General features: G+C 41.3%; 1 protein-coding gene and 1 pseudogene across 6 annotated transcripts; both read right to left on the bottom strand.

Annotated features, from left to right (window-relative positions):
• Window positions 1–37,252: 37,252 nt before the first annotated feature.
• Window positions 37,253–142,507, bottom strand: PCGF5 (polycomb group ring finger 5). Of its 5 annotated transcripts, none has more exons than XM_081104315.1 (10): window positions 142,409–142,461; window positions 92,758–93,054; window positions 68,558–68,654; window positions 64,885–64,940; window positions 64,711–64,770; window positions 62,101–62,249; window positions 54,986–55,084; window positions 51,794–51,883; window positions 45,536–45,595; window positions 37,253–39,005 (listed from the first exon to the last, which is right to left on the bottom strand). In XM_081104315.1, exons 2-10 carry the CDS (start codon window positions 92,867–92,869, stop codon window positions 38,958–38,960), a joined length of 771 nt encoding a protein of 256 aa, XP_080960441.1. In that variant the 5' UTR covers window positions 92,870–93,054; window positions 142,409–142,461; the 3' UTR covers window positions 37,253–38,957. The 5 variants fall into 5 exon arrangements, with proteins under 5 accessions (XP_080960441.1, XP_080960442.1, XP_080960444.1 ...); XM_081104316.1 differs by lacking the exon at window positions 142,409–142,461 and adding an exon at window positions 95,679–95,803; XM_081104318.1 differs by lacking the exon at window positions 37,253–39,005 and adding an exon at window positions 41,754–42,262 and having other exon boundaries at window positions 142,409–142,436.
• On the bottom strand, window positions 77,776–79,000 carry LOC308529143 (asparagine synthetase [glutamine-hydrolyzing]-like; annotated as a pseudogene). The gene has a single exon. The product of its transcript is annotated as an asparagine synthetase [glutamine-hydrolyzing]-like (transcript).
• Window positions 142,508–144,179: the final 1,672 nt, after the last annotated feature.

Genomic DNA, 144,179 nt, shown 5'->3' with positions numbered 1-144,179 from the left:
TGATTAGAATAAACAAAAAGTAAAACCAAACAAAAAATTATAGGATAATTAAGGAAATGTGGATACTAATTGGATATTGAATGATATTAAGAAATCACTGCCCAGGAAGTCACGGTTTGATTCCCTGTCAAGGCACATGCTTGGGTTGCGGGCTCAATCCCCAGTAGGGGGCATGCAGAAGGCAGCCGTGATCAGTGATTCTCTCATATTTGATGTTTCTATCTCTCTCTCCCTCTCCCATCTCTCTGAAATAAAAATATATTTTTATTAAAAAATCATTATTAAAACATTTTAAGTGTGATAAAATTTGGGTTTTGTCTTTAAAATAGCTTTTTTATACATAATGGCATATTTATGGATGAAATGATGAAATGCCTGGCTTTGCCACTGTGTGTGATATGGTGATGACAGATAATCTTGGACTTCACTTAATTTAGATTCTTAAAGGGAAATTTAAGAAAGGAGCTCCTAAAGAATCTGTCTGAGGGTGTAGAAAGAGTTTGTTATAATGACACAGTTTTCATAGCCAATCATCAGAACTGGAAGAGAAAAGTGTGAAATTATGGGTACATTATGGTTCCACTAAAGAGCTGGATGAGCAATAGTACTGTCCCTACAGAAAAAAATCCTGGAAAATACTAATTAATTCACTTTGAATTTCATCAGAATGCTATAAATTGTTATTCTTTAAACCACAGTATAGGTAATGTGATATTTTCACACTGTGGGTATATTCCTTTAATGAGTTGTGAAATTAATGGGCAACAAGAGGCATTTTAATAGACTAGACTAGATGAGAATGGAATGGAATTGACATATTAAAGTGAATCACACATAGTAAGAGGAAATATAGTTTCTGTTGGACTTTCAGTTTTGGGAGTGCTTGTGTGTGTGTGTGTGTGCGTGCGCGTGCACATGTGCACACACGCTATGCCACAATGTAAAACTAGTATCTTATTGTGGTCATTGCCAAAAACAGTTTGAAAACCCCTAGGTAATGAATTTCTATATACAATAATCAAATAACAAAAAGATTCAAGAGGGGAAAAAACAAGATAATGTTGAATGAAAATTTCTTTCTAATCAAATTCCCAATAACTGGTCACTTGAATAGAGAACTAAAGCTAAACTATGCCAACCAGTGAGAAATCAGAAATAACTGGGCAGAAGAAACAGGTTACTAGGGGTCACCTGACTTGTCGGTGTGTGTGTGTGTGTGGCTCTGCTTCCTGTTTTCCTGTTAATTTTAAAAGGCCTTATGCATGTTTGTAACTGCCATTTCCAGACTGGGATTTGTCTGTCTCTAGATGCAGCTGCTGCAATATCAGCTGACAGAAGGAGGATTTATAAGCCTGGGCAGTTTTGCTATTGGTCCACCAAGAGCCCAAATGAAGAATTCTATCGCTCTCCCCACCTACCCCCCAGTTTAGGTTATGGTAAAAACAAAGATGACATGAGTCACTCAACCACAGACGGAAGCTGCAAGAAGGATGCTCCTACAAGGTTGGCTATATGCCAAGGCCATATTTGTCTAAAGAATGTGTGCCCTTTGAAATCCCAGCAGGCACATACCTACAAATTCTCAGCTGATGAAAGGTTCATCTCTTCTAACAGCCCTAGGGTGGAGAAAAAAATTTCCCTCTTGCCAAATTTTTTTAATATAAAATTTTATGTAAGAACTGAGTTTCCATAATGCTCACACAGCTGGAAATTCTTTATACAAATCCTCTACAACTCCTGGCACTACCAGCCTCTCACTGTTGTTTGAGAGTCACTGCAGACAGGTTTGCAGGTTTCCACCCCAGAAGGGGTAAGTCCTGCTCAAATACAGAGCACAACTAACACGGGCTGACCCCCAAGGGAAGGGCACAGCGAGAGGGCATAACTTATCTCAGGATGGTCTGATCATTCGGAAAATGAAAATGTTCAAATCCTGACTGACTGACAGGGTCGGGTCAGGAGGAAGCAAGTCCTAAAGTCTAAAAGGGGCGCGGGAGTGGCGCGGGAGTGGGGCACACAGGTGGATAGAAAAGGATGGAAACGTGTTTATTGGGTGGTTTCCCAATGCGATCTGGTTGACGGTCTGTCTCTGGGCACAAAGGAAGCCCGGCCTACAGCATGGAAAGCAGAATGGCTGGGGGTGGCACCCCCAGCCATCAGTGACTCATCTGGAGGCACAGCTGGGCCCCAGCGGCAGGGAGAGAGTGCAGTCAGAGCGAGCACTGTGGTTCTGGGACCACAGGGACCCACAGCGCCAGCTCAACTCTGAGGCAGACCTGGGCATGGCCAGCCCACCCCTTCCCAGGGAACAGTCTGCTCAGGTTCATGTTCTTGCCTAATTGCAAATTTCAAATGAGTGACGGCAGTGACTTCTGTCCCATTTCCTGGCAGAGAGGGCATTTATCCCCTCCTTCTCCCAGACTTTGTTCTCTTTTCACTTGTTTCACCAAGGAGCCTGGCAATAGAGTGAGACCAACCTGGTTCAAGTCCAGCCTCCCCACATGCCTGTTAGGTGGCAAGCCATTGGCCTTCTCTAAGCCCCAGTTTCCTCAACAGTGAAAGGGAGGTATAATAATAATGTTTACCTCATTGGATTGTGTGAGGACTGAAATAATGTTCATGAAATGGTTTCCAACTATTCAATACTTAAGGTCAGGGGTTCGCAACCTTAGTAACTTTTGACATTTGGGGCAGTAATTCTTTGCTGTGGGGGCTGTATGGTGCATTTTGGGATGTTTAGCAGCATCCCTGGTCTCCACAAACTAGATGCCAGTAGTACCCACCTCCCACTCCCCGCCACCCTAAGCTGTGACTTTCATCTTGCTTTTCTCTCTCTCTCTCTCTCTCCCTCCCTCCCTCCCTCCCTCTCTCCCTCTTTCTCTCTCTCTTTCTCTCTCCCTCTCTGTCCCTCCCCCACCCCCTTTCCCTCTCTCCTTCAGTTTTGGGAAAGCAAACTGCCTTCTTAGAAATAACCCAAGTGGCAAGGAGCTAATGTTTCCAGCAAACAGCCAGAAAGAACCCGACACCAGCCTGCAGCCAAGGGAGTGAACTTGAAACAGGATCATCCCCCAGTTGGTCCTTGAGATGACTGCAGCCCCAGGCAATCCCTTGATTGCAGCCTAGTGAGTCACCCTGAGTGAAAGGCGCCCAGCTAAGCCATGTCCAGATTCCTGCCCCATAGAAACTCTGAGATACTAAATGGTGTTCTCTTAAGAGTCTGCATTTTGTGATGCAATAGATAACGAAAGCTAGGACCAACAATGCATCAAGTAACATGTGGGTGCTGCTTCAGGGAGCAGGTGGGTGAGTTGGGGTCTTTGCTCCTAAAGGTGTAACCCAGATGCAGCCCCACAGAGCAGATTCTGAGGGTTTTTTTGTTTTGTTTGTTAATCCTCACCTAAGGATATTTTTTTCTATTGATTTTAGAGAGTAGAAAGGAAGGGGAGAGACACAGAGAGAAACATCGATGTGAGAGAGACACTTTGATTGGTTGCTTCCCTATGCGCCCTGACCAGGGCAGGGGATCGAGCCTGCAACCAAAGTATGTGTTCTTGATTGGAATCAAACCCAGGACCCTTCTGTCCTTGGGCTGATGCTCTATCCACTGAGCCAAACAGGCTAGTAGGGCCTAAGGTTTTATTGGTTTTCTCCTTTCTCCCTTCCTTCCTTCCTTCCTTCCTTCCTTCCTTCCTTCCTTCCTTCCTTCCTCTCTTTTTTCTTTCTTTCTTTCTTTCTTTCTTTCTTTCTTTCTTTCTTTCTTTCTTTCTTTCTTTCTCTCTCTCTCTCTCTCCCTCCCTCCCTCCCTCCCTCCCTCCCTCCTTTCTTTCTTTCTTTCTTTCTTTCTTTCTTTCTTTCTTTCTTTCTTTCTCTCTTTCTCTCTTTCTCTCTTTCTCTCTTTCTCTCTTTCCTCTCTCACCCCCAATGCCCCCCCCCCCCATCTCTCTTCATATCCATTTAGTTTGGTCCATCCCACAGGTATTGCTTGACTGTCCTGTCCACATTTAGTGCTCTCTCTATACATGACTTATTCAAATATCTTAGAATTAATTATTTCTTTAGCTCTTTGTAGTGTTGGGGTTTGCCTCTTTAAAATGGTATTAAGAATTTAAGCAACTTTACATGGAAAGGGAGCATAGAGAATATTAAGCTAAATGTCCATTATTTTAAATTCATTTCCCAATCTTATTTAATGTATAGTCATACTTTTTTTTTTGGCTATTATCAGTGCTATATTATTTTATGTTCTCCTTTTCCTAAATGTGTTTTATTGACAAGATAATAAATGGTATAAAGATATTAAAATACTAGAGGCCTGGTGCACGAAATGCGTGCATTGGGGTGGCAGGGGGTGATCCCCCTCAGCCCGGTCTGCATCCTCTTGCAGTCTGGGATCCCCAAGGGGGATGTCCGCCTGATGGCTTAGGCCCTAGGGGGACCAGGCCTAAGCCATCAGGCAGACATCCCTCTAGCAATCCAGGATCCCTCGCTCCTTACTGGTAGGTTCCTTACTGCTTTACTCACTGCTCCTTAGTGCTGCCATGGAGATGGGAGAGGCTCCCACCACTGCCACTGCGCTCACCAGCCATGAACCCAACTTCTGGATGAGTGGCACTCCCCCTGTGGGAGCGCACTGACCACCAGAGGGTAGCTCCTGCGTTGAGCGTCTGCCCCCTGGTGGTCAATGTGCATCATATTGACCAGTTGTTCTGCCATAACAGTCGCTTAGGCTTTAAGAAAAAGTATGTCATTTACCAGAATTAACCACCATTAACAATTTTGTGTGTAGCTTTCCAGATATTTTGGTGAGATACAGTTGTACCACGTAAATACATATATTTTTTAGATTCTTTGTTTCAAGGGATAGAAATAAAAGCAAACTGGCTTAAACAAAAAGAAAGGCTTCATTGGCTCATATATCCCAAATTTGGGGAGGATAAGGGTAGAATTGACCATGGAGATGATTGAAACTGGGACTAGAGCATCATTGGGAGTCGATTTTAAAAAAATATATATTTTTATTGATTTCAGAGAGGAAGGGAGAGGGAGAGAGATAGAAACATCTATGATGAGAGAGAATCGTTGATTGACTGCCTTCTGCACACCCCACACTGGGGATGGAGCCCACAACCTGGGCATGTGCCCTGACCAGGAATCAAACTGTGACCTCCTGGTTCAGAGGTCGATGCTCAACCACTGAACCACACTGGCCCAGTAGGAATTATCTTTTTATCTCTCATCTCAGTGTCTTTCTACATGTTGGCTTCATTTTTCCACACTGGATGCTCAGGAGATGTGACCACCAGCAGCTCCTAGCTCTAGCCTTGCAACTTTGTGACCAGAGAGGAAAAGAGGCATTGTTCTTCTGGCGTAAAAGAATCCCAGGGAATGTTTCTCATTGGTTCAATCTGTTGATTAATCACTCTCGCCAGGGGCATGAGATATCATGAGAAGCTCAACTGGAGTCACATAGTCAACCGATTGCTGGGAAAAGTGTTTGTAGAAAAGGTAGAGGCAGCCAAGAATAATACGCTACTATCACCTTTTTAAAAAAAATCCAAGTAGGATCATAATATGCATAGTGTTCTCTAATTTGTTTTAATCACTAAATTATACAGGGTGGGGCAAAAGTATGTTTACAGTTGTTTGTATGGAAAATAATATAATAATCTATAATAATAACAGGGCAATATGCTAATTAGACTGGACGTCCTTCCAGACGTCATTCCGGATGTCCTTCCGGATGAAGCTGGAGCCAGAGTGAAGCCCAGGTCCCAGGTGCCTGCCAGCGGCTGGAGGAGGTGTTAGAAATAAAGTGAGTGCCTAAATTCAGGGGTCCTGGTAGAACACAAAACATACTCGGGAGCCAGGTAACAAGGCAAATATCTTTACTTCTACGTAGAAGGGTGCGCACACATGGCCTGGAAGTGCACGCACACTGAGCAGGCAATCTGCTCAGCTTTATAATCTCTGACACTCGTGACCTGTCCCTTGCTCTTGATTGGAGCTCAGACGCACAGTCTTTCGCGATTGGCTAATTCAAAGGGAGGGGTTGGCCTTTGCCATTTCAAGATGGCGGCCCCCAGGTGAGCTGCAAGCCATGTGGTCAATATGGCAGCTGCCAAGTTACACAGTCCAAAATGGCGGCTGTCTAAACTTCTTTGACAGAAAAGATGACTTGTTTCTTCTCACAGAGGGAAGCCCGGGTCCCGGGTCCCAGGTCCCGGGTGCCAGAGGGAAGCCAGTGCCGGCACCTGGGGAAAGGAAGGCCCACTCTTGCACGAATTTTGTGCATCAGGCCTCTAGTTAATAAATAATACAAGAATAAACTGTGTTTCACATACAACTGTAAACCTACTTTTGCCCCACCCTGTATATCGTGGACTTCTTTCCATAACAGTACATATTGCAATTGGTTAATTAAACAGCCTGCACTCAATAGAACAAAGATAGGAAACTGTTTTCGTTTTCTCTCCAATCACTTCTTCCAGCCATATTCCACAGAATCTCCCTTTCTGACGCTTAATGATAGCTTGGGCATATCTCATAGCTTTCTGATCACTTTTTACTATTAAAATGTTCTGTCCTTTCTAGAGTAGTTTAAAACGAAATCTCACATCTAAGTTCATGTTCATTCTCTTCCTTAAACCTGCCAGTGCAGGGCAGACTTCAGTCAGGGGCTTCGGAGGGGAGGAAGTCTGGGTTACCTTTTCCCTTTTCCTGCTCTCCCTCTTCTGTGGTTGGGGTGAGAGAAGGGAGAAGAGGAGAGACAGCAGGTCTTATTTATGTGGTTGTCAGCAACTGAATTATGGTCCCTAAAATTCCTGTGTTGAAGCCCTAACTCCCACCTCCTCAAGGACTTGATCAAGGACAGGCGGGTCAGGAAAGAGAGTGGTCCTGATGAAATCAGACCAATGGGGAGTCTCAGCCCTGAGAGTTGTTAGGATTAGAGCATCCTGTGGAGGACAGGGAAGCCAAGGTGCAGGATCAATGCACTGTGAACCCAAGGGACGTCAGAAGAAGCTCATGAAGGTACCTGACATGTTTTCCCAGGGAAGAACAGCGTGGTATGCACGTGGACTTGGCACCAGACAGACTGATCTGAGTCCTGGGTGACTTTCAATAATTTATTTATTGAATCACTCTGGTTTAAGTTACTTAATCTTTTTAAGGTGTAGGTTCATTGTTTATACAACATGGATAATAAAGGTGCACAACTACATAGTTGTGAGGATTCTCTAATATGAGTGCCAAGCTCAGTAAATGTCAGCTGGCTATAAGTTTACAGAGTCCACACAATAAATAATTTAATGTGTCAGTTCTTTAGTTTTGTGAGTATCAAGGGAAAGGCTCAAAAGTGATTGCTTTTGAATTGGCAAGCTAGTCTTTAAAACAAGTCATGTCTTGCAGCCACGTGGGTGGGAGGATGTATAAACTCCCTAGTGGTCATGACAGCGTAGCTGAACATTTGTCACCTCAGCTCGTACAGTGTACTTACTGAGATGGCACATATTGTGAGGACATATTGCAGACCACAGAGAGCAACACTCACTGTGCGTAATTGTGTGCAGATAAATCACAGGTCTTTCTTTTTTTTTTGCAGTAGATGGTAGGACTACCATATCTCCAATATGTAATGACTCAAGGAATATGTTTAGGAAATACTGGTAAAAGAAAAGGTAGGATTCTATTGGCTGACTCCCTTTATCACTGCCAGTAATTAGGAGGCACATGAATTCAGGTGCCAGCCCTTGCCTCCCTCCCAACATACTGCAGCCCACGGGCACTAGGCCTTTAGACCTCCTGACTGTCCAGTACTCTAGGTCTGGCCACGGTTCTTGCATTTGGCTGTGGTGGTCAGGTTTGCTCCCAGCTCAGTCTCTGAGGTTGGTCTCTGCCACATGTTCTCAACTTGGACATCTGTAGTGTCTACACCTGGCATCCACCACTGGGCCCTGAAGCCTCACGCTCCATGCTCCAGGTCTGGGATATCAGACATGTTCAGAGGACACCTGGGATGTTCAGAGGACATCTGGGACATGCACCTGCTCCAGGAGCCATCCAGGGAGGTGAGGCTTGGTGGGAGGAAACTTCTGAGTCAACAGATCTGAAGTTTCTTGTCCTGAATGGGTCCAGACCACCAACAGTGTGAATGGCCACACTCCAGGACTCGACTAGAATCTGGGACCCGGGAACCTAACCCAGCATGCCCCCCTTGGCCACCTGCTACCTGGATTTTAACTTCCCAGCCAAGCCAGTCAGTCCTACAAAGCAGATTCAGCTCTAGCCCACTTCTGAGTAACAGACATCATCACCTACTCTTGGCAGAAACAGAAGCGTGAAGTGTGAGTCAGCTGTTTTATTCCACTTCCTAGTGGAGAGAGACAGTTTCTCATCTCGTGTGAATCATGTCATCCCGGAAGAAGCTCCATCCCAGAGAATTATTCAGACAGCGATCTGGCTGCTCCTAATGAGACGCAGGCAGGCTCAGGAGGCCGGCCCGATGGGCGGCCGAGCCCAGCTGTTCTTGGCCACCACACCAGGCTGGCCTCTTCCTCAGTCTTCTGGCACCTGTGTTTCTCCCGTCAGCAAATTATCACAATTATAATCACTACCGATTTAAATGTAGCACAACCAATATTAGCTGTTATGCCGCCCCCACCCCAAACACACAAGCTATATTCCGAGGAGGTGGAGAGGAGGTGGGTTCAGCCCTTGGAGGCATTTCTCTGCTGAGCCCAGAGATGCTGCCAGCGAGCAGGCTGGAGGCAGAGTTGGAGGCAGAGCCAAGCTGCTCACCATGATGAGGTGGAGGTGGGGGACAGAACGAAAGTTCCAGGGGACAACACTGGAAGAGGAAGACACAGACAGTGAGCTCCAGAGCTGCTTCAGCAAAGGGCAGATGGCATCCCAGGTTAGAGACCAGACTTTTCCCAAGAGAATTTGGAAATTTCACAGCGTGTGTAACAACGGGAACCGAACCCCTTCCTCCAGCTCTGGGGCAGCACCTGTGCTGCTCACGAGTGCTTTTGGTTCAGAACAGATTGTCTGTTTACTCATTGGAAGAAGAGAGGTACTATATCCTACCTCCAGGTTTCGTCTTTTTATCAAGAGAGGCAGCTTGCAGGGACAGTGACATCTGAGTGACTTGTGTAATTAGCATCCGTTTAATGTCTGTTTCTCCCTGCCTCACCTATGAGATGCATGGGGATAGGAACTGTGCCTCTTGTTAGCATACCCCTCCCCCCACCCTCCAGTGCCAAGCACAATGTTGGCACATAGTAGGTGTTCAAATATTTGCTGGATGAATACACAAATGACTCCACTCACCGGCCCCATGCAACTTCTGCTCCCCGCTGAACCGAAGTCTAAAAAGCAATATTTCTTTGCCCCCTCGCCCAAGGTCCGCAGGGCACATGGGAAGGCTGCAGCAGCAGCTTCCAGGCAGTGCTGCCAGAAAGACACTTCCCCCCGTAGCGGGTGCTGTTCCAGGCAGCTGGGACACCACCGGCAGGAAAAGAACAGGCCGCCAAGGTACCCACTTTATCTGCAGTGGAGGAGGCCAATCTAATTTCCCTGAGTATTATTGTCACAGCTTACGATAGGACTTCACATGCTGTTTTATAAGGAAAAAAGAAAGCTTTGCTAGAAGAATCGCCTGTGTTCTTTCCCTGTTTACCCTCTGGGAACTTCCATTGTAAAGAGGAATTGAACTCCCAGTTGAACTCATTGTGACATGGAAGAAGAAAATTAAAGTATATGTAGTTACCATAGCCTTCAGTTTTTTTTTCTGTAGGCTAAAATGAAATGTATTAAATTGAGAAGGAGACTCCATGGGCTGCCATGTGTCACTAAAGGGGAATGGTGTTTTGATTCAGAAGATGTGGGTTGAAAGCCCAGCTCAACCACTCCCCAGCTTTGGGGAGCTGTAAACTGGATGAAGGCTTGGAGCTTCAGTTTACCCATCTGGAAGACAGGAATATTAGTGCGATGTGTGTACCTAGCATTTTGATGAAATAGTTTTAAAAATATATGTTTTCTTGGATTACAGAGGGAGGGAGATGGAGAGATAGAAGCATAAGTGATAAGAGAGAATCATTGATTGGCTGCCTCCTGCACACCCCACACTGGGGATCAAGCCCAAAACCTAGGCATATGCCCTGACCAGGAATCAAACCATGACCTCTCAACCCTCAACCACTGAGCCACACCAGCTGGGCGGAAATAGTTTTGATGTAGCTGCTTTGGCTTATTGAATTTCATGCGGCCTGAAGATATAGTAAGACCTTTACACTTTTGAGGGTTTTTTAAAGCCATGTGTGTATGAGAATCCCTATCTCATTCATGTGTTCCACTCCACACCTGGCCCAGCATGGAAAATTAGGAGTCAAAGATGAATTAAAAGCCATGGTAACTACTACAAGTAGAACTTGATAATTAAGGGAGGAAAAATAATTGTTTCTGGCCCAGCTAGTATGGCTCAGTGGTTGAGCGTTGACCTGTGAAACAGGAGATCCCAGTTCAAACCCAGTTGGGGCACATGCTCAGATTGTGAGCTCAATCCCCAGTGTAGGAGCCAGCTGATCAATGATTCTCTCTCATCATTGATGTTTCTATCTCTCTCTCCTTCTCCCTTCCTCTCTGAAATCAATAAAAATATTTTTTTTTTTTTAAAGAGAAAATCATTTCTGGAAAAAATTGCTATTTATTACAAAATACCAATAGGACCAAGTTTCATATACCTAAGTAGTGACATAATTTGTATCAGGGGAAATGTTTTCTTTAGGGAAATGATCTGAAGGCTTCTTTGGGCTTGTTCTGAAAGGAGGTAGAAAAAGAGAGATAAAAGTGGAGGGAAGGAGGGAGGGAGGGAGGGAGGGAGGGAGGGAGGGAAAGAGGGGAGAGAAAAGGAAGACTGAATTTTTCTTCAAAATAAATTAAGGAAATTGTGGGGTTTCTCAGGGGCATCTTAGAAGGGGGAAAACAACTGTCTTAGATTGGTGAAAAAAGAGAAATGTAAGGACGGAAGGGGAGAGACCCAAGATGGTGGCAAGTCCTACGAAGAAATTCCCTGCGACAGAGAAGGGCAGTCCAGGCTAGGGGCGTTCCAGGTCTTCTCATCTAATAACTGATTTTGATTTTACTTAAATTCTCAGTTTCAGGAAGCAATCAATAAAAAGCATAATTTTAATTGTATAATAATAGTAATACTAGAAATGTGGAAGATGAAAAAAAAGTGCAAGAAAAACATTCCTAACGCAATCATTGTTTTTTAATATATTTTATTGATTTTTTACAGAGAGGAAGGGAGAGAGATCGAGAGTTAGAAACATCGATCAGCTGCCTCCTGCACATCTCCCACTGGGGATGTGCCCGCAACCCAGGTACATGCCCTTGACCAGAATCGAACCTGGGACCTTTCAGTCCACAGGCCGACGCTCTATCCACTGAGCCAAACCGGTTTCGGCAACAATAATTCTTCATAGTTGCAGGTTTGCTCCCTTGAGCACAGGTTTGGCTTTTGTTTTGTTTATCCTTATGTGGGACCCAATCTGCTTCATAATTCTGAGGACTTAGGTCTTTTTTTAATTCTGAAAATTCTCAGACTTTATCTTTTTTATATATTTTTATTTATTTCAGAGAGGAAAGGAGAGGGAGAAGTAGAGAGTAACATCAATGATGAGAGAAAATTATTGATCGGCTGCCTTCTGCACACCCCCTACTGGGGATCAAGACCGTAACCCATGCATGTGCTCTTGACTAGAATTGAACCCAGGGTCCTTTAGTCCGCAGGATGATGCTCTATTCACTGAGCCAACTCAGCTAGGGCAGACTTTATCTTTTTCAAATTCCCTCTATTGTCTCCATTTCATCTTGGTCCTTCTGGAGCTCCTGTTGGCAATATTGAACTTTAGCTGAGATCTTTGTTTCCAGAAAGTGGGATAGTTAAAAACACCTCCTTCCCTGACAATTCTTCTGTGTTCTGGAAACAACTAACCTCAAAGGACCACCCTGCCCGGTATCCTCAGTTAGGAGACCTGTCCTCCTTCCTCATGACTTCCATGGGACTCCAGGACTACCTGCCTCTGTGAAACCCCAGGTGCTCGGCCTTTTCATGGCACCTTCCCCATCAGCGAAGATCCATCCATTTTAATAGCTTGTTGAAAGTCATCTCCTTAACATAGAAACTTTGTGTTTTCTATGTTAAATACGTATAGGATTCACCTGCCCATTCCAGTCTCCATATTTCTACTTCTGTTTCATAACTTTCACCTCTTTATCTCTCTGGGCTGCACTGTGAGTAATTTGTTCAAATCTCTCCTCCAGTTCACTAATTCTCTATTCAGTCTCATCTGATATTTCAACAGCTTTTCATTTCTAAAAGTTCAATTTGTTCTCTCCCTCTCTGCCTATTAATTTTTGCATCCTATTGTGTCCTTTCATTGTCATGTCTTTAATTATTTTAAGCATATGTCTATTTTTGTCTCAGAGATGGCTCTGCTTACTCCAGACCATGGAAATGCTGCTTCTCCTGTTTGTTGCACCTGCCGTTTCTCCCTTGTGGTCGGTTGTTTCCTCTATAGTTTGTGATGTGCTTATTGTGAAGTTATATTAGTGTGTGTGTGTGTGTGTGTGTGTGTGTGTGTGTTTGTGTAGGTGGTGAATCCTGCAATTCCTGAATTGCAGAAGTATCCCTACAGAATTATTTTGAGTTTGCCTTTGTTTTAGTCCTAGTAGCTTTACAAATCCTAGACCAATTTTAATGTTAATCACTTTGGTTTCCTGAAATACAAGGGTAGTGTAAATTTGGGCCTTATAGCCTTATGTGGTATGGGCTTTCATTTCTTGTGACTTACGTCAATTTTTTTCCACCCAGGGCCCTACTTACTTCAAGATCTATTGGCACTTTCCCAGCTGTGGGTGTTGTGTTTTAGCCATATTTCATGGGTGAGACAGCTTTTCAAAATTCTCAGGGTTTCTTTCCCTTTTTTTTTTTTTTTTTTTGTCAGAGGCATGGTTCCAGTTCCCCCTTCATGTGAGCTTCCTACACACACACAGGCTTTTGAAATTATCTCTCAATATAAACAAACAAACCAACCTCCACTACTATGAGGTTTGACTTGCCAGTAGTCTTCCACGGATCTCTACAATTCCCACACCGATCCTGCTATCACAATGCGGGGATTATGTCATGCAGGTAGACCTAGGTTTCCAGCCTTGATGTCCATGTAAAGCTCCCTCTATGAACTGTTTGGGAGATGCTGACCAGTGGTAGTCAGCAATGACAAGAGCAGTCAAACTCGAATTTGCCAATGTTCAGCAGGGCAGGAAAAACCCTCTGTATGGGGAGGGAATCTGGAACCTTCCAATTCCCCTGCCCTGTGGTAGTTTTCGTTGCCACCACCAGGCTGACTTAAGGGGTGGCTGCTACTATCGATAGGTCTCTGTAGATGCACACCCTTCATTTAAAACAGGGAAGAAGAAAAAAGTCAGGAACATCAAATGGGTCTAGGAATGAGTTATTACAAGAATGCATACTAAGAGGTCCTTACACACTTGCTGGGGGGAAGGGAACTAAGTTTGTCGCTAAGATTTCCAAAAGCCTATTCAAAGAGGAAAACATAATTGGTTATCCATTTCACAGTTACTAAGCAATAATAACAAATAACGTTGCTCAACAGAAGCTTGGGGTTGCCAATAAATAAGGAGAGTTCATGCGAGGGGCAAGTTGAAAAAATATTTTGATATGGGGAGTGTTTTCTCAACCCATTGAGGATTTGCTTCCTGGCAATTATTGTCAGTTTGACTCAAATAATCTCATAAAAAAATCTTTTTTTATATATGTATCTAGTCAGCTTGAGCTGCTATAATAAAATTCAAGATGGAGTGGCCTTAATAAAGGACATTTATTTCTCCCAGCTCTAGAGGCTGGAAAGTCCAAGACCAAGGTGCCAACAGACCAGTTCTGGTGAGGGCTTTCTTCCTGGCCCGCACACGCAGCCTCCGCCCTAGACCTCCCCGTGGTGGAGGGAGGTCCCTGGTGTCTCGTCCTGTTCCTATAAGGTGAGTAATCCCATTCTGAGAGCCTCACCTGCTAGACCTTGTCTAAACCTAATTATCTCCCATCACATTGGGGGGTTAGGGCTTCAATGTGTGAATTTATTGGGAGACACAAGCATTCAGTCCATAGCAATATGCTACTTTGAGGGGGGAGTATGAGACCCCAAATTTTATTCTGGAGGAAGAATAAATACAGACCAATCCGCCTTTCATGAAGGGTGGGTCTTCACAGGTGTTTTGTTGAGTGGAGTTTGTAGGTTTGGGGTCAGAGCTGAGGAGAGGTTAAAAGCTACCCCAGTGGTCTTTCCCTGCTTTTCTCCTTATGTCCCCCAGCCTTCCCTCTCGATGAAGAAGAGTTTAAAATGGCCCCAAGTTGTTGCAGCCTGAGAGCCTACACACTTCCATCCAGGCCTGTTCTGACAGCAAATTTAACCTGGCACAGCCCTCCCTGTGTCCCCAGCGCATCTGTGTATTATGTCCACATTTGCTTTTCTCTTCTAGTTTTTATTGCCCTCTGATCTCTATTTCTGGGCCGCTCAACCTTTTCAGGTTCATATTATTGCTTGCTGTCACCCAGCACATGAGGCTGACTAAGCAACACCTCTTCTCACGTGTAGGACAGCTCCACCAGTGCCCCATCAGTCAACGGGCATGCCTGCCACCGGCTGGGTGGTGCTTACAGGAGTTCTAGCCCAAGGCAGACTTTCTCTAGTCATAGTTTGGAAACTCTGGTGGGTTTTTTTCTGGGGTTTTGTTTGTTTTTGGTTAGAAGCCCTTCATGAGAGCCCTCTCTTAATTGATTTTCATTCAGGATGGTGTGAAGAACTCTGAGACTTGGGAACCATGAAATTTGGGATATAAGGAACTATGTTACATTGAGTAATAAATTTATTTTTGTTCTCCAGTTTTCATTTTCATATCTAAAAAAATATGTTCAAAATACCACAGTAGATTTAAATTTTCTGAAATGCTGTTTTCCAAAGGAGCTTTAAAAAGCAATGTCATAGATAAAAAGAGAGTTGCTATATCCAAGTGGAGGTTGTGGTGTGGTGATGGGGGGTGCTGTCCCCTTCCCTTCACTCCCCGTGGAAACCCCAGAGCGTCCCTACAGAACTGCTCCCACATTAAAGAACAGGGTTGGGAAGACCACCTGTCTAGATCAGAGATCAGCAAACTTTTTTCTGTAAAGGGCTATCTAATACATTTTTGGCTATGGGTACCTATCATCTTTGTTGCTATTACTCAACTCTGCCATTATAGCATTAAAACCACCGTAGACAATACTTAAACAGATAGCTGTGACTAGATTTGGCTCACAGGTCATAGTTTGCCAACCTCTGGTTGACAAAATCTCTAGATGATTTTTGAGGTTGTTACGAGCATACATATACTCATCAGAGCACTCAACTCCAATACACACATTTTGTTTATCAAAGGAGGAAGCAACATGCACACACTAGGCGATTCTCAGAGCTCTGGGTAGGTCTCTCCCATTTTACTGTGTCCCTGATGAGGCTGCCCGGTTCATGACCCTGGGTACTGTCTTCAGTAGCGTTTCTTCCTGACGCTTCCAGTAGAGGGCAAAAGCAGACTTTTCTTTTAGAAAATTCTGGCTCATCTGGATTTGGGGCTATACTATTGGGAAATGTAGGCACTTGGAAAGGACAGAAATGGCATATAAGATATAATTAGTAAACAATAACATTAAAACACTTACTATAACAGTTTTCCATGTGTTCGAGAAACCAGAGCAACTATTGAGCATAAGTAGGGAAATGGAAGACATAAAAGGTATCCAAATCCAAAGTGCAGAATGAGAATGTTGTCTGAGGTGAAACATGAACCGGGTGGTGATGATGGCAGATTGGACATAGGTTAGTGGATGGGAGACGTAGCAATAGAAATACCCGAAAGGAAACACAGAGAGAGGGACTGATAAACATCATGATAAAAATGAGCAGGAGAATGAACAATGGGACAAAGTCAAGCAGCCAAATGTTTGTGTCATTGCAGTCCCTGAAGGAGGGAAGGCAGAAAAAATATTTGAAGAAATTAATGCCTGAAAAATTTCCAAATTTAATGAAACAATAAACCTGTAGGTACAAGCTCAGCAAATCCAAGTACAATAAATATGAAGAAAATTACCCCGAAGGCACATTAGAATCAAATTGCTTAAAACTAGTAATAAAGAAAAAAAATGTTAAAAGCAGTCAGGTGGGAAAAAAAAGACACATTACATACCAAGAAACAAGGATAAGAATGGGAAAAAAAGAATGAAAATAGATTTCTTGTTAGAGAAAGCACAATAAAACAATAGATTATTAATATTTTAAATCTTTAAGAAATAATTTGTTTAAAGCAAAAATATAACAACATATTGTGGGGTATATATAATACGTACAAGTAAACTGTAGGACAACAATAGCACAAAGTCTGGGAGGGGAGAACGTATAATGTAAAATTCTTAGACTATATATCACTTGAATATAGACTTAAGATAAATATGTATACTATAAACCCTAAAGAAACCAATAAAAACGCAACAAGAAGTTATACCTAGCAATTAAAGAAAGGATTTCTTGTTCTTTTTTTTTTTTTTTAATCCTCACTCCAGGATATTTTTCCATTTATTTTTAGAGAGAGTGGAAGAGAGGGAAAGACAGAGAGAAACATCGATGTGAGAGAAACACATCCATTGGTTGCCTCCTGCACACACCTGACCAGGGCCCGGGCTAGGGAGAAGCCTGCAGCCGAGGTACATGCCCTTGACTGGAATCAAACCCAGACCCTTTAGTCCATAGGCCGACACTCTATCCAAACCAGCTAGAGCATAAATAAATTCTTGAGTTTATGTTAATTAAAACTATATTAATTTTTAAACCAGATTCAAGATGGAGATCTGGACTTTGAAAGCTGCCCGCCCCCCCCCCCCCCACACACACACACCTTTCTGGGATCTTTACCTCCTCTTACAGACCTTGCCTCCCCAGCCCCCAGGGTTTTGCTTGTCTAAAGGACTAAAGTATTTTTTCTGGGCCATTATGCATCAGCTGTCTCAAATGCTGGTTAGATTCGTGATCTATCTTGATATGGAAACACCCTGTCTCCTCAATTTTACTGTGAGCTCCTTGTTATAGGAACCAAGTGTGTCTCTCCATCTTACACCCCAACTCTTCAGCATTGTGCTCAATAGTTCAGTGAGTTTTGAATGAAAATGGTGATGACTGGCACTGATGGATAATATATAGAGTTAGCTCCTGAGGTTGCTCTTTGATTGTCCAGACTTGATTTTAGTTGAATCAGAGAGAATTCTTTCTGAGTTCCTTTTAGCTCTAGGATTGCTTTCTATTCTAATGGGGCATAAGGCAGAGTCACAGGTTTCGGGGTGACCATAAGATACTTCCTACATTGTTTCCAATGCCAATCTCCCATCTTCCCCAACCTCATGTTTCTGATGAAGTAATAGGCAATTTCCAAACACTGAAGCTTATTTACAATCTTTTGTATCCAGAGAACTAAAAGCTGCCGACCACTTCACCCTTGTATAGAGGATGGTTTCAAATCTTGTTTGATTAATAAAAACGTATTGTTGCCTTTAAAACGTAGCCAGTAAATCAATCAAATGAAATTTAAAATGATTCAGCTTTCTCACCACAGCATCCCATTTCTTTTGGGAGATCAACAGCCCTAAGAAACATGCATTAAGAAATTTTCATCCTGAACTTTTCAAAACGATTCTTTAGTTTTGTTTTATTTTCATACAAATTTACCCAAGTTTTGGGTAAAAAACATTCACTTACTCGTTTACTCTAAGATCCCTCATTGATATTGGTATGAAGACCACTGGGACTTGAGTTATCTCCAGGCCCCTCAGGTATTTTGCATCTTTAAATGAGATTGGGGTTTACCCCAGTCCTGACAGGATAAAATACCTTCCCAGTTTAGAACTGGGGAAGAAGCTTAAGGATGGGCCTTTGTCAGCACAGCAGTGCAGAGGCTATTTTGCTGTTGTTCAGAATTCATTATATGCCCCCTAAGTAGGAACAATATTTTTTAACTGAGCTCCTTGTTGGACCTACCTTCCTAATCAGGGTTATTCCATAAACCGAGAAGCCTTTGCCTCTAGAAATAAGGAAGATAATTTTCCATAGAATTCTGTTGGTTAAACCCCTCAAATCTAGTTGAATCCAGAATGACTTTCCTATTTAAAAAATCAATACAAGTTATATTTGTTTGATTCTTTTAAAGAGCAACAATACATTCTACATACTCTTAGAGGATCAGTTGCCTGGATCTAAGTACATCTCTGGAATTTACCAGCTCTATGTCCTTGTGGTGAGTTACTTAATCTTCTGTTTCCTTCTCTATAAGGTGGGGATTATAATAGAACTGAGTTCACTTTACAGGGGTGTGGTGAGGATGAAAAGAAGTACAGGCCCAGCCAGTGTGGCTCAGTGGTTGAGCATCAACCTGTGGACCAGGAGATCACTGTTTGATTCCTGGTCAGGGCACATCCCAGTTGTGGTCTCGATCCCCAGTGTGGGGCATGCAGGAGTCAGCCAATCAATGATTCTCTCTCATCAATGATGTTTCTATTTCTCTCTCTCTCTCCCTTCCTCTCGGAAATCAATGAAAAAAATATATTTTAAAAAATACGGAAAATAAAGCACTTAGCATACTGCATGGCACACAACTCAGTAAAAGCTCAACAAATGGTAGTGACTGTTTTCACTCCATATGGCTTCTTGTTCAAATCCATGGAGTTTTTGGAGATAAAAAAATTCTGAGAAATTCTGTAGTTATAGAGAACCATCACCAAATCTTTTAAGCTTCTGCCCTTAGAAATACTGTGTTTCTGTTAAGGCCTTACTGTCTACCATACAGTTGGAGTTGCTCCTTCTCTCTTGTATCCCACAGACAAGACCCTTGTCCATTTCTCGAAACCAAATATGGCAAAACCCCATCAGCAGAAAGCTAGGAATAGGAGGTACAAGGGAAAGAGACCAAAATAAACTAACTCATCTTTGTTTCTTTTCCAAGTATTTCTGGCAACTCAAGACTAGTGTTAATATTAGTTAAATTAAGTGTATTTAGAGAGATCAGGGGACATACTTATCTTCACACTGTGTTAAGCTTTGCATCTCAGTAGGGTATATGCTCATTGAACACTGTGACATCAGGGTGAGCTGTTGGTACCCTTCCAGGATTAGCCTTCATGTTAAAAGAGGCTGAGGACTTGTTGTAAAAGCCTTTTTTATCTGCATAGATTCCAGGCAAGAAACACCCTGGGAGGGTGAATAGAAATACTCTGATGACTCAGAGGGCAGAGAGCAAGTTTTTGTATGACTACAGAAGTAAAATGTACCAACTAAAAAGCACCCCTGGAAAATTATTCCAAAGACTACCCTGACAACAGATGAGTGACAAGGCTTATGTCACATGGCCCAGCAGGTGTGTGAAGTCTGTCACGTCCAAAGACAAGCATCCCAGATGAAGAAACCAGTGGTGACCTGCAGCTCTTATATGTTACTAGTTCTCTCCAAGCAGCATTATTCTTTTTGACTAGAATGGGATTTATCCACCCTTCATTTTTCAAAAACATCATCAGCATCAGCATCATCGTCATCATCAACAACAACAACACATACACACACACACACACACACACACACACACACAGCTTGTCAAGTGATGGCTATGATTAAATCTGGTGAATTTTCTCTTTGGATACTTTTCCAGTGGATACTTTGCTCTTCAATTTCTATCTTAAAAATGTTGAGAAATCAATGGTATTGTTGACTGTGACCTATGGAAACTACTAGATTTATTGTTAGGGCAAATGAAAGTAATAATAAAATAAAAAGATAATAAATGGTATAATTCGCAGTTGTGCAGTGAACAACATGTGCAACTATACATTTCAGTCCTGGGTGACCTGTCTGTTAGTGAATTTGAGAGACCTGAGTATCTGTAACACAGCCTTTTCCTCCTACTTATTTATTTGGGACCAGCTTTTCTGCAGAGAGATTCTCTATGTTATAAATTATGCAAGGGAGCTGTCTTTCCCCTCGAGGGATTTCCAGTTCTACCTGGGAGTGAGTGGTTAAGTTTAATTCTGGGACAAAGCATTGGAAAGCCTATTGTTGCCACCGAGCTAAACCTCATTCTCCAAAAAGCTTGCTCCTTTGGGCCTTTATCCATCTGATTCTTGTCTTTTCCTCAATTGGTCCTGAACTTCGAGAAAAAGAAAGTAATATTTACTGACCCTTAAAGCCCCAACCTTCATCATTAATTGAGCAACTACTATGTGCCAGATTCTCTGAACACATCATCTCATTCGATCCTCCCTATGCCTGTGAGTTCAGCATCATTATTCCCATTTTACAGAAGAATTGAGATTAGAGACATTCAGTGAGGGCCCGTAAGGTGTAGAGCTGGGATTTAAGCTTATAGTCTTCTGATTCCAGAGCCCTGCAGTGGTTTTTAAATAATTTTTAGGGGCAGCATGTTTTGTTTTTAAAAATGAAATATTTCAAGCCAAATATGTGAAACAAAAAAAGATGAGCTACTCTGCTTGTCATGTGGGTGGGAGGCTCAGAGCTCCACTCACCTCATCCTCCCGTCTTCCATTCTCTGTGGTGACCCCTGGGTATGTCCAGTGTGGCTTTTCAGAGCACAGCTTGCAAGCAGCCGCCTCTCTGGATAGCTAAGGGATCTTTGCAAGGAGGTTGCTCAAGTCGGGGGCTGCCAAGAAGTAGGTCACAGTCCTCAGTGACCCGTCCTGGGGCCAGCTACAGGGAGCTGCTTGCTGAGCAGGAGGCATTGCCAGAACCAAACCCCCATTTCATGTGCTCTTGGCCTGGGGCACCTCTGGCCTGCCAGGCTGCGGGCACAGGTGAGTGAGGACAGCTCAGCGTCTTTTAACTGCCCCTCCGGCCAGCTGGGCCAGTTGTTCCCAAATGTGGGGAGTGCCGAAGGGCTGGACAGAAAAGGGCCGGCGGGGAAGGGCACAGCCTCAGGAAGCCTCCTCCTCAGCTGCACGTGGATGGGGTATGTTTCTGATGGGAAGAGGAACAAAGCGAGAAAGCACACGTGGTCACGTGTGATTCTTTCCTTTTGTGCTGGTGAAAGGTTTAATTTGCGAAGCCTGCAAACCTTCCTGACTGTGCCATATGGAAAGGTTTCCTACTGTTGCCTTGGCTGGAGAGAATATTTGTTACATTTGCACTAATTGTCAGAGATTGGTCACGGGGATGTTTTAGGGGACGGAAGTCAGCATCGCTGCCCTACGTGGGGGCAGAGCTGGTTCAGTCACAAGATGTTTCTATGAATGTTCCCCCTTCATTTCCTTTCAGAGGAGAGTAATTTCGGAGCTTTTCTAGTAACCAAGTCTTTGTTCAGTAACTAAGAAACATCACTTTGTTTAAGCCTCTAATAATTATTCTTGTGACTCTCATCTTACACAGGTTTTGCATTGCTTGTCTCAATTAAGCAGAGACTGCTTCTATTCCAGAATTCCTCTGTGATTTTACTTTACATTTGGACGGATCCCACGTGCCCAAGCTCTGGAAGCTGTTTTTATCTAGGGACAGAGACATTCACTGATAATGGGTGTGCATCTGTGTCCCTGTGTATGCTTGCCTTGAATACGACACATGCTACACTGCCCCCTTCAGGAATATGGGAGAAACACTCAAGGATTTTTTTTTAATGGTAGCAATAGCCAGAGGTGATTGTGTAACAAGTTGCCCCTGCATTGAGTGGTTTAAAGCCATCATTTAATTTTGCTTATGACTTTGGGAGTCAGATTTGAGAGCAGTTCCGCAGCTCTCACCGAGCTCTCTCTAGCTGTTGCTGGCAGATACTGGCTGGGGCTGCAGTCATCCGAAGGCTCAACCGAGCTGGGTATCCAAGTGGCTCATACACATGGCCAGCAGTTGACACTGGCTGTTGATTGGGAACTTCGTTGGGGCTGACCAGAGGCCTACATGTGGTCGTGTGGGACCAATCACTGCAGCAGCATCAGGGCCGGACCTCACAGCCACCTGGCTCAGAACCAGGTATTTGGGGGGGGGGGAGGGGGGGAGGGGCGGGGGTTGAGGGAGGAAGAACAATTTAGAAAGAGATTCATTCTGGAAATTTTAACTTTCTGCTTTCTGCCTAGAGCTCTACCTGGAAGAGAGTAGATGTTGATAGACACTATTTAACGAGAAAAGCAAGACTCAAAATCTAATGAAATGCTAAACAATTTCAAATATGCAGTCTGGTTTCTCCATGTCTGGCTCTGCTCCTCACTGTTAGTAAACAGTAAACAACTCAGTGTGACCAGGGAACTGTTCAAAGCAAGTGCTGTTCGAGCCACTGAGTGGGCATGACTGTTTTCATGTGTTCGTCTATGCACATGAGCACCTACCATGTGCCAGGAATGCTAACCATAAGGGATGGCCTCGTGGACACGATATGCCATTATCAACCTTGGTTTTGGAACATAGTTCTGTTTTGGTCAAATGTGCTGAACTTGTGTACAGAGAGCTGGTTAACATCCAACCCCACACCAAATAGGAGCAGTCACGTTTGGAAGGATATTTGACTTGGCTTAAATAACATCTAAAGTTGCAAACCCTTGCATGGCGAGAATTACACCACCAGAACCATGTGGTGAGTCCCAGGATGCTGGTGTTAGTGCTGGGACCACCAAGACCTCCCAGCCCCACGGGGTTCAGTGTGAATTCCCTGCTTGTGCAGCATGTTGCACAGTTAGAATGCTGACTTTGAGTAAGAGCACAAAGTTAGAAGGCGCAGAGGTACACTGGCATGAACCCTCCTCCTGGAGGAAAATCAGCTGCCCGTTAGTGGAATCCTGATGAGGGCAGGCATCCTACCTTTAAATTAAGTTAAGAGGGACCATCCATGATGGACAGAACTTCATGTCATGATTTCTGAAAGTAAAAATCTCAGTGAACAAAGAAATTCTTTTTTGTTTGTTAATCCTCACTCAAGGATATTTTTCCCATTGAATTTTAGAGAGAGTGGAGGGGGAGAGAGAGAACAATATTGATGTGAGAGAGACACATCGATTGGTTGCCTCCCACTCGTGCCTCAACCCAGGGGCTGGGGATCGAGCCTGTAACAAAGGTACGTGCCCTTGACCAGGAATAGAACCTGAGACCATTTGGTCCTCAGGCCGATGCCCTAACTACTGAGCAACAGGCCAGGGCAATGAAGAAATTCTTAATGTTATACTCCCCTTTGTTCTTCTGATTAAACTATGACATCCTCCTTTTATAGGAAGGGTATATCTTAATCTATTTTCAGATACATATTTTACATTGTTTGCTGTGACTCACCTTGTTTTCAAAATGTATATTGAAATCCCTTTTCAAACTCATGTTTACTTGTGAATAAAAGTGCTTCCCTTTGCTGTAGATTCTGAAACAATTTCTGGAAAGGGGGAGCAGGCAGGGGAAACTGATGTATATATATAGTAAAACCGGTGTTTCAAGAACTGAGGTGTGCTCGTTCCTGGCTTCTACTCACGGTCACCTCCTTCATTTCTTCCTTTGTGCAGCTCTTATGCATTTTATAACAGCAAGAGCCATGTTTCGGAATTTCTGAGTCTGGGGCGTCTGGCAAGTTGTCACCTGATGGACCTCAGCTTCCTAATCATATCCCTGCAGAGACTGTGCGGTTGGAGATAAGGGTAGGAAAGTTGAGGATATTGGCATATGCTGGTTGGTTGGTGCAACTTTCCAGAGAGAGAGTCTAAGAAACAAGTTTAGATGAAAGTGGCCTGAATGCAGAAATGGAAGAAAACAAGGGTTTTGCAATATGGACTCTTTCTACCTATAATCTGCAATCTAAACTGATTTAAAGTTTCATAATTTGGAGATTTTCAAGGTTAGAAATGCCACATTTGTACAAAATTGATGCAAACCACAACAGGTAGAAAAGAAAGATATTTAGCAAGAGGTGAGACTGATAGGATGGGGATAAAAGCAAATCTGGCTCTCCACTTATATCCCCTTAATATCTCTTGTCAAGCATTCTTCACGAGCAAGGGGCACAGTCTGCCTTAGACACCTGCGAGGGCTGGGATCCAGGTGCCCCCCCTCCACCCCCCACCCCCCACCCCCCACCCCCCATCTCAAGGTGGAGGCCATTAAACTTTGGCCTTGAGGGTGGGCAGAGCATAGAGAAGAACGGTGAGGAGATAGGAATTGTGGGACTCTCAGACCTCATTCAGACAAGATTGTTGGCCATTATGGGTCCCTGGAGTCAACCAGAGTAAATTCCTGTGGATCAATTAGTTTGCTTGCTTGGTAAAAAATTAGAAGAATGGTGCTGTCTTCCAGAAGTCATGATACAATTTCACTTAAGGGTTATTTATCGTAAAGCTGTTATTTATTATTTATCGGTAGAATGCAGTTTGCTGAAATAAACAATGAGGTCTGATTAGGTTTGGGAAGGGTCATTTTGGAGGAGAGCTTCTTTCAGAAGCTCCGTTCTAAAGAGGCATGGGGCAGGTCATTTGTTGTTTTTCCTCCTTCACGAGAAGGAAGCAGCCTGTGCCCACACTTGAGCTGAGCAGTGTAATTTCTCAATAAAACTTCCAGTGTCATCAAAGCGATTTCTCTCTGCTGAAAAGTTCCAGGCAGTTTGTTGAGGTAGGTCTTTCACCATCACGAGCCATGCATCCCCAAGAGAACGAAAGGCTGGGACCATTCACGCCTGAAGGTGGTTCAGAGGCCATCCAATTTGTACCTGTAGGAAGTGGGCTGCTGAATCCAGAAATCATGATACAATTAGCTCTCCTGCTAGGTCCCCAGGACTGGCTGCCAGCCTACTGTCCATAAGCAAAGATAAGATTTAAAAGACAAAGCTGGGGATATGACTCAGCAACAAGAAGGCTCCACAGCAGCCGTGGGCAAACTATGGCCCGAGGGCCGGGTCCGGCCCATTTGAAATGAATAAAACTATTGAAAAAAAAGACCATACCCTTTTATGTAATGATGTTTACTTTGAATTTATATTAGTTCACACAAACACTCCATCCATGCTTTTGTTCCGGCCCTCCGGTCCAGTTTAAGAACCCATTGTGGCCCTGAGTCAAAAAGTTTGCCCACCCCTGGTCTACAGCCACAGGCACCGACGTGGATGCGTCTCACAAATGAGAAAGAAGCCAGACACAAGACAGAACATGCTGTCAATTTCTTAAGCACAGAAACAGGCAGCACTGATCTCCGTGTCAGAGACAGGAGAGTGGCTACCCTGTGGGCATTTACTGCCGGCAGGGGAGCGTAAGGAGCCTTCTGGGTTACTGGGAATGCTCTGATTAAATATATACATGCATTTATTGACTTTTACAGACAGAGGAAGGGAGAAGGAGAGAGAGAGAGAAACATCCATGACAGAGAAACATCGATCAGCTGCCTCCTGTATGCCCCCACTGGGGATTGAGCCTGCAACTCAGGCATGTGCCCTGATCTGGAATTGAACTGGCAACCTCTTGGTTCATAGGTTGACACCCAACCACTGAGCAACACCGGCTGGGCTTATTCTTGATCTGGGTGTTGGTGACACAGGTATGTATTTTATGAAAAGTTATGATTGCTCAGTGCTTTGTGTGTGTGTATGTGTGTGTGTGTGGTTTTTTTGGTATGTTACAATTCAATAAAGTTTGCTTAAACATTACATAACTGACCCTAAAATTCATGTTTAAGAAAGACACGAGGCAGCAAAAATGAGAATTTAGAACCGTTGCTTGTTTTCTCTTTTGTTTTCATTCTAATCGCCCTAAAGCTGTTCCAACACCTGCGTTGGTCAGGGCTGTGGTTACGAGAGACAGACCAGAATTCCAATGAGCTCCGTCTCAAAGAGGAATTGGTTGAGTCACAAAGTCCAAGGAAATGTTGAAACACCGAGCCTGGGAAAGAGCATGGATGCAGACGCATCCAGGGATAACTAAAGCCAGGCTCCCCAAGAGCAGGGAGGGCCTCTCCCTGGTCTCCGCTGCTCTGCGTGGCGTCAGCCGCCTTCTCTGTCCTCACAGACCGCATCCCTCCACGTGGCTGGAGACGCCCACCCAGCTGTGCTGGTACCTTCCAGCTTCAGTCACCAGAGGGAGACTGTCAGTGTCAAATCCCAAAATCCCTAACAGAGAAGCCAGTGGTCCACCTTGGGTTGGGTGTCAACTCTGGGACAAATGAACTGTGGTCAGGCCAATGGGTCATGTGAAAAATTATACATGTGTCCCATTAGCCTACTGTTTCCAAAATAAAACCCAGGCCGTTCAAACTGTTGTTCCAGGATCAGCTGTAGCTCAGCTCTCCAGGTGAATGCAATACACGTTCAGAGGTCATAACCCCGCATTACATCCACCCAGGCAAATGCAAAAATTAAGGGGCAGAGGTAAGGGCTGGAAGAGAGCCTCATCCTGATGGAGTCCGACCTGAAATTCCCATGGCAGTCCATCGTGAGCAGCACTGACTGCCAAGTAGCCAAGAAGCCCATGTGTGTAGGGGAGGCGCTCAGGTGAGGAAGCAGGGAATTGCTCACTTGGGCTCAGGCTGGGCAGGTGCGCGGGGAGGAGCCTTCAGCATAATTGGGAGGCGTCTGGGCTGTTGGCAGTTACCACCCAAGGGCAGTGAGGATGGAGGTCTGGCTGGGCCCAGCGCTCACTCTGGACTCTGCCAGGGCAGGGGCGGCTCGGGCCCAGGGACCCGAAGATTGGCCTAAAGCCCCATGAAACTCCTGCCTGCTCCGGCGCCGACGGGAAACGGCAATTTCGTTGCTTGGTAAGTGTTTTACTTTTATTTATTTTTCTGTTGTTTCCAAATGTACTTATTTGATGAACGTTTATCTCTGGTTGATGAATAATAGCCCACGTTTATGAGCACTTACATTTGTTGAAGTATTTTTTGTGTGTTATTTGACGAAGCCTCTAAAAGCCAGTGAGTGAGGTACTGTCAGTATTGCAGCTTTCCAGGAAGTGGAGCTCAAGGTGGGAAGTAACAGGCCCAAGGTCAAGTATTCAGCAAGTAGCAAAGCCAAGATTCAGGTGCAGGTACTGGCTATGGGGCCTTCACTACACCGACAGTGTTCACAGCGGTGGGGCCTGGGGGCCGTGTGGCCTTAGACACCCTTCCGAAGGGTTCTACAGATAAAACTCTCGTCACCAGACTAAGATGTGGTTACACCTCACTCTCATTCTCACACGGCAGTCTTCTGAGACTCTGATGGGTGATGAGATCATTGCTTTGTATGTGTACCTGGGTATTCTCGTGTTTTCAGATGTTCTCAGTGTTAACTTGTAATGATAAATATTGAAAGATAATAACCCATGTAAACAAAAGGTCCTTGTTCTCCATGCTTTTAAGGGCGGTGATGGGGTTCTGAGAGCAAAACGTTTTGAGAACTGGTACTGCCTCTAAGGCAGTGGTTCTCAACCTTCCTAATGCCTCGACCCTTTAATACAGTTCCTCATGTTGTGGTGACCCCCAATTTCATTGTTACAAATTGAACATAATTAAAGCCTAGTGATTAATCACAAAACAGTATGTAATTATATATGTGTTTTCTGATGGTCTTAGGCGACCCCTGTGAAAGGGTTGTTCGACCCCCCAAAGGGGTCGCAACCCACAGGTTGAGAACCGCTGCTCTAAGGTGACGGACATCACCCTGATGAGGTGCTGACTCGGGAGGGGTTGGGTGCCATCTAGCCCAGCTCCGTCGTTTTACAGATTAGGAAACTGAGGTTCAGATTTCACAAGGTTTACAAAGAGTTCACAAAAGGACAACACCAGAGTTAGCACTGGGCTACTTCCATACTTTCGAATTCTGTGAATTGATCATCTGAGGCATATTAAAAAAAACTTGAGTTTATTCGAATAAAAATAGGCTTAAATAGGGCAGCATTACATCTAGCAAGTCGAAGGGAACTCCAAGGAGCTGTACAAAATGAATGACTTCTATAGGCAGAAGGAGCAGAAACAAGCAAGTTATATTGGGCGAAAAGCCAGTTGGTTATCACTTTCCTTCCAGGGATGGCCCGGGTCTGTCAGACAGGTGGCCTACCCCGTGCTGACAGGTGATTCCTGACTGGCGGGGGTAGATTCCATTTCTGGGCGGGCTGAAGCTGTATCTGAGCTGCCTCGGTTTGGCGAAATGAGACATAGCCGGCGCAACTCCATTTGGGGCCAGCTGTGTGTCTTTAACAATTCCCACTGATTGGTTTGAGAGGAGGAGACTAGGTTGGTCCTTTCTCACAGGTGTTCCTAGGTCATCAGAGGATGCTGGCGCCTCCTCTGCATCCCGTAGCACGTTCTGATGTAGAAAAAAGGCTGACCCCCTAGTGCGGGGGTCCTCAAACTTTTTAAACAGGGGGCCAGTTCACTGTCCCTCAGACCGTTGGAGGGCCGGACTATAGTTTAAAAAAAAACTATGAACAAATTCCTATGCACACGGCACATATCTTATTTTGAAGTAAAAAAACAAAACGGGAGCAAATACAATATTTGTATTTGCATGTGGCCCGCGGGCCGTAGTTTGAGGACCCCTGAGCTAGTGGTTTGGGAGTCTGGCCTGAATGTTCACTGTGCTCATACAAATCTCTCCTTTTCAGTAACAGTTCCTTTCTCAGAACATTTCAAATGGAATAAACACACATCAGTCAGTGTGGAGCAGCAATCAGCAATCAGCTCCCTATTCATGTGAGTGGTGAGCCAGAGGCCCCGGGCCTCGCTATTACGTGCTGTTAACAGCCTTTCAAAGTTCTTTCTCCCGGGATGCTGTTTCTCCTTCCTTCCAAAGTGAGAGAGGCCAGCAAAGTTAAAAGCAGGCATGAAAGAGCCTCGGCCATAGGATGCTGGCCAAGGTGCTTATCCAGCCAGAGTTAATGAGAAGGAAATTCAGGCCCTCCTCTGACTGTGAACACCTCATTCTTGCTCACCCTCCCCTGCATCTTCGCAGTCTTCACCCTCAAGGTCCACCTGCTGCCTCCTCACTTGCCCTAAAAGGTAACAGAACTATTGCAGGCTGATGGCGCCCCCTGGAGGCCGGCATGGGGAACTGTGTGCTGTCTTGACAACCGCTTCGGCCTTCCTCCAACATTCCAGGGTCTGTTCTCTGCCTTGTTCCTCTCTCTCTCTCTCCTCTCTCTCTCTCTCCTCTCCTCTTCTCTCTCTCTCTCTCTCTCTCTCTCTCTCTCTCTCTCTCTCTCTCTCTCTCATTCCGTGTATAAATGAGATGGTAGTTGTTTTTCTCTGTCCGACTTAATTCACTTATCATAATGCTCTCAAGGTCCATCATGTTGTCATGAATTAGCCAGGTTTCCTTTTTATGGTTGACTAATATTCCAGTGTGCGTGTGTAACATTTTCTTTATTTGGTCATCCATTGATGGACACTTAGATTCTTCCATGTATTGGCTATTGTAAGTAATGTTGCAATAAACATGGGGGTGCATATTTTTTGAGTTAGTGTTTTCATTTTCTTTGAATAATTACCCAGAAGTGTAATTGCTAGATCCTATTGTAATTCTATCTTTGATTTTTTGAGGATCCTCCATATTTTTTTTCATGGTAGCTACATAAATTTACACTACCCCAAATAGTGCACAAGGGTGCCCTTTGCTCATATCCTTGCCAACACTTATTTCTGATCCTTTTGATAATAGCCATCCAATAGGTGTGAGGTAATATTGCCTTCTGGTTTTGATTTGCAGTTCCCTGATGATTGATACTGAACACTTTTTAATATACCTATTGGCCATCTGTATGTCTTATTTAGAAAACGTTTATTCAAAGTCTCTGCCTATTTTAAAAATGGATTGTTTTTCCATTGAGTTGTAGTTGTTTTTTTGGATATTAACACCTTATCAGACATGCGATTTATGAGTATTTTCTCCCATTCAGTAGATTGACTTTTTATTTTGTTGGTTTCCTTTGCTGTGCAGAAACTTTTAAATTTGATGTAGTTCCACTTGTTTGTTTTTGCTTTAGTTGCCTTTGTTATTGGTTTCAAATCCAAAAAAATTATCACTAAGACTGATGTCAATTAGCTTACTGCTTTTGTTTTCTCCTAGGAGTTTAATGCTTTCAGGTCTTATATTCAAGTCTTTAATCCATTTTGAGTTAATTTTTGTGCATGGTGTCAGATAGTGGTTTGGTATCATTCTGTTGCATGTGGCTGTCCAGTTTTCTCAAAACCATTTATTGAAGACTTCCTTCCCCATTGTATATTCTCGGCTTATAATTGTATATTCTTAAATATACAGTCCCTATTATATATTCATTGGATATTCTTTATAATCGATTGACCCTATATTCATGGGTTTATTTCTGGGCTCTCTATTCTGATCCATTGATCTATGTGTCCTTTTAAAATATCAAAACCATACTGTTTTGATTACTATTGCTTTGTAATAGTGTTTGAAATTAGGAAGAGTGATGCCTAATTTGTTTTTTTCCTTACGATTGCTTTGTCTATTTGCAATCTTTTTTCATTCTATACAAATTTTAGAATCGTTTGTAAAAAAAAAAAAATGCAATTGGAATTGTAAAAGGGGTTGTATTGAATCTGTAGATTGCTTTGGGTTAATGACTACCTTTTACTGAGCACTTTCACATACTCCTCAGGACACTGTCTCTTTATTATACTCAAATGATAAGAAAACCGAGTCTTAGGTTAATAACTTGCCCAAAGCAAATGAGAGAAACATTTGCACCCAGGTCTTTCTAATCACAAAGTCTGTGCTCTTACCCATGCATATTTGTCTTGCATATAAGCTTTTACCTTATCAAAACAACACATTGCTTGACATTTTATAAGCATCTCTCTCCACTCCCATCCCAATTTTTCCATAGTCTAATTTATCCACCTCCAGTTTCTTCCCCGTGGCTTAAATTTTGTTCTCTGGTAAAGTGCGAATGTCCCCTATAAATTTCCCAGTTTGCCAGGAGAGCTCAGACTTAAGCTGCAGTCATACCTGGAGCTGATTCTTACGGGGGAACCAATGGAGAGAAGACAGGAGTGCTGGCTGGCCCTGACGGGGCAGGGATATGACTTCCTGAGAAAGCCCCAAGGTGCCTTATGGGGCCATGTTAGCCACAGCAGTTAGAGAAAACTATAGATTTTATCCTTTCTGAATTCACTTTTTTATCCCTTGGTGTTTGTTAGTATTTTCTGATTCTTGACATAAATCCAAACATGACAGAACAGAATGGACCTGAAAGTTTCTCCTGTACATCTCCAGCCCTCCTCCTAGAGCCTTGTCATTTTATCTTTCCTTTTCTGAGAAGGGCTCTTCATTTAATTTGTCACAAATAACTTTTACTGCTGTTGAATTTGCCTGGTAGGGCTTAGCAGTTGAGTCTGTGGAATGTGTGGGGCTCTCCTGTTCAGAATGATTGCCAGGAAGATCCTTTTGCATGCAGGACCCACAAGAGTGCTGGGTGTATGGCAGGTGCACAACTGTTGCTTACTAAAAGCCGTGGTAGTTAAAGACATAGGCTCTGGAATGACAGACCTGGGTTCAAATCCCAGCTCTGATAGTCACTAGCTCTGTGACTTTAGAAAATTACTTAACCTCTCTGAGCCAGTTTCCTCATCTGCAAAATGAGGACCATAATGAAACCTCATACAGTTTCTGAGGATTGACTGAGATAATACATGTAAGGGACTTAGCACAGTGCCTGACAAAATAAACCCAAGAATTATAGCAGAAGTTTCCTCTGCTCTTGTATTTTCATTGGCCTTTTCTTTTTTTTTTTTTTTTTGTTGGATTCTAGTTTTTCCAGGAAGCACTTGGAATTCCAGATTGGCAGTCTATTTGTCCTCAATTTGTGGGTGAGGGAGGAGCTTAAATGTAAAATAACCTGACAGCTTCCTGCTTTAGACACTTTTCTGTTCTCCCACATAGCCTGTATGTATGTAGCTCTCATTGCTCTGAGCATACAGCATTGTCATTTACTTGTCCATGTGTCTGTCAACTTTGCTGGGCAATGAAATCCTTGAAGGACTTTGTATCAGCACAATATCTAGCACATAGTAGGGGCTTTAACAAAAAGAGGTTTATCAAAGGCGCACAGGAGTGGTAGTGCATGACTAATGAAGCATGAGCACAGAGCCACCATACAGACACACCTCTAACGTTGCAGGGCTTAAAGCAAGAATACAAATGGAGGCCACATGGCACGTTCCTGAGTACGTTAGAATATGCAGTCACACGGCCATCCTCTGTTCCCATCTGGGGGCTTGCAACCTAGCCCCAGAGGATGGGACTTTCCCTGGACAGCCTGCTGCCTGTGAGCTGGAGTCGTTTCATGGACCTGGTGGGGGGCGAGGGGCGGGCAGCAGAAGCCTGGCCTTTCGCACAGGTGCCCAGGTTACCTGGACCCTCTGGAACCTGCCTGAACCCGGCATGAAGACTGACTTGCCAAGATCCCCAGGGAGCCAGGATCTCCCCAAACTCTCCCACTTGAACAGAGGTGAGCGAGAGGTGCAGCTGTCTGTGTGCCGGACATTCGCTTGGGTGACCTGGGTCTGTGACTTTAGCCAAGGAGCAGGCCCTTCTGTCATCTCCCAGGCCAGAGACCAGGAATTCCCCCGCCATTATAGGGCATATTCCTTTCTCCTAATTCGTTTATTTAATTGGCTTAAAAGACTAAAGGAGAAGAAGAATGTGTCATGGAGTGAGCTCTGGCCAATGCCATGTTATGAAAGTGACGTCACATTTTTGAGCCCTTCACAGGCACCCCCCTCCCTGTTCTTCCCCGTTCACAATAGCCTTGAAGAGGGTAAAGCTCAGACACGGAGAGGCAAGTCTTGCTGAGAGGATGCACATCTCCACCTCGCTGTATGCCTGGGGGTCCAGCCACCTCATGGCATCACTAACAGAAGACAAAGCTCCAGGCACCAAAGTAACGAGGGGCAGGGCTGTGAACCCCGCAGCCCTCCTGGGTGGAAGGCCCTCCTGGAGCCCACGCGGGATTCCCAAGGCCAGTGTGCAGGAGGCGTTGTCACCTAACTGGCGGCGGAGAGCAGCCTTCTGGGGCCTTTCTATGATACCAGTTACATCCCAGAGGTTACTTAGATTTGATTACCTAACCAAGGAAGAAGCTGTACATGTGTGCACACTCCAAGTATTACTTGAGGGGCAGTCTGCCATCTTAAACAGCTCAAACTCTAGAATATGTTTATGATCTCAAATACTCAACAAATTTCAACAAAATTTGCTATAGTCGTACCTGATACTTTTAAATGGAGATTTTAATCTACAACTACTATTAAGGATGACAGACAACAAGTTATGCAATCAAAATTTTAATAACAAAGATACTATTTTTAACATGGTCAAGTATACTTGGCTAAGTCCAGATTTTAAAAAACAGAAGTATCTAGCCCAACAGTACGACCATACAGCTTTGTACAGAACATTCCATAGATCAACAGAAAATACATTTGAGCACAAAAATAAAAAATATTTAAAGAGAATCTCTAAGCAGCATTTTATTTCTGCAAAACAGACATATATCTTGTACTGATTAAATATCTACAAGTGCGTTTCCTTTACAAAAATACATATATTCTTAATAGACTAAGTCATTAACAATGACCTGGTAATCTTTCACTTCAATTTGAATGATTCATAAGCTAAATCTTACAACCACAAAAAGGTTTTTTATTTGTATTAAGATGTTACCACTTTTGACAAAAAAAAAGCTTAAAATATTTTATATTTCAAAGGAAAATCAGCAACACAACTGTACACTGTACTCTACGATGGTTTTGTTTAACGTGAGGGCTACTCTACAACACTGGTGCTCGCTGGTGCTGCCCGACGCGAGGGCGCAGCAGGACCCGGGCTCCCTCACGGGCGCGTGTCGTGGACCACAGCTTCATAAGGACACTTAGGCCCCCACCCCATTCTAAGGAACACAGCAAAAGAAAACTGACCCCAGACAATAGAGGCTGATCGCATTACTTTTTCAATGTGCCGAACCCCCGCTCCAGTGGACTGCCGTGCGTCTGTGGATAAATAATCTGTTTACTAACTCTACTGTTGCCCAGGAACATTTAATCTTCATTTGTACTAGATTAGTTTCTTATTCCACGAAGCTCTGGAAGAAAACTAGACCCAGCATTTAACAGACATCAGTTGCACTTGATTCTAGGTTTAAAGGTAAAGAACATTAAAAAGCATTGCTGAACAATGTCTCAGTGCTGGCTCCTAGGAAAGGGGCATAAGAGGTACACAGACACATTTTAATGAGCATTTAAAATTAAATTATTTTTAAGTTTAATTTCGTAACTTTCTGAAAAGGAAGTGCTCAAGCATTTTAAGTGTTTGAAAGCAAAGTAAAAGACTAAGAAGTAAACACACTATATGTGACTACATTACACTGGGAAGAGAATCACTTTTAAATTATTGGGAAAATGCCATTGTTGTAGGAAAAAAATGGTGAAAACCTTGTAATGCATATTTAAGTACATTTTAACGAACTTTCAGTCTCATGTTTTTCAATCAAAACACGGCTGAACTAGGTCTATCAAGTCAATCCAGCATTGGTTGGCTATTTTGTGTTTTCCAAGGGTTTCAGAGTCTCTAGTATATTTAATATTTTTCAACCTGTCATATGCCAGATCTGGCAGACATGCTATGTTCCTTACTGTGTGTGTGTGTGTGTCATTTATAATACCGTTTCACGTTTTTTTTGGTTCTAATCCAGGTATTTAAAGTTATGGCAAACACATTCATTTTTGCAATTCTCCTACAACCAACATCTTGAGTATCAAGCTTAGCCTGTGGGAAATTCCTTATGATAAACCACAGTATGTAACAAAGGCTTATGTACAGCCTATCATAGAGACTTCAGGATGCGAGCTTTACCTTTGAGGCGGCCCACGGCCTGAGCTCCCAAGGAAAATGGTGTAAGAAGAGTGCTTAATTTGATGTATGTATGATCTAGATCTGAGACCCATTTTGCTAATTTGGCTGTGTGGCTGAATTCTAATAACAATAGAGCAATCACTGAGAAACAGGACAGGGAGGTGAAATAGGCCTTTATGAAAATTTTGCTTTTGAATATGGAAAAAGCATTTAGGTATGTGAGTCCAATAGAAAGTACTATTTTCTATACAAGTAAGCATGTCAACACTTTACCCAAGTCAGTCTTTAATGAAATTTATCATATTACTAAGAACTCAGGAACCAAATAAATGTAATTTTTTTGTCTCTGTTTCCTCCATGGAAGAAAAAGCTTCTCAAATTAGAAGTTAAAAATCTCCATTTCAATTTTCCTTTCAAAGTATGTCTTTCTCCCACTTTTCATCCAGAGGAAGGCTATTCGTTGTGTTTATCTCTTTCTCACCTTTGAGGATTTCCTACGACCTGTCAAATGGTCCCGGAAAAACAAGCATATTTGAAAGAAAGTGTGCGCTGCTAATTATCAGGAAAAAAACCTGCATTTGATTAATCTCACCATGAAATTTCAATTTAAAGTCTTTCTTTGGTGATATTTTAGCAATTACTCAATGTTATTGCCTCATAAAATTAAATTGCAATCTAAAAATTTCCAAACTCCAAACTGTTACAACTGTCTCTCCCACATGGTGTTCATTAGCAGTAAAATGTCTTTGGTGATAGGTATTTTCTTATGAAAATCTTTTAAAAAGTGATCACTCTAACTTACTATTTAGATATGAAATAATAAGAGACAAATACAGATAACTCAAACTGTATGCAGTAAATCTAAAACGCACGGTAGCAATGAGGCACTTTCTCTTAAATATTTCAGTAAAGCTAAACAATTCATAGTATTATATAACATACCTTTTTTCCTCTTAAAGAATCATTTAAATTTAGATTACATTTGAGTATATAACATAGTTGAGCAAACTCATTACATTTATAAAATGTGGCAAATTAGTATGGGACAGGTTTTCAATGAATAAAGAAATAACACATCTTTCTAAAAGTAGTGAAAAGACAACACCCGAGGTAGCTGTACCCCAGACTGAATGAGCTAATGAGCCTTTTAGTTTCTTTTTTTTGGGTATTTCCTGAAAGTATTTTGTCAATCTAGAGAAAAGGCCATATTCTGATTTTTCTATTAATGGATGTGATTACCTCAGAGTGATATGTGTAAACTATGGACCTTCAAATCCCAGGTTCCTTGACCTTTTTACTAATGTGATATCTAAAGCAGAGAAAACAGATGACAAAACCTTTTATGGAAGTAAAGTTCTTTCAGGTTGTTGCTTAAGAAACAATAGACCAAAGAAAATGTTAGTTTTATTTATTTTCCCAGTTTTGCAGACTCAGATGATTATTCCTATAGGTTATTTATATAAAGAGTTTGTTTTACTACTACCCTAAGTTTATAAAACTAACCACAAAGGTTATCTGCATATTGTTTCTATTTCTGGTTTCTTGCAAATTTCACAGCCTAACTTAGGGAATAATTAATTGGGATTTAGTGTATTACTAGATATGAAAGTAGTCCCATACTTAGAAAATCATAGTTGAATATATCAAAAGAGTTTGGCTGGAGAAGTCTGTGGTTCTGTAGTAATACAGCATTACTCAAGACCATCACAAAATGTGTACCTTGCCCCAACGACAACTGATGTCCTTCTTTATATAAATTTTCCACACGTTTTGGCACATATTCCATTGCATTTCAGTAAAAATACACAAAAACTATTCTAAATTTCATAATTGCTTCCTATATATTTCCTTGGAAAATAGTGAAATTACATATGATGAAGCAACAGGACAAATGTAAAGAGATTGTATCCATAAAACTCACTTAAGGTTGTAGGTTTTGGCTGGTGCCCCCAAAACAACCAGGTCTCATTTGTGGTTTTTAAAATGCACTCTCAATGCATTTTGCATTAAGTCAATTAAAATAAATTCCCAAATGTAAAACATTATTTTAATTACTGACCTAGATTTAACAAATTTATAATAAATTTTAAAACTTTTTAGGATGCCAGGAAGTTAGATTTTAGGGCATAATTTCTGTTGCTAAAGAATTAATTCAGTTTTTTGGTTGAGTATAATGGTAATGGTCTATTCCAACCATTTTTATAGATTTTTAACAAAAAATCTGACTTTTAAATTCTGCTTGTGAGCCCTTCCAAGCACAAACACAATCTAACAAATGAAATTACTGCCATAACCTTTTTCACAAGTCAGAACAAAAACAACAGAAAGCTTTAATATAGGCTATTTGACTTGAAACAAAGATACATGAAAAAAGAATTACGCTATTTCAGCCTTTTATATTGTGAAACGCATCAAGACTTAGTTGTATTTTGTATGTGTTTCTTAGAGTTCTACAAAGTTTTATTTCTAAGAAGCATTTTGTTATTCAGAAGGCATTAATTTGTGATACAATTTACTGGAAAATGTAGCACATCTACCATGTATACAGTATAAAAACTGTGTGTGTAACACACAGATTGTGCTCATGTCAGGTTTCTAAAATAAATATTTTTCCTAACTTTCAAGGTTTTTTCCTAAGTTTCAGAGGTTAACTTGCTCTGAAGCAATTAATAAAACAATTTCCAACGAATTTTTTGGAAAACAAATATACATTTTAAAACATTTAAATGAAGTTCTTCATATAATTTAAGGTAACAAGACTTTCTTTGAGTTGCAGACTAATCTCAAAATGAATGGAAGACTTAACAAAACTGCAAAATCAAGGCCATTCCCATAGCTCTGACCATAATAAACTTATGTATGAACAGTAATCCCACCCCCCTGATTGCTACAGGATCTAAAGTGAAATATCCTCAGACCACTAATTGTGGTTAGCATATTTATCTACTACACTGCATTTATTCTATTTTATGCAAATGGTTTGGAAATGTGATAGGTAACAGTTTTAATCTACAACTGTTTTGAGACTTTTGAAATCCATAAAATAGCTAATGTTATCTGCTCTAAAGATCCTAATATTTAAAATCATCATAACCCTCTGCATGCCACAGCAACACACACCTAAGGCCAACTTAAGAGAAACAATGTACTCATTAAATGAGAGCAACAATACAGTGATGCATCCATAAAATGGGCTACACAAAGACGGTTCACAGCAGTACCCGCTTGTCGTAAGGCATTATGAGAGAAGAGGAACCTTACTTACACAGTCATTTTGTTAGAAGTAAATGTGATCAGCTGCCAACATTTTGAATGGTTGTGAATCCAGCTTCAGTTCTCCCAGAATCGCACACATTTTCAACCTGGAGGGCTAACAGGCCCTCCTTATGCAGTTGGTAGACTACACTGACAGATGACTTAAAATGTCTACAATTACAATGTGCTCTAATGTTAAAGAATAATTGGAATTCTTCCCAAAAGATGAACTATGTTGCACAGAGAAAGCTTACTGAGAATAGGAAAGTGGTTCAAAAACCATTTTTCTAAACATATTTGCCACATAAAATCATTTCCAGATATAATAATTACCAGTTTCTTGTACAACACTCTATCTGAACAAGAATTAATAAAAGAGAAAGTATGTGAAAACTGTAACACCACAAAGACTGAGCCATATTACTAGTGTAATTGAATATTAGAACAGTCTTGGGACAACAAGCAAAATATTCCAAAAGCTGCAACAGGGATGACACCCAGCTGACCTCAGTGTGACCTGTACACTGTGAGACAGCACAAATAACTTACACAGGTGGTTCAGTAGCAGAATGGCACTTGGTTTGCTCTTAATAGAAACAACATAAATGCAACTGACAATTTAGAGACAGACAATGGCCTTATTTGCATGCTGAAAATCTGGTTGTGTCCCTTTAGTCCACACACCTCTTGCTGTGCAATCTGTCCATGAGTAAACAAATAGTGCAGGATTCATCTCAGTGGGGTCCAGGCCCCTTGGTCTAACCGAAGTCAATTCTTGGTCGATACTGCAATACCATGGGATATGACTACAAATAAAAACATGATGAGGAAGACTTTTATATAAAAAAATATAGATCATATACAAAAAATTTTAAGAATAAGGAGTTATAATGTCCAATATTTGCTGATACTAGTGATTATAATAAGGTGACATTAAAACTATATTTTTTAAAATTCTTTATTGATTAAAATATTACGTATGTCTCCATTTCCCCCCATTGACTTCTTCTTGGCCACTCCCACCCCCCAGCACATGCCCTCACCCTGCTAGTGTCTGTGTCCATTGGTAATGCTCATATGCATGCATACAAGTCCTTGGCCACCCCCCACCTTCCCTCTGAGGTTTGACAGTCGGTTCATTGCTTCTCTGTCTCTAGATCTATTTTTGTTCATCAGTTTATGTTCTATATATTTTTAACTTATTGAGGTAACAGTGGTTAATATTATATAAATTTCAGGTGTACAATGGTATAATTTGCTATCTGTATACTCTATTGCTTGCTCACCACCCAAAATCTAGTTTCCTTCCGTTACCATATATTTGACTCTCTTTTTCCAATTTGCCCACCCCTACTTCATGTCCCCTTTGGTAACCACCATTCTGTTGTTTGTATCTATAAAAACTCTATATTTTTAAATTGCCATCATTTTTCTAGAATCAGTAAAGTTTTCCATAATATATGACAAAGGTCAAGTTTAAAGTCCTATAGTCCTTGCACTGGTTGCATGTGCCTAGTACTGATGTGACACTTAGGGGGAGGCAGGGCCTGTGGGCACTGAAAGCTGTGATGCCTCCTTAAAGGTGTGCACCTGTGGGGCTGAACAAGCCAAGTCTGCAGTCTGGGTTCCAACAGAGCTGGACTCGGTGAGAACCTACTGAGTCACAAATGAACAGACACCTCCTGCCATGAATCTATGAAAGTGGGAGAGTTTTCATAAATTACATATTTTTAGTCAGTTAGACACTCTTTTCAGCTTTTTTAAAAAAACAAAAGTAGCTGATTTGTTACATGAAACATTTAGGTTACTGCCTCCTTTCAATAATCAGTTGGTCCTATTAAATACTGCGATTTGATTCTTATGTAATTGAATGGTTCAGGTCATCCTTCATGTTACTCTATGTAGAAAAAGTGCCACACACCAGCACATGGTACTAGAGAGGAAACAGCTTCTGGCAGACAAATGGTATGGGGCACGGTGCTACTTTTGCATCTGCGTTTACCCTCTGTTTTATCACATGTATAGAACCCAAGTCAGAAAGGGTCTGGAGAACCAATGGCTTTCCTTTTCTTAAAGCTGCAGATTCTCCCTTTTAAAATGAAATTTTGAGGAGCTACTTTTATGAAACCCAGAAAGGGCTGAAATGGCCCTTGAATGTTTCCCCTTCATCTTAGTGTGGGTGAATGCAAAAAATCCAGTAGAGAACTGTCTTCTTCGTGTGAATCAAAGGGATAGACTGACAGTCTAATCCTGACAGTGACCTGACAAAAGTCTCGATATTCCTCATAGCTGTGCTACGTACTGAGAAAACCCTGTGTTGGATTCCCTTCTACCATTCAGCCAGGATGGGATTGAGAGTGGGAACGGGAATTCCTAGGTCTCGCTCCTCCCAGCTGAATAAGGTGGCACCACTACCAGTTTTCTAGGGGCTGGAGTAAAAGTCAGTCTCAGGGTTTCCACGGTCAAAATCATTTTTGGTCTGAATTTTGTTGTTTTTATTTTAAAATTTATTTTGTTCCCTCTGAATCAGTGTGTCTGGGAGTGGAGACAGAAATCTGTGTTTTATAAAACTCCCTGTGTTGTTGAAGCTCAGCCAGATTTGGAGACTGCTACCTAGACATCCAACTCTGACTTTACTGCTTCCCATTCTACCAGCCCCCACACCTCCCACCTCTGCTTCCACTCCTGATGCTGACTCTGCACACACTCTGCAGATAATTAAGTCATTTGTTCTAGATCCATTCATAATGCACAGGAGAATCCAACACCGATTTTAGTAGCACGAAGGTAGAGAGGGAAGTAAAATGGCTTGGTTTTAAGTGGTTGGGACTTTCTCAGTTTTTGGCCAAAAATGGTTTTGCCTCTAAGTAACCATTTGTGTTTGTTTATCTATGAAAACATATGGAGCTTAATAAATTTAATGAAATGTGTTACAATACTGGAAATTAAGATGAACTTTAAGTTTTATTTGCGTTTCAGTTGCTTTCTTACTCTAATGAATTATGGCACATCACTCACTCCTCCCGATGTTGTTAAGTGATTTTACTGAATCAACCCATATTTTGCAGGGTTGCTAGTCCCCAGTCTCATCAGGTACTAAAATAAAGAACAGATACTTCCAAAGTATATATTTTAAATGTGATAATGTTAGAAAATCCTAAAATTAACCTCGATGTACACTTTTTCTTAAAAAAAAGTTTTTCTTTATAAAAATAACTTGGCTTTACTGTAGATTTGGAAAATATAGAAAAGCACCATGAACAAAAGAAATTTGATTTAAATGCTACCATCCAAAGATAACACCATAATCATATCAGTGTATATTCTTCTAATCTCTTTGTCTACGTACGTCTTTGTTTTTGAAAACTGAAATCATAGTACACATATTCGGTAAATAATTTTGTCCATTAAAAAATTCCATACACTTGTTTCTACTCTACTTACTTAACATGATCATTTTTAAAGGCTGTGTATAATGCCTTTACAGAAATGAACCGGTAAGTTATCAACAAATATCGTTTTGCTGTATGTTTTACTTTTTTCCTTTTTTTTTTCTATTACAAATTAATGCTGACCCAGTGACCTATGGTCTAGTCCAGTGATGGCGAACCTTTTGAGCTCGGCGTGTCAGCATTTTGAAAAACCCTAACTTAACTCTGGTGCCGTGTCACATATAGAAATTTTTTGATATTTGCAACCACAGTAAAACAAAGACTTATATTTTTGATATTTATTTTATATATTTAAATGCCATTTAACAAAGAAAAATCAACCAAAAGAATGAGTTCGCGTGTCACCTTGACAGGCGTGTCATAGGTTCGCTATCACTGGTCTAGTCCCTGCTCTCTACCTCACCTCCTCCCTGCCACCCCCAGGTTGGTCCTGGAAGTAGAACTGCTGGTTAAAACAGCACACACATTTTTAGAGCTTTTTGCTAAATGTTGTCACACAAGAGAGTGGACTCCAAGAAAGTTGTTCTATTTTGACATTTCCAAAAGAAATATGGGAGCTCATTCTTCCACAGCCTCATCAGTAATGAGCACTACCCCTTCTTCCTTTTAATCTGGCAATTAAATAAACATAAAAATATTTCCTCAATTGTGGTATATTTGTCATGAATTTTACAATATTAATAGTCAACTCGGTTTGTATTTTTTTCCTTTCACATGTACAAGGAGAAAGGCCATCCCCACTCTGAGATTCATTATTCAACTATATTTTCTCCTTTAAATATTTACTATTTTAAGCCATGAGAAACTCAGATGTGAAGTATGGATTGAATCCTGCACAAACCCTACTAAATCACACCCCACCCCCAGTATCTATGTTCTGAGTTCACCGATTAGCCCTAAACAGCCAGATACGCCTCTCCTTCAGATCTCTGCTGTGTTCCCTCGGCCTGGAGTGCCCTACCCCAGATACATACATAGCTATTTCTCTCACTTCTTTTTGATCAAATATCATCACCAAGAAAGCTTTCCTTGGCAAGCTTATCTAATTCTATTTATTTAACTTGTATTCTAACATTATAAATTTTATTTACTTTTCATCTGTTACCATCATTGGAGTGTAAGCTCCATGAAATAATTTTGTTTTCATTTTTACTTCTGTATCCCCAGGACCTAAAAGAATGCCCAGTTAAGGGCTTAACAATATTTGTTAAATGAATCTTTTTTCCTCCATAATTTAAAATACTCTCTTTATAGGTTCATACATACTACAGTCTGTTTCTAAACTATTCTTTTTATTCATATGTCTGTGTGTAAGTTAGTCCTCTGTTTTGGTTATTCCAGCTTTAAAATACATGTCAGTATGTGGCATTGCACATGTCCCCAGGTTGCTCATTTAAAAATGTGACTGATCAGAAACACTGGTTTATATTTCCTGATGAACTTCAGAATGACTTATTTTGTCAAGTTAAACAAAAAATTGGTAAAAGTGTGCTTAAAACCTCTCTAAATATAATAATTTAATTATGGGGAGAATTGACATCTCTAATATTTAGTATATTACTCAAATTTTTTGTGAGTGTAGTGGTATTTTGATTCTATATAAGGTCTTTGATTTTAGATATTATATGCTGAAGTATTTAGTAGCCTATAGTCATGATACTTACAATTTACTTTCAAATGGTTTCACAAAGAAATAATAGGTATATGTATAAATATTGATAAGGAGAGAGAGAGAGGGCAGAAAATGTAGCAAAATGTTACTTGGTAAATCTATGTGTAAGTAAAGAATATTCCTTTGTATTATTATTTCAACTTTTGTTTTAAAACTTTTCAAAATCAGAAGCTGGTAGGAAAAAGTAGAACTTAACACTGAATTTTGTCAAATGCCTTCTCAGCATCTACTGATGATTTTTATTTCTTGCATTACTGATAAAAGTACTATTTAGTCTTGCTTTCATTTTTTTAGTATAATATAGTATGTTATTTATCATTTTTATATTTATATTCAAAATAGGACTTGAGTCCTCGCTGGGTAGCCAGCTCAGTTGGTTAGAGTGTCGTCCCCATACACCGAGGTGTATGGTCAGGGCACATATAAGAATCAACAATGAATACATAATAAGTGGAACAACAAATAGATGTCTCTCTCTCTCCTTCCCCCTTCCTCTCTCTCTCTAAAAAAAAAAAATCAATATAAAAATAAGATTTGCTAGTTTTCTAATTGGGAGTCAGTTTTTGCTATCATGATTGTGTTACTTTTGTAAAATGAATTCGGAAGAATTTGATCTTTTTCAATGATTTAAAACAATTTTTAGAATGGGAATGATCTATTCCTTGAAAATTTAAGTTTATGACCATAAAACTAATTAGGTATCCTTTGAGGAAGTAATTCTTTAATAATATTTTTATGCCTTTCATGATTTAGTGATTTAAATTTTCTTTCTTCCTAGGTAAATTTTGGTCCACCTATATTTTCTACAAAATTGTCTATTTCAGGAACTTTATACACACACCCACACACACAAAATGTGTGTGGATTATTGAAAATTTGGTCTTACTCCTGCTGTTCTCTAATACTTGATATCAGTGGTTAGGAACATCTTTATTTCTAAGGAAACAGACATCAGTGCCAACAAAGTGTTCCCCTGATATTTCCAGTACCCACCTGGCACCATACATACTTATTACAATACTAGAGGCCCGGTGCATGATATTCATGTATGGATAGGGTCCCTAGGCCTGGCCGGCCATCAGGGCTAAACTATGGGGCAACTTGCGGGGTGATCGGAGTCCCCCACTTGTACCTGCCTTGGCTGGCCTGGGGCCTGCGGGCAGCATCTGGGCCCTGGTGGTCAGTGCGCGTCATAGCGACCGGTTGTTCTGCAATTTGGTAGATTTGCATATTAGGCTCTTATTATATAGGAGTATTGCCTATGTTCCCCATGACTATTTTGTGACTGCCATTTTGTACTTCTTAATGCCTTCACCTTTTTTGCTCAGTCCCCCAACCCCTCTCCCCCCTGGTAGCCATCAGTTTGTTCTCTGTATCTAAGTCTATTTCTGTTTGTTTACATGGTTCTTTAGATTCCACATATAAGTGAAATTGTATGATATTTGTCTTTCTCTGACTGACTTATTTCACTTAGCATAATACCCTCTAGGTCCATCCATGTTATTGCAAATATTAAGATTTTGTTCTATTTTTACGGCTAAGTAATATTCCAAATAATGGGGATTTTAAAGAAATGCTATAATTCATAGATCATCTCTGTACAGTAATTCTTACTATACCACCCTTAATCCCTTCTGTTTTCCAAATTTATAAAATGTATTTTTATTGATAAACTTTCCTCAGATCCATGTACAAGTTTTCTCAGTGATTAAATTAGTTCACTATCATTTCTATATTAAAAGAGGTAACCCAAGTAAAGCACTTAGGGAGGGCCGAGTGAGCCAGCTCACAATTACATTTAGCTGCTGCCATTATTTAGCTTCACCTCATCTGGCATTTTACCTTTCACTGTGGGTGAATGAGTAATTTTAAAAAGTAACACACAAAGAAGTATTAAGTGTGGAGCAGAGATCCACTATAGAGCAGAGATTTCTCAAGGGCTAAAATTGGTAATTATTAAAAATCCCTAACTCATAAAAAATGGTCTTAACATCAATAATTTCATTTTTAGTTTAGTAAAATTAAATAGGTATTTCAAGAGAACTAAAATAATGGAAAACTTTGGGGACATAATTTGAAAGGAAGTTTTGTAGTTTAAATAAGTATTAGTTTCACCAAGTTACATGTCTTAGGAACTCGAGTTTGGGATGAAAGCAGTCCCCATGGTGGCAATATCGTCAGGGTCATATGTATAGTCGTGAGTGCCTCTTACCTGATACAAAGGGCCATCCTGAGGGCAGACTTGCGAAGCTGAGCAGTTCAGACACCGAAACTGCGGAGGAGATGAACTCATCAGATAAGAGGCATCCACAACTGGATACATATTTAAAACTGATTATTCAAAAAATATAACTTAACGTCAAACATGAGTCAACATGATTCATTTTAAGTAAACACTTTACAAACTAGGGTAGCTGGGTTTTTTAAAATTGATCTTAATAATAGTGACTAGTAAAATTTAGCTTGAAGTAATTTTAGTATCTAAATAAGAGTTTGGCTAATATTCTGCAAATATTTTACCAAAATGTTTTACCCATCCTTTCCATCTCCTCTTCGAATACTAATGCCTGGTGAAACCCTCCATCCGTCCCGTCTTACGATTAATCTCCTAGGTCCCCTCCTCAACTACCTCTTGAAAGCATCACTTTTAAGGATATCAGAGCTCTGACAGGGACATGAAATTTGCCTCAACCTGTAAGGGATCCATTTTCTGTTTCAAATTTGGTTCCTTATATTGTTAGCAGGTTAGATTCTTAGTCTCCATATATATTTTAATAACATCGGATGGTGAACTCCTTGTGTCTCTATCTTATTTATATTTGCAATATTAATAGCTAAGGCCCACAGCAGACACTCAAAAAATGTTTTATGAGTAAACAAATGAACATATTTTAAAACTATTGAGTAAATTCTTTTGTAAACTCACTTTAGCAGTTTAATCATTCATATTTTAAAAGAATCATCTAATGATTTTTCAACATTATGCATATGTGAATTCAACACTGCATGCCTATTCAAAATGAAAAAAATAAATAAAAATGAAAGGTATAAATTAACCAGGAGAAATCTAACATCCCAGAGCGGCTTTTAAAAATATATACTTTGAAAGAACAATTAAGTAAGCTATAATTAAAACAAATATATTGACAGCCTTTAAAATAAAATTTTAGAAGTTTTCCATTTCCCCAAAGACTTTAGCAAGTTCCCCCCTAAAAGTTAGTCTTTGCATTTCTGTTAGGGCTCATCAACATGACCTAAGACAGCGATGGTGAACCTATGACACGCGTGTCAGAGGTGACACGCGAACTCATTTTTTTGGTTGATTTTTCTTTGTTAAATGACATTTAAATATATAAAATAAATATCAAAAATATAAGTCTTTGTTTTACTATGGTTGCAAATATCAAAAAATTTCTATATGTGACACGGCACCAGAGTTAAGTTAGGGTTTTTCAAAATGCTGACACACTGAGTTCAAAAGGTTCGCCATCACTGTATATGCCCAGCACTGCTGTCCTTGGCAACCTTTGCCTTTCTCAAGAGTCTTCAAGCTCACCCTGGCCGGATTGGCTCAGTGGATAGAGCATTGGCCTGAGGACTGAAGGGTCCCAGGTTAGAATCCAGTCAAGGGCACATACCTCAGTTGCAGGTTGATCCGACCCCTGGCCCTGGTCAGGGCTCATGTGGGAGGCAACCAATCAATGTGTTTCTCTCACACAGATGTTTCTGTCTCTCCCCTCCCGTCCACTCTCTCTAAAAAGTCAATGGAAAAATATCCTCGGGTGAGGATTAACAAAAAGAAAAAGAGTTTTTAAGCTCTATCTATCAGATTTGGACTAACTACACAAGTAGCACTTAATGAGAGTAAAGGAAGTGGTAAGAGGCAGTTTCCCTATTTCCCTCCATTAATCTCTCTGGTATTAGTCCAGATAAATGTTTGCTTTTTCTAAAACTGCTTGAGAATTCAAATGAAGCAAACCAAGGTAAATATGTGTAGTAACTTTAGGTATGGACTAGCAGAGGCTGCTGGAAGATAAAACTGACCAGGACCATCTGAGAAAGACGGGCTGTCCTGAGAGTGGGCACTCAACCCTCCCAAGAGGTGATCAGGAAGAACATGAGTTCATGATGAAAGTGAAGGCTTGAACAGAAAGAGATACTAACAGTGAGCTCTCAGATAAGACCAAGTGTAGGAGGAGAGAATTATAATAATAAAAGCTAACATAAGCTATTAATAAAATAACTAACGTAGTATGCTAGGCACACTGCTAAGTACTTTATACTATCGCATTCTCACTAAAATTTTTGAGATAGGTAGCATTACCCAAATTTTAAGGCTTAAAAAACGGAGGCAAAACTAGAAACCAGGACATAACTGGGAAGAAACAGCTTCAACATATATATATATATATATATAACAAAAGGTTAGTATCCAGAATACAAAAAGAGGTCCTAGAGGTCAATAAGATTCTTAGCCTTGTTGTAGGTATGTGTGTGTAATTAAACAAATCCCAGGTGGATTAAAAAGTTTAATATAAAAATGTACTAAAAAAAAAGTATAAAAAAATAAAACAATAAAAATGTACCAGAAGCAAGTGAAGGAACCACAAGGTAGACAATAGTTTAGAACAGTGATGGCGAACCTTTTGAGCTCAGCGTGTCAGCATTTTGAAAAACCCTAACTTAACTCTGGTGCCATGTCACATATAGAAATTTTTTGATATTTGCAGCCATAGTAAAACGAAGATTTATATTTTTGATATTTATTTTATATATTTAAATGCCATTTAACAAAGAAAAATCAACCAAAAAAAGGGGGTTCGCTTGTCACCTCTGTCACACGTGCCATAGGTTCGCTATCACTGGTTTAGAAAATAAGCTGATTCCCAGCCCAAGGCAGAGTGAGTTAGCAATGCCAGTTACCTGCGAGCTTTCAGACATCCTGGCATCTTGCTGGCAATGGAAGGTAGAGATGGAAAAGGCTAGTAGGGATTTAATCAAGAAATGATTGTTTAACCCTAGCCAGTTTGGCTCAGTGGATAGAGCATCAGCCTGCAGACTGAAGGGTCCCAGGTTTGATTCCAGTCAAGGGCACATGTCCAAGTTGCGGGTTCAGTCACCAGTAGGGGGCGTGCAGGAGGCATCCTATCAATGATTCTCATCATTGATGTTTCTATCACTCTCTCCCTCTCCCTTCCTCTCTGAAATCAATAAAAATATATTTTTTTAAAAAAGAAGAAATGATTGTTTTATTGATAATTTGTCCACTCATTTCAAAGGTCAGAATTCATCAATTACTATTTTAACTCACAATTAATTGGAACAGGTAAAATATTTAAAATTTAACAAAAAACAATTGGGAAATTGAGATTCAAATAAATAGAATGATCTTTAGGGTATATTTTACATAACTATTAACCTTATACAAGAAAAATTTTTATTCAGTTTCCTCTTTAAACAAATATTTGTTGAGTGTCTGTATTAGGCACTGCTCCCGGTGCTGAGACCCAGTAGTGAACAGAGACAAGCCCTGCCCTCGGATATATTTTAAGAAACCATAAACAAGAGAGACAGGATTTCAGATAGTGATGGAATACTATGGAGAATAGTAAGGCATAGAAAAGGATTTGGAGCGTCAGAGTCAGAGGCCTCACTGAGAAGGTAGAGAAGCAAAATTCTTTGAGCGAAGGGGTAAAGGGAACAAGTTAGGTGAACACTGGGGAGCCGGAGCAAGCCTGGTACATTGGAGGAAACGGGCCAGTGAAGCTGAGTGTGGGGGAGCCAGAGGGAGAGGTAGATAAGGTAAGAAGGGAGAGAAGGTAAGATCAGAGACATGTCCAGGAAAATCATGTGGGGTCTGTATCTATAGGTTCCTGGAAGGATTTTGGCTTTTGTCTACATGCTACTGGATGTTACTGGAGAGCTCAAAACAGAGAAGTGACATGTTCTAACTTGTTTTAAGAGGATTGTTCCATCTTGTTCCAATGGACAAAGATGGGGGTGGGGTGGGGGTGGGGTAGGAGACTTAGGTAGAAGTTCTGGAGGATGGGGCCAGAGGCCTGGACCAGAGTTGTACAGTGGAGGTGGTAAGACATAATGGGATTGTGACTTTCTTGTATACTGCATAGGTCACAAAGTTTGCTAAGGATGAACAGAAGAGAAAGAAACTAACCAGGACTGACTTTAGGGATTTTGGTCAGAGAGACCAAAAGGGAACTACTGAGATTGTGAAGACTAAGGGAGAAACAGGCTGAAGGAGGGGGTCGAACAAAAGCAGGCTTATCACACTGAAAAATGCAACAGGCTAGTAATTACTTTACTGTTGCACTAATTATAAAATGTGGTAAGTTCTCTATTTATTGGTTTTGTTTTTATGTGAATGAAAAATCATGATACTGAACCACTATTTGAACCACCTTTTATTAAAGTATGCCTTAAATAACTAAGAACTTCGAACTATTCAGAAATGTGTAGTCAAAAACCTAATTGTAGCAAAGACCGATTGAACTTAGAGCCTATTAATAACAATTGTTATGAATCAGCTTTCATGCTTTGACCATGAAATAACTGGCAGTGTGGGTGACCTTTGGGAGGGGATCTCATGAAGGACAGTGAGTGCTAGCAGAGATCTTGTGGTGGATGACTATTTACATCTCTTCAACCTTAAGGCAAACCTATTCATCATGATGGTTTCAAGCACCTATTGAAATGTCCAAAGAATTATCAAAGGAAGCTAAAGTTATATTAATACAATATTAATATTATATGCAATATCACCATATGTAGGCCCAAAGAGCTGGGGAAGAGAGAATGAACTGTCTCTATAATCTGGGCTTGGAACAGGAAGTATTAAGTGAGAGTGATATATGCACAACCATTTAAAAACTAGGAAATGTCATATAAGGGCAAGTAGTAATTTACCAAATATAATCAGATTTTTATTTTCTTTAAAAATCCCAGAAAGGTTTCATGAGTTATTCAAGGCAACAACTAGTTGGTGACTAGTACTAGAATGTAATTTTCCTTCCTGGTCATGAGAATTCAGCCTCACAAGGAAGACTTTACCCAAGTGAGACTCAAATAGAAAAAAAAAATTGTGACTAAGAAGCTAGGTGCTTCATTTTTTGTATCATGTCAAGACATATTTCTTCTTAAAAATAGCCAAATATCCTACCCATTGAATGACACATAAAGAATATATTTTGAGGTTTGTTTCACAGAAGTTCCTAGGTTATGTTTTTGAACTATAATGGCAACCCTCATTATATTAGATTCTATATTGTCTACCTTTGTGTGAGGTTACATTTATTAATTATGTGATTGTTTTTATAGTTAATTTATATTTTCATGAGAAATATAATAGCCTGGCAGGTGTGGCTCAGTGGTTGAATGTCGACCCATGAACCAGGAGGTCACAGTTGGATCCCTGGTCAGGGCTCAATCCCAGGTCTCGGGCTTGATCCCCAGTAGGGGGTGTGCAGGAGGCAGCTGATCATTGATTCTCATCATTGATGTTTCTATCTCTCTCCCCCTTCCTCTCTGAAATAAATAAAAACATATTAAAAATATAATAAAACCTAGCTTACAGAAAGGTTAAAATTACACAGAGTTTAAAAACATGACATTTTGTACCCTAAACACCATAAAATCTTAAGGTCTAAATGGAGGTCATTTAGTCTAACCTTCTAGTCAATCGTAATATTTATTCATGTGATCAGATTACAAAGAGAATTTCTGTTAGCATTACTACTATATTCTTTACTGTTATATATCAGCCTTATAATCCCTAGTCCCTAAAATGTCCCTAATACTGTTACATACAACTCAGATAAGATGTGCTTGAACCTTCTAATTAACCCTAATCAAAGATATAGTCCAAAATATAAAGTTCTCCTTTTAAGTTTTTTTGATTTTCTTAATTTTTCTCCTTTTAATCATTTCTTCTTATATTGCCTAGGGCCCAAGGCACAATAATCTAACCTGGCATCAGAAGCCATTGCAAACTCACTTACTCTTCAGTCTAATTTTATACTTCAATAAAGGTACTTGAAAAAAAATTATCTACATTCTACTCCAGCTGCCTTCTCTACCATGACCAAAAAATATCTTATCAGCCAGTAAACGTATTAGACAGGGCAGAAGTTAGTCTTCTTACCCCCACTCCATACAGTTATGTAAAAAATGTGAATGCCATCTTCTCTGTCTTGAGGTTAGTAGAGCTCTGAACATACTTCGATGGGGTTTTAAACTCACCTTGATACAATACAACTACATTTAACACAGACCTTGGTCTTGTACTTGGGACATTATCATGGAGTAGTTGAAAGAAACAGTAAGAGCAACCCATTTTTTTCTCTTCCCCAAGCTAGTTTGTTCTTTGAGTTTCTATGTACTAGTAATAGTGTTAAATTTGAGTAACATAATGGTATATAACTAAATATAAACATAGATAAATATAAAAGCAATTTACGTTTTCGCCTCTTAGTCGCCATCTTGTCATATAGATGAATTCCATAGTGTGATCCTTCCCCATAATTTCACCATTGCACAGCACATCCAACTTTAAAAAGAATACAGACCCATTAACATATGTAATTTTGAATATATGTGTTTTACATGTGTTTTCAAATTTCAAAAAGGACTGAAATAGTTATTATAAAATAGAAGTATTATCCATTTATTTTTATTAAAAGCACTGATCCATCTCATAAGTATTTATTCAGACATAAGTACCATGAAGCACTGTTTGTCTTGTCCTACTAACCTGTATCTCAAGTTCATACACATACTTTTGAAATGCAATGTAGAGTTTCTTAGTCCATGTCTGTGCAACCTTTGAGATTTGAGACATATTTCTGTGACTGCCTCTTACGAAATAAGAAACTGTGGAAACCTTAGTTCCTCACAGCATTTTTGCCTTATAAACTCATCTTTCAGAATCCTTTTACCTTCACAACCCAAGATTTGAAGGAGTTACTTTCCTCTCATTAGTTTGTATGCAAAGAGGTTCAGTGGTTCTCAACCTGTGGGTCGCGACCCCTGAAAATACACCCTGCATATCAGATATTTACATTACGACTCATAACAGTAGCAACATTACAGTTATGGAGTAGCAACAAAAATAACTTTATGGTTGGGGGTCACCACACATGAGGAACTGTATTAAAGGGTCACGGCATTAGGAAGGCTGAGAACCACTGGGTTAAATGAACGAACGTGGACGCGTGATTTATGGGCCTTTCAAGGCATCTCAGAATTTTGAGTAATTACCTGTAGCTAATTGAAGCACAGTTAGGACTATGCCACTGGCCCGTGTCTCCTATGGCTCGTGGCTTCTCTGCTCTGCTCGGTTGGTCACTTGCATTCATACCTACAGGACTCTCTCCTCACCTTGCATGAAACTTCAAAAAAGGGTTGTACTTTTCAATGCTCACGTTTGCTTTAGTGTTCCAAGAACCAAACAACCCCAAATACTTAAGAAGTCTGTAAGAACTGTGACTATGCTAACTCAGCAAAGCACAATTAAATGTTTATCATAAGTCTATAAATGAAACATTTTGGTTCTCTAGCTATTAAAAGCAAACTGACAGAATCTAATTTAAAGGATGGAAAGGGAGAAGAGAAATGGGTTTTAAATAATGGTTTGGCTAGACAGCAAATAGTTTTGAACTTTAAAATGAGTATAGTTCTAATTGTATTAGGCAAATTATTAGCTAAAATATATTGATTTTTTGATGATTTATGGTGACTTATATGGAGCTCCAAATGTTTTTCAGATATCATTTTATGTTAAAAAGAACAAGATAATACTTACATTTTATCTAGCCTGTAAAATAAATTCATATCCCAAAGAAGTAAAGGGACTTACTTAGGACGCTATTCTTAACTAGATATACTGCTTCTATTGTTAATTAACAACTAAGCTATCCTGCCCCAATTAATAATGCTGTTACAGAATCTTAAGCTGTCAAATACTTCATAAGTCATCCCCCTGCATGTTGGGCAGCAAAGTAAGGGGGGGGGGGCAGTAAATATTTCTGAAAATCCTAGGAAAAGTCCTTTGCACTGAGATAGACAAGGAGCTGTCAGCACACTGTCTCTTCCCCTTCCGTCCTCTCCTACAGAGCAGTGTATGTGCCAGCAGCAAGACCATAGGAGAATAACAGTTCTCTCAGCTCTAACAGCTTCCTGAAAACTAGAAAATAACTCAATGAGTCACACTTAAAAGTAAGGAAATAGAACTGCCGTGGTACCTTGCAAGAGGGAAATAAAGTGCAAAAACCAAAGCATAAAATACAATTTTACTTTTTATTTTCACTGTTGTTGTATCTATAAACTGTTATTACCTCTTAACTTTTACCAAGTACATAGGGCTTTAACTCTCACATTTTTTTCCCTAATGTAAACGTTGATGTCACTGGAAATTTTTTTAATATTTGTAGAACCAAACCATAATAATTTTTAATCCATAGATCAATCAGTCATTTGAGAGAATTTTCAAAAGTAATCACTCTCCCTTCCTTTCTATAAAATAAAATAAAAGTAAGTTCAGAATCTGAGGCTTCCTCAAGATAGAGATTTAATCCCTATCAATGCCTATGTTCAAATCCTATTTTATTTCTGCTGTGATGACTGTTCATGTTAATGTTACCGTCCATAAGTCTGAAAACCTGTTGCCTTTGATGTCTTTGTTCATATAGGAAACTAGGCTTGGTCTGTAGCTTTTTGATGCTACTATCAGAAACCAAAGGGGAGGAAGAGGTCATTAAAAGTTGAAGACTGCCATTTGGGCAGGTGAAAAACAGCAGCTTTGTTTCCTTATGTTGTTATAGCCACACTCCTAGGATCACAAACATTCTCTAAACATTGAACACTTTACCAGCTGTGCTGGGATCAATATGAAGGCAATTTATCTCTCCTGGAAAAATACTGTTAAACTGCATATATGCAGATACACAACTAAAATACTAGCTTTCACCTGGTGCTAAACACTACTATTTCTACGCACCATGAAATTAGAGAAACATTATTTACAAAATCCCTTTGACAATGTTTCATATTCTAAGAAATAAGTCTATGAAGAATTGGTAAAAATCAAATGTCTGATTAAAAATAAAAAATACAGCCGAGACCGGTTTGGCTCAGTGGATAGAGCGTCGGCCTGCGGACTGAAGGGTCCCGGGTTCGATTCCGGTCAAGGGCATGTACCGGGGTTGCGGGCATATCCCCAGTGGGGGATGTGCAGGAGGCAGCTGATCGATGTTTCTCTCTCATCGATGTTTCTAACTCTCTATCTCTCTCCCTTCCTCTCTGTAAAAAATCAATAAAATATATAAAAAATAAAAATAAAAAAAATACAAAGACACACACTAACTAAAGCATGCTGCATAAAAACAATCCATTTAACTTGGATATTTATTTTGAGAATACTTAATGTTATTTAAATATTGCCTCTAATTATAAAACATTAAATGTATTACTATATGTTTTAGTCAGGATGTTAAATTTTTAAAATGCAGATTACATAAATAGAATATTGCATTGTAAGAATTTTTTAATGTGAAAATAAAGTTTCCACAAATTTTAATTTAAATGTATTCTCAGTTAATTTTCACTTCAGATCAGAATTATCAAAATGATCAAGGTTAGATAATTAACTTACCTCATATGAACTTGGAAGTTTTAGTTTTAAACTTAGAAATTTTTTAATAGTTCCCACGGTTACACGTGTAGAACATCGAATGAATTTCTTCATTAAACCCTATAGGAAATAAAGATTACTAATTAAAATATTCTACCTTGTTTATAAAGAAACCACAGATGTCATTTCCACTTTGAGTATTTTCAAAATGTATTCTGAAAATGTTTCAGTTCACAGCTCTTTAGTACTTGTGAGTAAAAATGTTCCCAGGACATCTTGCTTCCCTACATGTCATCAGTTTGGCTCAAATAACTCTTAAAATTTTTTTTTAAATGTTCCTAATTCTTAGATACATGATATTCTTCGAGAATGTGTGTACTAAGAAAATCCTGGCAAGTAGACAATCTGCATACCTCTAGACATTTTGGTAAAGAACAGATCATTAGTTTAATTGAAAGAAAGGTCATAAAAAGCATGTACATATTTTATTATACAATATTGCTTCTGAAAGCATTAGGGACATTTTAAAAAGTCTCAAAACAAATATTTTAAAAAGGAGCACTGACTTCAAATGGGGCTCTATGGAGCCCTAGGGGTGAATAGAGAGAGGCCAGTTAATCCACAAGAGCCCCAGCAACCAAAGTCATGTAGAATGGACACCCAGTCAGTGTCTGATGGGCTGTGGCAATACTTTACTGAGAAAACAATGTTCTATATGCCTTGATTTTTCTCATTTTATCATTGAAATACAAGAACCAATCCAGAATGAACACCCAAACTGGAAATGGATTAAAATGATGATGTAGACATAACCATGAACGAATTTGTAAAAACAAACTTACATCCCCAAACCTTAGAAAAATATCAATACTAAAACACACAAAACCCAGCAACTGGATCTTTTAAAGATATAAAGTATTACTTCTACTTATATGTATAGAAAATTAAGTAGACAATTTTAAAATGTTCTTTTTAAAAAACTGATTTCAGAGAGCAAAGGAGAGGGAGAAAGAATCATTGATCTGCTGCCTCCTGCTACCCGCTTCCCCCCCACCCATAGGGGATGGAGCCTGCAACCTGGGCATGTGCCCTGACCTGGAATTGAACCGGGACTTCCTGATTCATAGGTTGGTACTCAAACACTGAGCCATCCCAGCCGGGCTTGAAAATGTTCTTAAATCCACGAAGTCAAAAGTAGACTTATCCATGCCCTAACCAGTCTGGCTCAGTGGATAGAGCATCGGCCTGTGGACTGAAGGGTCCCAGGTTCGATTCCGTCAAGGGCATGTACCTTGGTTGTGGGCATATCCCCAGTAGGGGGTGTGCAGGAGGCAGCTGGTCGATGTTTCTCTCTCATCGATGTTTCTAACTCTCTATCCCTCTCCCTTCCTCTCTGTAAAAAAAAAAAATAAAGTAAAATATATTTTTTAAAAAAGTAGACTTATCCAGTCAATATGTATTTCTTAGCAAATGTATTCCAAGGAAAACATTTCCTAGCAAAGACCAACAGAAACAACTCTATAGATGATAGTTTGACATCAATCTAACAAAATTCCAATCTGGAATTTAATATTTAATTTGCAGGCACTTAGAAAATAAAAATACAACAATTATGCATTCTCTCTCTATAGAAACACTTTATAATTATACTAGTGACCTGGTGCACAGATTCGTACACATTGAAAAGAAATTAATTAGAAGGTGGCTGATGGGGCAGGACTGGGCAAGACAGGCCAGACATGCCCTGGAGCCAACCTTCCGCAGTCCTTCCTTGGTGTCTGCGGAGTGAGCTGGGTCCCTCCAGCAGGTGGGGTTGAGGTCCCTCAGCCTGGCCTGTGGGGATGCAAAAGGGCACTCTGCAAAGTTGCTGTAGTATAGGGTGTGGAACACAAACACAATGTGCAGGAAATCAGAGTCGGGGCAGATAGTGCCCCAGCAACAACACAGCCCACGGCCCAAGGTGGAATTGTGCGGCGGGCTCCCTCCTCTCTGGTTTTGGGGTGTGCCACCTGAGAACAGCCGCTGCCAAGTCACTGTAGCTTGGCAGCTCCTGTGTTGAGCATCTGCCCCCTGGTGGTCAGTGTGTGTCATAGCGACCGGTAGAACAGGTGGAGGGACACCTAGCATATGAGCCATATATATATATATATATATATATATATATATATATATATATATATATATATATATCTTATAGACAGCGTATAGTTGTACCATAAATTTTTATCCATTTTACCAATCTCTGCCTTTAACTAGAGATTAATCTATTTCCATTTAATGTAATTACTAATGGGGTCAGATTTATATCTGCCATTTTTCTATTTCTACTTTAAATGCCTTAGGTCTTTTTGTTCCTGTTTCTCAATGACTGCTTTATTTTTTGTTAAAGATATGTTATTTTAGTTGTCTTATAACTTCTTTCCCTATATATTTTTACAATTACTTTCTTTGTGATTTCCCTCAGGATTACAATTTAGTTTGGAGTAATACTATTTTGAATTTCAATAGTGTACAAAAATTTGCTCATATATATCTCTGTTCTGCCCCCCATCTCAAGCAAAGTTTCAAATAAAAAATACATTCTGTCTTTTATATTTACCTGTGTGGTTACCTTTACCAGTGCTTTATTAATGTAGATTTGGGTTATGGTCTGGTGTCCTTTCATTTAGGTTTGAAGGATGCCCTTCATTATTTTTTTGCATAGAAGGTCTTGTGCGTGTTCTGTTAGTTTTTGTTTATCTGGGAATATCTTAATTTTCTCTCCCCTTTTGAAGGATATAGATTTTTGATGGATAATACGTGGTTGACAGTTTTTTTTCCTTTCATCTGCATATGTCATCCTACTGCCTTCTGGTGAGAAATCAACTGCTAATCTTACTGAAGATCACTTTATAAGTGACGAGTCACTTCTTTATTATTGCTTTCAAGATTCTCTCTTGTCTTTCAGTAGTTTAAAATATATCTTGCTATGGATTTTTTTTGGTTTACCATAGCTGAAGTTTGTTGAGCTTCATAGATGTTTAATATTTTCATCAAATTTGCGAAGTTTTTGGCCCTTATTTCTTTAATTATACTTTCTGCCCCTCTTTCTTTTGGGACTTTCATTATGTGTATGGTGGTAAGCTTGATGGTGTCCTACAGGTCTCAGAGGATCTGTTCATTTTTCTTCATTACTTTTCCTTCTGTTACCCAAACTGAATAAGCTCAATCTATCTTTGAGGTTCTTTTCCTATTACTCAAATCTGCTTTTGAGCCTCTCCAGTGCTTTTTTACTTCAGTTACTATACTTTTCAATTCCAGAGTATTTTAAAAAATAATTTCTATCTCTTTATCAATATTTTCAATTTTGGTGAGATTGTTCTTGTACTTTAATTTAGGTGTTCAGAGATGGTTTCTTTTAGTTCTTTGCTCATATTTAAAATGAATGATTTAAAGTACCTAGTAAGTCCAATGTCTGGACTTCTGCAGGGATGGTTCTAATAACGGTTTCTTTTACTGTGTATGTGTTATACTTTCTTGTCTCAATTTTTTGTTGAAAACGGAGCATTTAAATAATATTATGTGACAACCTTGGAAAATCAGATTCCCGCTGACTCCTCAGGTTTATTATCGTGGCCTGTTTCTTCCTGACCTACGTAAACCAATTCTGTAAAGCCTGTATTCTTTACATCTAGTGACTGGCTGACTGAACCAAAATTTCCTTACACACTTGGAAAAAGTAAGTTTCCCAGTCTTTGCTGCGGGATTCTGTCCTTGTTTCGGGCCACACTTCCAACACTAAGTAAGGTGGTTGAAATTCCGCCTTAGTTCTCACTTCCTTGTGCAGAGCTTCACACCTCTTTGTCTTTCTGAGCATGTATACAGGCTTGTGTATGTGCTTGGCCTTTTGTTAGAAGCCCAAGAATATGTCAGAGCTTTTCAAAGCCCCTTGTAAGTGGGGTATTTCAGGAACCACCAGAGAGAGCAAATAAAGACAATTATTTGGCTGTTAGGTTTTGAAGAGTTCCACCTCCGTTTTGTCCCTTTGGTACCTGAGAGGCTGCAGTGGGCGCAGGGCTGGAGAGTGGAGAATGGGACCAGTGCATGTGAAAATGGCCCAAAGTCGGACATTTTACTTGATTAATGCTCCATAACTTCTGCAAGCCTAATTATTAGAATTCTGGAAAAAGTTGATTTTATAAGTTTTGGCCAGTTTTTTCATTGCTTTTATGGAGGAGCAAGTTTTTGGTGGTTTTTACTATTTTCACTGCCTTCCTGCTCTTGGCATTGGCTTTTAAATTGGCAAAGCAGTAGCCATACTGTGTAAACTATACATGTAACTACTCTAACACTACATTTGAGAATCACATCCTACTGCAAAGGAATGAGATGGTTGAGGAGGCTATATTGGAGCATAAACATTGTTTCTCTGTCTTTAAGAGTATAATCATGTTTCAAGGACAACACCAGGAAAAATAAAAAACAGCATCAATGCCTGCTGCCTAAAGGAACACAATAAATGCTGACTTAATAAGTTACAAACTAAGCTCTAATTGAGTGATATATGCAAGGCTTATATAGCATTTCAGAGAAGGGATTCACTAGGGTGAAAAAAAAAAGCATCAAAAAGAATAGAGGTCTCTGCTTGGGTCTTGACGGAAGCATAGGAAAGTGTGGGACGAGGGAGGAACATGCCAAAAAGGAAAGCTTGTTCAAAGTTTTAGAGGGTTTTAAATCTTAATACAAGCCTTTATATATTCTGGATGCAAGTCCTTTGTCAGGTATGAGTGCCAGCATATATGTTGGTACTCATGAAGAAAACAATAGTCACTTGTCTTGAGAGGAAGTTTCACTGATGGGTTTAAGGGGTGATAAATTTACCAAGATCGGGACTAGTTAAAGGCCATGAATGCTATTGGAAAGGAGTTAAGACTTGATTCTATTGGCCAAAAGACGGCAAACTATGACCACAGGTCTCAAGCCAAATCTGGCTGGCCACCTCTTAAGTAAAGTTTTATTGGAATACAACCATGCCAGTTCATTCACTATTGTCTATGGCTACTTCAGGGCTACAATGAGTAAGTTGAGTAGCTTTAACAGAGACCATATGGCTCACAGAGCCTAAAATATTTACTGTCTGACCCTGATATTGGCCTGGACTCTCATTTTCACCCTCTGCCTTACACACATTCAGAGTGTGGCCTCAACCTTGGATAAGAAAGAAATTAAGGATACAAAAAAAAAACACTGAAGAGACTGCTTCAAAAAAATTACATATAAAGTGAGCAGCTAGGATGGGGAATTTTTCAGGATTTATGACAGGCTAAAGCAGTGGTTTCTCAACCTTTTGGTCCTTTAAATACAGTTCCTCATGTTGTGACTCAACCATAAAATTATTTTCGTTGCTACTTCATAACTGTAATGTTGCTACTGTTATGAATCATAATGTAAATATCTGATATGCAGGATGGTCTTAGGCGACCCCTGTGAAAGGGTCATTCGACCGCCAAAGGGGTCGTGACCTACAGGTTGAGAACCGCTGGGCTAAAGGGAAAGAGTATAAGGTCCAAGATGACTCCAAGGTTGTGAACTTGTATGACTGGTTGAAAGATGGCAATAATAACTGAAATTGCAGGTTTGGAGTACAATTAGGTGAAAGTATAATGAATTTGTCTTTAAACACCTGAAGTTTCAGGTGTTGGGGAAACTCCCAACTGGGATACTTACTTTCATACTAGAAATCCTGCAGAAAAGTAGCCTTTACATTTACTTAAAAAGATATTCAATCTACTATATTATAAATATATTCATATATAAAATGTTGACTTAATTTTCACTATAAGATAATAACTCATATATTAGAGAGCTAAAGGATGATCAAAATCTCTATTAAGGAGAACCTCCTCAAATGGGGACTATAGGAATGATTCAATGAGAGAGAAAAGTAAGGTCATTAAAAAACTTAAAAAAAGAAAAGGTGCTCCACCAGAGCATAAAAAGCCCTAGAGAAGCCTGGGAAGGTCAATAGGTGCAATGGCCACATCTCTAAAGATTTCTGTACTTTATTACATGCCTTATACAATTGATAATTAAATCAATTATTGTATTGTATTATAACTGTTTATTTGTGTAAGACCTCGCCAAACTTCCTTGACATTTTTTTCTTATTTATATCTTCATTGTCTAATATCCACATAGATTAGTATTCACTGACTCAGTATGCTATATTCTTTGTTGCAAGATGCTTGGAACACTTAATTGGAGATGAAAATTTTTTAATTTCTTAAAAGAAAAATATCATTAAATGTATTAGTGAAAATTCAACCCACTGGCTTACAGATAAAACAGTAGAAGTGAAAGAAGAGACAATGAATACAGGTATTTGAATAAAACATGGACTACAATATTCTCAGGGGCTGACATTTGCTAGGACAAAGTGAGAAAAATCTATTTAACCGGTAAAGCAGTGAACCTTTATAATAAAAACAAAAGTTCCTTGTAACAAAAAAAGCAAGTAGTAGGGTGTCTGAAACTCTCTAGTATAGAGATCTTTACAAAAAGGTTCAATTAGTAGATAGATACAGGGTTAGAAATGGAGATTCTATAGGAAGTATCTGGGAGCCTTCAAGGGCTTTAAGAGTTCACAGGCATTTTATGACACCAATTTTATTTCAGAAGCAATCAATTATATTATTCAAAAGCATGAAGAAGTGTTTTTTTAGTTAGTTCTTAATAAAAATAGAAAAATAAAGGAAGAAGTTAGAAGAGGGTGAACCAAAAGATTGGAGATACTGCCCAACATAAAATGATCTGAGTTGGTTACCACACTTAAAAAAGGAAAAACAATGTATATAAACTCCCAACAAAGGTATAGAAGAAGGTGCCAGGAGAACCAGTGGTGTGATTCTCTGATGAACCACTAGGTGGTGGCATTGGCCCAGGACGGTTCAGTTGTGGGGGTTGGAAATCAGGTGTGTGGAGTAAGCAATTGCTTGGCCATTTCATTTGTAGGCATGGAACTGTTAGAAGGGTATTCAACTTGATTATGTTAATAAAAACTTTGAAAGAAAACATTTTGAAACAGGGAAATTCATCAACAAATTATCAAAGGTTTACATTAATAATTGTAAAAAATACAACTGTACTTGTCCACTCACCTTTACTACATTGTCCCCTGACTGTCCATTATTTCGTAAACAATCCAGACATATAGCAATTTGTGGGTCACTTCTGTGATAATCTTTATCATCTTGATTTTCATCACCTTCTTCATCTACTTTAGGTTTTTCAATTTTTGAAGTATCATCTGTACAATTTAAACAAAACTCAGATATAACTCAAAGTTGATATTGAAGTTAAGCAACAATATTTAATCATCAAAACAAAAGTCAACTTTGAAGAATAACTGAAACTTTCAATACTTTTCATTGTTGAGTTAGTTGGACCATTTAAAAATATTTTTTAAAAACCATCACTGACTTATTAATATAGCCTTAGATGTCTAGGCTCACTGGGGCATGCAAATGAAAGATTCAGGACTAGCTACATTTTGTCACAAAAATAACTGCAATTGGTGATTAGATCACTTAGAAAAGAGTACTCAGTTTTAAATTAGAATATATAGAGAATTTGGAAGTATTTTTATATCCTACTTTCTAAGTTCTCAAAATTTCAAATTATTAGATATTCATAAAATTAGTTAAATATAATGAATAAAATGAATTCAATGAATTCTTTTTAAACATGTTTATAGCTTATATAATATGTTAAAACTCCATTAAGGAAATCTGAATATACTTCATATTATATCCAAATGTATTTAACCTATGAAATACTTGCAGCCTACATATAGTTTACTGAGTGCCTTTAACTCTCTGTTAGATATTCATTGTGCTAGGTTTGAGAGAACAGTATTGAAACTAGAATTATCATCTGCATCCTCACAGTGGTCAGGGTATAGGAGGAGAAACCGACAGGTAGAGAAAGCAGAGAAGTTGGATGGAAGAGAGAAAATAGACTACGCAGCCACATAAAGAAAGATAATAAACCTATACTGTGGGGTGAAATAGAGATTTAGGGAAAATTTCCAGTGGAAAGAATTAGCCAGCCAAGCATTACAGTATGGAAAAGCCCAGGAAAAAAAAGACAGGTTAGCTCCTCTGTAATGACTATAGTATAAGCATTATGTTTGTATCATAAAAAGCAAGTGGGTTCTCTTCTGCATTCTTCTACATATTTATATGGAACCCACTTAGACATTATCACCTTTTAAGAACCCAACTCCCAGCTCCAAGAAAAAATCCAAAATCTCCATCTAAACCAGTGATTCTCAACCTTCTGGCCCTTTAAATACAGTTCCTCATGTTGTGACCAAACCATAAAATTATTTTCGTTGCTACTTCATAACTGTAATGTTGCTACTGTTATGAATCGTAATGTAAATATCTGATATGCAGGATGGTCTTAGGCGACCCCTGTGAAAAGGTCGTTCGACCGCCAAAGGGGTCGTGACCCACAGGTTGAGAACCACTGATCTAAACTAAAGACAAAATACTTTAGAGAGGGAGAAAAACACAAAATAGGCTGTAGTCCTTCACAAGTCAACCGATAAGATACATAGAGCCCTGAACTAAATCTAACAGATAGCTTCTGAAGATGATCCCCTGGAACCACTCCTCTTGAAAAGGTAGTCAAACATTTAGTCAACTTTGTATCACCTATGTTTTTACTATAGCACTACTATCTAAATTGTACTTTACACTTGGGTAAAACAAGCCTTTAGTTAAGTCATTTTCAGGCCTGGTTTCTTGCCTATTTTGTTGTTATAGAGCAGAAATAATCCCTTGCTATCTTCTCTGTCATTCAAAACTAGAATGCTCAAACCTCCCCTACTACAGGAAGTTAAACTAAAGAAACTATGATCCCCATTTTATAGATGAAAAGAGAAAGAGAATTTTCTCGCCCATCTTAATTATTATGTGTAATTGACAATCCTGTGATCTTATGGAAAAGCCAGAGATGGGAAATTGAGCTCACAATGAGCCTATAAAAACACATGTGCATATTTAAAGATTTCAGTGGTACTTAGGTCATCTTGAAATCAGTCTTATATTAAATAATCCTGAAAGGATACTTTCTTATGTTGTACTTTTTCTTTTCTTTGTGTGAATTATATACTTACCAAAAGCCTTTTCTCTGCTCAGTAGTGTTTATTATTTTGCTAAAATTATTAAAAATGTACTGACTGCTGAGTCTCCAGGCACCCAGAAGAGAAATGGGGACACTCAGCACTGGTGACGGGGAAAACTCGCAAAAGCAGCTAGAAACATTTTTCAGTTCCGGATACATAAAAACTTGTATCACCTGAGCTCCACCTATGGAAACGTCATTCCAGGACCCCCTTGCTGTGCTGTCAGCCGCCTCTCAGTTCCCTCTCCTACTCAAATGTACAAACTGAAAGAAAATCCCTCACTGTTTAGTTGCAGGCCATAGCTCTTTCTTTTCTTCAGTTTGCATTATTTGCTGGAGAGCTAAAGGAATCAGTAGTCGGTTTTCTGTCTTACCTCCTTTTTTTCTTCCCAAAGTTCAATTTCCAATTACCTTTAACTGGAGTGATCTCATGATTTTACATGAAAGGTTCATAATATAAGTAAAAGAGTACATGAATTCTGCACAGGAGACACTTGAACTTGGAGAGATTAGTTGACCAAAGCTATAGAAAGCTAATTTGTGAGAAGCTATCAGATACAAATGTAAGAAAAAGTCACCTTGTCCATTTTCTTGAGGCTTATTTTTCTTCCAAAACTCAGATTCACGCTCAAGTTCTTCTAATTTAAAAGAAAAAAGAAGTATAAAAATAATAGAAACAGTCATGAAATGTGTAATAGAAATATTGATTTCATAAAACACAGAATTCTGCAAGAAGCCAAAGAGTAACTTACGTTCTCGTAGTCCAGGGACCAGTTTAAATATGATTTCCTCTAATGTATTATCCAACCTTCCAAAGGGGAAAAGAGAATAAAGGAACAATGAAGATATCAAAATCCAATCCAATATCTTATATGTATTGCAAATGTAGAGCATGCAGTTTCAGCACATCTACTACACCAAACTCCTCTGCACGCGGAGCACACCTATTTCTAGCCTTTCCCATGTGGTAGGTTGATAACAAAAACAGTCCTAGTCCCCGGCTCTCTCTACATCCACACCAGTGGTTCCCAACCTTTTTTGGCCATGCTCCCCCTGTGACATATAATTCTTAGAGTTCAAAAGTGAACTCCTGTTCACGTGGAGGAAGCCTAAAAAGCCACTAACTTGGTCTAAACAAGCTTCCAAAGGACATGGAATCCATGAAAGAGAAAAATAAAAGAATGACAGGACAGCTGAAATACTGAGGAAGAAATCACGAAGAAATTGTTAAAAAAAAGAATAATATGAAGTGGTATGAAATGCATAAATATGTCACAATATTTATATACTGTATATAAGGCCCCTAGAGCCTAAGAAATGCAAAAAATCCACTGTTAGTAACTCATTCTCGAATTGTCCCCTTTGTAGGGCGTGTGCCCCATGTGAGAACCACTGATCTACATCCACTGAACATGACTCAGACTCCATCCCTTAATCAAGGGAGGAATTCTAACTCCCCACCCCAAGAATATGGGCAGGCCTTGAAATATGTGTGAAATATGACATTGTGCTTAGTCCTGAGCCCAAGCCTAAAGAGGCACTACATGCTTTTGTATGCCCCTCTCTCTCAGAATCCTGCCAACCATGAGAACAAGTCTGGAGGGTGAGGCACCATGTATAAGAGAACCCTGCTAAGGCCATTTCAGACTAGGTCACTGAGCCCGTCCTCAATCTGAGAGGCTGCTCTGCTGATCCGAGCTGGTTCTACCTATCCAGTCAACTGCAGCACCATGAGCGAGCCCAGCCAAGACCAGAAGAACCACCTAGATCTGTGAACTGCAGAACTGTGAGGAATAAGGAATGCCTTTTTTTTTTTTTTTTTTAAGGGTGGTTGGTTTTGCAGCAATAGTTGATATATTCACTCTCAAAATCTCTATTACAACTCTGGCTCTTTCCTATAAAGGAAATAATCTCCATTTTTCTCTCCTGAGAAATTTAGACCATTTTGTTGTTCTATCTCAGTGATGGCGAACCTATGACACGCGAACTCATTTTTTTGGTTGATTTTTCTTTGTTAAATGGCATTTAAATATATAAAATAAATGTCTTTGTTTTACTATGGTTGCAAATATCAAAAAATTTCTATATGTGACATGGCACCGGAGTTAAGGTTTTTCAAAATGCTGACACGCCGAGCTCAAAAGGTTCGCCATCCCTGTTCTATCTTCCTAGATAAAAAAAAAAAAATTAAATATTTATCTTGACATTTTAGTTTTTTCCTGATGAGAGTGTAACCCTTCCTTTTCATTTCTTTACTCTCATTCTCTTGCTCCCAGAACATCCTTTTCTCTCTTCATACCTTCATCCTGCTCAGCAGCATTTCAGCAGCATTACTCTTCTCTAACTACAAACATTTATACTTTCCTTGCATCTTAAAAAATCCAACCTTTATAGCAAGCTGTTAGCTGTTTTTCAATTGGAAAAACTTTGAAAGCAAAATCGACATTATTTGTCACATGAAATGTTTCCCCAAATTATCCATAACTGCCAATTAAATAGGTTTAAAAATTATTTTAGAATTAAAGTTTAATATGTTTAAATTATTTTTTAAAGTCATTTTTCTCCTGTATTGCTCTGCAGCAGTTTGATAGGGTTGTCTAAAACTGCTCCTTTCAGGAAAGAACAATTGGGTTTTCTTTTTTTCTGTCTACTCTTTCTTGGTCCCTAAGTATTTTTCTTTTCCAATGCTCTGCTCTCTTGACCTTTTCAGTAGGCTTTTGTGACCTCATATAAGCTAAAAGCTTTTACATATATTCACACACACAAACTACATCTCTGCTGAGCTTAAGTGCCACATTTCCAACAGATGCTTAATATCTCAAGCACCTCCTTTTGTTCATCTATGTCAACACTGTCTTATCCATCCTCCAACAAAACACTGAATATCACTGTCATACTTTTCAAAAATTAAATTTAGAAATGAAACCAAAGGCTCAAAATGCAAGAATTATCTTAATATATGCACATACCTCTCCCCACCCCTTGATTCACACATTTAAGTCACTATGCTTCACCAACAGTTCCTTCTCCATATTTCCCCCATATAGTCTTTTCATGCTTCCCACCCTTCTACTTCCTTAATTACCACAGTATTTAGAGGACAGTATACACCTGTTTTCCTTTAACTTGACATGCTCATAATGATCAAATTAATGCTTAAGGAAGATTCACCATTTGCTTTGCTCAAGAACCAATTTCTTCCCACCACCTGGCTTCAAGTGTTTTTATAACTTGAGTCTAAACTACAAACCATAACTGGTGTTATTCTCTTATTTCTCTTCCCTAGCCAACAGGCCTATTCAGTTTCCCATAAGAATTCCTTGTCTTTTTGCAATCTTTTTCCCTCATGTTCTTTATCCTGGCTCAATTATTCTTTTCCAACTCTCCAACCAAACCAATGTTACCTTATTCTTCAAGACTTAAATACTAATTTGTTCACAAAGTTCCCCTGACCATTTAATGGTAATATTTAAAAAGTAGCATTTCTCTTCTTAATTTAGTATTTTCACCAAAGTTATATATATGTGCAATTTCTCATCCTGACTCCTACAACCCCAGAGGCACCACTTTCAAATCCAACCAGTTTCTTCTAATATTTACTATTAGCAAGTCAGAGGTAGGGCCTGAGAACTGCCATTTCTAACAAGAGACTCATAGTTTGGGGACCATGCTTTGAAAACCACTGGGCTAGACATTTATCTGTAGATAAATTACTCCAACTACAGTCACTAAAATAGAAAAAACAAGTCTAAAATCTAAGACTTGCAAATCCAGATTCAATGAAATGATGGCAAACATCACACAGAAATGAACATTACAAAAGGCTACGAATATCTAGTACTGTTTTTAGATGTGTACTTCCCTAAGATCCCACAGTTAATCTGTGATAGAGCTATGGTAAAAACAGTGGGGGAAAAATAAGTTCAGTGGTAAGGACACCTGGCTTGAAGCTGGGAAATGGCATTTGAGTTTGCCGAGACCTTAGGCAAAGTCATGGTAAATTTCAATTTTCTAAACTGGAAAAAAGGGTTTGGATTAGGATCTTACAAACCACTTCCAGCTTTAAAAATATATGATTATACTTAAGTAAATGGCAGTCATTTTTAAAATTCTGAGTTTTAAAAAATTTAATAGTACCAAGATTAGTCTACCTCACTATTAGGTCTGCTCTCTTTCTACTGCCATGTAGTTCAACAAAAGTGGTGTGTTGTGTAGAATATTAAAATACTGAAGCAAAACTACAACTAAAGTAACTCTGAGAGCCTGAAATAAAGTTATAATTTTAATTTGGAAATGTATTTCTTAAATATTTAATAGGTAGTCGTATTTTTCTATTTCTTCTTAAAATCTGTATTAATTGAACCAAGGTGCCAACAAATATTACAATGCATAATAAAAATGATTAGCGTTTACGTATTTACTTACCTCAACATTTCTAATGGATTTGTCTCATGAACCTGGTTGCCACACCTGGGACAATCATTGCTATCTTCAAAGTGCTGAACAATACAAGTCTTACAGACTAAGAAGAAAGAAGGTGTTAAGTTAAAATGCATCATTTAAACTGAATGTAATTAGAAATAGTCCTTAAAAATTACCTACTATAGGTAGAGTACTATTCTTTAATCAAACTTTATAAAACCTTAAAATTGTAACACTGGAAAAAACCCACCTGAAATAAAGCCTGCTGTCACAATATAAAAAGTATATACCATTTTGTTGGTTTTCTTAAAGAAGTAGGACCAAAATGAGGTTTTTACCTTAACTGAATTTACTTCTTTTGCTAGAAATATATTTGAATGCAAAATAAGTATTTCTTAAAAGAAGTTGTGAGTTTTCAACATGTTTGGATTGCTTTTCATTAGCAGGGTGCTCCTGGAACAAAGCAGGAATTACAAGGGAACTTCTGGTCTTTGCGGAGCATGAGGGCCAGCACTCACAGATCCCATGGAGCACAACAAGCATGGCAGTGGCATCAAGTTGGCACAAAGGCACGAGAGGCAAAGTGAAAAAATGACTGCAAAACTGACAGGGAAAATTAAGATTTTTAAATAAAGATTCTAAACTAAGATAACAGAAATATGACTTGTGGATTTTTTTTTTTACCACAAACCTATATATTGCCTACATTTCCTCCAAATAATACTAATCTCTCTCACCTTTCCCTAAGCTTCTATTACCTACTATGCCAACTATCTTGCCCAAAAACCTTAGACAAACTATTAAAAATTTTCACTCACTTCCCTATCCTAATACTGCCACCTCCATTTCACTACCCTTTATAATCTGAAAATACAGATAGGCTCCCCCAACCCCTACTTTACAACTCCATTACAAAAGATTCCCTTTTCCACTGCTCATGTCCCACACTGTTTAAAAGAAGTAAAAGTTTAAATGACTGAGCAAGAGTAAATTAAAGGATTCCTACCACTGAGATTAGGTCTGAAAAGTTCAAGCAAATTACATATACTATTAGAGCAACAATGGTCAGGGAAGAATTCTACTGGGTATCTAACTTTAAAATCATTAATACATATAGAGAATATCTTGGCACTTCTTTTCATTGATTCAAGGAACGTTTATGGAGGGCCAGACACTGGACTAGGAGCTGGGGTGCAGGAGTAAACAAAATTCATACCCTTATGGAGCTTATATTCTATTTGAGAAGACAAACAATTTAGTAATAAGTGAGACTAAAAACAAACCAAAAAAAGGCTAAAAGAACTGGGGGCTATTTCAGACAGAGTGATCAAGGCAGGACTTTCTACAAAGGTGACATCTGAGCATATTTTTTTGTTAAATATCCTTGAATCCCGTATTACCTACCTCTGTATACCATTACATACAGCTATTAGGGAACACTCTTCAGTACAGTTCTCTCAAAATGTGGATAAAACGCAGTATTAGAAAAAAACATTAAAAATAAAAACACTTAGATACGAATATAGCCTCTGTCCTCTAAATCTCTTGGTCCCAGTCCAGCTGGCATGGCTCAGTGGTTGAAAGTGGGCCTATGAACCAGGAGGTCAGAGTTCGAGTCCCTGTCAGGGCACATGCCTAGGTTACAGGCTCAATCCCCAGTAGGGGGCATGCAGGAGGTAACCGATCAATGATTCTCTCTAATCATTGATGTTTCTATCTCTCTCTCCCTCTCTCTTCCTCTCTGAAATATATAAAAAATATTTTTAAAAAACCCACAAATCTCTTGGTCCCAAAAAGTTTCTAAAAATCGTTTAAAAAGTCAAAATAATGTTTGGGAAAAGAGGACTGCTTGTTAAGCCACACTGTAGTGGAAGATTGAGAAGCGGAATTCCTAGAAGATTCCTGGTATTTGCTCTTTTCCCAGGGACAATAGACAAAATTTGGGGAAGAAGGCAAAAAAAAAAAAAAAAAAAAAGACATTAGAACAAGAATAAGGGGTATTACAAAGTCCAATTCCCTGGTGATTCCAAAGGTTTATCATACTCAAGGATTCAGGAATTCCGGTTGTCTATCAGCCTTCACCAAATAGAGAGGCACGTGATACGCCCAGAGCAAGCCCTACGCTGAGTCAGCCAAAGGCTGAGCGTAGGAGCCTGTCCTCCCAAGGACAAAATACTAACCTAGGTTGAAGAAAGAAATGAAAGCTCATCCATCCAGAGGTACACAGCTTCAAGAATAAGGCTGTGTTAATTGTTTAAGGCCAAGACAACACCAGTGCCCAAGGCTGCTGATGGGAAATACTAATCTATATTCCAGAACTGGACTGTCCAATATGGTAGCACTAGCCATGTGTAGCTACTGAGCACATGATATGTTGCTAGTTCAACTTGAGATGAGCTCTACATGTAAAATACAGCACATCTCAAAGCCTTAGCATGAAAAAAATCTCAATGATTTTTATATTAATTACATGCTGAAATATTTTAGACACATTGGATTAAATAAAATATTAAAATTATTCCTTTTTAAAACGTGGCTACTAGAACAATTTAAATTACACAGGGAGCTCACTTTTATTTCTACTGAACAATGCTGTTCTAGAGGGAGATAAAAAGCCCCATCTGAAGGTGAATTTATATTTCACATCAACGTTTGAGGTAACTATGTTATTCTAATTCTGCAGATGCAGAAGAGTTTCCTAAAGGCAAATAACCTGTCTACTCTGATGAATGACAGAGACTTGAACCCAGGTTTTCTGATATGAAATCACACATTTTATATCAAATTTTAAAGATTTTAACTTTACAAAGGGAAAAAAATGTTATGTAGATATATCATCTCTCCCAAGTTATAGGCTCGATCTCCATCTCACACTCTCTATAAAAATCAATAAAAAGCTTTAAAAAAAGTAAAAAAAAACAACTGGTAGTAAATACATCTCCCACATGATTTTAAAAGTTGTTAATAAAGCCCAACCTTATACAAAGTAGAACCTGAGAAAATCCAAGGCAGAAGTTCAGTAAAGATTTGCTTTCCCTAAGATGTTTACAAAATCATCACTACAAATCTACCCTTTGATTCTTAGTCTTTAATTTGGTTTATACCAGCTATAAAACATATTTTTAAAATATCTTAAAGATTTAATGCCAAGCTCTTTAATTGCTCAACTGCTATACATACTGGTTAACTCAACAGGTGCAAGATAAAAAGGTCTAGGTCTGGGTTAAGACTCTATGGAGACTAATTACAATCTTCATTCTCATCAGCCACCTACAGAAAGATGCTGTGGCCACAAGAAACACCTGGGTCAGAATGGGAGTTAGGCTCACCAATGATATTATTCCCAGTTGAAAAACCACTTAAATGGCAACAAGTGCTAACATTACCCGAGCACTAACCTAGTATCAGACTCTGGGCTCAGGGCTTTGTATAGATTAAAGTATGGACTGTTACCATCCTCCTTTGGCAAATGAGAAACAGTACTGGAGAGCCTGAGTAGGCTGCCATGGCTGCTCACAGCTGCCTAGCTGTGTAGCAGAGATGGCATCCACTCCCCGGCTGTGCATCTGCAGGCCTAAAGTCCAATTACTATGCTAAGCATCATAAAGCCAATAACACTTGATCCCTGGCATCAAGATTTGTTATTATTTTTTTAAAATATATTTTATTGATTTTTTACAGAGAGGAAGGGAGAGAGATAGAGAGTTAAAACATCGATGAGAGAGAAACATCGATCAGCTGCCTCCTGCACATCCCCCACTGGGGAAGTGCCTGCAACCCAGGTACATGCCCTTGACCGGAATCGAACCCGGGACCCTTCAGTCCGCAGGCCGACGCTCTATCCGCTGAGCCAAACCAGCTTTGGCAAGATTTGTTATTTTTAACTGATCTTTATATTTAGCCCATCACAAACATCATAAAACTTCTGCCTAAAGCTTACAAACTGAAATCCTTCCTTTTACCATTTCTTAGATTTGAACTAGGCTGTTGCACAAATTAATAGAGTCATGTGTCATCTAAAACGGTGGTTCCCAAACTGAGATGGACACCACAATCACCAATGAGATTTTTAAAAGAACAGATTAATGGGCCCCATCCCAAAACAATTAAATCAGAATCTCCAGGAGATCAACAACAGGACTCTTAACTTTGAAAAGCTCTCCACCAAGACAGTCAAAGATAGATAACTGGGAAATCCTGGCCAAAGGAGGCCATATGTTACCAGTGAGTACCTCTGATAGATGAACCCATTCCAGGATTTGGCCCTCTGCCAAATCATAATCAGAAGTCACTTTACTATGCACTATCAGGAAATCAGTCATGGGACAAAACATAATCGAAAAAATATGGGATAAAGATACTCTCTCCCTGTAATGCAGAGGCCAAGGTAGGACAGCATAATGCTCTAGACCAGTGGTTCTCAACCTTCCTAATGCTGCGACCCTTTAATACAGTTCCCCATGTTGTGGTGACCCCCAACCATAAAATTATTTTTGTTGCTACTTCATAACTGTAATTTTGCTACTGTTATGAATCATAATATAAATATCTGATATGCAGGATGTATTTTCATTGTTACAAATTGAACATAATTAAAGCATAGTGATTAATCACAAAAACAATATGTAATTATATATGTGTTTTCCGATGGTCTTAGGCGACCCCTGTGAAAGGGTCGTTCGACCCCCAAAGGGGTCGCGACCTAGATTGAGAACTGCTGCTCTAGACAAAAGACAATCTGGAGGCAGACTGGATCTGAAACTCAGTCCTACCACCAGGCACATTACTTACTCTATGCTTCTATGTACGAAGCAGATAACAAGAATATCTATCTCACAAGGTTCTTGTAAGAATTAAATCAGATAATATATGTAAACTGTGTAAATAAGTATATTGTAATGTACTTATATTCAATGAATATTTGAGCTGTAACTATAAATTAGATCACCAGATGAGCATAAAATCATAACAAGGAGCATCAGTAATCGAATATTGAATGGCAACAGACTATGATTAGTTTGATGTGTCCATCTGAAATAACAGACGATCTTGCTAAAGGGACTTTAAATGTCTATTATATATTGGTATTAATCCTTTGCAGCTATGACAGCCCTAGAGATAGTCTTACAGCTCAAGTAAGATATTTTCTACACATTGCTTCACCCGAATGGGAACCGCCTATCTTTGCATGTATGATACTTCTTTTTCCAAGATTGACCCTTTACCCTAGAAAAAGAAGTATCATACATGCAAAGATAGTCAGTTCCCATTCGGGTGAAACACTTCTCTAGTATACATTCCTTCTTTAACTTTATATATTTAATACAATTCCTACTGGTCTAGGAGCTATCTTGTCCTGTCTTTTCACTTTGAATATACCTGCTCTGAAGTACTACTGCATGTTGATTTCATAGTTTAATAAAGGGCTATCCTACATCCTTATTTTCAAGTTCTTGAGAGGTGGGGGTGTTCTTCACAACAGGTACAAGGACCATTGTTGTTGCTTATCTTGTATGTATGATCCACCCACAAAGTAATCTACACAAATTTCTTTTCTTAACCACTAATCCTGCTCTCATACCATATAATAAAAGGGTAATATGCAAATCGACTGAACAGCGGAACAACCGGTTGCTATGATGCACACGGATCAACAGGGGGCAGACGATCAACACAGGAGATGCCCCCTGGTGGTCAGTGTGCTCCCACAGGGGGAGCGCCGCTCAGCCAAAGCCCAGAAGCCAGGCTCACAGCTGGTGAGCACAGCAGGGGTGGGGGGAGCCTCTCCCGCCTCCAAGGCAGTCGGAAATCCCCCGAGGGCTCCCGGACTGCGAGAGGGCACAGGCCGGGCTGAGGGACCCCTCCCGAGTGCACGAATTTCATGCACCAGGCCTCTAGTTGATAATAAAACAATAGTCTTTTCTCTCATGTCCTTGGTGTTATCACTCATAGGTAATGTTCTGTTTATTAAAAGTGATCAAATGCTGACTCCTTTGGTAAAATCATCCTAAGGTGTTCGTTTTATCTGTCAACACAGAAGCACGGTCCTTCCTTCCTTAGCACATTACCATCTTTATGTGCCCTTCTTGAGTAACACTCATTTTCAAAGTTTGCTTTGAAAACTTTATTATCTGCTAACAGTTTTTAAGTAAACTGTAGTCATCTGCAAAGAGAAGAGGGAACAGCTTCCTGATTTTAATACATATTCTTATTAAAAAAGTTTTCCAGTATTTGCAGGCCAGGACACCAAAATGTCCTGGAAGGTTGTACTTCCATAGACAGACTTAGAAGTCAGGGTAGAGTTTGGTAGCTCAGTGAGTGCAGCAATGCCCTCATAACCTCCTGATCAATATAAATTCTTGTCAATCATAATGATCACTTCTCACACATACTCCTGATAGCTTTGTTCTTCTGTACTTCAACTTTTCTACCCGTCTCTTCTTTCATTATACTTGCTCAGTTAAACTATTAACCCTGGCTAAATCCAACATACTCTGCTTCTATAAAATTATAGCTGTGGGAGAAAAACATGCACCACACTGATGGTATCTCACCTTAAATTCATGACCATGAACCTAAAGTGGGTCCTTCATCTGCCAGGTGGTCATACTCAATACCCCAAGTCCATTATGCCCTCCATCAATACTTCATACCTTCTCCTCTCTCCTCAAATCCTTAACATATTCTCCCCCAATCTCACTCTCCAATGATGACCTCTCTTCCTCTTTCACTGAAAACAAAAGGGGAAAAAAAAACTGAAACAAAGAGAAGAGAATTCATATCACCATATGACTAGCATCTGTACTTTGTGCTCTTGCCTGTTTCCAAAAGTTACATGTGCCTATCTGCAACCAGTCTCTGCTCTGTGCACTCAATCCCCTCCGGATGACCTAAGCACACTGCTTCAGTATTCTCCCCTTTCACTAGATTAGTCTTTTGCTATCTACTGAAGATTTAAACATATTCCTCATCTTAAACAACTGTTGACCCTACTTCTCTTGTCAGCTGTCACTCTATTTCAGAGCTACTTATACTCTCTCCAATTCTTCTCTTCCCATTCTGTTTTTCCCCACCTCTTTTTTAACCTTCATTAACATGAAATACTTACATAATCACAGTACAATGAGCAAAACCAGGGAATTTTCCATCCTCTCACACTTATCCAGACTTTCACTCTTTACCACTCCATTGAAACTGCTGGACAGGATTATCCACGACCTCTGTGTTGCTAAGTCCAGTGGTCTATTCTCAGTTCCATCCTACTCAACAGTTAACTCAGTTGATTCCTCCTCCTTCTGGACACTATGTGTACTTTGCCTCCCAGGATCCCACCCTGCTTTCTCCTATCTTACTGACAACTCTTCCTCAACGCCCTGGAGCTCCATCCTTGGTCCTCTATTCTTTTTCTACACTCACCCCCTTGGTACTTTCATTGTTTAAATATGATCTATATGCTGATAATCTCCAGACTCACACATCCAACTCCCAACTGACATCACCATTTGGGTGTCTCCAAAAATAGCCTCCTGATCTTCCACCCTCAGCCTTTTCTATACAATTGGATGACATCTTTATCCTCAAGTTTCTCAGACCAAAATCTTAAAGATATCCTTTAAGACTGACTTAACTCTTTGACTCTTTTTTCTCTTATGACCCCCACACAGGTCATTAGCAAATTTGGCTTTACTTTCAAAATATAATCAGAACCTGACCACTTTGACCACCACCACTGCCTTGGTACAGGCAATCACTACCTCTTGCCTGGACTATTGCAACCACCTCTTAACAGGTCTGTTTTCAATAGTAGTCTGAATGATGCTTTTAAACATAAATCAGATAATTCCATTCCTCATTCAAAATCCTGCCTGAAATGGGTCATAGCTCTAGAGCAGCGGTTCTCAACCTGTGGGTCGCAACCCCTTTGGGGATCGAATGACCCTTTCACAGGGGTCGCCTAAATACATCCTGCATATCAGATATTTACATTACGATTCGTAACAGTAGCAAAATTAGTTATGAAGTAGCAACGAAAATAATTTTATGGTTGGGGGTCACCACAACTGTATTAAAGGGTCGCGGCATCAGGAAGGTTGAGAACCTCTGCTCTAGAGTAAAAGCCAAATCCTTACAGTGGCCCTATGAGAACTGCACAGGCACAGTGGCTCACATCCACCCTATCACCTCCCTGTGCTCTCCTCTGCTCACTGCTGTCTAGCCACACTGGCCTGACCATTTCTCAACATGTCAGGTACATGCCTGCCTTAGACTCTTGGCTCCTTCTATTCCCTCTACCTGAAATATTCTTCCCTCAGTCGTGTAATTGGCTTACTCCTTTACCTCCTCAAGTCTATTCAAATATCACTTCCTTTTCTTTTTTTTTTTAAATGTAACTTCCTTAACGAGGCCTACCCAGAACACAGGCTTATTTTAAATTGTAACACCTTCCCACTGACTGCAATTCCCCTTACCAGCTCGACTCTCCCTCTTTCAATATCATTTATCACCTTCTAATATACACTATGATTTACTTATTGTCTACTGTATCACCCTAATGTATCCCAGGTGCCCAGAATCGTACTTGGAAGAGGAGGTGCTCGGTGAGTATTTATGGAATAAATGAGGACACAGGGTTAGGAACTGTAAAGGGAGCCAAGTGCACTATTGTAGTCAAGTCAGAAACCTGCCTACGCTTTCAAATAAAGGGGAGAGAGTCTGAGTTTACTAGTAATCTTTTTGACAACTAAAATGAGTTAAGTCAATATAAACTAAAATGTTTCAGTTTTCTAAAATGTTGAGTAAAGAAATGTCAGTAATGAAGCCTCTGAGGGAACATAGCTTTTGTTCACTGGTATTTAAATTTTTGATATAATATAGTAGTCTGGGAAAAACCAGTATGTTACGAAGCATCAGTACCTATAAAAAGTCTTCAAAGTATCGAAATGGAAATTACCTTTTGTTTTTTTTACAGGTTAGACTGAACTTATTCTTAATGTTTATATTCAATCTTTCTGTTAGATTGTTTTTTAGGTTTAAGACATTTTTTTACCCCATGATGGATGATAGTCATTGCCACCCTTCCAAGCCCCCAAGGCCTCTACCTTCACATTTACTTTCATTCTATAGCTTAGAAAGAGCTCAAGTTTTGGTGGCTGACTTGTGATGGGTCAGAGTGCGTGCAGAAGGGTCAGTGGCATTAATCCACCTGGGAATCCAGTAATGGGTCAGCCAGTCAGTCCGGCCTGGGTAGTGGCGTACAAGGACTTGACAATAGTAACAGCCTTCTTTAGTTTCAGGTGTTGCAGACCATGGGCAGCACGTTGGATCTCAACGGAGGGTATCAAATAGAGTTCCTTTAGAAGCCTCTTCCTCTCCTCCTCGGCTTTTTTCAGGAGAAGGTGCCTTGTGAAAATATATGTAACCCTGCATCAGTTCATCTGGATCTTTTCCATGCTGTGTTCTTCCTAATGTACTTGGAAACTGGATACATACCCACTGATGTGCGAACTGTTGTAATGTCATAAGCTATCAAGGAAAATATGACTTTCCACCTTTCTGGCAGCTAGAAAATCAGAACTGTCTTCCATGCCAATCACAAATGTCTGAAGAGGGCACTGGACTTGGGCCTCTTTTAGCTGCTTCAACAGGGTGGCAGCAACCAAACTGGAATCCAAGCCCCCTGATAAAAGATACCCAATCCTTCTGTCTGTCATCGAACATTTTAGTGGCAGTGTCAAAAAAGGATCTGGAGGCTGCTCTTTATGGTTTCTATCCCAATAACCGGGAAATTTCTCCACACTGTCACAGGGTGTGCAGAGGCTCACCTCTGCAGTGATTATATTTAACCACTTCCACCAACGCAACGTCGCCATTTGGCTTAAAATCCAAAACTTCATAGTGTCCCAGAAGAAAAGGCTCCACTAAAAAAAAAAAAAAAGCTGGAGTGCTTCAAGTTAACAAGACCTTTAGCTTCTGAAAACATAGCCAAAAGTCCATCTTCAATTACAGCTTTAAACAAAGGTCTTACTCCATAGGTGTCTCTGCCCAGGAACACTTTCTTATTGGCCGTATCCAGTAAATTAAATGCAAATACACCATCCAACATACAAATCATGTCTATTCAGTTCTTCCTTTGACATAAAGACGGATTATTTCACCATCCACGTTAGTGTGATATTCAAGTTCAAAATGGCATTGTAGCTTCTAGTGGCTGTAGATTTCTCTGTTGTAACATAGCCACAAATAAGGATATTTCTTCACTCAAACTGGCTGCATTCCAAACAGCTGGTCAACCAAAAACAACCGGGAAAGTCCAAAGCAGCAGTTGGTATATCCATTGACATTCTCAAAGCAAAATGCATCTGGACCCCTGTGTGCAACCTTCATAGCCTTTAGACACTGAACAGAAAGGCAGTCATTGCTGCTAAAGAGGGTCCAAATGTCACACATGGCGCAATGGAGCTACGGGCTCTCTGGGAGCGAGCAGTTCGAGTGAGCAGGTGGTATGCGATCCAGGCAGTAGCGATCCAGGCTGTGGACAGCAGGTAAACAGGGCTTCTGCTAGACTCTTAAACATACCTATGCACTGACCATGATTTCTGATTCTGAATACGTATTTTAGGTTACATATTTTCTTTCAAATTATCATTGGTATCAGTTCCAACTCATTCTGACATAGACATTAATTTCTTCTCAGAGGCCAATATAAAAGACAATTTCATTTTTATCTATCTTTTAGTGCCTACTATGATGCTTTGCTCAACTGTTTAAACATTCTTATTTAGTGCAGCGATTTTTCAACCTTTTATCTCATGGCACACACAAACTAATTACTAAAATTCTGTGGTACTCCAAAAAATATATTTTTTGGTGATCTGACCCAAAGAAAGGTGTAATTTTGACTCATTCACACTGATGGCTATTGTTGTGTTGGCTGTTGTGATTTTTTAATTTGACAACCTAAGGGAAAAGAGGTTAGTGCCACTAATAAAGAGTCAGGTATTGCATGTTTTAAAAATTCTTGTGGCACATGCTGAAAATTGCTAATCTAATGCACAGTTTCAAAAGCTAAAAGAACCATACATCTCATATAATTCTTCTTTGACATTAATAATGGATGACATCTAGATTAAGACCTATAATTATTCTTCCTTATTGAAAAATAATCATCAAAATGAGCACTATAATCACTTTCACGAATGAGTGACTAGTTTCTGCCAAAATACTGTTTGAAATATGTAATATCATTATACCAGTGATCTCATTTCTAGTATAACCCTAAAGAATTATATCTGTACCCACTGAGACTTTAATATAACTTCTTCTTAAGCCTTTGATTTTTTTCCTATTCTCTTAAAAAAAAGATAAACAATTTATTTAAACTAACAAACAAACACACAAAATAAAACCAAAAGCAGTTCATGTTTCTCCCCTACCTCTGGTAACCACCAATTTATTCTCTGTGTCTATCAGCTTAGGGTAAAAAAAAAACCAAACCAAACAAACTTATTTAGAATCCACCTATCAGAGAGATCATATGGTATTTTTCTTTCTCTAATTTATTTCACTTAGCATAATGTTGCTACAAATGGCAAGATTTCATTCTTCCTTATGAGTGAATAATATTCGTGTGTGTGTGTGTGTGTGTGTGTCTCTACCATATTTTCTTTCCCTATTCATCCATCGGAGGATACTTAGGTTGTTTCCATATCTTACCTATCTAATCTAATAAAAGACAAACATACAAATTGTACCTTCGCTACGCCTTAAGTCACGTCCACCAGCCAACCAGAGCAACTATATGCAAATTAACCCAAACAAGATGGCGGCCAGCAGCCACGGAGCTGGAGCGAGCAGGAGGCTTGGTTGCTCCAGTGATGGAGGAAGCCAAGCTTCCCGCCTGCCGTGGCTGGCTCTGAGCTCCACTCAAGGCAACAAAATTTCAATTATAGAAGATAAATACACCCCAGATACCTGCTTTCAGCCAGCCGTGGCCACGGAGCTGGAGCGAGCAGGAGGCTTGTGTTGCCCCTGGCGATGGAGGAAGCCAAGCTTCCCGCCCACCCTGGATGGCTCTGAGCTCCACTCAAGGCTACAAAGTTTCAATTATAGAAGGTAAATAAATCTCAGAATAAAAAAAAAAGAAAAAAACGAGAGGCTGAGAGCTTCCGTCGCCGGGGGGCTTGGCCAGCCAGAAAATGGCCCTCAGCCCCTCACCCAGGCTGGCCAAACCTCCATGGGGTGAGGGTCCCCACTGGGGGGGGGGGGAGGCTTGACCAGACTGCAAACAGCCATCAGCCCCTCACCCAGGCTGGCCAGGCACCCCAGTGGGGACCTCCACCCTGAAGCGGGTGTGACCAGCTGCAAACAGCCATCAACCCCTCACCCAGGCTGGCCAGGCACCCCAGCGGGATTTCCACCCTGATCTGGGACACCCTTCAGGGCAAACCAGCCAGCACCCACACATGCACCAGGCCTCTATCCTATATAATAAAAGGGTAATATGCAAACTGACCCTAACAGCAGAAAGACTGGGAATGACTGGTCACTATGACACACACTGACCACGAGGGGGCAGATGCTCAATGCAAGAGCTGCCCCCTGGTGGTCAGTGCGCTCCCACAGGGGGAGCTCTGCTCAGCCACAAACCAGGCTGACGGTTGCCAGTACAGCATTGGTGGTGGGAGCCTCTCCCGCCTCCTCAGCAGCGCTAAGGATGCGCGACTGCAGCTTAGGCCTGCTCCCCGCTGGCAAGTGGACATCCCCCAAGGGCTCCTGGGCTGCCAGAGGGATGTCTGACTGCCAGTTTAGGCCCGATCCCCTGGGGAGCGGGCCTAAGCCAGCAGGTGGTCATCCCCTGAGGGTCCCAGACTGCAAAAGGGCACAGGCCGGGCTGAGGAATACCCCCCCCCCCGAGTGCACAAATTTTTGTGCACTGGGCTTCTAGTCTATATATATATACATATATATATATATATATAAAGCCAGCAACCGGAACACTGTACGACCAAAATGACTGGTTGCTATGACACCCACTGCGGCCAGCAAACCAGCCATATCTGGGGGTGAGGCCGGCCGGCCAACCTCCTGCAGCCCCTCCCTGCAGCAGGTCCTGCCCCTGGTGGGGCCCCAGTTCACCCCCCCCCCCCGATCGGCCTGCAGCCCCTCCCCATGGCCTGCCTCGCCCCTGATCACCCCCCTACCCTAACAGGGGGCGGGGCTGGCTAGCCAACCTCCTGAAGCCCCTCCTCCCACCTGGTCCCACCCCAGATCAGTCCCCCCATCCTGAACAGGGGCAGGGCCAGCCAACCTCCTACAGCCCCTCCCTCTGGCCAACCCCACCCCTGATCACCCCCCCTACCCCAATAGGGGGCAAGGCCTCTGGCCAACCTCCTGCAGCCCCTCCCCCCACCTGGCCCCACCCCAGATCGGCTCCGCTGACCCCAATCGGCCCGCGGCTCCTCCCCCCAGCCAGCTCCACCCCTGATCACCCCTTACACACCAATCGGGGGTGGGGCTGGCTGGCTAACATCCCATGGCCCCTCCCCACAGCCGGCCCACCCTGTTCGGCCCCGATTGGGGCAGGCCAGCTGGCCAACCTACCACCATCTCCTCCTCCTGACAGGTCCAGCCCTGATCCACTCTGATTGGGGCCAGGCCGGCCGGACCCCACCCGTGCACGAATTTGTGCACTGGGCCTCTAGTTATAAATAATGCTGCAATAAACATGGGGGTTCATATACCTTTTCAAGTTAGTATTTTTCTTTTCTTCTAATAAAGACACAGAAGTAAAATTGCTGGATCATATGGTAGTTCAATTTTTAATATTTTAAGGAAACTTCATACTGTTTTCTATAGTAGATGCACCAATTTATATTCCCATTAACAGTGCACAAGGGTTCCCTTTTCTCTACATTCTCACCAACTCGTGTGTTTGATAATAGCCAGCGTAGTAGTTCTGAGATGATACTGCATTATAGTTTTAATTTGCATTTCCCTGGTGATTGGTGATGTTGAGCACTTTTTCATGTACTTATTGATGGCCATCGGTATGGCTTATGGCTTCTCTGGAAGAATATCTGTTCAAAATCTCTGCCCATTTTTTAATCAGATTTTTTTTTTTTCCCCACTGAGTTGAATGAGTTCTATAGTTTGGACATTAGCCTCTCATCAGATATATAATTTGCAATTATTTTCTCCCATTCAGTAGGTTGCCTTTTCCTTTTGTTGACAGTTTCCTGTGCTGTGCAGAAGATTTTTAGTTTGATATAATCCTTCCTACTTGTTTATTTTTGCTTTTAGTGTTAGATTCAGAAAATCATCACTCACCAAGAACTATGTCAATGAACTTACCACCTACGTTTTCTTTTAGGAGTTTTATGGTTTCAAGGCATGTTTTACCTTTCAAGTCTTTAATCCATTTTGAGTTTATTTTTGTGTATGGTATAAAAGACTGTCCAGTTTCATTCTTTTGTTGTGGCTGTCCAATTTTCCCAACACTATTTATTGAAGAACTTTCCTTTGCCCATTTTATATTCTTGGCTCCTTTGCTGTAAATTAATTGACCATATATGCATGTTTATTTTTGGGTTTTCTATTCTGTTCCATTGATATATGTGTTTTTATCACACAATATCACACAGTTTTAATTACTACAGTTTTGTAATATAGTTTGAAATCAGGGAGCTTGATGCCTCCAGCCTTGTTCTTTATTCTCAAGACTGCTTTGGCTATTTGGGGTCTTTTATGGTTCCACAGAAATTTTAGTATTGTTTGTTCTATTTCTGTATAAAATAGGGATTGCACTGAATCTGTATATTGCTTTTGGTGTTAAAATTTAATATTAATTCTTTTAATGGTATTAATTCTTCTAGTCTATGAGCATGGAATATCTTTCCATGAATTTGTGTCTTCTCCAATTCTTTCATTAATGTCTTATAGTTTTCAATTTACTTTCAACTCCTTGGATAAAGTTACTCCTGGTATTTTATTCTTTTTGCTACAATTACAAATGAGATTTTCTTCATTTCTCTTCCTGATAATCTGTTGTTAGTCTACAGAAACACATCAGATTATTGCAAACTGATTTTGTATCCTGCAAGTTTACTGAATTCATTTATTAGCTCTAACAGTTTTTCAATGGAATAAAAAGCTTTGATAGACCTTTGATTTTTATTCTAAACACAGGTCTTAGCTCTAAATATCAAGTGTTATAAAGAGTACATTATTAAAAAGTTTGATTTATATCTTTTCTTCATTATAATGGCTATTTATTCAGAATCAATAATAGATTCAGATCCTGACTGGGTATATAAAGACAGGTATACAGTCAGGAAAACAAAGAGGCTCATTATATATACACTAGAGGCCCAATGCACAAAATTCGTGCACTCGGGGGGGGGGGTCCCCTCAGCCTGGCCTGCACCCTCTCACAGTCCGGGACCCCTCAGGGGATGTCTGCCAGCCAGCTTAGACCCAATCCCCCTAAGCCGGCAATCAGACATCCCTCTCGCAGTCCAGGGCTCTTGCAGTCCGGGACTCCTCACTCCTTACTTACCTCCTGCCTGCAGTGGAGGCAGGAGGTATTGAAGGCAAAAGGACTTCTGGCTGAGCGGCACTCTCCGCTGGCGAGCGCAGCAGCAGTGGCGGGAGCCTCTCTCGCCTCTGAGGCAGCACTAAGGAGCAGCCAGCCCAGCTTCTGGCTGAGCGGCACACTCCCTGTGGGAACGCACTGACCACCAAAGGGCAGCTCCTGCATTGAGCATCTGCCCCCTGGTGATCAGTGTGCATCATAGCAGGCAGTCTTTCTGCTGTTAGGTCAATTTGCATATTAGGATTTTATTATATAGGATTTTAAATTCACATGTTGTTAAAGAATTTTTAGAAAATATAGCCAAGCAGAAAGAAAGAAAATTAAGAATATGACAATTTAATATGAAGGTGTGCCCAAGTCAGCTCTCCAGGAGTCAGAACCCAGGTCCGGCACTTATTAGCTGTGTCACTTTACCTTTCTGAGTCTTTGTGAATAATGCTAAAAAATGAATCTGAAATACTCTGCCTGCAAACCTTCTCATAGCTTGCTCCTTCCTATTATTCTGGTCTGCTCAAATGGTAACTCCCAAGAAAAAACTTCCTCTGTTTTATTTTTCCTCATAGCATTTGATACACACAGCATCTGAAATTATATTGTTTATTCATGTATTATCTGTCTCTCCTATTAGAACGTAAATCCTAGGAGGGCACAGATTATACCTGTGTTCTTTACTGTTCTGTTTCCACTGGCTAGAATAAAAACTGATAAAATGTAGATACTAATAAACATCTGTTAATGATTAAATACTACCACCTAACTAGAAGGGTCTTTGGGAAGATTACATAAGACAATGAAAGTAAAGCTCATGACCCCAAATATGACATTCAATAAATAACAGCTATTAGCTTAATCTTTCATTAGCATTTATTTTAATTACACTATGATTAAAAGTACAAGCTGCCTAGTTCAAGATATGCTAGTATTATAATGTCTGGTCCAGAGCAGTGTTTCTCAAACTTCAGTGCACCACAGAGTCACCTGGAGACTTGTCATTACACAAACTTCCAGCCTTATCCCCAGAGATCCTGACTCAGCAGACCCACAGTGAGGCCCACAGATATGCGCTCCTAATAAGCTCCCAGGTGATGCTGCTGGTGGATGCTGCTAGTCAGCACCTTGAATAGCAAGTGTATGTACCACGAGATTTTTAAACAGTGAGTATCAATGCATCAAAAGTTCTCTATAAACTTAAATACTTGTGTATTTATAATACTTGTTCAAAAACAATAAATGGTTGGTAGTACTTAAATTTTACCATTTTACAATTAAATTGTTCCTCCATCCTTCCATATTACCACATAAAATCATGTCACTTAATTGTCACATCAACTATATTTAACTATCAATTAACCCTTGTTCTTTGCATAAGTTAAAACCAAGTACATTGTGTTTTTCCAAATAATTCATTCTTAGGGGATTAATGCAATAATCTCTGAAAGGGCAAAAAGAAGAAAACTTTCCTGTATTATAACACAGAATTCTGTGTCTAAACCTTCCCTTTTTCCCTGAGAAAAGAATAACCACATTCTTATAGCATGCTAACCACAAAAGAGTTAAGAACCAATGCACTGTATTCTACACATTTTAACTATTGGAAAAAGGCCCTTTGTTCTTCTTAGTTTAAGTGAAAAGTCTTCCATTTTAAATAAACAACCTATACAGCCTCTATGTAACCTTAAAAAGTTCCTCAGAATCCAAGTGCAAAAGATAGAGCACCTCTTAACTTAGAGCCACCAATCTCCAGTCCTCAACCCAGCATCTCTCCCTCTCCCTGCCTAAGGCACACAAGACTCGCACCTATATTTTAGAAGGTAGTTTTTAAAAATTTGTAATTCCTAACCAACACTATCTACATGCCTTTCAAGCTACCTATCACTGCATTTGAATCTTAGAAAGGAAAAACACACAATAAAATAACCAAGCGACTGGCTATTTACTTATTCATGTAAGCCTTTTTTGAGCACTCAAGTATCAGGTACTAAGAATACACTTAACCCAAATCTGTCTGTGGTAGCAGGTGGATGGAATATCTTGGAGGAAATGATTTTTGAAGAATGGATAACTGCTAGCCAGGTATACAGGAGAAGTGCATTCTAAGCAGAACAAGCTGCTAAACAAAATATTTGCACATGGTGTGTGTTGGATGGTGGGACAGAAATGGGTCACACCTATGTAGCTTTAATTTTGAGGGCATTAGGGTATCTATAGGAAATTTTGGGTTAGCTGAAGAGTGAGTGATAAAGACAGCAAGATGTTTAAATGATCACCACTGTAACACTGGTTAAGAGTGGGCTGCAGTGACTGGTGAGAAGTAATGAGGACCTGGACAAACAGTCATGGGGGAAGGAAGTGAAAGGACAGATTTAAGAGATACTAAGGAGAGAGACCAGTCAGGACTTTGGCCCTGTTTTGATAGTGAGGGTAAATGGAGTCAAGTGTGGAATATACTTCTTGTTTGGACAATAGAGTGTTAGAATCTCATTCATTCATTGTTAGGTATGTTGAGTTCCACAGGCTGAGCTCACACAGAAAAGAAAAAGATCCAAATACATGTGTAGAAATTTCTTCTTATCTTATGAGAAGGTTTGCTTGATAGAGTTTTAAGTTCCCAATTATCTTTTTTTTTTTTTAACCAATCTAACCCAGAGGCTAGCAAAGTGCTATTTATTTATTTTTAAAAATTCAATAAGTATTTGTGAGAACATATTTGTTTCCTTAGGTCTGTTGGATTATTAAAATTATCTTATAGACTTACTAGGGGCCCGGTGCACGAAATTCGTGCACTGGGTGTGTGTGTGTGTGGGGAGAGTGTCCCTCAGCCCAGCCTGCCCCCTCTCACATACTGGAAGCCCTCAGGCGTTGACCCCATCACCCTCCAATCGCCTGATTGGCCCCTTGCCCAGGCCTGACGCCTCCACCAGAGGTGTCAGGCTTGGACAGGGGACCCCCATCTCCCCCCGATCACTGGCTCTGGCCCCCACCCAGGCCTGAGGCCTCTGGCCCAGGAATCATGCCTGGGCAGGGGACCCCCATCTCCCTCTGATCGTTTGCTCCACCCCCCGCCCAAGCCTGACGCCTCTGACCCAGGCTTCAGGCCTGGGCAAGGGGACCATCATATCCCCCCAATCCCCGGCTCCGCCCCCCACCCAGGCCTGATGCCTCGGCCAGAGGAGTTGACCCTCATCACCCTCCGATCACCAATCACTGGATCGGCCCCTTGACCAGGCCTGAGGCCTCCGGCAGAGGTGTCAGGCCTGGGCAGGGAACCCCCAGCTCCCCGCGGTTGCAGGCTCCGCCCCTGCCCAGGCCTAACGCCTCTGGCCTAGGCGTCCGGCCCAGGCAGCGGGGACCTGCAGTGGCAGCGGGGGGTGCCGCGATCGTGGGCTTCGCTTTGGGCCCAGGCAAGGGACCCCTAGCTCCTGGGACTGCCAGCTTTGACCGTGCCCAGCTCCCATCGCTGGCTCCACCCCTACTTCCTGATATCACTGGCCAGGGCGGCAAAGGCACCTGATTCTCCAATCATGGCTGGGGGGCAGGGCAAAGGCGGCTCTGGGGCTCTGGGTTTCTGATCACTGTCAGTGGCAGGGGGCTTCTTCCTGCTTTCCCTTTCGCCTCCCTGCACTGTGCCTACATATGCAAATTAGCCGCCATCTTGTTGGCAGTTAACTGCCAATCTTAGTTGGCAGTTAATTTGCATATAGCCCTGATTAGCCAATGAAAACGGTATCGCCGTACGCCAATTACCATTTTTCTCTTTTATTAGTGTAGATTAGTGTAGATAACTATAGTAAATGCAGATTTAGTTCCTCTAGTATTTTCTCATTTAAAACTAAAAACTCATATTTATGTTTTAAATTTTTAAACTTTCATCTCTTTATAGAATGTCATTGGCCTGCTGAAGGGAAGTGATAATAGTAAGCTTTTATAAGTTTCCCCCCCAACTTCCTGCCAGGATCCTGGGGCACAGCTAGCCCTGCCATCTCTGGCTCCCCCTTCCTTCTGATTGGCTTGCCCCTTTCTCCTCCTTCTACTGAGCTGGAGAGCTAACAACATCAAGGGCTGCTGCAGTGAGCCATCCTGCTGGTCCTTCTGGCCCTTCTTTCTACATCTACACAGAAGCCAGTCAGTGTTAGCTCCAGAATTTTTCAATGGGAGAATGGGAGAGCAAAAACCTCTCTGATTTGAAGAGAGAAAAAGAGCTGGCATGCCTTTGCAGAGTATTTTGAAAGAAGAGTAAAGCAACTTCATTTATCCATATCAAAGCAGGGAGAGCCACTCATGATCCCTATTTCCGACCCCAATGCACCTCCATTGCCCCAAAACTAATGTCCCTGCCTGAGAAGACCTAGGACCTATGGCTTTAGGAATTTCAGAAAACACTTTAGTTCCTTCTTTTGCATTCCATTCTACTGCAATAACCTGACACATACCTGTTATTATATCATTCTGTTTTATTACTAGTATTTTCATCACACTTACTAGTAATAACATCCAATTTTATTTTATACATTTCTTGATTACTTTATCTTTCTTCACTTGACCAGAACGTCCAGAAGGGCAGATTCCACGTCTGGTTTTTTGCTCACCACTAATAAAGCGCTATTTACATATTTCAAACTTGAACAGTAAGACCAAAATCTTTTATTTATAGTTTCATAATAAGAATTATTCTTTACTTATAGTAACATAAAAGTATAGTCTTTGTACAAAGTTATCTTAAGATATTCTTTTTATATGACTAAGTCACGATTGAAAATATAATGGTGTATCACATTGTCATTTAACACTTCTCACTTTCCTCCTGTCCCATTTGGTCATCTTACTTTTCTATTTTATACTGCTCCCAAATCACAATGCCACTGTATCTGTCCCACATTATCCATAAGAAAACCAGGTAATATCAAAGACCAACCAATGACTGAAAAACACTACTTCGTGGTGCTATTTATTTTATCAGTACTAATAAGAGAATATTTTACAAGTGAAATAATTTTTGCCTTATATAAGCCCTATTGTAACTACAAAGAAAAAAAATACATAGAATTCCAAGGACTGGATGTGCATAAAGGTTAGCATTATGGAATCCTCAGACACTGGGTTGAGTACCTGACTCCATCAACTCTGTTCTTTGTTCTCTGTTGATGATAAAAGGTCACATTTGTTTTTTTCCACTGTCTTTTAATCACACTGCTGCCATTTTTATTCTCTCTCAGTAAAGGGGCTTGTTAACTTCCAAGTGATTTTTCAGGACAGAATGACTGAAAATGCAGTTAAACTGTCACTCATCCTTTTATACCTTAAATTGCTGTTGCAAGCATAAACATAACCCTTGCTTATAAATGGGTTATTTATACTTCTAGAATCTTTTGTTTTCCCTCCAAAAAAGTTACATTTAAATTGGGATTTCATTATGCCCCAAATATTTTTTGAGAAGAACAGATATAAAATCTATATTATATAGGTAGAAAATGAAAAACTTGTGCTTTCTTATTTCCTTCCAAACGCTCTGGCAGTTATTGCTGGAGACATCCAAATACAAAAGCAATGCACACATGTTAGAACCAGAAAAGCAAAACAGAGTGTGGACCATGTCCAGGTACCATGCTTGGTATCGTGGGAAACATGGAAGTATAAGATAAAGTCTCCACTCTAGGGTGGCGACATCCTGTTGGCTCTTCCTCCAAAACACATCCACAACCCAATCACTCTTCCCTACCTCCATCTCACACCTCATTACCCTAGGTCAGTGGTTGGCAAACTCATTAGTCAACGGAGCCAAATATCAACAGTACAACGACTGAAATTTCTTTTGAGAGCCAAATTTTTTAAACTTAAACTATATAGGTAGGTACATTGTTATTAACTTAATTAGGGTACTCCTAAGGCTTAGGAAGAGCCACACTCAAGGGGCCAAAGAGCCGCATGTGGCTCGCGAGCCACAGTTTGCTGACACTGGCTAGGTGAAAGCCCTGTAATCTTCCACTGACCTGTAGCAATGGTCTTCTAACTGATTTGCTTTTCCTTGAACCTGCCAAGGACATTCCTACCTCAAAGCCTTGTATTTGATCTTCCCTCTGCCTAGAATGCTTGCTCTTCCCATATATTCACAGAGTTCAATCCCTTCAAGTTTCTGTTCAAATGTCATCATATCGAAGAGGCCAACCTGACACTCTATAAAATAATCCCATCTCTCCTATCTACAAACTGCCTCTGTTCCTCTTCATAGCATTTATCACTAATGTGACACATATTTATTATTAGTTTCCCCTAAAACTCCTTGAGAGCAGAGATATTTTACTATCTTGTTCACTGCTGTATCCTCTGTGCTTAGAATGGTGCATGGCACACAGTAGGTATTCAACAAGTATCTGTTGATGACATTTAACTGGTAATTGTTCAAGTTAAATAATGATATAGGACAATAGTAAATTAGTACTTCAAGACAGTTCATAAGCTAATTGCCAATTGAACAGCATGGGCCAGTAACAACCAAGGGAATATACACCAGCATCACCTGGAAAGGTTTTTCAAAATACACTTGCTCAGACCTCACGACAGCCAACAAACCTCTCCAGGTGGAGTTCTGAACATGAGTATGTTTAAACTGTTTCCTAGGTGATTCCATTTTTTACAAATTGTGATAAAATACATGTAACATAAAATTTGCCATTTTAACCATTTCCAGGTGTTTATATTTTGCACCCCTGTTTAAAACTATGGTATAATATTTCAGTTCAGCAGAGGTAATATAATTGAATGGGAGGATTTAAAAGAAAAAAAAAAGAGACCATTTTATCTTAGAAAGAGCATGGGCTTTGGAGTTGAATACAGGTCCACTACTCATTAGCTATGAGACTAGGCAAATTACTTAACTCAAAGTTTCCACACCCACAAAATAAAGATAACCTTTTACCCTCTCTTTCTTCCCACTCCAAACTGCTCCAAGGTTACTCTAAAGGTAAAATGAAATCTAGTAAATATATAAAGTATTTAATTTTGTGCAAATAGGCATTAAACTAGAATTATTGGAATTACATTAATTGAAATAGAAAAATAAATTCATATTGGCAGAATCACAAAAGTAAAATCCTAGTATAAATGGCTAGAAAAATTTTTCTCTCTCTACTGATAGGGCAGCTGAGAAAGAAACTTGGAGTTCCACGAATATGATCATCTTAGAATAGTAATTCTGAAACCTGAGTGCTTCAGAATCCCATGGAGAGCTGGTTAAATGCAGATTGATGGGCCCACTCCCAGAGTTTCTGATTTGGTAATTCTGGGTGGGGCCTGAGAATTTGCATTTCTAACAAGTTCCCAAGTGATGCTGAGCTACCAGTTAGTAGTCCAAGGGCACAAAGTTTTGGTTATCTCAGATGAGTAAGCCTGAGATCTACTGTACAGCATGGTGCCTATGGGTAACAATACTGTGTTGTATACCTAAAATTTGCTAAGAGGGTATATTTAATGTTAAGTGCTCTTATCAAAAATTATATATATAAAAGCCTAAGCAACCGACCCGGCCAGCTGTTCAAGCACTAGCTATAATGCACACTGACCACCAGGGGGCAGACGCTCAACACACAGGCATGGAAACATGGAACAGACCGATGAATCTCAGAGGAAAGGGGGCCGGGGGAGGGTGGAAAGAGATTAACCCAAGATCTTATATGCATACTAGAGGCCTGGTACATGAATTCGTGCACTGGTGGGGGTCCCTCAGCCTGGCCTGCAGGAATGAGGCTGAAACTGGCATTCCAACATCCCCCAAGGGGTCCCAGATTGCGAGAGGGTGCAGGCCAGGCCGAGGGACCCCACCAGTGCACAAATCTGTGCACCAGGACTCTAGTAATATATAAAAGGATGGGAGGAAACTTTGGGAGGTGATAAAATGGTTTATGGCATAGATGTGGTGATGGTTTTACAGGTGTATACTTGTCTCTAAACTCATCAAGTTGTATACATTAAACAGGTACAGCTGTTTATATGTCAACCACACCTCAATAAAGTAGTTTAAAAAATAACAATGGATTAAAGTATGCATATTCTAACAAAGCCTCTGAACAGATGAATTCCTTCAGTATAATTTTTTAAAAATATTTTTATTGATTTCAAGGGGAATGGAGAGGGAGAAATAGAAACATCAATGAGAGAGAATCATTGATTGGCTGACTCCTGCACACCCCCTACTGGGGATCAAGCTGCAACTCGGGTATGTGCCCTTGACCGGAATCAATCCGGGAACGCTTTGGTCCATAGGCCATTGCTCTAGCCACTGAGCCAAAGTGGCTAGGGCTTTCAGTATAATTTTTAATTAAAAACCTAAAACAGTTTACTTAAAAAAACAACAACTATAACCAATAATATGCTTATTATTTTTAGAACATTTAAAAATCAGCAAAAAACCAACTATTATAATTTAAATAATACAAGAATAATTTCATGTCACTAGTATCCTAATGACAAATTCAATCCTGAAAATATATTTAAAGTTAAGATAATCATTAGAATACTCATTGTTTTAAAAGTTAAAAACTAGATAAAAACAAAATGTGGTAATTTTAAAAGAGCAAGTGTAACCCATAACTTCTGATGAGTACATGACAGAATTACTTACAGGTATGGAGGCATTCCGTCACTGTAGTTGGCTTGATCAGATACCCTTTACAGATGTAGCAGGTGATGTACGGATTGAAATCTTTCACCAAGTGTTTCCTTTGGGTAGCCATTCGTAGTTAGCTAGAGCTGGCTTCAGTAGTTCGGGCAATGAAGGGTTTTTTAAGTGGATGAAAGTCTGATCCCAAGAGCTGGTATGGAGTTCCCAACTGGATATCCTGAGGCATGAGAACTAACATCCAGATCTATCATGAGATTGCTGGTCATCACTCCTTTTGGTGGTTCTGCTTTCCCATACCTGTTTCCACAATAATTTAAGAGATAAGAGAAAACAGTGTTAGATTCATCATACTGTATTAATACCATTATATTAGCAGCAAGTGTTACATGTTCTAAATTGGGTAAACAGATGAAGAGAACATTGCCTTACTGTAACATTAGTCTGTAAACCTGCTACAATTTAATTCAGAATAATGGCAAACTGATCCACTCCTGAAGCCTAACTATCCACCTCTATACCAATGACATCAAGGCTATTAACTCCAGTTTTTCCATCTTTACCTCTTTAGTAATGCATTCTGTCTGCTTGACTGCTCTATTAGGAGCTCCTGGTGATACAAGTTAAAGGATTCAAAATTAAAATCATTACTGATCCTATCAAAACGGTCTGTTTCCATTTTGTACCCCATAGCCAGCCAGTAGTCAAATCAAGTTGATGTCCTTTTCCTTTCCATCCACAGCCACCCAATTCACCTTCACTCTATCTTATATTCTGCTACCAGGTTAGCAAAGAATGTCAAAGGAAGAATGACAAAGAATGTCAGTGTCTCCTCTTTACAACCAGAAAAACGTTTAAATTTCTTAGCTTCTGGAGGCTCTATGCCCTCTATCCAACAAGCCCTTCCTCTCCTCTGTCAGATCATCGATTGTCACCTGCAAGAGGCACACCGGTGTGCCACAAGAATTTTTAAAACATGATTGCATTTATCAGGGGCACTGCCTTCTTTTCTCTTAGATTGTCAAATTAAAAAATGACAATAGCCATCTGGTGTGAATCCAAGTTACCTATTTTTCTTTGTCAGACCAACAAAAAATCTATTTTCTGGTGTGCTGCAGAATTTTAGTAATTAGTTTATGTGTGCCATGAGATGAAAAAGGTTGAAAACTACTGGTCTAGATCCTACCTATCCTTCAAAACCCTTCTCCAAAGCTATCCTCAGTGTAATCTCTCCATGGTTTTTAACCCTTAATTCTTTCCTGTTACATTTTCCTTTTACATATTTTTAAAATATATTTTTATTGATTTCAGAGAGAAAGGGAGAGATAGAAACATCAATGATGAGAATCATTGATTAGCTGCCTCCTGCACGCCCCCTACTGGGGATCAAGCCTGAAACCTGGGCATGTGCCCTTGTTGGGAACTTAACCCAGGACCTTTCAGTCTGTAGGCTGACGCTCTATCCACTGAACCAAACCAGCTAGGGCTCCTTTTACATATTTTGATTTATAGTTATACTAGAGATCCAGTGCACTAATCCTCTAGTATGCATATAAGATCTCTTCCTTCCCCTCCTCCCTTCACTCTGAGATTCATCAGTCTGTTCCATGTTTCCATGCCTGTGCCTTGAACATCTGCCCCCTGGTGGTCAGTGCCCATCATAGCTACCGGTTATAAGGTAGAACAGTCACTTAGGTTTTTATACATATATACATTCACTCTTTATCTCCTCTATTAGACTACAAAACTCTTTGCTAGAAACTGGTTGAATTTAATAAATGTATATATAACCTGGGCAATGTTACTTATCCTAAGTCTGTGTGTTTTTTTTTTGTCAAAGTGTAAAATGAAAATAGGACTGCCAGTCTCCTAGAGTGGTGAGGATTAAATGAGACAATATACATAAAACTAGCACACAGTAAAAGCTGAAAATCATTTAAGTTTTTTCCAGACACGTTTTGCACAGTTGACTTGTACATAAGATTACTTTAAAAAGTTTTAAAGGTTTCATTATAACAAATGTATCCTCTTAGGAAACAAGCATGAAAAGGGTGATGTACTAAATTTAATTCTGTAAACAGGAACTTTTTTCCTCTCTTAGCTGGTCATTCATTGGTAAGTATACATAAAGCCACCAGAAAGGTAAGAGGCATCATCGCCCTTGAGAGTTGAGAATGTGCAAGAAACCGGCTCTGCGAGTAATCATCCTATCCGCCGGGAAGACTGGCGGGTGCAGCAAAAAGAGCATTATGAACCCTCAGGGGTCTGGGTTCTGGTCCTGGGCTCTGCGTGACCTTCCGCGAGCGTGTGCCACCCGTGCGTGGCCCGCGCCTTCCCCCTGGACCCGGGCTCGGGCCGCCTCCCCACAGGTAGGTTCGCAGGGAAGCTCCCAGGACGCGAAGTTCTCGGAAAGGGGAAGCGCGCCGGGACCTGGGGCGGAATGGAGGTCCTGAGCCCCACCTCCCGGTCCCCGCGGCAGAAAGGAAGCAGGACGCGCAGTGACAGCGCAGGGGCGGCAGGAACTTTTCCGCGTCCTCCCGCGGCGGGACCGGCAGTGCGTCCGCGGGCGCCCCACGCTCAGTCCGCCCCGCCCGCCCCGCCCGCCCCGCAGGTGCCGGCCCCGCGGACACGCCGCTCGGCTACCGGCGCTGCGCTGGGGAGGACGCCCGCTTCCCCCGGCCGGGCGCCCGCAGCCCGCAGCCCTCTCCGCCCCGAAGGAGAGGCCGCGCCGCTGAAGCCCCCAAACCCGGGCCGGCCGCCCCCGCCCCCGCCCCCGCAGGAGTCTCCCGGTCCAGGCGCGCCGGGCCGCGGCAGGTGTCTGGAGGGGCCGGTGCCGCTCGCCCTCCGGGCCCAAAGTTGGGCGGGAGCGCGGGAGCGACGGGGTCCCGGCCCCGCGGCCGCCCTCCAACCCGCCGGGTACCTACCCGCGGCCGCCGCCGCCGCCGCCGCTCCTCGCCCGCCAGCGCGCCGGCCTCACAGGAAGGAAAGTGAAAGAGAAACAGCGCCCGCCGAGGCCTGGCCGGTCCCGCCGCCCCGTCCGCCCTCCCCCTGCAGGCGGGAGCGCGCCGGCTCCGCGGGGCCACTCGGCTCGGGCACGAGAGGGCGCGACGGGCCTCGGGCCCAGGGCCGGTGCCGCCCCCAAGGGCAACTCCACCCCCTTCCAACCGCCGGCGCCAGCGACTGGCCCCGCCCCTGGGCACGCCCCCCGAAGGACACGCCCCGGACACGCCCCCGAGACACGCCCGCGGGCCTGTGCTCCACGCAGGTGCGGGGCCGCCCCGCCCGCCCCGCCGCGCGCTGCTGTGCGACACGTAGCTTTGGCCAAATTTTATCTCCGTCCATCTCCCCACCACCAGCCCCTCCCGGTCGTTTTTCATCCTAACAATGTCTGGTGTCGTTTCCTGGCGGGCTTAACAGCAAAGGTCAGTGCTGAGAATGAGTCACCCGGCAAAACTCCTCTGGGCTGCGTCTTCCCCAAGCCAGTCCCACCTGGGCCAAGCGGGGGCCGAAGGCATCCTTTCATTTGCACCTTATGTTTAAAAATCATTAACGAACTTGCTACTGTGGGGTGGGTCCCGACAGCATGACTGTTGACAACTGTAAGCACTCGGGAGCACGGTGGGGGAGGGGGTTTTAGGGGAGAGGTAAATAGTTATGACTGTAAGGGTCATAACTTCTAGTGGACTTTGAGATCTTCAAACGACCATTCATTGCAAAAAAAAAGTGTATTCAAAAGCACGCATTAAAAGATTCTTCAAAGTCATTCAATCCTATTCTGCATTCTACAAACTTACAAATTTCTACTACAGCCATTATTTTGCTAAACATAAATCAGATCTCGTTCTTCGCTTGTTAGAAGACTGCAATCTGGTCATCTCGGGGTAGCAGGGAAAAGAGTGTGATCTCCACACGTAAAACAAAAGTTAAAACTAACGTGACAAAGGGAATCCGCAAAGGGCAGCTTTCAATCTTGTGTAGTATTAGAAAGAGGAAAAGGTGTTGCAATTACATTATCTTTGCTTCTGTAGAAGTGAGAGCGGTGATGGTTGGTTAGGGAGTTGACAGTAGTGGAAGGGGAGGGGAGAATTAATGCAAAGTATTTGCTTTACCTCCAATTGACAGGAGTCACCTTGGTTATTACCAGAGTGGTCAACTGTGAAGAGGGCTCTAGTGACAAACCAGTGAACCCAATGCCCACTGAGCCAGCAGCCATATAGGTATTCAAAGATTCGTTTCAAATTTAAAATACACCAAAAAGGTAGACCAGGACAACTTCTTAAACGATCCAATTTATAATTAAACTTATGTAGACTGTACATAACATTTTAAAATGACCATTTGTAATATCATAGCAGGAGCAATACATTTCGGAAACAGCATTCAATTACCACATTTTTAAAGCAAAGGTGATCTTTTTAAAGCCAACATGCCCATTTCCAAGGTGAATCAACTTCAATAACTCACAGCAATCACAATGAGAATGAAAAACAAGTCAGGTCAAATGACGTTATAGCTGAAGGATTACTCTTCAGATCTTTCATCTCGGAGACTGAACAGGTCAATATGTGATAAGTCACTCTATTTCCAGTGCATTTAAAGTATGTAATGGAAGATACTACCATACATACTACAACATATACAATACGACCTGGGATTTTCCTACTCTGCATGTGAACCTACTTTAAACATAGATTTTAAAGAGTAACATTTCATGAAGTCCAGGAGGCTTAAATGTGATTGGTGATCAACATTGAGTGGAGTTAATTAGCATTCCCTGAAGAAATGAGCTTGAGGATGGATGTTAGGAGGATTTACATTGACAAAGGAGGGAGGGGCTTCACAAAGATGCTATAGAGCAGTACCTCACAATAGATACGGCAAATGGTGGGCTTGAGGGTGGAGGAAAAAATTACCACCTTTGTAAAGAAATGTGTCCCTAGAGGCAGCATGGTTCCTAAAAACATGTTCAGTGGTCTCTTCTTTCCCCTCTTCAGCAACCACCCTAACCTTTCCCATCCCCGACCCCCAAAACCAAAAATGCATAAGCACAAAAAAGAAAAAGAAAATAAAAAATTCAAACATCTGTCTGATTAAAAAAATAACAAAAGAGAAGGCAAGAGAGAATGTTAGGAAGGGGTAAGTTTCCTGACCTACGTGCAGGTTCTCTAGCATTTAAACATAAGACTTTCAGCTGCTCCATTGCCTCCTCTTCTCCCCTGGGGCAGCTCTCTAGTAGCTCGCTTTTTAGTTCCCTGGTTCTGACAGTGGGGGCTGTAACAAACCTTAGAAGCCTCAATATGAGGGGTGGCTCTGATAACAAACCTCAAGTACCTGCGGGACCCTCAGTAAACAAAGGCCTGGAAGCAACTGGATATGCAGGGCCAGGAAGAAGCAAAGGCAGACAAAAGAATCATAGCTGGGAGTTTCCTTATCACTAATCTACTTCAGCTTTCTCATTTTTCACAGGTAGAAAGCAAGATCCTGAAAAGTGGCAAATTCATAACCACAGAGCTGATTTTGGTAAAGCCAAGACCAAAACAAAGGTACCAGTTCCATCTTATTTTACACCTCTCAAGAGAACTTCTCAAGTCCAAGAATTGAAGGGCCGTCTGGTAAGAAACAAGTTAACTTTAAAGGAACAAAGGGATAGAAGAATGGATGAAGAGAGGGCAGGAAATAGCTGTCTGGATGGTATTTAGGAGTGAACTGGACACTGGTGATTCCCCATCAAAGCAGCATAATCCCAAAGTAACTTGTTTCATTTGAGCACTGATCGACATTAGTCCAGGGAACCACATATGGCTCTTGACAACCCTTCGAACTACTTGAAACTATCTACATACCTAACAAATGTTTTCATTACTTTATATTTTATGTCTAGATTTTTATTTCCATTAAGGCTGGGCAATGGATGGGTAATTCTGTACTGAAAAGTTCAGATTCCTTCCTTATCTAATGAATATATATCATCAATGAATTGCTGAACTGCTGTTTAATGGCATAACATTTTAAAAATAAGGTTATATCTTTACATTTGCCTGAAATATTAAATAATATGACTTTTTCTTGTAAATTATTTTATATATCTTAAGTAATGCTATTTGGTCTTTTAACATGGAATATTTCTCACATAAAACTACCCTTTGTAGTCTAAAAATCTTCTTACAGAGATCTTAGAATATATTAAAATTTAAAGTGTCCTACTAGGTCCAAGTATATTTATTTTATGGCCATGGATATTACAGCTCAAAATCTATGACTGCCTAAAATCAATTGGTGGAGGAATGGGAGGGGAACAGAGAACTGAAAGACTTCCAATCACCCTTGACCGTGTCTCTTTTTCTCTTATGCAGCCCTCTCCTGCAATCAATAATTCTCAAGGACTCTCTCTGCTAAATGTCTCTTGAATCCTTCCACTTAACCTACCCTGGTTCAGATCACTCTCATCTCTACTTTCCATTACTTCAATGAACTCTTAAGCAGTCTCCCTACAACTCTTCTCTGCCAAAACATTCTCCACAGCACAGTCAGAGAACTCTTTCTAACTACAAATTTGATCATGCTGCTCCCTGGCCTTAAAAAAAGCAAAAAAAAAAAATAAAAAAGCCGTTGTTCTTAGGATAAAGCCAAACACTTAATAAGCCCTTTCTGGAACCCTGTCACTTCTACAGCCTCTCCCTTGGACTTCATGCTGTAGCCATAATGAACCTTTTTACCCTCTGGCTAGAGAGAAGGGTCTTCTTTCAAATGAGCACCCTATCTTAATCTCCCCACCCTTGCAAAACCTGACCAACTGTTATTTATCCTGTTAGATATCGGATGATCTCAAAGGCCACCTTCCCAGACACCTCAAAGTTGCTTAAGAGTTTCCTCAATATACATACACCACATACATACGTAACAACTCATACTAATTCTCTCAAGTCCCACATCACACTGTCTTGGATTATCTGATACACCTGTCTGGACAAACTACTAGTGTAAGCCCAGTAGACAAGACACATTGCTTGTCTGTACATCCCCAGCAGAGTGGATGGCAAATTGCAGGCATTCAAATAAATACTGACTGAAAAGCTGAATGATTGCACACAATCGAAAACATATTCTGTGTATTCTTTCTTTAGTTTCTTCTTGGAGGGATCTTTACAAAGGATGAGCTGCCTGTAGGACTACTAATTAAAATCACACCAGGGAGTACAGACTTATCCACAAGAGTCAATTATAGAGCAATATACCAAATTTATTAATGAAATGTTAAGTGGAACCTGATCAAAAGACAAAAACTCCAGTTGAAAGATGGAATGCCGTAGGTGGTTAAGAAATTAGCCCCATATGATTAAGACTCTGCCAGTTACAAAGACAACAAGGTAAAACAGCATAAGTTATAGTATTAAATGAGAAAGCCAGAAAAAAGGAAGATAAATTAAGTCAATATACTAAAAGTGGGTACAGATAAGTAGCATAAGTACAGGGACAAGATTAGTCTGTGAAAGGCTGTGCAACTAGCTAACTAACTATTTCAAAGTGCTTGAAATACATTATGCTAAAGAGACAGGTCGACAGTTTTTCCCCCTTTGAGAGTCAGAAAAACTAGCTGTATTTTCTTTACTGTGATGTCAACAGTTGGCTGAAGCTAGTTCCATTTACCACAGAAAGAAGAGAGACTACCACTAAAATAAGTATAGACTCTAAGGAAAAACTGGATTTACTCCAATTATCAGGGCTGTGATATTTTAAAACATCACTATAGAACCACAACTGTTATTTTGGGAGGTCAGATTACATTGCTGAGGATCATAAATGAACAAATAACTTAAATGCAGATACTAAGAATATTCCATCAAATCTGAATGTGGATGATTCTAAGTTTAGGAGTGGTTGTAGAAAAATTAGAAAAAAAAATGTCCTACCAAAAAAAAGGATATGAAATTCAATTCGAGCAAATGCATTACAGAAACTCAGTAACACAATCATTCAAGTATCACAGGGATGAACAGGTCCTGATTTTACAGGCAGCTATGGCTTAGATTTGGAAGAAAGGTCCCCAGACTCAGTCAAGAGAACGTGGTTTTTAGTCAGGACAAATCACTTAATTTCCTTTGGCTTCATGTTCTTCCTATGGAAATTGAGATTAATATCATCTTAATCACTGGTCTACAGGGAAGACCTTTATATACTTGTGTGTTGTGATAATGAGCATATAGAAGATTAAATGAGATGATTATTGAGAAGGGCTTTTTTACATTGCCAACTATTAAAAATACAAGGTCTAAGTGGTAATTTTGTGAACCACCAGCAGTTGAATAGTACCACCCAGCAGAGGTCCTGATACTAAGACATATCCAAAGATTGTCTATAGAACAAATGAGATACTCCAGGCATGACAATCAGTGGGTCCGGGACACAGCATAAAATAAGACATGCAATGGTCAGAAAGTACTCCTTCCTCTGCACCAATGTTCATCACACCCATTTAAAAAAATCAAGATGTGGAAACCTAAATATTTCACTAAGCAATTCAAAATCACACAAAGAAAGCCAGTTCCCCCAAAATGTTTAATAATGTGGGTTAGTTCGACAGTGTAGACCAAGCATGTTAAACTCGTGGCCGCCAGGCTGCATGCCTCATTTAAATAAACATAAATGAGGCATGCGGCCCGCCAGCAGAGTTTGACATGCTTGGTGTAGACTGAGTGTGTTAAATTTTTATCCACTCCCCTCAAATGAAGGGGTAGCAGAAATGTTTTCCATTAAAATGCAAATTCTCCAGAAGGGTCATAATTAAGCCCTTATGAGTCATCTCTTGAGCTATCTATTCCCAGCTCACCAGGATTAGTAGACTTCTTACTCCATAGGAGAACAGGAGGTTTTAGTTATAACACTTTAGCAGGGTATTAACTGAAACATTTTGCTGGCTAGGAGGCTGGGAAGCCAGAGGATGAAAAAAAGAGTATCTGAAAGAGGATGGCAAACCACCAAATATGCTTCACAGTTTTGTCTTGGATCAAAAACAACAACAACAACAAAAAACTTCTTGAAAACAAAAGGGCAAGTTAATATGTCCATACTATCTTCAACTTGACAAAGAGAAAACTGGCTTAAATTAAAGCAGTGGACAGCACCAATAATATAACGTAGACATCCTTACTAAATGACCGTCAGGGTGATAAACCCTACAGTAGTCTCAGATGCTGTGATAACATATCCTTGATAATTCAAGAAGAAAGAAACAATTATTTATCTTCAATGGTTTCTTCAATTCTGCCTGTTGAAAGAAGTCATCCTAGCTGACTGGAAAAACTCCTGCCATTTACCAAACCTTCATTTGATACCTTCCTTAATGAGAAGCTGTAAAAAAGCACCAGCATCAAAGTATCCTAGGTGAGGTGATGAATGAGAAGGCAAGATGGCTTAATAGAAAAGTGGTTAACAAAGTATGAGCTCTGTGAGGGCAAGGTATTTATCATTACAGCTGTATCCCTGGAATCAAGTCTAAAACATAATAGGTGCTCATTAAATATTGGTTGAATGAATGGACAAATGAACACGCAAACAAATGAAATCTGAATTTGCAATCAAGACTACTCACATTCAAATTCTGGCACAACCTCTTACTGGCTAAGTGTCATAGGGCAAAGAACTATTTTGGGTCTCAGTTTTCTCATCCCTTAAATGGATATAATAAAAGTACAAATCTCAGGAGTTTTTAAGAAGATTATAGGAGCTAATACAAGTAATGCACTTAGTACATAGTAAGCACACAAATGCTTGCTGAATTAATTTTAAGAATTTCATACACATAACCTTCCCTGCTATTGGGACAAAACAGCAATTAAAACAGGATATAATTTATGGCCTGATGGCCAACATATACTTAGACAAATGCCTTAGTACAATTTATTTTCGTTTAGTACATGGAGGCAGTATTTGGTCACCTAACTTTCCTGCCAGGTGCCCTTCCTCCCTCTCCAAGAATTTCACAATAAGTTTTATCTCGAAGTGCTAGCTGAGTAAAATATGAAAAGCATGGCTTAAATTACTCATCTCAAGTTGAAACCAGGAAATAGCATGTCCATGTGAGTCTAAGGAATTATGAACACTCAGAACTCCAGCTGAGTGACCTGGGTAGAGTCTTAGAAAGGCAGAACTTAAATGTGACATAGTTAGTAACCTAAAATGTAATCAATTCTATTCTACCCCGTCTAAAATAACTTTGTGTAAACAGAAAAGGAATGAAGAGTATGAAGCTCACAAAAGGGAAGTACAAAGCACAAGATGTGGACAATGTGTAGGCAACACTGCCTTGGACCGGAAGACACTGAACTTGACAAACTCAGAACCAGTCACCAGAGAAGTATGCTTGATCCTACCCAGGAGTGGGTCATGAGACCTGAGTTATCATCCTTCATCTTTGGCTCTGATTCCCAAAGTCACTGTCTGAGTATTCTTTTGTGTTCTCACAAATAATACCAAAATACCGGAAGCACATACCTGAGCTTCAAAGTTAATATTTTGTGACTATTCCACTTTAATTTTGAGATCTTCCTTTGTAATTTTAAGTGGCTAACATCATGATATTGTGTTATATTCTTCAGGAAAAGATGTATCATTTTAGAGCTGAGGACGTTAAGAAAATCTGATCAGCTTACTCTGGACCAAGTCCAGTGGTGAATCAGTCAGGGACAAGGCTGGACTTCTCCTGTTTCTGTAAAGCATATTTCCTTCAAATAAAAATGTTATGGATTAGCCAGTCACAAAAGGACAACTATTATATGACCCCACTTATATGAAGTACTTGGAGTAGTTAAATTCATAGAGACAGAAAGTAGAATGGAAGTTCCAGGGACTGGGGCAGGGGGAACAGAGCGTTATTGTTTAATGAGTAAAGAGTTTCAGTTTGGGAAGATGGCAAAGTCCTGGAGAAGGACGGTGGTGATGGTTGTACAACAGTATATTCATATTATGAGCAATTTATTCATATTGTTGTACCAATATATTCATATTGTTGTACTTAATGCCACTAAACTGTCCAGATAAAATGGTTAAATGATGAATTTTTGTTCTGTGTATCTTGAAATAAAGTTATGGGGGGGGGGAATCTTCTCTTTTAGAAAAAGTAAAAGAAAATCACCAACAAACAGTAAGACCCTTGGCAAGTCATTTCATGAACTTTGACCTGCCGATCTATAAAATCACTTTAGACTTGAAGTACATAATCTCTAACAGGCCTTGAAATTCTTCAATTATATAGTTGCACAATTATGAAACATTACCTAAAGTAGGGGGTCAGCAAATTTTATCTGTAATGGGTTAGATGGTAAAAATTTTAGGCTTTGTGGCCCATAGTTCCAACTATTCAACTCTGCCCGTATCGGGCAAAAGCTACCAAAAACTATATAGAGATGTATGTAGCTGTGTTCCAAGAAACTTTATTTAAGAAACAGACAGTGACCCAGATTTGGCCCTTGGGATAGTTTGCCAGTCCCTGACCTGGAGATGATCTCTGTGAATGTGCATAGATAATAGCAATTAGAAGCTTCCTGTGGCCCAGGGTCGATAACTTCTACAATTCCCATAGCTTAACCTCCAAAAGGTGGTGGTATCCTCCTCCTCCTCACCATCACCATCATCAAATGGCTCAGAGAATTAGAAACCAGCTTTGAGTCTTCATTGTAAAGGTCTGCCACAATCCTACCTTTCTCCTATGTCACAATGGAGAAAGTCTACCAACAAAGAGAAAGGGAGAATTAAACCAAAACATTCTCTCCTTGGTCTCTCACCTCTGCCTTTAAGACACCAAAAAGTCTTAGTGACATTTAAAGAGAAAGTGTTTCCCCATTCTACCTGAGACTCTAGAATTCTGATCTAGAGAAAACCCAGGGCTTCAAGGAGTAAGCTATCTGCTCACTTAGAGAGAGTGCTACAAGCTGGCCTGGCTGGGAAGTCAGGCTGGAGGCCTGTGTGTGTCCACTCCAGCCTCACTGTGGCCCACCTCAGCAGCCTGCTTCCTGGTCTGAGAAGAGGCCCTGAAAGACAGGGTGGTGAGAACTCGCCATCTCATCTCCTTTGAAGGATCGCAGCTGCAACAAGAGAGGACACACTTGAAATAAGAAAGCTGCAGCTCTGAGAACTAGATGTGACCTGACAAACTAAGGAGACAAAAAGGATGCTTTTAATTCTCTGATGCTGAAAGGAATTTATGCAGCCCACAGGGACTGACAATGTTCTCCCCTTCTAGACTTTTGGATGACTGTTATATGCAAATCAAGAATAATCTGTGAAGAGGGTAAAAGAGTTTCCAAGTAAACTTTTGATACAAGTGACCAGACTGAGGTCCAGTCATTACCTATATTGTTGAGTTACAAATGAGGAGCCCTTGATATTCAGCATTTTAATTTACTAACTTAAGAACACTGCAGAAAAACCCACAGGAGATAGGGAATTACACGTATTAACTTATTTTTTTTTAAAGGCAAGGTTTGTCAAGAACTGTTGTTCTTGATTTAAACAATTTATAATGATACTTCACTTCCTAAAAACTTTAGAAGGATGATGCTTATCACACATACTGACAAGGAGTTAATTGGAAGTTGATGATTATAAATTAGTAGATCACCATTTCCTTTACAGTATTTTCTGAACAATTTATTCTTTAATCCTTTTTACCAATGAAGTCTAAAGTTCTAAGTGGGGTGCTCATTTCTACCAGAAAAGGAAATAATTTCTGTAATTAGAAACTGAACTTACAAGCAGAGGCATGAGTACCTGATTAAACACTGTATTTTATATAAGTTAATTCCCTTTAGAAGTATCAAATAATGAACTAGTCATTAATAACATTGAGTATGTAGAAGACAGCTTTTAAAAGTTGACATTTGTAATACCCATACTCAACAATGTGAATGTTTCACACATCTGTACTCTGCTTGTTAACTTCATTGTTTCAATATGCCACATTAAACACACACACTTCACACACATGTTTATTACATGGTAAATACTGCACAGATTTATTCTACATGCCTGTTATGGGTTGAGTTGCGTCCACCCAAAACAACATGTTGTTGAAGTCCTAACCCCTGGTACCTGTGATAGTGACCTTGTTTGGAGATAAGGTCTTTGACAGTATAATTAAGTTACGATGAGGTCAGACTAGCATAGTTGGGCTCTTCAGCTAATAGGACTAGTGTCCTTGTAAAAACAGGAGAGAGGCAGCCAGGGAGAATGCACAGAGAGAAGATGCCATAGACAACACGGCAGGGATGGAGTGCAGCAGCAGCAGAACTGCACCCTGGAGGGAGGAGAACAAGTGCCTTTTACACTGCACGTAATTCTACATATTTTTTTGAATCAGTTCAGAGGAATCTGATATCCATGAATACTTACACTATCTGGCATAGAACTAATTTGTGCTATGTTTAGCTGAACAGTTACAGAGATTACTGACACATGTATGCATAAACATATAGTACATATATACATATATGTCCACACATATGATAGTATATTTTCAAGACCACATGTACTAAGAACTAGAGAGAGATGTATTTGGGGAGGGGGTTTGGTTAATCCTCACCCAAGGACATTTTTTCCGTTGATTTTTAGAGAAAGGGAGGGAGGAAAATAGAAAGGGAAGGGAGAGAGAGAGAGAGAGGAAAACATCAATGTGAGAGAGATACACTGATTGGCTGCCTCCTGCACCCACCCTGACTGGGGCGGACATGGAACCAACAGCCCAGTATGTGTAACCCAGGTATGTGCCCTTGGCTGGGAACAGAACTCTAGACCCTTTGATGCACTGGCTGATGCTCTAACCTCTGAACAACAGTGGCCAGCAGCAGAGAGATGTGTTGTAACCGTACAGTCACACTCACTTTTCTGTTTACTAGTATAAGACACAATCATCAAGACTTAATTAACAATTGATGTCAGCATATGCATGGCATTATCTTTGGAGCGCTATACCAGAACTATTAGCATTTATAAGCCCTGACCCTTGAAACCATTTAAATGGTACATATGAACACTTCATACCATATATGGAAACATCTATAATATTCAGACTCAAAATACAGACAAGCAGACCTTAGGAAGTAAAACTTACTCTGATAAACAAAAAATGTGTTCGGTAATGTTATCAGTTGAAGATGCTGTATCTTCATGTATTATAATGCTTGTGCTATAAAAATTGTCATACAACTTCCACCATGAAGATAGGACTGAAGTACAACTTATTCATATCTTTACAAAGACAAAAGCTTACTAAAAATTCAAACCTCCTACTGGATGAATAGGAGTTCCTTTTGGCTCAAAATCTCATAGTTTTTAAAAAAAAAAGCTTCAAGGAAAGGTCTGAAAAGAATTCCTGTTTTTATATGGAGAGCTGCCATCCATTTTCTTATCCACACAAAGTGTAAACACAACAGAATTAGCATGCACCTGTTACCTAAGCCAGGCACCACAATTCTTGCAGGGATAGTCATCGTTATTTCCCATTTCCGTTCATTCAGATTCAATTCTCTATCTCATCCCTGTCAGCACAGCAGTCTCTGGGTACAAAATATAAAATATTAACCAAGAAACAAAAAGGCAAGCAAACAAACTTCCAGTTACTTCTGGCCCAATAACTCACTTCCTCTCACTGACCAGCATGAGAGTTCTCTGTGGCTATTAAGAAACACTGCTAATTAGTTTGACCAAATCATTCCTGAATGACTGTCAAGCACGATCCTTCTTAGAATCTGTGAAAAGGAGACGTGAAAACAGACCGGCTTCCCTCAACACATCGCCTTGTCCACGTTCCTGTCCCTTCCTGTAGAGTCTGGGAATGGTGGTGACACCTCTAAATTCCTGTCTTCAACTCCATCCAGGTAAAAGGCATAGCCACAAAGCCCCCTGAAGATTCAGCCCACAACGTTTTCAACAAATGGAAACCCACCCTCCATATCAAAGTCGGCTTCCTAAAGCAAAGCTGCCTCTACTTCCTTCCCTTGCCTAGTAATGAGGATATGAGGACCTCTAGCAAGTACCCAGCTATGTGCTAAGAGGGTTACGTGATTCTTATTTCTTTTTTTCCCTACAGCAACCCTGTGAGACAGATAAAATCATTGTCCACTTGACACACGAGGAAACCATGCCACAGGGAGCTTGTATGACAACCTAGATCACGCAGCTCACAACGAATGGAGGCAGGAGTGGAACCCAGCGCAGCGGCTCCAGGACAGTCCCTGTGCCGTCCCACCGCCTTCCAGATCACTTTGATCTTCGGCAGCGTGAATGCCTCTGGGGCCTGGCACCGGACAAGCTTTGCCACCTTATCTCCACTCTTTCCAACTCAGAACCTCTGCTCCAGGCTCCTCACTGTCCCGCACACTCAAGGTGAACACCAATCTCTAGCCTCTGCTTACACTGCTTCTCAAGGAGTGGAATGCCCTCCCTCCTCCTCCTCCTCATCATCATTAACATCCATTATTATACAATTCTACATCTTCCCAACCTGTTCCTCCTTCCAGCCTTTTCCCCTCATTTGAGTCTCTCCTGCTGGAGGTCAGTGCACCTGCTGTTTAACCAGCGCAGTGTCAGTATTGGTGTTTCATGTTCTCTAGCAGTGCAGGTGGCAAACGGCCTGAAGGCAGGGACAGAGAGGGCTCAGCACAGGTCAGCAACTGCTGCCTGAATCTGTAATATCCCCTGTGGCCACACGGTAAGTAAAATTAAGGCAGCATACCGTCCTGGAGTGACCCTCTAAGCCAGTGGTTCTCCACCTTCCTCATGCCGCGACCCTTTAATACAGCTCCTCATGTGGTGGTGACCCCCAACCATAAAATTATTTTCGTTGCTACTTCATAACTGTAATTTTGCTACTGTTATGAATCGTAATGTAAATATCTGATATGCAGGATGTATTTTCATTGTTACCAATTGAACATAATTAAAGCATAGTGATTATCACAAAAACAATATGTAATTATATATGTGTTTTCTGATGGTCTTAGGCGACCCCTGTGAAAGGGTCGTTCGGCCCCCAAAGGGGTCGCGACCCACAGGTTGAGAAGCGCTGCGCTATGACATCATCTTGAGACTCTTTGGGTAAAATTAACGGTGCACATAACTTCCAGAGTACTCTGCAACCTCCCTCCCAATCCCTTAGTTAATCATGTCAACTAAGTAGGCACTTCTGTATTTGGATATAGCCAGTCAGCCTATGCACATGTGTTCAAATACAGCCCTGGAAATGTAATGTGGAGTCAAAATGTTGTTTTGAAAAAGCTAGTAAGATGGGAAATGAAAATAAAATGTGCCCAGTTGCCATTCCTTTTTGCTTTGGATCATTAATTTAGCAAACACTTCCTAGTACCTACATGTTAAACATTTGTGTGGGGCACTGTGAAGGATGCCACCATAGTCCTCTGGAGTTGTGTGTGCGTGTATGCATGTGTGTGTGCATATGTGTGTGAGCCTGTGTGTGTGCACCTGTGTGTGAAGCAGCTCGCCTGTCTGAGAATTTTTCAATGTCAGAGTGATGATATTGTACACCTGAAACAGAGAATAGAGGAAACGTGCTCTCTTACTACTATGGCCAGATTTTACACACAGTTTTGAGAGGTTATAAAGATACATAGAGATCTGGGTCCAAATCTGAAACATTTCTGATTTTCAGTGACTTTTTTAAAGAGAGAAGAGGGGAGAACAAACAGCAGAAAGCAGGTGTGGTCTAATTGGTACCAGGTGTCTAGCACTCAAGGCACTGAGACAGCCTTTCTGTTTCCACAGGGGCTTGCTCCCCCCCCCCCACCCCCCATGGCCACACTCCTGAGTACCTCACAGTGGCCTGCACAGACCACCGGTTCTGCCGGCCCTGTGCTTCTATAGCAACCATGAAACCTCTGTGGGGCAATCAGCTCTTACTAGGCCAAGCCCATTACTGCAATTTGGTATTAGAAATCTTCAGGTGGCATCTTCTAACAAAGAAAACACAGAAGGCATCTCCTTGTTTATGTATCTAACTAGGAGATTTCTGGGTTAGGTTTGAGAAGTAAGGCTTTCATAGTGCGGCTATTTGAAACACCCTCTGTAACACACATTCCTCGGAGCGGGAGAATAAAACCCCTCCTAACTCCACTAGGCATGTGCTGTGATCAAGAAAGGGATCACAAGAGCTACACACTTCCTGGCAGAGAAGGGCTGTGGCGGCAGGTAGAGTCTTTTCAGTAAGGGGAAGCGTGCCCCGCGTCCCTCAGCAGGGAGGTGGGGCCAGCCTTCTGGAAGGAAGGGCAGCTGAGAAAGCAGTGGGACACGGAAAGCTGTGAATCGTTCATTCATAAGTCAGAAACTGCCCACGCTTTACTCAAGTTTAATACTATTATCAGCTATCTATCTTGATGCCAGAAACGGCAAAACATACAAATGGTAGAGATGAAAACAAACAAACACAAACAGAACATTCATTTTGGAAATCCTCCAGATGCAGTCAGATGAGTTGGTGTGTGCACCATTGGTTGGTTCCACACGCCTTCATTCTCCAGTGCTCATTAGTAGCTGCTAAACTAGGATGATTACATAATTGTATCTCAACAAGTGTCTCAGTCAGTTCAGGGCTGCTATAACAAAATGTCATAAACTGGGGGAGGGGGGCTTATAAACAATAGAAATGGATTTCTCATAGTTCTGGACGCTAGAAGTCCTATTTCAGGGTGCCAGCATAGATCGGTGGTCGTGAGAACCCTCTTGCAAACTGCAGATAGCAGACTATTGTAACCTCATGTGGCCAAGAGCAGAATAGATGTAGCAAGGTCTTTGGTCCCTTCATGAGAACTCCACCCTCATGACTACCTACTCCTAATGACCTCCTAAAGGCCCATTTCCTAAGGACAGCATACAAGGTAGTAAGTAGGATTTCAACATATGAATTTGGGAGGGACACAAACATTCAGTCCATAACATCAGGTATCCTCTGATTTCTTTTCTTTTTTTAAAATATATTTTTAGTGCTTTCAGAGAGGAGGGGAGAGGGAGAGAGAGAAAGAAACACCAATGATGAGAGAATCATTGATTTGCTGCCTCCTGCACGCCCCTGACTGGGATCGAGCTCGCAACCCAGGCATGTGCCCTGACCAGGAACCGAACCGTGACCTGCCGGTTCATAGATTGATGCTCAACCACTGAGCCATGCCAGCTGGGTGGGTATCCTCTGATTTCTAATGTGTCCTCTAAGACCTCCAAAGAAGGATTCCCTTGATTGTAAAGTTTTCTTCTATAAGGAAGACCTCATCCATTTTTAACAGAATGAAGTAAGGGAACATGTAAAAGTCAGATGACAGATGGGTAAGGGAAATTATGTAAGGAAATAAAAAGGATTACTGGTGAAAATGTAAACAGATTAAATAAGATCACCAAGCAATGCAAAACACCATGTACATTTGGAATTTTTATGAATGTAGTGGTCGCAAACTGCAGATGCCGGCATGCCAGCAACAATCTGTCTAGAAATGGCTTTAAAAGGGAAAGAGAAAATTATTTGCCCAAGAGCAACTGAAATCTGCCAATGACAGAAAGCTCGTAATTCCCACAGAGCAAAATCATTGAACATTTATTTTTTGATGAAGAGAGCTCAAATTGTCTGCCCCCCTCCCCACCCCACCCCCGTCCTCTCCCCTCCTGCCTACCAGAGCTCATACACTTCAAAAGATGAGTCTCTTCTATGTAAATGAGGAAAAATTTTCATCCTAATAAAGGGAAAGCAAGACATGTTTTAAGTCTTCCAGAGCAGCCTGCAGACTCTACACCTTTGCTACTTCAGCTGCAGTCCACAGGCCATCAGCACCAGCCCACCAGGGAGCTTGATAGGATGCAAAAACTGGGGCCCAAGGTGATTTGTACACAATTAAAATTTCAGAAGCACTGTGAATGTACTAAAAATATGCCTTACTCCTGGGATTAGATATTTCTCTCCCCAGATGCTACGGATCAGTTACGTTAGACCGGCCCATCTGACAATCTGAGCATCAAAATGAATGATAGTAAGGGATTATAACACACTGACTTTAAAGAAAAGAATCCATGAGTCATTATTTATAATAAGGAAATAAACAAGTGGGTAAAGCAAAAGCTCTTCTTTATAAGAGAACGCCAACTTATAAATATATAAAGAATGAAAGTTAGAAAATCACCATTTTGCAACCACCATCGTTATAATGGATTCAGGCAAGAATTTCCAGAGATCCTAAAACCATTAGGTGAAAGTTTGTTGGGGAGTAGGACAATTGCATAGTTTTGTAGCTATCCTACTATCTTTCAACAGACTATTTCTAAATTACAAAGGGAAAAAGACATCATGCACCTGCTGAGGTGATGCACTAAGGGGGTTGGGATATCACCTATGTAGTATTTCTGCCAAAAAAAAAAAAAATGCATAACCTAACTCTAATCATGAGGAAATATAAAATAAGCCCACATTGGGAAACATTTTACAAATGGCCTATATATTTTTAAAATGTTAATGTCATGAAAGACAAAGAGGCTTGATAACTAAATGTAATGTGTGATCTTAGACTGTTCCTGAATTGAGACTTCCTCCCTGTTGTTTTATGTATATTGTTGTTAGAAAGGGCATCATTAAGAGAGGTCTGACATTAGATAATGCTATTGCATCAATGCTATACTTCCTGAGTATGGTAACTGTATCTCCTGTTTAGATGATACAAACTGAAGTACCTAAGAGGTGAAGAGTCATACCTGCAACTTATTTTAAAAAAAAAACTTCACCTGAGAATATGTTTTATTGATTTTAGAGAAAAAGGAAGGGAGAGAGAGAGAAATATCAAAGAGAAGCACTCATCAGTTGCCTCCTGTATGAGCCCTGATGAGGATAGAACCAGCAACCTAGGTATGTGCCCTGACTGCGTATCAAACCTGCAACCTTTTAGTATACTGGCGACGCGCCAACCAACTAAGCCACCCAGCCAGGGCTGCAATTTATTCTTAAATAGTTCAGTGAGAAGGACTAGGATTATAAACCTGTAGGACATATAATTTGATTTACCCATAAAATTTTAAGTTGTTTATATAGATAAAAATCATAACATTTTAGAGTATACGTATATATAAATTATATACATATATACATATACACATACACACACACACGTTTCTTAAACTTGGTGACCTACACAGTATCAAGTCAATACCAAAAGTACTCATTTTCAGCAAAAGAAACACAAAGAGGAGGAAGAAATTTGAGAAAGAGAAAGAAAAAGGGCAGAGCAACAATGAATTGAGGGTGGAGGGACTTTTGCAGTGACTAATTGGCTTTATCTTCTAAGCTATCCCTCTTAGCATTTTCTGGGTTCCTGTGTTTATCATCTTCTGAGGCTTCTGAGACTGTGAACCAGGAGGTCAGGGTTCGTTTCCTGGTCAGGACAGGCAACTGGTTTCAGCCTCCATCCCCACACAGTGGTGGGGGGCGCGCACTGGAGGCAGGGATGGATGGTTCTCTCTCATCATTGATCTTTCTATCTCTCCCTCTCCCCGCCTCTCTGAAAACAATAAAAAAATTATATATGTAAACTAAAACAAAACCAACAAACTTTGTGAAGTAGCATTCTCTGTTAAAAACACCCCTCCCCCAAAAAACAAACTAACAAAAAACCTCCAAAGAAATAGCTCTACCATTTCATATCAATTTATTCCCCATTATTTCAAGCAGGATAATTAAAAAAACAAAAGGCACAAACCAAAATGCTGCAGAGAATGGCAGTGTTTGGCACAGAAGACTAATAAGAGACCTCAGAGGACCTGTTATGTCCCTGTTGAGTCTCACGGCTTGGTGAAGCCCTGGGTTACACATCCAACCACATTCAGCACTCACAGCATTTGAAATCATCTGTCTATTGTCAAGTTCCTCACGTGTCCTTGTTGTCTGATGAAGGGAACGTGAGCAGGTAGTGATTCGGTCAGGCCAGAAATATTTTGCTGAGGGCCCACCATGTACCAGGTACTAGGCCAGGTGCTAGGAACCCAATGTGGATTAAGCAGGCATGACTATCCTCATGGAGTTTACGTTCTAGAAGAGTTAAATATTAATTAGATTAAATTAATATCTATTAAGTAAATACTACCTAAATCAGTGGAGAGCAAACCTCTAACCAAAGGAGGGGAGACCAATACAATACAAAACGTTTTCCATGACAGCCTTAGGATCATATAACTTCAACAACCCAAGTGACTTTAAAGGCCACAAGTTCAGTTCATTATCCAATGCTGACATCCCTAGCAAACAGCTTTCCTCCCTATTGCAAGACTTGTCAGAGTGCTTCATAGGGAGTAAAGATGGACAGAAACGTATACAAATTAAAAATTATATTCATAATTTTTCATAATTCTAAAAAATTCTCTTTTTAAAAGCAAATAACTTCAAAAATGTCTTCTAAAATTATCACTGTCTCATTTGTAGTTGTAGCTACAGCAAATGGGATATTTTTACAATTTTTGATGTCACACTCTGTGGGTCTTGCTGAAATCATTAGATTCACAATGAAGCTTAGCCTAAAACCTTCAGGTTTAAAACTTTTAACGACCTATGTTTACTGCTACTCTTCACAGAATGCCTACATTAAAAAAATAAAAGACCTATAAAATATATTTCCATTTTGAAATTGCAATGAAAAGCAAATGAAATTTTTAGAGAAAGTAGAAAATAAAATTTCCATTAATAGGTAGTTGGTTTGTTGGGATACAGTTTTTAAAAATAAAAAATATGACTCATACAAATTTTAACTCAGCATGTGTCAAAAATTTGTTGAAATCATTAATGAGGAAACCAGCAGGATGATACATCTGGTTCAGTGGAGTACAGGAAAGACTGAAGTATATATAATCAGTGAAAAACAGAATCCTATATAATAAAAGGTTAATATGCAAATTGACCAAATGGCAGAATGACCAGTTGCTATGATGTGCACTGACCACCAGGGGGCAGGTGCTCAACGCAAGAGCTGCCCCCTGGTGGTCAGTGCGCTCCCACAGGGGGAAAGTTAACTTTCCCGAGATCACCACGGTGGTGGGTATCAAATCTAGGTTATTTAGCTTCAGAGCTCACAGGCTTAATCACTGTGCTATGAGAACACAGAAAAATTATAAAAACAGGAAGAAGAAGAAGAAGAAGAAGAAGAAGAAGAAGAAGAAGAAGAAGAGGAGGAGGAGGAGGAGGAGGAGGAGGAGGAGGAGGGGGGGAGGAGGGGGAGGAGGAGGAAGAGGAGGAGGAGGAGGAGGAGGGGGGAGGAGGGGGAGGAGGAGGGGGAGGAGGAGGAGGGGGAGGAGGGGGAGGAGGGGGAGGAGGAGGGGGAGGAGGAGGAGGGGGAGGAGGGGGAGGAGGAGGGGGGGGAGGAGGGGGAGGGGGAGGAGGAAGGGGAGGGGGAGGAGGGGGAGGAGGAGGAAGAGGAGGAGGAGGGGGAGGAGGAGGGGGAGGAGGAGGGGGAGGAGGAGGAGGAGAAGAAGAAAAGACGACGACTTATATGTCACTTTTTATATGCAGGCACTATTCTAAGCTATAAACATATAAAATTTCTCACAATAATCCTATGGATTAAGTATGACTCTTATTCCCAATTATAGAAGAAAAAACTGAGGCAAAGAGTGGTTAAGTACTCGTTCAAGGTCACAGTGAGAATAAGATGCAAAACGGGGACACAAACCTGGACAGTCTGGCTCCCAAGTCCTTGAAGCCACGCTGCTTCTTGTTGCAATTTAAAAAGCACAGTGTAAGTAAACAGTCCTAACTCTTGAGAACCTCTGAGGTTGGAAATCACCACATTAAAGCACAGAACCGTAACTAAGTGTTCATTATGATAATCAAAAATCATCAAGAACAGATTAAAAGGTTTTCAGTCAGCCTTGTTAAGAAGGCAAAAAAAGGAACACTTAAGCAAAATTTCATCCAAGATGAGTTTCTAAAAAAAAAAAAAAAAAAAAGTTTTTCTGGAAAACCAACTCAATACAGAACAAATGAGGTGTAACAAACAGTAGCTTTTAAAAACCCTTCTAAAAGAAACTGTTTTTGTTCCTGCAGCTTTGGGGTTTCTCAGAATCCCTCCGGGGCTGTGGGTGGCTGAGGAGGAGGGGGAAGACAGGACCCCTGCTTCCCCACGCCACGTTCAAGCGAGCGGCTCTGTTTATATGTTTTACATGTTGGGTTTCCCCATAAACTTTCGCTTTGATGGGACCTAGGCTCCCATGAGAACCTGGTCTGAGTGGGCAAACCTTCTCGACTTACAAAGCCTCCCTCGTCCTCCCCCAGCACCCCAGAGCTGTCCTTCACAGCATTTCTCCTCTTCTCAGATCTCGGACCCTAATCATTCTCCCACTTGACTTTACCTTCCCATTCTCCTCTATCAACAATAAACATGACCACAGCTGAGGACCACACTCCCTCACACAGCACGCTTTAGGTCAGATGGGGTACACTGAACTCGTTTCTTTTACTGGCCCTACTTTATAGAGGGATCAACGGAAGCTTAATTCACCCACTGCCCAAGGACCCCTGCGTGAGGGAAGTAGGAAGGAAACCTGGACAGCTCACTCCGATGGCCCCGATTCTTAACCAGTGTGCTATTTACCTCTCGGTCCATACAGTCCATGTCAACCGAGGCTCTGCTCCAGACTCAATCTCTTGCAAACAAATGAACAAAAACAAAACAAAAAACATCTTTCCTTCTGGAGCAGCCCTTCACACAAGCACCTCAGCACCGACAAGGCAACACTCTGCCTTCAGAGCAGAATCATCCACCCAGTTGGTGCGAATGAGTATGAAATCTTCTCTGTGTTCTTTCAGGCACAAATGTGCGCTTGGCTCTCCAAGTAGACTGTCTCCCAGGAAGAGGGACTATATCCCCTGCTCTTTCTACAGCCTCCCTCTCCTCACCGGTTACTTAGACAGGTTTGCGCACAGTGTAGGGAGATGCTCAATAATCGGTGCTAACAGTCAGGGCACCTGAGTTCTAGTCCCGTGTTGGGCAAGGCCTTGTGGAAGACTGTCATTGTCTCCCACCCCTCCTGTGTCCTCAAGGCTCACCTCCACATGTGAACACCTGTGGCTTTTCCTCTGGCTCTGGGAGCAGGCCGGGCCTGCAAAGAGAGCTAGGATGGACAGAGACGTTGCTAGGCAAATATCCCAGCTTCCTCGCCCTGTGGGTAGAACTCTAAAGCCTGTGGACTGCCTCCCTGAGTTCCCTCCGGGGACTCAGCTCCACGTGTCCACAGCAGTAATTCTCTTGAAAATCTTCTTTACTGGCTTCCTCTTCTTCCCTCCCACTTGCCCACTTCCCTGGGGGTGTGGGGGAATTCTTCTCCCTACTTCTGGGGAACACCTCTCAGACCACTTACTCTCAAATCCTTGTCTTGGGCCTGTTGCTGGGGAAACCGAACTGAGATTTCCTCCCCTTTATGACTCCTTTTGTCCATCCATTAAACCAGAGGGTTGGATAGAGGCTCTCTATGGCCTCTTCAGGCTCCAACATCCTATGCTTCCAGTGAAATAAAGCAAATTTCCATATCAAACGAAAGCTGACAATGGAGGTTCCTTCTTAACTAAAACCCTGCATCCTACCTTGGAGCCGTAGCTGCACTACACCTGCATCAGTGGGGAAGAAGCGGGGAGGCCCTGCCGAGACCTGCCCAGATCCCTGATCACACACCCTCTTCAGCACTCGCCGGGGATGCTGCTGGCCTCAGCTGTAGAGACCCTTGTTGCCCAAGGTCATGCGCTTTCCCAAGGTAGCCAACATGCAATGACTGAGGGATGCGGAAGTGTAGACGCCTGGCCACCTGGGCCCACGCCAAGACTCCTCTGAGGAGCAATTCTAGCTGCAGGCTCCCCCTGGGGCCAACCAACGTGACCTTGGGCTTGCACACCCCCAAACTTTCCTTCTGCCTCTTGCTTCCTTCCCCCCCTTTGAAGATGACTCCCTAGTAAACATCCTGAGCGCCACATCATCGTCTGCTCCCCAGGGAGCCCAACCTGTGACAATTTCATTTTACATCTTGTTTATTATGTCATGAAAACCATCGACTCTGGGACTTTGCCGAGGAAGCAGGACCGTTCCTTCTCATGCTGGAAGACCAGCAAGTGGTAGTGACGAGGGGGAAAGGCTAAGTTTTGAATAAAATGGAAACGAGGCGGATATAAACCAGCTATGTATGAAATGCAGTTTCAGTTTCTGAACAAAAGCCAGAAATACATAAAAGGGCAGCACAGTTAGTGAAACTGAAAGCCGAGAACTCGGACGAGGCTGCCACAGAGGGTACAGAGAGAGAGAACTGTCTCGTGGGGAAGGAAAACAAGAACGGCCTTGCCAAGGAGGAGCAGACTAAACATACAACCACACCCAGTCAATTTCATGGGGGAGAAACACTCCGTCGGGAAGACGGCCCTTTATTTCAAGAATCCACATCCAGTCCACAGGAGAGATCAGGCCATGTATGACAAAGGCAAATGCCACGCAGGCACTTCCCACTAACTCAGTTCTGGGCTGGACCATGCGACTGAAGAGGCCAGAGATTCCCATGGTGCAGCCATGAGGCGGGGCCTTTCCTGAGAACTCTCCCAACAAAACTGAAAGACAGACATCTCTCTCCAACCCACAGACAGACCTGCCCCAGGAGGGATGCTGCTCTGCCAGTGGTTGGGCCCAACTGGTGGTGCCTGGCCACCTTCTCTGCTGGGCTGTGACCCCCGGGAGAGTAAGGAGTGCTAGGGTAAGGAGAGGAAGTGACCTTCAAAGCAAGGTGGTCAGGAAAGGCGTCACGGAGCAGGTAACACCGGGGCAAAGACCAAAGAGAGGTAAGGAGTTAATTTGGTGATTATCTGAAGGAAGGGTGGCTACATAGAGAGAAATGAAAGTGCCACGGGCAGAAATGAGGTTGATGCCAAGGGACAAGCAAAGAGGAACGGCAAGGAGGCCAGTGTGGCTGAGAACTGGGCGCTGAGGTCAAGGAGATGAGGCCAGGTCTGTGTGACCTTCTGGACCACTGTAAGGACTGTGGCTTCTACTTGGAGATGGGAAGCCATGGGAACATAACTGGATAGAGTGACGTGATCTGACGCCTCTATTTCCCTTCTCCAGACTGATTTTTCTCCATAGCATTTCTCACCATCTATTTATTGACTGTCTTAACCCATTGGAAGACAAGCTCCATGAGGGCAGACGTTTTTGTCTATTCTGTTCACTGCTATCGATTCCCCCAGTGTCTGGCACCCAATAGATAATCAACATTTATTAAATGAATGAGTGGATCACCTTGAGAGAAACCTGAAGAATTCTTTTCCTTTCTCAAAAAAATATAATTTTACTGATTTCAGAGAGGGAGAGGGAGAGAGCTAGAAACATCAATGATAAGAGAGAATTATTGATTAGCTGCCTCCTGCATGACCCCCACTGGGGATGGAGCAGAGCCCACAACCCGGGAAAATTGAACCGTTGACCTCCTGGTTCATAGGTCAACACTCCACCATTGAGCCACACTGATGGGCCTGAATAATTCTCTTCTAAATGGCAATATGAATCCAGACAAGGAGAAGAATGTTCCTACTTCCTCGGAAGGTCTGTGCTTAAATCAACGTTGAAGCCAAAACCACGAATACCTACTTATGATCTCTTTCAGGCACCAGGAGAGGTCCTAAAACTAAACATGTTTCTAATTTCTAAAACTGGATGCCTGATGCAGGGGAAATCACAGAAGCACCAGCAGTTTGGGAGGTACTGCATTTATGGAATTCATTCATTAAACACATATTGAACAACAGTGTCTTCAAAATGCTCAGAAGTGAGATTTAGAATGAATAGGATTTCACAGTCTGGCTACAGTCTGGCCATTCTCCAGGCAGGAGGGAAGAGGTCGGGGAGGAGGAAGGAAGCATTTGCAAACTACTCTGGTTCCCTCTTTATCAGGATGGAGAATCCCCTTTGAAAATCACTGACCTAGACGACTCTCAGAGGTGCCTTCTGGGTGCATCTTACTTAACTCATTAGCAGCATTTGTCACAAGCAATCACTCTCTCTTCCTTGATCTGCTTTCCTCACGTGCCTTCCAGGGCATCGCCCTCTCTTCGTTCGCCCAGACCTCCTCGCCTGATCACTCCTGAGGTGCTCTGCTATTTCCTCCTGTCTGCCTAACCTCTTGATGTTGACTGCCAAATGGGTCAATGCTCTGTCCTCTTCTCTATCTCTACTCACTCTATTGCTGATCTCATTCAGTCCCTTGGCTTTAAATGCCAACTCTATGCTTTCAACATCCATCTCTCTCTCCTCACCTCCAGACTTATCTCCAACCGCCTACACTGTGTTAGTTTTCTATGGCTGTTGTAATAAATTTTCACAAATTTAATGGCTTAACACAGTGATTTCCAACCTTTTTCATCTCATGGCACACACACTAATTGCTAAAATTCTGCGGCACAGCGAAACATGTATTTTTTGCCAATCTGACACAAAAAATAGGTATAATTTTTATTCATTCAAATTAGATGGCTATTGTTGTGTTAGTTGTCGTTTGTTGGTGTGTTTTTTTTATTTGACAATCTAAGGTAAAAGAGGTCAGTGCCCCTGACTAAATAGTCAGGTATTAAATGTTTCAAAAATTTCTGTGGCACACCAGTGTGCCTCTTGTGGCACGCACAGCAGCTGAAAATGGCTGGCTTAAGGCAATGCAAATTTATTACCTTAAAGTCCTGCGGGTCAGACATGGGTCTCACTGCTAAACGCAGATGTTGGCAGGGCTGTGTTTCTTTCTTGAGAGCCTAGGAGAGGATTCCTTTCTTTGCCATGCCTCTCTTCTAGAAGCCACCTGCATTCCTGGGCCCAGGGCCTCATCCTCTACCTCCCAAGCCGGCGATGCTGTATCCCTCTGACAATTCTCCCAGAGCTGTACTTCCCTCTGGCCAGTGCTGGAAAGCTTCTTCCCTTTTAAGGATTCAGGTGGTTTATATGGGGCCCACCCAGATAATCCAGGGTAATCTCTCCATCTTAAGGTCCCTAATTTAATCACATCTGCAAATCCCTCTTGCTGCCTATTCATGGGTTCTGGGAATTTGGGGGCTATAATTCTACTTACCATACTCTGCATCTCCAAAGGGATGTCTCACAGACACCTCATCCCTGGTATGTCCAAATTTAACTCCAATTCTCCCCTCTACCCTGATCTCCTCCACCCACAGCTCTCCACATTTCAGTTGATGGCAACTTCATCTTCCTAGCTGTTCAGGCCCCAGACTGTAGATCATCTTCGACTCCCCTCTCTCTCACATTCCACATTAAAGTCACAAAGAGACAGACTTGGTCTTCAAAATAGATTGCGAATCGGACAATTTCTCATCATCTCCACTGCTACTGGTCTAAGCCACCACCATCTAGAGTAGAATTTCTGCTGTCCCTTCCTAATTGGTCTTCCAGTTTCCCCTCTACAGTCTGTTTACAGAACAGCCAGCATGCCCCTTTAAAAAATTAAGTCAAATGATAATGCTTTTCTGATCAAAACGCTGCAATGTCTCCTGAGCTCATTTGGAATAAAAGCCAAAGACCTCTGTGGTCTCTACTCTCCACCCAAATTGCCTTTCTGACCTCATCTCCTGCTGCATGTCCCCTTGCTCTCTCCACTCTAGCCACAGTGGCCACACACGGTCCCTCTAACAGTCCAGGCGGACCTCACTTTAGGACTTGGATCTCCTCGTTCTGTCTGCATGGAATACTCTTCCCCAACACCCTTGGCTCATGTCCTCATCCCTGTGTTAGCTTTCTATTATTGCCGTGAGCAATTACTACAGATTCAAGGACTTGTAACAACAGCCATGTTATCTCAAAGCTCTGTAGATCGGAAGTCTAGGTACAGCATAGCTTAGCTGGTCCATGGCTCAGAGTCTAAAAGGCCAAAATCAAGGTGTCAGTAGGCCTGCATTCCTGTTTGGAGGTTCTGGGGATAAATCTGCTGCCAGGCTCATTAGGTTGTTGGCTAGATTCAGTTTCTTGCAGGACAAGTCCTGTTTCCTTGCTGGCTATCAGTCAGAGGTTGGTCTTTGCTTTCTTCCCATGCTTTCCTCATGTCCCACCCACCCACTTCAGTATTGGTAGGTTGAGCCTCTCCCATATTTTGAATCACTTCAACTTCAGCCACATCTCTCTGACTCAAACCACTACCCTACTTTTAAGGGTTCACTGATTAGATTGGACCACCAGAATAATCCACGATGATCCACATATTTTAAGGTCTGTAACTTTAATTAAAGCTGTAAAGTCCCTTTCACCATGGAATTTGATTTACAGGTTCAGGGATTAGGGCATGGGCATCTTCAGGGGCCTTTCTGCCCACCTCACCTACTTCCCTGACCATGGTATTTCCTCTGCAACCCAGCTCTCCACTCCACACCCACCTTTCACTCCCCTTTTCCTGATTGACTTTTCCATTTTTCTAATAGCTCTTACCATCTTATAACAAACCATATAACTAATGTTTATTATTGTCTTCCCCTGAGAGAAAATAACTCCATTACATTCAAGGAGCTTTGTTCACTGGTAATCCAATGACTACCCAGTAGACACTCAAAGAGTATTTCTTGAATAAACAGATAAACTTAACCTATCCTAGAACATTCTCTAACCCTGTTTCCACATATTTTTTTTTTTTAGTTTCAACAGTTTGAAAACACTAATTTAAACAGATTCCTGATTGATGATGAGGAATATGGATAAATACCAAAGACCTGATATTTTAATATGCCCCATAACTAAGATCAATAGTACCTATTAATCATAATTCTCCTTAATAAAGACTCAGAGCAATGCATGCTGGAAAAAAATGTTTATTATTTCTACAAAAATGAGAACAATTTATTTTATGTTATTATCCAGCGATACAAGTAAAATAAGTTGAGTTGTTGAGTTGATCTGGTCTCAAAATGTACAGAAAAATAAATGGAATAAAACTGTCACACAAGCTTTTAAAAAATCTCTACAAATGCCTGTGGAGCGGGAAAACTGTCCATACTGGTTTGAGGAAATACCAGGAGAAGAAATAGAGATTAGCTGAGGTTTAAGATTACTGATTGCCATCAGTCACTTTAGGGCTGGATAGAGGATGACAACATTATAAAGAAAAATAATAAAATAATTTTGGAGCCCAAGGCAGTTTAGAAATCAAATCCCAACATCATACAGAAAGAAACTGAAGCTTAGAGAGGGTAAGTGACTTGTCTAATATCACACAGCTAGTCAGAAAACAACAACTGTTACTTAAGGATCGTGACAAAAATCTGTATTTACAGATGTGGACTTGTTGCCAGCAGGAAGGCAAAAATGAAGAAAAGCATATTTTAAGGGAAAAATAAATAAGGCATATTTTCAATAGGGTTCTCACAGAAACTAGCAGGAACTGATGCAGAATAGTTTCTAAATCACCACTTTCTGCCTTCTGAATACCTACAACAGGAATGCAAAGGTGCACAATAATTCAGATCTCTATTTAAAACAAGAGCTTGTTTATTTGGTATTTAAGGCAATCTTTCATTCACTTTTGATAACTCTTCATTATGGAAAAAAAAAGAGATTGGTTTATGAAGGCAACACACACGGAATGATTTACTCAATGGGAGAGCATCAATGTTAGGCAGAGGGAGAAAATAAGTCTATTTTTGGAGTCACCAATCAACTTTCCTCACCATGGTTACCGGCTGTGTTTCATAACTTTCCAGAATCACAGATGATTCAAAATGACCTTGGTAATAATTTAGACCAAACTTCGTATTTTATACATGGGGAAACTAAAGCTTAGAGAGGTGGGAACATTGTCTGACACAACAGCCTTTTAATGACACATCACGACAGAACCCAAGTCCCCTTCACGCCTACGGAAAAATCATTACCTCAGAAAAAAAGGTACCCTGAATTTCTCTCTGGGATTTATTCATTTGTCAACTATATGAAATTGTTTTGGCAGTTAAAATCTCTGTATGTCTCTACATGATTGGGAAACACCTTTTGAAAACTACATTTTGATACTGCTAACTTCAATACAACTTGGAAATATAGATGTGTTCAATACTGGCTCATGCGTGTCTTAGGTTTTAACCTGTCTCCTACCAGGCGAAGAGGCCCGCCTGAAGAACAGATGAACCGTGGGCACTGTGCAGGCCTCTATGAAGTTTGCTATTCCAGACATTTAATAGTCATACTCTCTGATCTCTCTTTCTTCCACTTTCATGTAGATATATATGTATGTGCATATGCACACATACACATATATGTGCATATTTGGAAAGATCTAACTTGGATATTTGGTAGGGGTAGATCAGACTAAAAATTAAAGCCCTAAAAATTTTCCCACCACATACTACTAAGTTGAATTCACTTTTAAGATGACCCTTATTCAAGTAAGAACAGATTCTCAACACAGAGAAATCCTCTATTGACTCACCCAGCGTTTATTATAAGTGCGTACTCCATGCCAGGGGCTGTGTTATGAACGGGGGGACTAAAAGATCACACCCCTGCCCTTGCTGAATTCACAGTCTACAGAGACAGCAATGAATGGACACTTGCCGCAGCAATGGTCAGTGCAATCATAGTGGCTGGTTAATGGAACAATGGGGACAGAATGGAGGGAGATGACCAAATTCCATGGAGGTGACAAGACTATTTGGAAAGAGAAGAAAATTATCAACAGGGCTTCTTAAGGGAAGAGAAGGATTTTTCCAGGCAAAGAAGATAAGGAATGTGATTTAGATGGAGGACCCAGCATGTACAAAAGCAGAGACAAATGTGAAATGGCTTAGTCAGGCAGCTGACAGCATGCCGGCTCCACCTCCTCCACACCTGTATCCCTGCAACCAATGGCCAGGTGGTCTCACTTTATGCCCAACACCTACCTCAGGGGACCTTCACTGCCACCAGTAGCACACTTCATGTCCTTGAGCTACTTACCCTCCCACTCACCTAAACCACTCTTTCATGCCTTTATCTTCCTATAAAGCCTCCAGTACTTCCTCCCCAGTCCTCAGCCAAGAAGTGAATAAACTGCAATGTAGGGAAGTGACAGGTGACAGAGTGGAGAAAAGGTAGGGCCAGGTCAGAAGGCTCTAGATGACAGCCTGGAGATTTGAACTTTACCCTCAGGCACAGAGGACCATGGAGACCAGAGAGGACTCTGGCAGAAGGACTGTAAAGGGCAAGACTGGCGGGAGTGAGGTCCATTGAGGAAATTAACGTGAATGAGAATTAACTGAAGTCAGTGGCCATGAGGGAGACAAGATAATTTTAAGAAAATAAAATCAAAGGCCTATTTTATCATTGAATGGTGAGGAGATGTAGGAGAGGATTCCAATTTCTTAGCAGCATAATTATATTTAATTTTAATCTGCTAGTTTGAAAGTTTACTGCCTCCAAAAAATTGTAATTAACAATTTTAATATACATAACATTGTATTATCTGCTTCTAGGAACATCTTTGTAATAATAACAAAACAATTAACCTTCGAACTGAGCTAAGACCTATGATTTTTGAGAAAATCAAATCATCAATCTGTCATTAGCATTGGAAGCTCCTGAGAATAAACAGCCCCTTCATCAAGATGGCAAGTCACTCAACTTTTTAGGACAAATTAGGACCCCAAAGGAAATGTGTAGGGATAGTAAGAAGTAAATTTACAGTCTTCTCTGAAGAAAAAACAAAGCATCAAAGTTTATAACATATTTTTTCCATGATCTTTTACTAAAAGGATAAAGGAAACAGAAGGATCCCTTGAATAAAGAGATACCAACTTTGTATTTTACTCATCACTTCAACTATCCTTCCTGTATCAGATGGCACCTGGATTTAAATGGAAAGGCCAGTTTTTCTTCTTAGGTATGCCCCCTCTGATAGCCACCTCCACCGCATCTCCAGGAACCCAGCAACCCATAAAGCAGATGGATTCATATCATAAAGCAGGTGGATTCATTCATACCTTCTGGATGCTTCCCAGGTTGCTACAAAACCCACATGAGAGCTTTACCTCTGAGTCACAGCAAAACTGTACAGAGCTCGTAACAGTGACTCTCAGTCCTATTTGCACACTGGTGTCAATTGGGGAGTTAAAAAAAATATGCACACACACACACAGATACATACTTGTATATATTATGTCTGGGCCCCACACTAGATCAATTAAGTCAGAAACACTAGGGATGGTTCTCAATAATATATTACTGATGGTTCTTGCTAAAGAGCAACCAAGGTTGAAAACTATTAGCTAGACCCTTGCTTCCCTAAGTGTGATCTGTGGACCAGCAGCATCTTGTGGGAACTCATAGAAATGCAGAATCTCAGCCCCCCCCCCCCCCCCCCCCGAGATGAATGAATTGGAGTCTGCCATGTAATGCCATCCCTAGTGATGCACGTGCACATTCAAGTGAGAAGCACTGGCCTGGAAGAATCAGCCAAGTGGGCAAGCTCTAAATAAGACTTACTGATACATGAATCAATCCCTCACCTTAAAGATCTCACTTTGGCCTGGCTGTATACTTGTACTAGGTGTAAAGTAATTCCTCAGGAACTGTCAGGACAGCTCCCTACATACTGGACAGAAGGCTAGAGGCCAGTGCTATCACGGTCTGGAGCAGGGCACTGGCTTGATGTGTAACTGTCACAAGGAGATCACAGATACACCCCATTCATGAGAACCGATGAGTCTAGGGCAGTGGTCGCCAAACTCATTAGTCAACAGAGCCAAATATCAACAGTACAATGACTGAAATTTCTTTTGAGAGCCAAATTTTTTAAACTTAAACTATATAGGTAGGTACACTGTTATTAACTTAATTAGGGTACTCCTAAGGCTTAGGAAGAGCCACATTCAAGGGGCCAAAGAGCCGCATGTGGCTCGCGAGCCGCAGTTTGCCAACCACGGGTTTAGGGAAGCAGGAAATGGGCCCAGAAAAAGTACAAAAGAAACTTTAAGTATACCTGTAATTATTGATGTTTTTAAAAATCTGAAGTTAGATTAAAAAAACAACAACAGTTTTTTCTGAGGTCTTAAATATTTCTCTCATCCATACAACAGCCATTTTTTCTTTTACGTGTACAAAATCTCTAGTCAAAGGACAATATAATAAGATGTCTAACGTTGGTACATATGTAATTCTAATATTCTTTCTTGCTAATCAATTTTGCTAAGAATTGCCTCACAGAAAATGAGGGAACTATGAAAACTGCTAGCGATCCCAGGTGCAAAACCAAAATGCTGTTATTGATGAACATCTAGTAGACCGGAGCACCAGGGCCAAAACTGGAGGTGAAAGAACTTGAGGGCAATCTGAGGGTGCAGCTGATTTAGTCCCAAGAAACAACACTGAAGACAAAGACATAGAATAATGTTATTAAATTCAAATTTACTTGAACTTGAGCTTTAAATTGCTCCATCAGAAATTCAAGACAAGGTCATCAATTAACGTAGCTTCTGAAAAATAGAAGGAAACAAATATTGGCTCTCAGCACAGCCATTCTCATTAGTCATGGTCACCCCAATGACCTCTGCCTCTCTCTCCTCCTACTCTTCTGCCCCCAAAGAGACCATTATTAGTTCAGAATTGAGAGAGAAGATCTGACTTGAAGCAGAAGCATGAGAGAGGCTAGGAAGAATACAAGAAACATTTAAGAATAGCAGAAACTAACCACTGGGCTAGTAGCTAGCCCTACCTATACATCAGAAACAGCTGGGGTTCTTTTAAAAATTACTGATTCCTTTGGGGACCTAATGAAAACCAAGTTAAGTCAGAATCTTGGGATGGAGGAAATCATCTGAATTTTTAAAAAGCATACATTAAAAGTTAAAAATGTTGTTTCGAAGTTAGAATCCTCCTCACAACTGTGATTCTAGCCCTCACTCTGTCTCAGAATCATTTGAGGGCTGGAATCACAGTTCTGAGGAAGGATCCTCACTTTTTAAAGCTCTGGATCCATTCAAAATCATTCCCTAATCCAACGGTCACCAACCTTTTGGACCTCACGGACAACCAGTGGTCAGCGGACCACTGGTTGGGAACTGCTGCTCTAAAGGTTTCCTTAGACCGCTGCCCTAATCCACTTTCTAGCACTGCCTTACTTTTTTTTCTCATTCATTTTATTTTTATCAACATGACCCATGCAAATTATTTAAAAACTCAAACAGTACTACCAGGCTTAAAATGAAAACACAGCAGTAGCCCACATCACCTCTCCACTCACCCCCGAACCCACTTCCCAAAGGCAAACTACTTAAAAAAACATTTAGCTATCTCATTTGATATTTAATTATATATTCCTAAATAATATATTACTGGTAGTTTTTGATTTATTACTTTTCAACTTTAATTTTGTAACTCATATAACTGCTGATGCCCTGTTATGCACCAGCTTATTCTCTTCCAGTCGCCGCACACAGTTATATCACCATTTTTCCCCAGCCTCTCCTGCAGTCACAAATGGTCAGGGTTGATATTCAGTCTGTATGTTCCAGGGCTGTTGTACTATTTGTTATTAAAATACTTCCACACTGGCTAGTAAATGGCTACTGTTCAAGCTGCTCTCAAACCCTCTTAGGGACCCTTTTCTATCCCTATTTGCCATAATCTGGCAAACAAAGGGCTAACGTTTGATACAGCAAGGAGCTTCCAGAGCACTCTTTTCTTTTTTAAAATTAATTAGTTTAATTAATTTTTATTTTTCAATTACAGTTTACACTCAATATTATCCTGTATTCATTTCAGATATACAGCAAAGTGGTTAGAAAGTCATGTATTTTACAGAGTGGTCTACCAATGCTTCAAGGACCCACCTGGCCCCCTATGATTAACTACTAGAGGCCCAGTGCCTGTGCCCTCTCGCAGTCCAGGAACACTCGGGGGATGTCTGACTGACGGCTTAGGCCTGCTCCCCAATGGAGAGGCTCCCACCACTGCTGCTGGCACTCCCCAGCTGTGAGCACGGCTCAGGGCTTCTGGCTGAGTCGCACTCCCCCTGTGGGAGCGCACTGACCACCTGGGGGCAACTCCTGCGTTGAGTGTCTGCCCTCTAGTGGTCAGTGCGCGTTGTTCCACCATTCGGTCGATATTAGCCTTTTATTATATAGGATAATATTAGCCTTTTATTATATAGGATAATAGAAGCCTGATGCACGAAATTCGTGCATGAGGGGGCAGTTCCCTCAGCCCGTCTTGCATCCTCTCGCAATCTGGGACTGCTGGCTCTTAACTGCTCGCTTACCTGCCTGCCTGATCACCCCTAACCACGTGTCTGCCTGCCTGATGCGCCTAATTGCTTGCCTGCCTGCCTGATGCCCCTAACTGCTCGCCTGCCTGCCTGATTGCCCCTAACCACTCTGCCTGCCTGCCTGACCACCCCTAACCACCTCTTCCTCAGCTCCCGCCACCGCGGCTTCATCTAGAAGGATGTCCAGAATGACGTCCGGAAGGTTGTTCAGCTGTCCAGTCTAATTAGCATATTACACTTTTATTATTATAGGTTCCTTGTGCTGGAATCTACAACTCTGTGACTGTTCTGTAACTACCAATCTATACTACTTAATCCCTTTACCTTTTTCACCCAGCCCACTCACTGTCAGTCTGTCCTCTGTATCTATGAGTCAGTTTCTGTTTGCTCATTTATATTGTTCTTTAGATTCCACATATAAATGAAATCTTATGGTATTTGCCTTTCTCTGGCTTCTTTTACTCAGCATAATACCCTTTAGGCCCATCCATGCTGTCACAAAAGATTTCCTTCTTTTTTATGGCTGAGTAGTATTCCATTGCGCATATGTACCCAAACACTCCTGCTCTATAGCAGACCTGTGTTAGGACTGGTCAGTGTCTGGGTTACCATATGTTGAACATTTTGAATATCGTCCCTAAGTGTGGCCTTATCGTTACATTTTTGCCACTGGAATATGAGTGAAAGTGATGTGTACCACTTACAGGCATGGGCCTTAAACCTTTGCCCCTCATTGTTCTATCCTCATCTTATGAGCTGGAACACAGACATGCTACCACCAGCTTTTAGCCAAGCAGATCAGGACAGTGTCTCAGAGGATGGCAGAGCAGCGAGATGGAAGGAATCTGGGTTCCATGGAGTCTCTATTATAGCAACTTAGTCCACTACTGTAGTACAGTAGTAATTTATACTATGACCTATGTACATATTATCTGTGACTCCAACCTCATTCTATATGTCTTTTCTTGTGCTATTGTTTTTCTAGAATTTATAATCATCTTTTTTTAATTTACTAGGTTTTCTGGATCAATAATTTATCCCAAATGCTCACAAGGAACTGGAAAGCCCCTCTGAAGGGCTTGGTCAAATGGATCAGATTGTCAATCAGTTTTGTTTTTGTTTTCATCTGGAAACTCCTGGCGGATCTTCCCCTATTCTGATCTGGACTGGCTTCTCTCTAGGACTGCTGCGCTACCATCACCTTGAAATTTCTCTTTGCTGTCATCCTAAAATTTTCTTTCGCTTTTTTCCTATGTTTGACTCCCTGTTTCCAGAATCAAATTTATTATTCTTTCTTGGTTTATGCCCACATTTTGGTAAAATATACCATTTGGTGGTTTCCTGCAAAATGATGCATAAAGATAAATTTTGAAACCTTTCATGCCCTCAAACTGTCTTGTTTCTATCTTCCAATTGATAAATTGTGTTGAAAATTCTAGGTTGCAAATGATTTCCCTTGGGATTCTGAAGGAATTAATCCGTTGTCCTCAGGTTCCAGTGTTAAGAAATCTGGTACCATTTCAATTTCCAATATTTTTGCATGTGATCTGGAGTTTCCATCTTCCCCACACCCCTGACAGGATTTAGGATATTCCCATTTACCTTGTATCTTGAAATTTTGCAATGGTATGTCTTATACATTGGTGGTGTGGATCTTTTTTCATTCTCCTGGCTACTTTGTGAATCCTTTTAACCTACAAATGTATGTCCTCCAGTTGTAGGAAAATTCTTGCATTACTTCTTTGGTATTTCATCTACTTTTCCCTGTAGTTTCTTTCAGGAAGTCTTATAGTATGATATACTCCTTGCTAAACTGATAATCTAATTCTATTGTTTTCTCGCCTTTTTCTTTTTGTTTTTATTTCTACTTTATTTTCTGGTCCTTCCAATTATTTTTTTGTCATGTTACTTTTAATTTCCCAGACTGTTATTCTCTTATTACTTTTTTACAGCCCTGTCTTATTGCATTAATTACATGCAGGTTGCAGTCTGTTTCCACCATGATTTTTTTCTCATTTGTTCTGATTTCTGTCTTTTTAAAAAATGGAATGCTTTCTTTATATGTCTCATATTCATTGGCTATCTATTTGTATTTAAGAGTAAGACACTAAAAAACTCTTTGCGAGTTCCATGTTCATGGAATAGGAGTAGAGTTGTTGACTAGCGGGCTCACTATAGGAAGAATGGGTAGTAAGTCAGTTTTGTTATTGTGTCAGTATCTACAGGACTTTTCTCTAGGGGTCTTCGTTTTATCCAGAGAGGAATCCTTTAATATCCTGCCTGGGTAGGTAATTACTTAGCTATCCTAATATCAGGATGGGTGAAAAGAGCATAGGGTCTCACTGTTTGGTATACATATAAGTTCATTAAGTTCCTGTTTTCAGTTGAGCATTTCACCCATCCTCTCTTTGTTGCCTGGTATCCCTAAATGAATGGGATACCGTTCATATACTTCAGTTTCTCCAGAGAAAAAAATGTCCCGTCTCTGGCAAGGACTTCACCTTCATATGCGATGGGGAAAGTTAACTGAGGGTGCGGTTCCACTTACAGACTTTCAATCAATTCCTTATTGTCAGCCTTATGCCCCACTTCAAAGCCTCTAACTCCAGAGCCTTTCTGAGATGGGGGGGGGGGGGAGGGGGAGGGAATTAAACTGGCTGTGTCTTCCCAGTATCCACTCCCACCCTCCTTCTTTAAGTATCAACGTTCTTTACTACACTAAGTCAGCTGCCCCAGGTCTCTTTGCTTTGCATCCTCCAAAAATTGGTTGGCATCTCCCATCTGCTGTTGCCTCTTCTCGGGTTCACCATTTCTATAGTGGTGTTTCGGGATGGACTGACAGTAAACACATGTTCAGTCCACCAAATTCTAATCTAAAGTCCCTGTAACTAAATCTTACAACCATAGAAACTGCCCCAAAAGATGAGCCTTCGCCAATTTTTTAAACACGCGTAATTTTTCTGTTTTTATAAACACATCAGGTTAGCTAAGATACTTTCCCAATTATTTCAATGTTTGTCATTTTCTTTTTTAATATAAAACATGTATCAGGAAAACCTTTTTCTGGATGCCCCAAAAGACTTGATTCACTAACCCTTTTAGTTTTAAAAGGTGGTAGAATTTAGAACATTAGATTATAAATAAAGAAAATGCAGATTTTCATGCAATAAAGCTGTTTTCCTTGACTCCTTTCTTGCCACTTCATATCTAGTCGGTGGTGGCCTTGATAGTGCTCAAGTACTTTCACGGAAGGCATCTGACTCCTGCACAAAGTCATCATCAATATTAGAGTCTTAGCTGTTTTGCTTCCAAGAATAGGCAAAGGAGAGATGATCAGAACATTTATTTATTTATTTTTTAAAAAAAAATATATTTTATTGATTTTTTACAGAGAGGAAGGGAGAGAGATAGAGAGCTAGAAACATCGATGAGAGAGAAACATCGATCAGCTGCCTCCTGCACATCTCCCACTGGGGATGTGCCCGCAACCCAGGTACATGCCCTTCACCGGAATCGAACCTGGGACCCTTCAGTCCGCAGGCGGACGCTCTATCCACTGAGCCAAACCGGCTTTGGCAGAACATTTAAAAAATAATTAAGCACAAGGCCTTTTCTCATATCCAAAGGATCACAACTTTTCCCCTCCCATCCAGAGGATACAAAAGTGAAGACTCTTAGCCTGAAGATTTTGATCTTGAAGGCTGAAAAATCCAGGACTTGTCTTGTCCTGAACACCAAATTCATAGTTACAAAAACAAGAAATAACTATAGAGTAAAAGTAAGAAAAACACACGAATATTATACCTTTGATCTAATTCCACTCAAAAGCACATATTCTGGACCTGTCAACACTTATTTTTGCCTCCGGCTACTACTCATGACCTCCCTGAGAAGAAAACCATGTATCTAACAAAGAAAAGCGATTCCTAAGGGGAGGGGGAGATTAAAATGTTCTATTTCTTAAGCTGGGTGGGTAGTTACATGGATGTTCACTTTTTAATAATTCACTGAACTGTACATTTACATTTTAGAAGTTATATATTTGTCACATTTTACAATAAAAAGACAAAATATTTTTAAAAATATATTTTTATTGATTTCAGAAAGGAAGGGAGAGGGAGAGAGAGATCAATGATGATTGGCCTCCTGCATGCCCCACACTGGGGATTAAGCCCACAACCTGGGCATGTGCCCTGACTGGGAATCAAACCATGACCTCCCGGTTAATAGGGTGATGCTCAACCACTGAGCCACACTGGCCAGGCAATTAAAAAGGCTTTGAACAGTTAACAGAAATAAATGAAAAGGCAGAGATTTCATTTGTTGTGAAAACACAGGGCTTTCAACTCACTTGGCCATAATTATTGGACACATTGATGGTGATAAAAGGAGAAAAGTCACCCTGATTTACCCTTAAATGTCTGAACAAGAGTCCCACCAAACTTCAATAGTCATCTTAGTTGTTTTACTTGAAACACTTTAATTAAAAGAGTTCTTAAACTCCATAGTTTACCTCGTATCCCTTAAGGCAGCAGTTCTCAACCTGTGGGTCGCGAACAATGAAAATACATCCTGCATATCAGATATTTACATTACGATTCATAACAGTAGCAAAATTACAGTTATGAAGTAGCAACGAAAATAATTTTGTGGTTGGGAGTCACCACAACGTGAGGAACTGATTAAAGGGTCACGGCATTAGGAAGGTTGAGAACCACTGCTAATATTGATACCTCTGCATAAGGCTATTTATGCAGAGAGCTTTCCTGACGAATACCTGGGAAATAGAACAGGTATTATTTTCTCCCATGCTGCAGATGAGGAAACTAAGTCACTGAATAGCTATTAGTAAGGTCACTAATAGTGACAGAATCAGGACTGGTTCCAAACGTCCCATGTCCAATAAGGGCTCCTTAAATATTTTATGAGGAGAAAGAACTTTCAAGTTCTGAATTCAACAACACAATATCAAAGCTGGTGATTTCTATGACATATGTGAGTCTCCTGACATTCCCTGGAAGGAAGGGACGATTCACTGGGTATGACTATGAAATCTGAGTCATTAACTAACCATTCTGAGTCATTACACTCATTTCTAGTTAAAATAAAAATTCACCTGCTGCTTCAGAAGTTTGCTTAACTCAAATGCAAACAGGAAGCTTAGGAGTGGTCACTAACTTTATGTTTAAGGGGAACGATAGCCTCTTTCCCTTCTCACAGTTTCCAAAGGAGGCACATTCCCGATCCACTCCTGCCTGCTTGCCCTACGGTGCCAGTGGTCAGCAAACTCTTTAGTCAACAGAGCCAAATATCAACAGTACAACGACTGAAATTTCTTCTGAGAGCCAAATTTTTTAAACTTAAACTATATAGGTAGGTACACTGTTATTAACTTAATTAGGGTACTCCTAAGGCTTAGGAAGAGCCACACTCAAGGGGCCAAAGAGCCGCATGTGGCTGGCGAGCCGCAGTTTGCCGACCACGGCGCCTACACCATCTCCTTCCCCATGAGGTGAAGCAGTTTGTTTGGTTGGTGTGTGACAGCCATGGCTCTGTTCCTCAGTTCTCAAATGGATGGAGTTTTTCTATCAAATATACCAGCCATGAGAGATTTGGCCTCAATCTTCCTCTGTACCTGGACAGTGAAAGGCAGAAACCTGGGGATTTCTGCTCCGCAGACTCAAACTTTCCATCTAGTAGAATCAAAGTCTAGACTAGGCTGTAGATTAGTGGTTCTCAACCTGGGGGTCGAACGACCCTTTCACAGGGGTCGCCTAAGACCATCGGAAAACACATATATAATTACATTGTTGTAATTATATCACATATTGTTTTTAATTAATCACATAGTGATTAATCACATATTGTTTTTGTGATTAATCACTATGCTTTAATTATGTTCAATTTGTAACAATGAAAATACATCCTGCATATCAGATATTTACATTATGATTCATAACAGTAGCAAAATTACAGTTATGAAGTAGCAACGAAAATAATGTTATGGTTGGGGGTCACCACAACATGAGGAACTGTATTAAAGGGTCGCGGCATTAGGAAGGTTGAGAACCACTGCATGAAACTATTTTGGGCTTCACACCAAGCTATGCTTTCTGATCTAACCTTCATCAATAATAAAGTTAACATTTTGTCTATTGGCTGAGTTCTTATCTGTTCCTTGACTGGTGAGGAAGAACTGGTGCTTTTCATGGGTCCTCCTCAAAAATGCCATCACTGCCTTTGGTTGGCAGTCTGAACACATGGACTGGACTCCTCCACTCTCCTCGGTGGAGTTCCAGGCCCACAAACAATGGTGTGGGCAAGATGCATGGCGAGGAAGCTTTCTAAGACTCTGCAGTGGGCACCTTAATTACTTCTACTGTCCTACAGAGGAATATGAAACTGAGGTTCAGATTCCTCCCAGAAACAGCTCTGCCTCGCTTCTGTGATCTGGGTAAGTTGCAATCTTTCCAGAAAGTCTTTAACAGATGTTAGCTTCCTCATCTTTTCAATGAAGGAAAAACTTCCCTATATTTAAGGTACTTTCCATTCTATGGTCTAAAAGCTCAGAAAGGCTTTAATAATAAATGTATTACAGCATGTTTAAAAGGCACTAACATTGATATATAATCATTTTAACACCTTGGCCTCATAGATCCTGAGGATCAATGACCTTCTTCTTCATGCCTTTGTCATTCCACCATCCTTAAATTCAGCCACACTTAGAATTTACATAATTGCTCATAACTGATCCCTCCATGAGGATAAGACACTCTGAAAGTTCCTCGTACCCTTTGCCACTAGCCTCAGAATCATCCCTCTACTCTCCCATTTCTCTTTTCCTTGTTCTTGCAAAACCAGCCATTCACTACACATTCTAATCTCACATCTCCTGCTCATTCTCCCAGACCATCAACACTCTGGTTTCACTTGCCTTCCAAATTACTGAAGCACCCATATGGAGTTCGCAGTCTCCATGATACTCACACCATCTCCATGTCCAACTTTTTGAGTATTGCTGGAGAAAGCCATACGTGCAGGGAAGACCTGTTCTATCAAGGCTAAGGCCTTTTAGCAACTTGTCAGTCCCTCATCACCTTTGGATCCGTCACATACAAATCCACAGCTATTCTAAACCCTTCCCACTCTCCTCCACCTCCCAACTTTACCTCTCACTCCCAACTTATGTTCAGCAAATCAACTGGTCCACTCTATTATTTCTTTTTCCCAACAGAAAGGAACCAACCCACTTCAAAGGCAGCCTCCATCCCTCCCAGCTTTCAACTTTCCTCTCTAAATCTGTTTCTCTTTGCCTTCATTTAACTTCTTTTTTCTTTCCAGGTCACATCTGTTTTTTCATGAGTAACTACTTTATCTGTGTCATGACCAGAGTCATCAAATAATTTACTATTCAAAAAGGGGTCTTCTGTTAGAATAAAAATGGACATTATTTCTCCAAATATTACCACATAATTAACCTGGGATAACAGGTGTGAACCGAGACTGCTGGGCAATCCGGATGTCTGGCCACCCTATCCTGCTCCTGTCCTTCCTACTTGCGAAGGGCCTGGTGCATGAATTACCTCCCCACTCCTTCTCTTGGTCTTCAGTTCCTTCCTCTCCACTGTCAGCTACAACATTCTCGAGACTCACTATGATTTTGGTTTTTAAGAAAGTTTTCAGTGCCTGAAGTCACTGTCCTCTCAGATTTTCGCAGTCCAATCATAGCTTATACGGACTCCCCCCATTTCCTTCCCATTCAGGCACTCCTCAGGTACCTGGCTGACTTTTGTCTCCACTGCCCCATTGACCCTGACCTCAAAGGTGATTGTCAATGGTCTCATTGAAAAATCTAATGACTTTTTCCCAGTCTTCAATCTCAACCCCTCTACCCTATCAGCCTCCTCCAAATTCTCCTTCCTCACCTTTTTTTTTTTTTAACCTGATCTCTTCCTTGTTTTCCTCTCATTTCTTTCTTCTCAGCATCCTATCAGCCTCTGTCTGTCTCCCCCTCTAGACATACAAACAGTGGATATCCAAGGTCCTATGCTGGTCTTTTATTCTTCCCCTCACACTCTGAACCATCAGAGCTTCACCATTCCTCTTCATAAGGATGTCCTTCACTCTTCCTCTCCTTTTTTTTTTAAAAAAAAATCCTCATCTGAAGATATTTTTTTTTCTATTGGTTTTCAGACCGAGTGGAAGGGCGGGAGGAGATGAAATGGAGGAGGGGTGGAGGGAGAGAAACACTGATGTGAGAAGAGACAAATCAATTGGTTGTCTCTCGCACGCGTCCCGACTAGAGCTGGGGATTGAACCTGAAACCAAGGTATATGCCCTTGACTGAGAATCAAAACAGAGACCCTTCTGTCCATGGGCTGATGCTCTAACCACTGAGAAAAACCAGCCAGGGCTCTTCCATCCATCTGGACTGTCCATAGACACAAAACGTTAACATACCCAAATTCAAACGTATAATCACATTAATTATACAAACATTGCTGACTGCACACTATTTGCGGTGACTTCACTAGTGGCCCTTCCTATTTCAATTCCTGCCATCTCCATCCAAAGTTATACTCTTATGTTTCAGTCTTTGACTTCTCCCTCATCCAATGTGTCAACAAGTCCTCTTGCATTTACCTGTACAGTGTCACACCCAACCTACCTGACTCCCACCCTAATTTAGATTCTCACTGCTTTTATTCTGGAGACTATTTTAATAGCTTCCTAACTGGGACCACCCATTGCTCCTCTGATGCAGATTAATCTTCTCAAAGCACAGCTTTAATTACATTGTTCCCTCCACTTTAAATACCTTTGATGGTTAGCGACTGCCTACTGAACAGGCTCCTTAGCCCAGCATTCAAGATGTTCACAATATGGTCCTAACCCTGCCATGAAGCCTTCTGTCCCTCTATCCTGTCCCCAGGTTTTTGTCCCTCCATTTCTGGATATCCTTCAAGTCTTAATAAGGCTGATCCTTACATCACTGCTAGTTGAAGTCCTACCGATTCCTTACGGCTTTGCTCAAGATTCCGTAATTAAGTCTTCTCCAATTTTTCCTTCTCTGAAATCACAAAGCATTTTTGCTATGCCTCTCTACCAGTTCTTCCATGTAATTCAGCCTTTGGTTTCCTTTCTTATGCTCCCTACAAGCCTTTCACAGAAAAGGTATCAAAAAAAAAAAAAAGAAAAAGAAAGAAAGAAAAGGTATCCAGGACTTATTAAACTGTACACTCCTTTTACTGTCTTGTATGTAAGCTGAGAGGTTGAAATATTAAGTTAACTTTGTATCCATTATATAGCACATAAAATAATGAAAATGTACTTAATATCACCAAAACTAATTATGCTAAATTCTTAGGAATGCCTAGAAACTAACCATTTTTGTAGTTACTCTTGTTAGATCAATATCAATCATTTTATTTAAACTAAAATAACAGGAAAGTTGTACATTCTTATTGGTTTCTTAACTATAGAGATGGACAAAAATCTTAGAGATCATTTAATTCCCACCCCCTCATCTCAACCACCAATTCTCTAGGTAAGAAAACTGAAGCTTTGAGAGTTTAAGCTATTCCCAGGATCACATAAGTTAGAAATCATAATTATAGCTGTTACCACTCATTAAGGGCCCAGTGTACACCAGGCACTTTTACCTATGTTATCCCACTCTTACAACAATCCTTCAGGGTAAGTGGTACTGCATCCATCCTCTTTAGAGATGAGACAATGCTCAGAAAAGTTAGGTAACTCGCTAGAGAGAGCCAGCCCTGTCTGATAGGGCCAGAGCTGAGCTTCAGGCCCAATTCTATCTGGCTATAAAGTTTAGACTTTTCTAATTAAACACTGTGGCAGAGCAACACCTACCAGGTGTCTGTCCTACTGTTTCTCCACCTGCGAGTGATTATGCTAAGCAAGCACACACACTTGTACGTTGTAAGCCATTTTATCTGAAATCCTGGAGGCATGAAAAACTCCATAGTAGCTTCATTGCTATAAAAGGTCTAAGGCTAGCCCAGACCGGTTTGGCTCAGTGGGTAGAGTGTTGGCCTGCGGACTGAAGGGTCCCGGGTTTGATTCCAGTGAAGGGCATATACCTTGGTTGCGGGCACATCCCCAGTTGGGAGTGTGCAGGAGGCAGCTGACCGATGTTTCTCTCTCATCGATGTTTCTAACTCTATCCCTCTCCCTCCCTCTCTGTAAAAAAATCAATAAAATATATTTTTTAAAAAAGTTCTAAGGTTAATTGCTGCCAACATTGTGACTCTGTCAGAAAACCTCTTCAATTTGGAAAAGATACGTTTTCAATTCTTAAGTATACTTTCCATTTTAAATACACTGTTTGTCCTACCACATTCAACAAGTATTCCTTGAGCCCCTAGATGTCCACGGCACATGGGAGGGTACAAAGTTGAATAATATATAGTTTTACTCTCTGAGAGTTCATAAGCAAGAGGCAAACAATCAACTAATGGTAGAAATCACTCCTCCCCCACCTACGGGAGCTCTGGCTAATTCAGGGACAACCCTTAGTTCTCATCTCCACCCTGCATCTTGGGCACGTCATCTCACTGTGTCTTCGCTTCCTCAGAAAGCAACTGGTAAAAAGCGATGACTTGTGCCAAGCAATTTCAAGGTCTTTTGCAGCTTTACATTTCTATTATCTCTGAGCTCACTCTTGAGATTATGCTTCTGTAAGTGACCACAGCCACTGTTAAGGGAAGGGAACTGCTGGATGCCCAACCTTCTTTAGAAGTGACTTGGGAAGTACTGAGTTCTAAAAATACTACTACAAGATTAAGGTAGACTGATTATGCCTCCCAAGTTTAGTATGTATTACAAAATCAACTTTACTCAAGTTTACCCTCTACGGAAGTAGTATTAAGCATTACATTCAAATAATTCTCCCATTATATCATTGGCTTACTATTATAGCTTTAATTCTTTACAATCCACTTAAGATATTTGAAATATAATGTTAAATAAACTCTATCTAGTCTTCTGTGGAGTTAAGTTATCGATATTAACAACAAAGCAGATAAGTTCTACCTGCTCTGGACCGTCCCAAACCGCAGCTAAATTTGGGGTTGGTGCACAAGCAGTGGGAAGAGGAGACTATAGAAATATCAATATTTTAAATACTAGTGGAAACATACACTACTGTGAGAACTTGACTTTGCAGATTTCATTTCAATATCCTCACTTTTTTCAACTAGCACATATAATATTTTTAATCATCATCACTGACTTATTCAGTAACACACTTTCTCCTTGACAAGGCTCCACATGCCTTCTCTTTCTTCCGACTCAGCATCTTAGGAGGTGATGTGCAAACCCATCTTGTGCTGTAAGTTAACACGGCACAGAGGAGGAAATCAATCAATCAAAAAAATTGGATGAAAAAAAGTTAGAACGGTACCCTCTTAGAGCCTGACCCAGAAAGGCACTTAATTTCAACTGTCAAAGATAGTCCTACCAAGAAATCAGGAAAAAAGAACTTATTTATTCACTAGTCAACAAATACTAAGCGCCTAACATGTGCCATGCCCCGTGCTCGGTGGTAGCTATGGCAATGAACAGAATAGGCGAAGAGATTCCTGGCAGAGTGGAGCTCACGTTCTAATGCAAAGAACCAGGATTTAAAGAACAACTCTAAATAAAGTCATTTCACATGGCGATGAAATACTATTAAGAAAAGGAAATAAAGCTACTTAAGGTGATCAAGAGGGCCTTGCTAAGTAAAGTCCTAAGTGATGAGAAATTTTTATTCTTAATCTCACAGGGGTGGATTGGGATGGGGATGAGTCGTTAGTCTTTCAGGGAGGTCACAATGATCAAGTTTCATGTTAATGGCAAACTATTAGGATCTGGCTATTAATACCCCCACCCACCCACCCACCCACCCTCAAAAAACAACAACAAAAAACCCAAAACACACACACAAACTCCCACCTAAATCTTTAAGTAGGACTTCTCTACTTAGGAGCCACTTACTTTTCTTTTAAGAGCCACTACCTTTTAAAGTTGCTAATTATTTTAGAGGTACTTGACGAGAGGCAATGACTAGAAGGATTCTCTCAGAGCCCAATACCTCATTTGACACCCTCCAAATACTGAATGAGACAGGTCCCAGCCCCGCTCCGAATCAGCGCTCCTCCACCGACTCATTAATTCAGCCAGGTGGAGTCTTGTAACCCTTCCAGGAACGTGGAACAAGCCTTGGGAAATCTGGGCACCTTGACACCCCCAAAGTTTCCCCAAATCGTGAACGGGGCGAAAGAATAAACCCGCGCCGCTTTTGCATGCACTCTGCCCCGCCCCTCCAGGCGTCGCCGCTGCAGCAGGGCCGCTGTCCGCGGGTCAGAGGCACGCGACGGGTACGCGCGCCTGTACATTCCCCGCATGAATCATCGGCGCTGGTCCGCGGGGTGATGATTCATGCACCGCTCGGGAGCTCGCGGCCACACGTTCCCGGCGTCCTGTGACGGCCGCACACGCAGCTTCCTTCATGTTAAATACACGTTTCAAAGTGCAAACGCCCGGAGCCAGCAACGTGTAGACCCAGGCCGGGAGACCGAGAGAAAAGGCGCCTTTCGGCCGCTGCCCGAGTTCCCGGGTCTGGGAGGAGAGCCGGCAGGTCCTTGCGCCCCTTTGGGCCCCCCCGCCCCGGCACGCGCCGCAGGGGGCGCGGAGGGCGCACAGGTGGGTCCCCGCCCGGCTGCCTCCGCCCCTCCTGCCACGCGCGGCAGGCCGACGCTCCTCGCCGACGCGCTCCCGCTCGCCCCTTTCCTCTCCGTGACATCTTATATAATAACTCGAGCGGATCAGAACGGAAGCAACGCGCGCTGCCGGGCCCGTCCCCCCGCGGGACCAGATGTTGGCGCCCCCAGCCCCCAGCCCCCGGCCCCCGCACGAAGCGCCCGGGAGCGCGGCTTCCCGGCGGGGGAAGAGCCGGAGCGGCGACTCGGCGGGTCCCTCCTCGGAGAAGGCGCTGCTGCTGTGGCCGGTCCCCGTCAGGAAACCGCGAGCGTCACCAACTGCGTCAGCTTCTTCAAACACATTTCATGGTCTCCCTCCAGCCCGGGAGCCGGCCGCTCCGGTGGCGGGGCCGCGGCCGCGGCTGGAAGGAAGCCCTCCGAGAGGAGAAAGTTCCTCGGGCCCTCCCTCCGCCCGCCCCGCGCCCGGTCCCGTGGCGCCGCCCGCCGGCCCGCACCAATGTCAGGTTGGGCAACTTGTGACCCCCGGGAGCCGGGCCGCCCCCTCCTGCCCGCCGGGCTCGCCCGGAGCCGGGGCCTCCCCGACCCAGCGGGAAACAGCGACGTCAGAAACTTCCCCGGGCCGCGCCGGGCAGAAACGCCGCCGGCTCCGCGCACATCGCCCTTACCTTGCTCTCCAGAGGCCACGATCCGGGCGGGCGGCGCGGGGCGCGTGGTGCGCGAGCGAGCGCGCGCGTGGGGCGGTAGGTGAGGGAGCCCGCGCCGGCGGGGGCGGGGCGGGGCGGCGGGGGTGCGAGCCGCGCGGGGCGGGGGCTGGGCCGGCCCGGCGGGCGGGCGGGCGGGCGGGCGCGAGGAGCGGAGCGGAGCGGGCGGCGGGCGCAGGGCGAGCGCGGAGGGGGCGGAGGAGTTGCCGCGGGTTTGTTTACGCATTGCTGCCCGGCTCGGGGCACAGCCCGCACAACCTGATTGGACGCAAACTGGGGCACAGCCTCTCGCGGCCGGCCGCCCGCCCGGCCTCCTCGAGCAGCCGCCGCGCAGCTCCGGGAGCGCCCTGCTGGGCTCGGCCCCCGGCGGCGCCCGGGCCTGGAGGGGACGAGCGGCGGCGGCAGTGGAGCCACACGTTGGCCCTGAGCTTGCAGTTGCCCACCTGTAGTGGCGGATGGGCAGGGAGAATTAGAAACTTCCGACGCTGGAGACTTCGTAGTCTCTCACCGAAGGGGCACCCCCCCCCCCCCAGACGGAGGAAGCGTGCCCTTGAATGGATGCAAAGGCAGCTCAAATGTTGATATGCCCCTTGGGCGATGGTCACGCTGAGGCTTCCGGTGTAAGCCATCCCTAGGGGATGCAGTTCCTTCCCTCGTCTCCAGTCTCCAGCATCTCTGCTTGCAATCCGCCCCCCCCCCCCCCCCCGGCGCAGCATTCAAAGTTGCCACCCCCCAAGTGACCTTGCCTCATGGTGTTCAAGACCCTCAGATGACTCCGATGACCTCAAGCCCCAATCCTTTAGTCTCAGAGTCTCCTCTCTACTGCCCAACCAGCACCCCAATAAGCCTGGTCTTCAGGCACCTCATCAGATGCCTCTGACCTTCCACAGATGATTCTGATCCCACTCTGTTCTCGCCAGGAAACGGAAAACCCCAGGGCTCCCTCCACCTGTCAAAGGCTCACACACTCAGCATGTCTAACAAGTGCAGCCTCCCCGACCTCCCCCCCCCCCCCACACACACACACCTTCACCCGCAGAATGCCCCTGTGGCTGGCATCAATGTGGCTTGAAGGTCAGGCGTGTGCCCACTCTGTGCCCCCACTGTCCGTGGATCCTGAAGCACGGGAGCCCAGTTTTGACAGGGCTCTGAAGATGGGAGAGATGAACGCTGCAAGAATGCAATTGTCTGAATGTCTGCAGTTCTGCTGGGACTAGAAAAACTCCAGTCTATCAAGAGGGTCTCCTGATAGAGGGTGCACGAACCTCATTTTGCAAAAAGCAAACACTTTAGAAAACTGAGAATGCCCTCCATTTCTTCTATGTTTCTGTGTCTCCCCATCACATTTTGCCATGTACCCTCTGTACACATAAGGGGCACTTAATAACCTGGGAAGAATAAAACAGATGTTCTTTAAGTTAAGGCTCAAATGATCAAAGTGAATATAGTAAATCGGGAAGGAATAGACAGGCATGGCCATGAACCCAGTCATTTTATCGATAATTTCTAGGCTCGGAGTCCCTCAACTCTGACAGTGTCACTGTCCAATCAGACACCAGAGAAGTGGACCCTGACCGGTCCTGACGCGGGATGGCTGATCCCTTTCGTTCATGACGGGCTGCTTCCACTGGGAAAGTTGTCTTTGAACTCTGAGGGTGAATCCAAAGGAGAGTAAAGTTTTCTTGCCCAGACAATTCAATAGTGACTTAGTTACACAGGAGTTGAAAGAACTGGA

This window comes from Myotis nattereri (genome assembly GCF_964212035.1).
Source record: "Myotis nattereri genome assembly, chromosome: 13".
NCBI lineage: Eukaryota > Metazoa > Chordata > Mammalia > Chiroptera > Vespertilionidae > Myotis > Myotis nattereri.
Note: the sequence above shows the minus strand (reverse complement) of the source record. Positions and strands in the feature narration are given on the sequence as shown.

Coding starts and splice junctions, on each gene's coding strand:
- PCGF5 (XM_081104315.1), bottom strand. CDS start 92,869: ATGGCTACCCAAAGGAAACACTTGGTGAAAGATTTCAATCCGTACATC. Junction 68,655..92,757: donor GACGGAATGCCTCCATACCT/GTAAGTAATTCT, acceptor CTTTCTTCTTAG/TCTGTAAGACTTGTATTGTT. Junction 51,884..54,985: donor AACTTCCAAGTTCATATGAG/GTAAGTTAATTA, acceptor TTCTTTTTAAAG/TTGGATGTGCTGTGCAATGG.